Raw genomic sequence first — 136974 nt, 5'->3', positions numbered from 1 at the left:
TCTCGGTCCTCGGCCCCCCAGTTCTGTTGTGACCTCTCGGCCCACAGGAAGTTAACCACGACGGGAGAGCAGGCTGCTCCTGGCCACCCCACCCGACCCCCCATACTCTCCTGGAAGGGCCCAGGAGGGCAGGGACCCACCCGAGCAGGCAGCGGCCAGGGCCCAGAAGGCCCTGTCCGGTTCGTTCGGCAGATGTCCTGAGGAGATGGGAGCCCAGAGGATGACGGGAAAGCCACAGCCTTCTTCCCCGGACCGCAGTGCCCAGCTCTCTCTCTGCGTGACGGACGTCCGGCCAGTTGCCCGGGCAGTTTCACACTGCTCCTACCGACCAGGCCGCGTGAGCAGAACCCGGCCTGCTTTGTCCCCTCCCCGCACCCCCACCCGGGTCACTGCACCACCCAAGCGTGGCCGCGAGGCCTTCTGTGTCTGGCTGTGCTCACTCTGCCGTGCATCTGGGAGACCGCCACATCACGCCCCGTGGTCTCCGCCGTGCGGCCGCACCTCGGTTTACCCGTGCGCCCGTGGGTGGCCGTCTGGGCCGTGTCCGCGCGGCTGCCCTGAGGCCGTCCCGGGTCTCTGGGTGCACCCGGCGCGTCTCCGCTGGGAGCTCACGGCCGGGGGGGACCGCACGCGGCCTGCTCTTTGGCCCCCCGTCTCGACACTGCCTCCTCTCCGGCGGTGCAGAAACGTCTCGCCGCGGTTTCGGTCTGCGGTTCCCCGACGGCTGATGAAGCTGAGTGAGTCGGGGGGGCCCCAGGCGCCTCTTCCCACAGCTGACGGCGACACCCCTGCGGAGGGCGCCGGAGCCGGAGGATTTCAAGACGCAGACTCAGGCGCCCGGGGAGCCCAGCCCTGCAGACCCGGGGCGGGGGCGGGGTGTGGAAGAGCCAGGCAGCGCGGAGCAAGCTGGGCTCCAGCTCCTGGAGGTGGGCCCTCCCCTCACAGGGCAGCGCTCCTCCCCTCCCCCGGGGCCCGGGGCCCGTCCCCTCCCTGCTGCAGGGTGTTCCCAGGCTAGGCCTGTGTCCTTCCAGGAAACCCTCAGCTCCTGGCCCAGCTGGGGGCTCGAGGAAGACCCCCCGGGTGGGGCCGTGCCCCGGTGCCCTGTGCGTTAGGAGGCCCCCACCTTCCCTTCTGCCACGGAGCCTCGGGCCCCCTTCCCGGCCGTGCCTCAGTTTCTCCGGCTCCTAAATGCGCGGGTTTGAACTCAAAGCTCTAGCACAGGCCTTGCAGCTGAGAGCATCTCTCTTGGTTAAAACCGTACAAACCATATAAACAATTCTATGAGGTTCCAAAATCAGAGGACAAGCGCCTCACTGCGTGGTGCTCTGCACACCCCCTCCTGCAGTGAGTCTCCCGGGCTGACCCATCCTTCCCTTGTTTCTTCTGTTCACGCTCCACTTCTGGTGTTTCCCGTGGCGCCGTGCAGCGCTCGTGCGGACCTTGTAAACGGCTGCGTACTATTCCATCCGGCAAGCCGGCCCCGTCCCTCGGCCCTTTCCCCGCCGCTGGACCCGAAGCCTGTGTTCCGGTTCCTGGCGAACGGCACGGCGAGGGTGGATGGGCGACTGCGTGCACGTCCCTCTCCTCCACGTATTTGGGACTATTTCTTTAGGATGCACTCCCAGAAGCAGAATTTCTGGGTTGCGGTCCACGAACGTTTTTGTTGTTTAATGGCTGATCTAAGTTTCCATTTCAGACTCATTATCCCAATTTATAAAGTCAACAGCAAAGCATGGGACGCGGCAGCCAGCTCACCCCCCAGTGCCGGCTCTGCTGTTCCAGAACGTTTTGATTTCATGGCTGGAAAGAGACCCCCCGGGGGTTTAGCGTGCGTGTGTGTGCGTCTCCTGGCAGCGGGGACAGCCCTCGGGTGGGGCCGCGTCTCGGGGGAGCCAGGCTCAAAAGAGGTTTTATTCTCTGCTCCTCGAGGAGACCGACCCTTGGAGGGAAGGTCTGCCCACCGTGGGAGAGCACTGGGCAGGTGCCAGGGCCCCTGGGTTCCCGCCTCCCCTGGACCAGGCTGCCAGAGCCAGGTCCCCAAGAAAGTAGCTTGGCCTGGCCCCCTCCTCCCCAGGAAGGCGCATCCTTGGGATCACCAGCTGGATTCCCAGGGGACCCTCGGCCCCCTGGTACCTGGGCCTGCCGAGGCTCAGGGTGCTCCCTCCCTCTGGGGCCCTCCTGGGACCACTACCCCCCGAGCCAGCCTCCATGCTCCCACTGCTCTGGGGGCCCAGTGGCGGCGCCTCGGACTGGCGTTCAGGGCCCTGCACGTGCCGGCCTCCAGGGACCTCCCTGTGTCCCCTCTGGGCCCTGGACCGGGCACCACTCTGCCTCTTGGCCCTTTTCTAAGCCGGACGCAGGTACCCTGGAGGGAAGGGAGCTGGCATGTTGCTTCCGGGGCTCAGGCACATGATGGCAGGCCTGTGGCGCCTCAGTTCCCCCATCTGCGAAATGGGACAGCGTCCCCTATGTGGCGGGACTCCTTCAGGATTTGCAGACATACTAGGCCAGGCTGGCGTTAGAAGGTTCAGAAGATGCTGACCGTCACTGCTGCTGTGGCGAGCGGGGCCCCAGAGTCGGGGGGGACGCACGGCAGGCGGGGCCTCAGAGTAGGGGGGGGGGGACGCACTGGGCAAGCCGGTCTGAGTGCTCCACCTGCAGGGAGGGCTCCCGTCATGGGAGGACGGAGGAGGGCCAGTGCCCTGCTGGCCTGAGTCTGAGGCCCGAGGGACCGGGTGGTCGCCTTGATCGTGACCCCTGGAGGGGGCAGCTCCGTCCAGCCCGTGCATGGGATCGCTGCCGCCGGCCCTGTGGGAGGGGCGTGTTTCCAAGTTTCCAAGCTGGGCTTGTGGTATCAGAAGTTTCTCCAAAATACCCATTCGCTCTTGGCCGCGCAGCTGTTTTTCCTTAAAAAGAAAAACACAAATCAAACCCAAAACAACCAAGTGGGGCTTCAGTGGCGTGCTGGCCAGGCTGCTGTCGGAGAGCGAACAACGCGAACAGCTGTGCTGGCCAATTTCGGCTTAAAGGAGCTCTGGCCCTCCCTGCTGAAGTCGCTGTGTGAAGGGCCAAGCACTGTCCACCCACAGGCCCATCAGGCCCCCCTGAGGACAGAGGGGCAGCGGGGCCTCCCGCTTGGAGCCTTTGCACAGGCTGTTCCCTCTACCTCCGACACTGTTCCCTCGATGTCCTCCCTGCAGCTCCTCCTGTGGGGGCTGTTCCCACCCAGCCCCTGCTCCCTGCCTCTCACCCATCCGTGCGACGCATCTGCTTCCATGTCACGGACGTGCTGTCTGTGGATGTGGGCTGGGCCACGGCTCCGTGGTTCTCCTCGGGGTCTCTGAGCCCCCTGCGCATACGACAAGCATCCGGTTACTGCTGGTTGCACGAAGGCCTTCGTGGACTGGGCACCTGGTGGTTCCTGGGGCACAACAGTGCATCACCTGGGCCTCTGCCCTCTGCGATCGCCTCTTTTTTTTTTTAATTTTTTTAAACGTTTATTTATTTTGGGGACAGAGAGAGACAGAGCATGAACGGGGGCGGGGCAGAGAGAGAGGGAGACACAGAATCGGAAGCAGGCTTCAGGCTCTGAGCCATCAGCCCAGAGCCCGACGCGGGGCTCGAACCCACGGACCGCGAGATCGCGACCTGAGCCAAAGTCGGACGCCTAACTGACTGAGCCACCCAGGCGCCCCTGCGATCGCCTCTTTAAAGCTTCATGCAATTAGCAGGGAGGTAGGATGTCCTTGCGGAGCCCACGCTAATGCTGGTCATTGCAACACCCCGTTTCTGAATTGCACAGCCAGGCAGACTCAACCCAGCCTCACCTCCTCTAGGGAGTCCTCCTGAGCCCTTCCCCGTGCTTCCCTCCATCAGAGCCCCGCTCGGGCTGGCCACCCCCACCCTGCATCTGCCCATTCTCTGACGGCTGTTCTGGGACGCGGGGCACAGGGAGCAAAGCAGGGAGCCCCTGCTCCTGTGGCCCGGACATCTGGGGGGAGAGGTAGATTCAAACAGGAAACAATAAGGAGAAACTGTTAACGAGTAAATACATAAAATGCCAGACAGCAGCACGTTCTGTGGGAAAAGTAAAGATGGGCAGGGGCAGGGGAGCAAGGGCAGAAGCAGGGAGACGGTCAGAGGCTCCCGCAGGGCCATCCCAGCTGCCGCTCGTGGCTCAGAGCAGCAGAGGTGGGGAGAAGGTTCTAGATCGTCTGCAGGTGGCACCTGTAGAACTTGCTGCTGGGTTGCACACACCATGCGAAGAGAAGGGAGTGACGGCCACGGTCCAGTCAAGTGGAAGGAGGGGCGGATAGTCCCCAGGATGGAGACCCCGGCGGTCAGTTTGGCTTTGAAGGTGGTGGGGAGGCAGGTGGGCAGGGCAGGCTACGGAGGGGCTTTGCCTGAGCCCTGCTCTGCCCTTCGTGAGCCTGGCCACCTGGAGCGAGTGACAGGCTCCCGAGTCCGGCTTCCCAGCTGTGCAAGGGAGACACGGCCCCGCCGGGCGGCTGTGGGAGAGCGGCCTGGCCTGCGCAGAGGAGCCCTCCACCAAGGGGTCCAGGTGGCCGCCGTCCTCCCGAACGTGTGTCCTTCACCCCGTCCTGGGCCCCAGCTTCCTGGAGCCCCCGGGAGTCATTCGGGGCCCCAGCTCGGATGCCACGGGCCGACCTCGCGCCTGCACATCCTCTCTGCCTCTGGCTTCGCGGGCGCAGCAGTTCTAGCCCCTCGTCCCCGAACGTGGGGACCCCTCCACGGGGACATATGCGGGTGGGGCCCTCGTCACCGCAAGGGTGGACCTGAGGAGGGGGTGCCCGTGAGCGGGGGGGGGGGGGTCTGTGAGGAGGGGTGCCCCGTAGACAGAGGGCAGGCCGGGAGGGACGTGCTGTGTCCACAGCGGCCTGGGACCCCTCCCGTGGGCAGAGCCCGAGGACGCGGCCCTCAGCGGCCAACCCCGAGCCTGGCTTCACTTCTCGCCAAGGTTCTTCGCTCGGCTCTTTCTAGAAAACAAAATAAGCTGGTGGGAAACCAGCATCACTAGGCCTGGTGACTAGTCCGGCGGGTGGTGGGGGGGGCGGTCCAGCGTCTCCACAGTCCGTGCCTGCCCCGCTGGGACCAGCCGGCCGCTGTGCACCATCAAGAGGGTCCCCTGGTCTCCTTCCCCCCCACCGGGCCCTCGCCCCTGCCTGCTCCTTTCCCCCGCGGCCTTGGCCTGGGGTGTCCTCCGGGAAGCCTCCCCTGGGCCCCCCACCCCTGGCTCTTTCTCCCTCCAGCTGAGCCTGGCCTAGCACCCTGTTTTCTCTAATGTCTGCTCCACAAAGCTAGAGAGCTCACCCGGTAACAGGCTCCATGGTAGGCAGCCAGCAGAGAGCCGTGTGCCTCATCCCCAGGCGTTCTCTCGTTCACGGAAGAGGAAACCCAAAGCACAGAGAGGGCAGGTGCCTCGCCCAGGGTCACACAGCCGGCAGGGGTGGAGTTGGGGTGCAGACCGGCGCTGGGCTCCGGCGTCTGCCGCCTTCTGCCCTTGCTTGCCCTCAGCCCCGGGCACGGTTGGGTCCGCCCACGACAGAGCGGGGGCTCCTAAGAGTATGCAAAATGCAGGAGCACTCAGATATGATTCTCCCCACTTTCCAGGGGAGGAAACGGAGGCCCGGGCAGTTAGCGCGTCCCTCGCGTGTCCTGAGAGGCCGCGTCCAGACTGGAGCCAGCGGTCCTCTGAGCCCCAGCTGGCCCGGCCCCGGGTTTGAGGCCAGAGAGTTGACGCGTGCGTGGGCTCACCCCAGGGCTCGGTCACTCCACCTCCCTGAACCTCACTTTTCTCAACCTTGGGCGATTGGGGTGGGAATTCAGTCCTACAAGCCAGAGTGCCCTGAACTTTAACCTCCCCGGTAACGGTTGAATGCAGATCCCGGGTCAGTGGGACTCACCTCACCGTCAGGTCTCGGGGGGGAACCAAAGCTGCCTGACGGCACCCCACGCTGTAAGCAGCAAGGACGAGACCAAGCACCCAGAGGCCCCTGAGCCAGCCCTCCACCCGTGTCACTGCCCCGGGCGCCCGGGCACACGGGGCTAGGGGCAGATTTAGGGCTCCGCAAACTGAGTCCTTTGCGTTGGCCATGGAGCTCACGGGGAGACAGAGTGTTCACAGCTGTTGTCAGAACTGCAGAATTTGCCAGTAATTTGGAGAGAACTGGCCCGAGCGCAAGGGACAGCTGGGGCCCGTGAGCACGGATCCGTATCCCCTCTTCCCCGAGCGAGGAGTTGTTTGCTCTCGCGCTGGGGGCAGAGGCACCAGGCGTTATATTTTTCTCGGAATATAAATGAACCCTGGGCCTCACTCCTATGACCCTCAAATGGGAAAAAAATCACATCGGCCCTACATCTGGTGGCAGAATCAGGAGGACAAAGCTCCAGCATGGCACGAGGGCTGGCCACATGGGCCCATAGCACCGAGCACCAGCTGGTCCCCAGGCCTGGGCCCACAGCCCCCGCACTCAAGGGACTCCAGTTAGGATCTAGAAGGAGGCAAGCGCAAGGTGCCGGAACCCCCCCGTCCCCGTCCACACGGCCTCTGCTGCTGTGACTTTCCTGTGCATCTCAGGGTGTGAGGCCAAATGTCTTCCTCCTACACAGCACACGACACTGGAAAGGGGGACATGACCCCACACAGTGGGGACCCCCGGACCCATCTATCTGCTGGACTCTGAAGTCTACACCCTCCACCAGGAGCCTGTGGCCCTGAGAGCTCATGCTTCCCCCTCCCCCTGCCTCTCCGGCTGGGACGACTCCCCATCTCCCTCTGGGACACACGTCTCAGGCCACCGTCCGAGCTGTTCTTTTCCATGGCTCGCAGGACAGCTTTCCTTCTGTCTCATTTTACATCAAAGCTGTATGCGCTTGTGATCTAAGGAATTATATCATTCCCAAGGCTTGTTATGAACCCGCCCACTACACTAACTGTTCTTCCCCAGAGGCAACCACTTCCTTTTTCCTTTTGAAACTAATTCTTTGGGTGTTTATGTCTGTATTCCAAAATAGCCTTCTTGTGTTGCCGATTCTTGCTTTTTTCAGCTTGGTCAATAGTACTGACTTCCTTTATGGAGGAGGGGCACTTGCTTGCTTCCACCCCACACACGTCTTCTCATCATCCCTCCCGATCACAGAGAGTGTGGTGTGGAGTGGATTCATATGATCGTGTAAATGTAACCCACAGCAGAGCCAGCAGAGCCAGGTCATATATGATGATCGCTTTACCCGCCTTACATTTTTTTCCCCTATAGTTATCAATCGCTATGTTATTTTATCTGGTTTTCGTGTGTGTGTGTGCATATTCCTAACTCAACACCAAACTCTTTGTCTTGTCTAAATCTCCAGAGCTTTGGGGGCACCTGGGTGGCTCAGCTGGTTAAGCGTCCGACTCTTGATCTCAGCTCAGGTTTCGATCTCGGGGTCGTGGGTTCACACCCCTTGCTGGGCTTTGCGCGGAGTGTGAAGGCTACTTAAACAATAAACAAGTAAGTGCCCAGAACTTTGGACACACCAGGTGTTCTGCATCTTGCTTGGTCTGAGTTGACTCCCTCGTGGGGCAGAGCTCACGCTCTGTTGGCTTTGGTGTCTGGCGGGGACCTGCTTCCTGGTTCACAGATGGCGCCTTCTGCTTATTTCTCACAAGGCAGAGGGGGTAAGGAGGGCACTCTGAGGTCTTTTTGGTAACAGCACTGATCCCATTCTTGGGATCTCATGACCCAAGCACCCGCCAAAGGCCTCCCCCTAACGCCATCACATTGGGGGTTAGGGTTTCAACGTACGAACCTGGGGGTGGGGCTGCAGATATTCAGTCTATAGCACTGGGTAGAATTCCAGTCTGGAAATCATTTTCCTACAGAAGAAGCTGGGCAGGGGCCAACCGCGTAGGACTGGCTCCATCCCCTTCTTGTCAGTGTAGCCCTCGTCGAGTCCAAAGCCGTTCCCACTCCTAATTCCTTATGATTGACCTTGCCCTCTTGTATTACCTACTGAAGAATAAAAAAATAAAAATAAGTTAACTGCCGAAGCAGTCTCATTTGGCCCACACTCCTGTGTCCTTCAACTTAAAAAAACAACAAAACAAGAAAAGCCAGTCTCGGTCTCCTCTTGTGGTCACGGGAGCTGGACTGCAAATCCAGAAATAATCAAAGGAACAAATCGTGGCTGTGTTTTCCCCTCAAGCCCATCAAGCGTGGAGCTGTGGGAACATAATGAAGACTGCCATCAGCTCACTGTTGTCAGAAATCTGGCCCGTTGGGTCTGCGTGCTGTGGGCGCTGGCCGTAGGACCCTGGGGAGTGAGCCTGGCACCGGTGGGCCCGCGGGGGGAGTGGCCAGCACTGTCGTCCCCGCCCGGGGCACCTGCACCTTTCTGGAACACACCTGGCTGCCCCTGCATCAGCCCCTTGGCGCTCTCCGTGGCCCTCCCTGCTGGTGACAGCCGACCTCCCAACTCGGGGTGGCCCCAGAGGCCCTCCCCTGCCCCGTGCCGTGGGCGATCCTGCGGGAGGGGAGCAGACTGTCCCCTCCTCCCACCTACCTCGGGTTTGAGTGTGATTATCTCACCTACAAGCACCGGTGGGAAGGATAAAATCACCGGGCTGCCTTCCCAGCTGTGCAGACCGAGGTTAAGGGCTCGGGCCTCTGGGCCTCAGTCTCCTCATCTGTAAAGCGGGGAGAAGAAAGCTACTTTGAAAATGAAAGCAGTTAACAAGATGCGGCTTGACAAATGCCTGGCACACAGTAGGTCCTCATGTTTGCCGCAGAACAGTCTGCCAAAAAGCCGGGGGTCCTTGGTTGGCCCAAATGCTTGTGACAGACCCCAGAGGCTCTGACTGGAGAAGCCCCAGGCTTGTCTGACGTAAACCGCAGCCCCCTTGGCCCGGCCCCGGAACTGCAGCCTTCTGGGATTGGAGGGGCTCCCGCCAGGAAGGGCTGGGCCGCCAGCTCCCTCTGGTTCTCATTAGGACTCCTCACCCCCCCTCCCCTGCTGGGCCGCATCCCTCCTCACAGTCGCCTTGGGACCCTCACGGCCCAAGTCCCTGCAGCTCGCCAGGGTTAAGCCAGAGGACTTGAACCTTCCAGAAAGGAGGTGGAATACAGCCAGACCCCAGGCTGGGCCGGGGATGCTGAACCAGGTGGCCTGCGGGCCTCTGGACGTGGGTGAGGACGGGCTGGGCCGGGCAGACCCCGAGACAGAGGCAGAGACTGGGAGGCAGGATAAGGAGCCGGCCCTTACCTGAGGCTCTAGGGGACCCCAAAGGGTGTGCACTCCCTAGAGGTGGGGTTGAGCGAGTGGGTGATGTCAGGACAATTTCTGGGTGACCGGGGCGGGGCAGGTGGGGCTGATCGGGGGGATATCTAGGAGGTCACTAGGCACCTGGTCAGGCGCTGGGACAGGGCTCCCTGTGTCCCCAAGGCCTGCCGTGGTGCTCCGATCACCCTTTCCTGGGCCATGGCTCTTGGGTCTTTACCCTCAGGGTCCCCTTCCTGGGCAGGCCACTGGCGGTCCACGGGTCTAAATCACCAGGGCCTCGGGTACCGACGCCTTTGTGGGAGACTCGAGCAGATGTTCAGCAACCTCCGCCCTCTTCACCAACGCGCTTTTGCGGGTGGGTAGTTTCCCTCCGTGACAGCTCTGCCCGGCGTTCGGGCAGGTGGGGTGGGTGCTGGGTGGGTGGGGTGCCCACGGCTCTGGCCGGCCGGTCAGGGCCGGCACCTCCGGCGGGCAAGGGCACACACAGGCCCACAGGACCCTGCGTATGTTCAGCTTTAAGTCCTTTTGGAATCAGAAGGAAACGTGAAGATACGCGTATGTAATATGAAGATATGAATATGTAATAAGAAATACGGCCTGGGCACATTCATCTTTGGACTAACATGGCTGTAAGATACGATTAAAAAACCTTTGTTTGGTGTATGTAACTTATTGTCACGTTGGCTAACATACGGCGTATGCATTGTGCTCTTGGCTTTGGGGCTAGATTCCCGTGATTCATCGCCTGTATACGACGCCCGGTGCTCGTCCCAGCACGTGCCCTCCTCGATGCCCATCACCCATTTTCCCCACCCCCATTCCCCCATCAACCCTCAGTTTGTTCTCTGTATTTAAGAGCCTCTTATGGTTGGCCTCCCTCTCTGTTGGCCTCTCACTTTTCCTTCTTTTCCCCTATGTTATCTGTTGAGTTTCTCAAATTCTACACAGGACTGAAATCATATGATATGTCTTTCCCTGATGATATGATATTTACCTTTATCTGTCCCTTGCTCAGCCTAATACGCTCTAGTTCCATCTATGTTGTCGCAAATGGCAGGATTTCCTCCTTTTTCATCTCCGAGTAGTATTCCATGGGGTGTGAATAGACCCCACCTCTTCTTTATCCATTCACCAGTCAGTGGACATTTGGGCTCTTTCCATAATCTGGCTGTGATTTGTGATGCAAATCTTCTGATTATGACTTTCGGGCGCAGAAGACCCTCACTGGGTTCGTTTGGACCCTCTCACGACAAGGCGTCAAAACGTGACTCAAACCAGCTTAATCTAAAAGGGCAGTTGCCTGACTCAGTGGCTGATATGGGCACAGCTTGTTCCGGGGCCTGGACAGAGTTGTCCGGGCCCAGGCCCCACCTGTGGCTCTTAGACCGGCTCTCTCCTCCCTCGGCGGCCCCCTGGTGCCAGCTCAGCCGGCAGTGTAAGGAACGCCCCTCCGTGACCCTGGGAGCTCCTGGCCGGTTAGCAGCAAGTGGGGGTTTCTGTCCCTGGGGACCTCCCAGTGACAGCGCTGGGCCGGTGCATGAGGCAGTGCTCTTGGGGGTGCAGACATCGGTCTTACCTGGGGGCCAGTCCCCCCACTTCCTTCCTTCTCTGCATGGTGCCAACCCCAGGTAAGCTTCAGGAACCTTCCGAGGGCAGCCTCCTTTGGTTCTGACAGGTTTTCGGGTGGGAGGTGGCTGTGCCTGCCTTAGGCCACCAGGACAGGCTCCAGTGTCCTGGTCCAATGGACGTGGTGCTCCCCGGGGGGTCCGAGGCTCAGACGCTGCGCGTGTGGGACGTGGCGGGGGTCGGAGGCGGGAGGAGGCTCCTCGGTGAGCTGGCGGGGCACCGCCTGTGCTCAGTGGCCCGCATCTTCCCGGGGCTTGGAGGGCGCGAGGTGCATGTGAGCGTGTAGGTGTGAGTTTGGTCTGCTGTGAGCGCACGGTCACGCGCGCTGATGACCTCCTGTCTGTCCCCCGCATCCTCCCCCGCCCCCGGGGCTGCAGGCCAGCCCAGCCACGGGACGCGTCGCCGGCCACGCCTCGCTCCCCCTGAGCGTGAGTTCGTGGTGCCTTTAAAACAGGAGGCGTTGACGCCTCTCTGAGCTGGTCCCCTTGGTGCCTGTGGGGAGACTGAGGCCTGTGGCCCGTGACCCTGCTTCACCTTCTGTGGCCTTCGGGGTCTCCCTGTCTGTGGGTCCGAGGCGGCTCGGACCTCACACCTATGCAGCTCGCCTCCCTCTGTGCCCTCCCGTGGGCCACAGGCCCGGGGACTGCTGCGCCTGGCTTGCTTGCGACCACGTGGCTCAGACCCTAAACGGCGCCCAGCTGCTCACAGGTGATGGGTGTCACGTCTTCGCCGTCGGAGCCTTTTGCAGACTTGCCGGCCTGTGACCGAAGGCAGCCGCCTCTGCCTGGGGGGCCACCCATCCGCGGGACCGTGTGTGACCCTCCACGGGCGTCTCTGGCTGTAGGTGTTTGACCGTAAACAAGAGACGCCCTCTGTCCCTGTGACCTCATCTTTCCTTGGCTCTCCCAAGCCGTCCGTTGGCAGGACCCCAGGAGCGCAATCAGGGCCCGAGGACCTTCCATCGCTTCCCTCGGACCCCAGGGAAGAGGCTGGCTTGGGGTTCTCTCCTAGTACACGGGGTGGGGCTGCGGCCCTGGGCGGGGAAGGGGCTGGGCAGGGCTGCCCGGTGCCCCCCTCCCCGTCCCCACCGCTCGCCGTGCAGAGCGTCTCCCCGTAAGCCTGCCCTCCGCACCACTTGGCACCCGGTGTGCCCTCACCGCGTGGGCACCAGACCGGGGCCGGGCACAGACAGTACCTCATTCACCCAGGTCTGCCAGCTGCCGGACCACGGCTACGGCCAGGAGAGGGCACAGGAGGTCCTGAGTCCACCTCAGACATTCTAGAATGGTGATCTGCCACTCACACTGGGCAGAGAGGGGGAGGGGCTTCTGCCGGGAGGCAGGCGCTGTGCCAAGCACTTGACCACTGGACCTGGGCCGTCTCTGAGACCCTTCATGCTGACTCTGTGAGGTGGAGACTCGAGGACCCATTTGACAGACGAGATGAGCTGACCAACTCAGGGTCTCACAGGCGGGGGCGGGGCGATCGGGATGCCAGGCCACGCCCCTGTGGCTCCAAAGCAATGCCCCCCTGGGGTCACATGGACTTTCTAAGGACAGGAAGACCCGAAGACCCCCTGAAATCCCACCAATGAGACTCAGGCTGCGCAAAGCCTGGCAGAGCCTTTTGCGTGGTGATGAGGTCCAGAGGTGACCCCAGGGTCGAAGGTCTTCCGTGGTCCAGCGTCCACGGTCGAGGCCTGCACCCCGGGCAGGGCTGGGAGGGGGAAGAGGGGACCAGGGTGCGGCCCGGGGGGAGGTACCCCCTCTCAGGAGGCAGCATGTGCTTGTGCGGCCCTACAAGGGGGCACCTCCCTAAGTGCTGTGTCCTGAGACCCCTCTCCGCAGCCTGTCCCGGCCCTGATCAGCCACCTGTTTTCGGCAGAGGGGACAGAGCGGGCGAGGCAGAGGGAGAGAGAGTGGGAAGGATTCAGGAGGCAAGGGCTATCAGAACGTGAGGGCCACCCTAGAGCTTCCCCCGGCCTCGCACAGAGGGGTCTGGGCCGTGGTTGCAAGAGTGGTTGTCCCCAGAGGGCAGCATTGTTGTGACCTTGCCCGGTTTTGATTTCTGGTTAAACGCACTGTATTTCTTTCTGATCGTAAAAGTAGCATATTCTCACCCGACACCATGGATTAGTGGGAGCCTGGGTGCTGGGGCCACATCGTGGACCCACCTGCAGTGTCAGGCTTTAGGCAAGTTATGTCTCAGTCTCCCCAGCCACAGGCAGGGGCACGGGGTCGCCCTTGCCTTCTGCACGGTGACATTCCAAGATCCCAAGGTTCGGAGTTCCAGAATTCAGCATGTGGGGGTTTTTTTGGCAGGGGGTGCTACGGACTGAATGTCTGTGCTCCCCCCAAAATGACATGGTGAAACCCTCACCTGCAGCGTGGAGGCAGGAGGAGGGGGGATGATGACCCTTGGGAGGTGATCAGTTTGTGAGAGCAGGGCCCCGTGACAGGATTAGTGTCCTTACAGGAAGAGACGGAGGGGGTGATCTCTCTGGGCCATGTGAGGACGTGGCAAGGAGGTGGCCGTCTGCACACGGAGGAGAGAGGATCGTTCTGCCAGTGCCTCGATCGAGGCTTCCAGCCTCCAGAACTGTGGGGAATGGATGTCCGTTGGTAAAGCCCCCAGACCCCGGAGTTCTCTTGCAGGAGCCCGAGTGGACCAGAAACCCGCCCTTTCTTTCCCACCCTGCCCTCGGTTGGATGGCCACCTGCTCCCTTCTGGTTTCCCGGGGGACACCAATACCCAGGCGGGTCCCAGCGTGGACGCGCAGGGCACAGGGTTAACCAGGTGCCCACTCTCAGCGGTGTGCAAGTGCAGGGCTGCGTCCGTCACGGCCCGAGGCCCCAGCCCCCAGGGACTGTCTCAGCCGCTGTGTGCCCGGGGGCTGCAGGGCCCAGAGAGGGCAGAGCTCTGGATGCCCAGAGCTGCTGGGCATCCTCGCCCTCGGCTTCCTCTGCCCGGCCTCACCTGTCTTGAGTGTGTGTGGAGGTCACCCACCCGTGGGGACACCCAACAGTGGCGCCTGGACTCGGGGCAGCTCCCAGGACTTTTCCCCTCACCCGGACCCCAGGTGACGGCCGCGGCCCCTGTTCCCGCACCCACATCCCAGGGCCAGCATCCCGCCTCCCGTTTTCCTGAGAAGTCACGGCCCGAGGGCTCAGGCACAGGACCTGCCTCCCCATCCCTCCTGGCCTCCCCGGTTCCGCTGGCCTCCTCCCCCCGGGCCGACCCTCCGCCTGCCTCTCCACCCACCTGCCGCGGCTCCCCGACCTCTGGCCGCAAACGTCAGTGTCCACGTCTAACAGCTGTCCCACTTCCTGGCCGGTCTCAACGCAGGGGCTCCTGAGGGGTACGGGCACCCCAGGTCCGTCTCGGGGTCCCGGCCGTGGGAGACACACTGCCTGGGATGCACCTCCACCCTCCTCGGTTGGGACTGTCACCACTCGGTCCCAGAGGCTGGGCCTCTCTGTCTTCCTTCTCCCCCAAGAAGCCGACCTGGGGCTGGCATGGCACCACCCCCGGCAGAAAACCTTCCCCTGTTTCCCAGGGAGCCCCAGGCCCTGTGCAAAGATGGGACCCGGTGGCCTGCCCCCATCCCCCAGGGAGCGTCACCCTGATGTGGAGGCTCTGAGCGGGGCGGCATCGTGCGTTCATTCATTCGTGATCCCTAGGCGTGGCCCCAACTCAGGCGGGGTATGATGCCAACTGGGCTCACAGATGGGGGACAGAAAGGGGTGAGGGAGAGCGTAAAGTCACTCAGGGAAGACCAAATGTAACCCGGTTCGGCGGCTGGACTACAGGACGGGCAGAACCAGGCTCTGCAGTCAGAAGTCAGGTCACAAGAGAGCAGGGTTCCCGGCTCCCGCACTGTGGACCTTTGGGGCCGGATGATTTGGGGGGGGGGTCACCCTGTGCATCAGAGGATGCTTAGCATCACCCCTGGCCTCCACCCACTCGATGCCAGCAGCGCCCCCTCGGTGTGACAGTCCAGACTTCCGCAGACACTGCCTGATGTCCCCCGGGGGTAGCTGGGATGGATGGTCACCCCCGGTGTTCCTGGGGAGCTGGCATCGTCCTCCCTCAGATCTGAGGCCGGGCAGGTGGTGCGTTTGTGTTGCGAATTCACCAAGCTGTCCGCTCGTCATCAGAGACCCGCCCCATAGGTACATCACAGCCGGGACAAAGTCCGGAACGAAAGGGATCCCGGCAAACAGGACGGAGAGGCCACGGGCCTTCGGGGTCTCCAGCGGCCACCGGCTCTGAGGGTGTCGGCCTGGGACAGTCTCAAAGAGCCCCCAAAGGAATCAGCTCGGGGCTGCTTTGAGCACGTAGCTGTGCGCCAAGGTCAGCCCCGTGCGCTCAGGCTGGGCCACGGCTGGCGGCGGGGCTCCCGTCCTGACCCCACACCGGCAGGCGAGTCCTGTGCTCTGAGTCCCCAGCGCCTGGCACACAGCAGGCCTCAGCGATGACCCCAGGCGGGCGCGGCTGGCACAGCGACACGGTCAGCCGCTCCGATGTGCGCGAGCTGTCTTCTGGGCTCCCTGCTGAGCTGCTCCCACGCTTTTGCGAACAGAAGACAAGTGTCTCTTTATTGTCGTTGGCGGTGCTAAGAGTGAGCCTGGGGAGTCAGTACTGGGGGTGGCTGGCGGGTGTGGGGTCTGCACGCCCGGGAGACCAGGCAGAACCACAGCCGTGCTTGGAGGGGGGCTTCACTTCCGCGCGGCCCGGCAGGACAGTGAGCCCGGGAGCCACGCACAGTGCGACATCGGGGCTCAAGCCTCAGGCGACGGAAAACCTGGATAGTCGGGGCGGGGGGAGGGACCCCATGTGCGCAGCCCGCGAAGCCCCGGGACGGTCCAGATGCCGGTTCCCCGACTCGATCTGCAGATTCAGAGCAGCCCCCCGCCCCCCACGCCAGCAGGTCACTCGGTGGACCTCGGAGACGACCGGAAACGCGCACGCCTCGTCTCTGCAGGCTGACGTCAGGAGTATTTTCATTGTCTTCTTTGTGCTCTCCTGATTTTTCTGCTACGGACCGTGTTACTTTTAACACTAGAAAAGGGCAAACAGCATATTAAGTTTTTGAAGGAAGAAACGCAGAAAGAGGGAACAGGCAGGCCGGGGCCGGGGCAGATGAGTTTAGCAGCAGAGCGTTTCGAGCTGGCTGGACGGGCCCGCAGGGCCGCTGGGGCCCGCGGTCCCACGTCTCCTTCCGGCGTCTGGCAGCCCCGGGCCGCGGGCTCTGGCGGGGAGGGAGGCCCGCGGTGAAACTTGACCCGGGCTGGCCTGGGACGTGGGCCCCTCTGCCTCCTGCATCTGCACGGGCCGGGGCGGGTGGGGGCGGGGACGCCTGGGAAGCAGTCCGCTTTCTAGTCTGGCTGGGCTGCGAAGGGATGAGTTCTCCAGCTGGGGTCCTTTCTTTTCAAAGCCCTTTAAAATAGATGATGGGGCAGTTTTTCATGGTCAAGCCCCGTCCTCAGGGCCCACCGTGCAAAGGGCCTGAGGAGGCCTGAGGGCAGTCAGGAGCCGGCCCCTCACACTGTGCTCGGCCTTCAGGGCCTGGCTCCCGGGCCGCTTCCTCCAGGAAGCACCCTCCCCACGTTCCTGGGCCTGCAGTGCTCAGTCCCCAACCTGCAGTCCTAATGGGCCTCACCTGCCCTGTGCCGGGTCGCTGGCTCTTTCTCCCTTTGTGGGGGAGGCTGGACGACCCAGCCGACCTTGGCAGGGGAGCCGGGAAGGGAGGACACATGCCTGGCATGGTCCCACGGAGGCACGAGGGAGCTGGTTTTATCCACAGTCATCCCTCTCTGGCTGTAGGCTGCTCTTGGCTGTTGCCTCTCCGGCACGCGGGGCCTGCCCCGGCCACTGGCTGGCACACTGCCAGGCTGGTCCTTTGGCCTGAGATCAACGTAGGCAGCAGAGGCAGGAGTGATGGGATGGTCTGCAGGCGAGCTGGCCAAGGTGTGGGGATGGGCCCCGCCACACCTACTCCTGTGTCCTCAGGCAACCGGACCTCACGCTGCACCCCCGTGGCCTTCTCGGAGACGGCATTTGATGAACAGCACGTGCCCGGGACCCAGGGAGGCCCCGGGCCCCTTCCCTGAGCCCCTCTTGCCTTGGGTCTAGAGCAAGTACTCACGGGGGTTTGATGAAGGAAACAGCAAGGAGGGTCCGTGCCAGCTCTAACCCAGTCCTGGAGCGGCCACAAAGCGGTCACTCACTCAACCGTTCCTGTATCTGCCCGGCCGTGAACCTGAGCCTGTCGCAGCGGCCGGTAGCGGCTCAAAAGGAGGACCCTCGGTCCCCGTAAACCGGACAAAGGCTGGGGACGGGCGGTGGCTTTGCAAGCAAGCCGGGTGCACGGAGCTCACAGCTGGACTTCGGAATCGGATATACACAGGCCCACCTCAGCCCCGCCACCTTTGTGCTGTGTGGCCCCGGGCAAACCCCTCTCCTCTCTGAGCACCTCTCCTTGTCTGCGAGACGTGGGAAAGAAGTTGTTGACAAAGTCATGAGAGGACAGCCCGTGCCTCGGGGGCTCAGATGCCTTCCTCGCGGTGAGTGGGCCACACAGCATCACTGCTGTATTGGGCAGCTGGATGGGGCTCTCGTTGCCTGGAATGTGCTTCCAAGAACAAAGCGCGCTACATTCCAACCCCTTCTTCTGTACAAAGTTTTCGATGTCTAGTTTTGAGGGAGAGTGTGCGAGAGGGGGAGGGGCAGAGAAAGAGGGAGACGGAGAACCCGAAGCAGGTTCTGCACGGTCCGCGCGGAGCCCGACGTGGGGCACGAGCCCGTGAACCATGAAATCACGACCTGAGCTGAGGTCTGACGCTCAACGGCCTGAGCCACACAGGCGCCCCTCACCCCTTCTAAAGAAGGATCCTGACCCTCTGGAGGGACACCGACCTTAGCCGTCCCCTGCTTCTGCTGAATGTGATGGACGGCGGCAGAGGGATGCTCAGGAGACAGCTGGCCGGGCCTGCCATCTCCAGCCCCGGAGGAGGGGGGCGTGCAGCCCCCAGGCCACGCGAGGGGCTGGGCAGAGAGCTTGGCTCGTTTGCAGAGACGAGGAACACACAGCTTGGCCCTGGCCCTGGTGCGGGGACCCGGGTCGGGAGCACTGGTCCCTGGGGAGTGTGACGGGTGAAACACTCACCTTCTAGAGCGGGTGGCACGTGGGCCTGCCCGAGAGCCTTCCCGCCAGACAAGCGGCCCCAGGGAGAGCGTCTGAGTAGGGTGACCTGTCAGAGGCAAGGGAAGCGATGACACTTTTCAGCCTTGCCCCCCACCGCCCGCCCCTAATCTGTCCTCAGCCCCAGAGAGGGCTCGTTAGCCACGGACCCAACGGACGCGTCTGTGAGCACATGTGTCTTTGCACAAGCGTGTATGTCTCCGGGACGGGTTTCTGGGAGTGGCGTTGCTGGGCCAAAGGGTATGAGCCTTCAAACCTTTAATGGACGGATGGAGCCAGACCGCCCTACGAGGTCACACACCCACGGCCTGTGCGCGGCCTCTGTCCCCACCTGGCCTGCAGTAGACCTCCATCCTCCAATCTGCCCGTCGGGGTAGGGTGGCATCTCATGGCTGCTGTCACTGTCGTTGCCTGGTCCCTGGGAAACCTGGTTGGGACCACTTTCCTCAGGGGAGCTTCGTGGACACTGTCCCCAGCCTGCCTGTCATACTTCCTTCCGAAACGTCGGGGACAGATACCACGATCTGCATTTGACAGGGTGTTTTGAAACAGACTCAGAGGCGGTCCCTCACCCAAGGCCACACAGCCGGTTCCAGGTCCCACGCTGGTCCCACCGCGAGAGCAGCACGGACGACATAGTGGCTGGCCATGGGCACGTGCCCGGCACATGCTTCCCTCTGAGAACCGTCACCTATGGCCTGTGCCCCAGGGTGAATTCTTGAAAATCTCCAAGCTCGGTTTCTTTTGGAAATCACTGATGGGGTGTTAGCATTGGGCCGGATGCATATTCTATGTGACACTACGGGACAAACATATGGAAGCCACTGACCGTCCTGGGATACTTTGTGGGGAAGACACCTCAGCACACTTGAGTCAAGAAAGGCCTTCATGGCCCGTGTGTCTGCCGGGCCTGGCGCCACTGGGGGAGACTCTGGGAAACAGGACAAGGGACTCGATATTCCTTGGGGACACTTGGGAGGAGAAGAGAGCAGCATGGGCAGGTGGAGTGGGGACAGAGGGGAAGGTGGCTTCCAGCGAGGCCCGGGGTTCCAGGAGGAGCCCACCCTCCTGTGGGACTGTGAGTATCTTCACGTTGTTGCTCTAAGACTGTGATGTGATTTCCTTTCCTTCCCTGCCCCCAACAAAACATCTTCAGCAATTCAACGTTTTCCTCTTCTATCATTAGGCAAATAGATTCTTCTTGAGGAACATTGATGACAGTAGAGAAGATGATGGGGATGATGATGGGGATGGTGAGGGTGATGGTGGCCGCAGATATTTTGGGGACACTTACTAAGTGCCAGGCAGAGGTTTAATTTTATTTGACCTGAATTATCCCATTTAATCCTAACGAATCTTCTCTGAAGCGCACGTCATTATCGTTCCCAGTGTGAGTCCCATGCCTAGGTACCTCCAGGTGATACACCTGCTCTCGAAGGTGCAGGAGTCTAAGGGCAGTGAGAGAGGAGGCACCTCGACATTCCGAGACCCACAATCAGCCCTGTGGGGAGGGACTGCTTGTTCTCCTCCACAGGCGCAAAAACCGAGGCCCGTAGACGGAGAGTGACTTACCTGAGGTCACAGAGCTGGGATGGCAGAGACGAGGTGAGGACTTGGGTTTCACTAAGCACGTAGGGCCGTGCCAGGAAGGCAAAGATGAACCAGATGGGCCCCTGGTCTCACGGGAGAGATAGACGGGTGAACTGACAGCAGGGAAGGAGCAAGGAGGCTGCCCCCTGCCAGGTGGTCTGGAGGGCTTCCCAGAAGAGGCGGCATGTGGAGACAGGGAAGCATGCTCAGACCGCGGGCCCCTGGAAGCCAGCAGGCAGGCTCTCGTACGTGCTCTCCCCACATTCTAAGCTGAGCCTCCATCTGAGCCCCAGACCTGCCGTGCAGGATCCCGGCCTCAGCGGCCACCTTTCCCAAACCTATTTTTAGACCCAATTCAGTTCTGAACGCAAACACATTGTCAAGATAGTGGCCAACTTGGGTCCCGTCCATGAACCTTCTCTGAGACGCCGAAATAGAAAATGGCTCTATTTGTGGATGACACGGACTGTTGGCAGAGGTGTTGACTCCCAGTGGACGGAGGCCAGATTACGGCCCAGCCCTTGGATGACCCGACACATCGATGCTTCCTACCCAAATACAGTATAAAAATGCGTGCACGAGTGTGTTGCAGTTCATCTCGCAAGGAGGCAACTTTCTCCTGGGGCAGACCGGGCTGCCAGCGGACCTCAGGGAGAGAGCACAGGTCCTACTCGCTTGAAGTGAGAGCCTACTTACTCCAAATAGTTTCTTATTTTTGCTTTTTCCAAGAGAGAAAGCCACCGGGTGGGGGCTGGGAGGACCCCAGCCCTTTTGGACCATCTTAGTGGTATCAGTCCCAGGTTGCTTATCACATGCGCACTATGGGTGGGCGTTATGCCAGATACCTCACCTGCCTCTGACCTCAGTCTCCAGAGCCAACCCGTGATGAATGCGTTATTGTCCCATTTTATAGATGAGAAAACCGAGGCTCAGGGTGAGTGCTTTGCTTTACCAGCTAGTAAGGGGGAGGCTTTGGATTTGCATTCAGGTCTGTTGAACCGCAGAGATCCCGGGTTAATTTCTCCATGACATTGTTTCTCTCTCTTTGCGAAACTTCCTCCTCCCGTTCATCTCCAAAGGCTAGGTCAAATGTCACCTCCTCAAGGAAGCAGGTCTCACTTGCCAGGCCAGGTTGGGGACTTTCTCAGCAGTGATGACACTGAGACACCATTCCTGCCAGACCGTGAGTCCCTGGAGGCCAAGGACCGCGTGCGATCATCCCTGATCCCTGTCATGTCCTGAGCCCAGCCGGGACAACCCGCTCGGAGAGGTCTGGGGACGCAGCGAAGGAACGAATGAAGCTTTTCTTTCCACAGTGGGGGAAAACCGAGGCCCGGGGGGCAGGAAGGTGTTGGTCAGAGGGACCAGGGTTTAGCGGATGCACTGGCACTTTTTAGACATTTGGTGTGGAGCCTTGGTTTCTCAAGTGTGTTTGGGGGTGATGGTGGTGCTCCCGCAGGGGGCCGGGGTCGCATCAAACTGAGGATGAGCCCTCTGGCGCCCGGCACACAGCTGGCACACGTCAGGCTGCACAGATGACCGTGTTCGCTGGTGTGCAAAACCAGACCTCCATTCCACACAAGCCAGGGGAAGCTGATCGATCGTCTTGTTTCACCCACATAAAGTTCCAATGTGCCCGGGGGGGAGGGGGAATCTTTTTTCACTTTTCAAAATTGGGGTAAAATATATAGAACCTAAAATCGAATGTTTTAACCACTAAAAATACCTTACTGCGATAAAATACACATAACACAAATTGCCCAGCTCAGCTATGTTTTTCAGCGTCTGGGTCAGTGGCGTTCAAGTGCATTCCCAGAGTTGCGTGGCTTCCTCACCCTTCATCCCCGGAGCACTTCCTACTTCCGCAGCCGAAACTCCGTCCCCCTGAGACTCTCCATTCCGCCCTCCCTCGTGCCCTGGCACCTCCCTCCCCATCTGCTCTCTGCCTCTGCGGACCTGACTCCACGGGGGGCCTCGATGACACGGGATTTGTCCTTCTGTGACCGGCACGGACGGTATTGGATGGACCCGTCCCTCCGTTGGTGGATATGTGGGTGCTTCCAGGATACGGCTTTGGGTCCCCATCCTCTGACTCTGGGAAAGATGCACGAAGAGGTCATGACACGGGGCGCTGGGGCGTCGGCAAACTTACCCAGCACCTGCCCCGGGAGCACGTGCACCCTCGGAGCAGCCCGCGCTGGGCCCGCGCAGGCGCGGTGTGGGCAAGTGCGTGCACGCAGATCCACGCACACGCACACACGTGTGCGAGCACGGGGCACGGTGTCTGCGTGCGGGGCACGCAGAAGGGTGGGCAGGCCGACGGGGGCTGGGGGCACCAGGCACAAGAGGGGTCGAAGCACCGTTGGAAACGCGGCGCTGTATTTGTTTCACTGCACGCGCAGCAGGAACATCGAATGTGCCAGAGCGCTTCGCGGGAAGACAACTGTGTGTGGCAGCCGCCGCGTGTCTTCGGAGCCCTAGGGCGAGGGCTCCATGCCCCTTCGCAGAGGGCCAGCCGGCCGGCGCTCGGCACTCTACCCGCCACTCAACAGCCGCGGACCTTGCTCTGCCTCCTCCCCCTCCCCCTGCTCACCTCCCCCTGCTGCCAAGTACCAAAGACAGAGAGAGGACCTTAAAGCGTCTGGAGGGAAAAGAGCACTGACCCGCAGAGGAGTGGTGACCCTACGGACCCAACGCCCCCGTCACGGCCACCGAGGTGCCGCGGCTGCTTACGGTGCACGGAAGGGCCCCCTGCAAGCCAAGAAGAGTGCCGGAAACGGACACGTCAGGATGCTACAGTGTACCGGGGCTGGGAGGAAGGTCCACGGCTCGGCCCTATTTTCTATTCTTTGCTGTGCACTGGAAATATTTCACAATTAAATTTTTTTTCATGTTAAGAATACCAACGAGGCAAAAAGCCTTGAAAACATGTCTTAAGGGCTGCCAAACTTCGAACCTCCTGCAGCATCTCACGTGTCTGCCTGCCCCGGGGATGTGTCCATCGGCCGCGGGTGCTCTGGGTTCCCATGCACGTGCCCCCCCCCCCCCCCCAGTGATCGTCCCGGGTGCGCGCACAGCGTCTTATCACAGGTTCCTGCCACTGTGCTCAAGCACTTTGCACTCACTCAGAACACGCCCCCCCTCGCCGAGCAGTCCTCGGCCAGTGACGCTGGGGGACTGGACAAGAGTGCCCTGTCCCTTCAGGCGGACAGGGCTGCGTGGCTTCCACCGTCTTCCAGGGGAGCCACGGCAGTGACCCGCTCACTGGCCCTTGGCTTCCTTTCCTTCCCTGTCTAAACTCCGCATCGTCACAGTGCTTCTGGAAGTCACTTCTCAAGTACAGCACTCGCGCCCGAGTCCTTGTCTCTGGGCCTGCTTCTGGGGACCCAGCCACGCTGGTGGCACAGGCAAGTGACCAGCTCCTCTGAAGATAAGAGGTCTCCGAGGGTGGGGTGGCGCTCCAGGGGAAGCCCTCCTCATTTTGTCAGTAGGCAGAGGATCCCGCCTCCTGCGTGCCCTCAGTGAAGCCTGGCAGGAGGCACAGTGCCCGGCGCGCACAGACCACAGCCCACGTCTCAGCAGGGAAACCACGCGGCTGCCACTCACTTACGTCCATGAGTCAGGCCCCCAAGTCGCGTGTTTCAGCAGATAAGCAAGGACCAGCTGACGCGAGAGGAGAAGCAGCGAGGAGAAGGACAGAGGTGGACCAGCAGGGCTGACTCCCAAGAAAATGAAGTTCACTCTGATTTCCGACGCGGTTGACTTGAAACCATAGTAATCGCTCCCCTGGAGAGATCTGGCGTCCATCAAACAAGGATTGGTTACTATCGAAAACAGGAAAACGAGGCAGTCCCAGAACAAGAGCTTACGGGAAAGTTAAATAGAATCAAAGAGGGAAAAGTCAAGGAAATCTTCCTGAGTTAGCCAACGACAAAGAAATGGACAACGGGTGTAATAGAGGGGGAAAGGCTAATAACACATTGTGAGTGCCAGGCACCGTGAAGGGTTTGAATTATTGAATCCCCAGCTGAGAATTATGACCATCTTCATTTTACAGATGAAGGAACTGAGGGATGAGAAGTCACCTGGACGTGGTTGCCCAGCTAGAAAGTCACAGAGTTGAAATGCAGATACAGATTGTCTGGTCCCGGACTCTACACTCCAAACACAATGTGCAACATCACCTGAAGGGAGGTCCAGAAAAAACAACCTGGATGATGCAGCTAACTGTGTTAGGGGGAAGTTATACCTTCCAGTGCCTACATTAAAAAAGAAGGGGTGGGGGGGCGCCTGGGTGGCTCATTCGGCTAGGCGACTGACTTCCGCCCAGGTCATGATCTCTCGGTTAGTGGGTTTGAGCCCCGTGTCGGGCTCTGTGCCGACAGCTCAGAGCCTGGAGTCTGCTTCAGATTCTGCGTCTCCCTCTTTCTGCCCCTCCCCTGCTCGTGCTCTGTCTCTCAAAACTGAATAAAAGTTTTAAAAGATTTTTTAAAAAGAAGAGAGACCAATTAACCCCCACCCCAAAAAAGTAGAAGAAATAATAAAAGTAAGAGCAGAAATGAATGAAATGGGAAGCAAAACAAGTACATGGTGAAAAGGATCAACAAAACCAAATCTTGTTTTGTTTTGTTTTAAGAGTAATAAATTTATACCCTGGCAGGACTACTCAAGAAAAAAAGAGAGAAGACAAAAATAGTGATGTCAAGAATAAAAATGGGGACATACTGTAGAAACTGAAGACAATTCAAGAAATAAAAAGCGAAGGGATGCCTGGCTGGCTCAGTTGATGGAGAGTGTGACTCTTGATCTTGGGGTCGTGAATTCAAGCCCTCATGTTGGGTATAGAGATCACTAAAAAAGAAATAAAACTTAAAAAAATAAAGGAGGGCCTGGGTGCTCAGTCGGTTAAGCATCTGACTCTTGATTACGGCTCAGGTCATGATCTCATGGTTGTGAGATCGAGCCCTATGCGGGACTCTGTGCTGGGTGTGGAGCCTGCTTAAGATTGTCTCTCTGTCTGCCTGGCTCTCTCTCTTTCTCTCTCTCTCTAAAGAAAAAAAAAACTAATAAATGAAAAGAGGAAATTATGAATAATGTTATGCCAGTACTTTGAAAACTTAGATGAAATGAATACATTCCCAGAGAAAGGTGACATACCAAGCTGACAGAAGAAGAAATAGAAAGTCAAAACAGTCCCATGACCATTAAAGAAATTGAAAACCATCATTTAAGTGTTCCCACAAACGAAACTCCAAAAACAGATGTCTATTCTTAAGTTCTATCACCACTTAGTAGAAAAATAATGCCAGTCTTACACCAACTTACCTAGAGAAGAGAAAAAGAGTAGACACTGCCCAAGTCACGTTAAGAGGTCATTGTAGGAGCAAACTCCAGTGTGAACATTAGGAAAAAGGAAACATAGAACTATTGCACTTACGAACACAAAAATCTCAAACAAAATATTAGCACGAATATGAAAAATGATAAGACTTCATGATAAAGTTAGGTTTTGTCCAGTAAGTCAAGGTTGGTAAAAATATTTCAAAATCAATGCATTTCAATACAGTAACAGAAGAAAGGAGGAAATCTTATAATCATTTCAATAGAAGCAGAAAAGTTTATGTTAGCATCAGTATTGGTGCATAATAAAACTTAGCAAACTAGGAATAAAAGGAAACTTTCCTAAGCTGACAAAGGGTAACTACAACAAACCCACAGCAAACATTATTTTTAATGGTGAAACACTGAAAGATTTCCTTTTGAGATCTGGAACGAGATTAAGATGTCCATTCTCATTATTTCTGCATGACATTGAACTTGAGGGTTAGCCGGTTCAGTGGGGCGAGAGGAAGTAAAAGGTATTAGGATTGAAAAGGAAGAAATAAAACTCATTATTTATATGTGATATGATTGAGTATGTAGAAAATCCAAAATAATCGATTGGGAGAATTAACACGTGATTTTGGCAAGAATGTTGTTTATAAGTCCAGTATAAAACATGATAAAAAAAATAAGAAATCATAAAAACAAGTCAATATACCAGCAAGAGTAAGGAAATTTAAAACAAATTTAAAGGATACCATTTATAATATCAAGTGTAAGCCATTTACACAGAAAACTATACACTATTTGGAGAAATTAATGAAAATGTGAATAAGTGGGGGAATACCCAAGTTCATGTGTTAGAAGCCTGAATATCACAAATGTCGCCTCTCTCGGAACTAATCTATAGATTCAATGCCTTTCTAACTAAATTCACAGGCGGTGGAACTTGGTAAACATTCTAAAACATGTGGAAAAGCAAAGAACCGAGGAGAGGGAAGCATTCTTGACGGAAAAGCACAGCGTGGCGGTTACCGCACTGGACAACAAAGTAGGTCACAAAGGCCGAGATAACTGGGACTGGATGGTGTTGGGGCAAGGACACAGAGGAGGATCAGCTGGGCGGAAGGAGTCCAGAGACAGACCTACACGCACACGGGGGGCTTGGTTTATGACAAAGGAGGAAAGCAGTGCCTTTCAGAGAAATGGTTGGTGGGAAAACCATGGGAACAAATGAAACTTGACCTCTCCCGTGCACCACACACAAAAGTCAACGCCAGCTGGATCGCGTATCTAGCATAAGACGTAGAATCATGAAGTGTCGGGAAGCTAATAGGAAGGTAGGGACCTCGGGGTAGGAAGACGCTTTCTAGATCAGGCATGAAGACACTAGCTATAAAGGAAAAGGTTGGTAGGTCGGGCTGTTAAAACCAATCTTTCTGTTCGTTAGAGGACGCCATTTGGGGAGTGAAATGCAAGCTGTATATAGGAAGAAGGCATCTGTGGCGCACGACACAGAAAAGCATTCATTTCGTGGTAAGAGAACTATCCAGCAAGGGGGAAAAGGCACGTCGAGACAATCAGCAGCCGGCAGACGTGAAAGGTGCGCGACAAGGACGCACGCCTGAACGGTCCACGGATGTTTGAAAAGTCGCCCGACCTCCGAGGGGTCGTGAGAGTGCCAACCGAAATCCGGAGGCACCGCTCTGTGCCCACAGGATGCCTCAAATTCAAGGCTGACCGCATACGTTGCTGCAAATTCGTAAAACCACTTTGGAAAGCTTGGGTTTCTACCAGAGCTGATGATACGTCCACCCAATGACCTGGTTGCTTCTTCCCGGGAACACGGGCAACAGAGATGCTCACACAAGTCCCCGGAGACACGCGCAGAGAGGCGCACGTGTGCATGGCAGCCACAGCCCCACTCTGAAGCAGCCCGAGTGTCCGCCAATGGGACACCAGGCGTGTGCCAGCCGGATGTTGCCCCATGATGAAAATCAACGCACTACCTCCACACGCAGCAGCCTGGACTGATGTCCCAAGCACGCTATCCGGCACAAGCAGCCGGCCCCCAGTGAGTATATGCTGCGTGATTCCATTTACAACAGTTAAAGAAGCAGGCAACACCCAGCTCGTGTCGAGCGACGCACGTACAGGCGCTAGAGCCGCGAGGGAACTCGAGGGGTGTTCACCACGAAGCACGGTTGTCGGGAGCTGCTGGCGGGGACCAGGTGGTGCCGGGGGCTGTCAGGGCTCTTGACGCGGGGGTGGTGACGCGCACCTGCTTTCTGATAATGCACGCGACCCCCGAACAACACGGGTTGGAACTACAGAACAGCGTGTAAACGTATTTTCTCTTCCTCGTGCGTTTCTCGGTAACATTTTTTCCTCTAGCCTACTTTATTATACAGTACATGGCACGTACGACATGCAAAATAGGTGTTAATCAACTTTCTTGTTATCGGTAGGGCTCTGGCCAATAGCAGACTATTAGCAGTTGTGTTTTGGGGGAATCAAAAGTTGTATGTGGATTGTTTAGGGGCCCCCCCGGGGGGCTCAGTCGGTTAAGCGCCAGACTTCGACTCAGGTCACGATCTCACGGTTCGTGGGTTCCAGCCCCACGTTGGGCTCTGTGCTAACAGCTCAGAGCCTGGAGCCTGTTTCAGATTCTGTGTCTCCCTCTCTCTCTGCCCCTCCCCCACTCATGCTCTCTCTCTCTCTCTCTCTCTCTCTCTCTCAAAAATGAATAAAATTAAGAAAACTAAAAGTCGTATGTGGATTTTTGACTCAGTGGGGGGTCAGTGCCTCTAACACCCATGATGCGCGAGCATCAGATGTACATTCAAATGTTAGGCTTGGGCCCTTGTCTCTGTCACGCTTCACGACGACAATGATTCTGAAGACATGAAAACGTTGCAAGCATCTTTCAAGCATCTCAGCTCTTCAATCCCCTCCCCCGGACTCCGTTGTGAAAACAGTTACTGGAGAAAACATTTCGACCGAAATGAAAAAAAAAAAGAAACTTTCAAATGAGGAAGAAACTGAATCCAGGAAAAGGAGGCGTAGCCCTGACGTGTGCAGCGAGAAGAAATGTCCGCAAGGGCGCATGATGCCAAAAATTGTGTGATTGAGGGCTGAGCAGTTCCATGGGCACGTGTCGTGTGCACGCTCACGTAGGCCGCGTGCAAGCACGTCTGTGCCCTGTGGATGCTCACATGTGCTGTGTGCGCACGCACGTTTGTGTGCACACTCACGTGGGCCGTGTGCATGAATGTCTGTGCCACGTGCGCGCTCGTGAGTGCCGTGTGCACATTCACATGGGCCGCGTGTGCACACGTGTCTGTACTGTGCACACGCACGCATGCTGTGTGTGTGCATGCTCACACGGGCCATGCACACATGCATGTCTGTACTGTGCACGCTCACGTGGGTCATGTGCACACATGCATGAGTGTGCATGTGCACACTCACCTGGCTGTATAAGCACGCACACACACGTATCTCCATGTGTGCACAGATTCACGCGTGCTGTGTGTACATGTGAGCCGTCACATCCCGATTATGTTGACCCGGCCAGGGTCGGGAGAGCCCGGGTTTGGGGTCTGGGAGGGCTGACGGAAGTGGGCTGGGGGTGCATTTCTACAGCTGGCCAGCCCTGGTCTCTCCTCGGGAGCCGAGAGGGTAGCGGGCGGCTGCCCGGGACAGGAAGGTGCCCGTGTGGTGAGCACTGTTTGAGGACATCAGAGCCAGTGTCACTGGGCTGAAGTCAAAGTGTTGACCGGGCTGGTTACTCCCGGAGGCTCCAGGGGAGAACCCTTTCCTCCAGCTTCCAGAGGTTTCCTGTGTTCCCCAGCCCCTTCCTCACATCCCCTCCCCAGCCTCTGCTTCCGTCCTACGTCTTTCACTCTGACCCTGCGGCCTCCTCTGATAAGGACCCTGTGACCCCGGAGGCCTGTCTGGTCATCCAGGATAGCTCTCCATGTCAGGAACCTTCACTTGACCGTGGCTGCAAGGTCCCTCTGGCCGCGTGAGGTGATGTCCCAGTTCCCGGGTTCTGATGCGGACGTTCAGAGGGAATAGGGCCCGCATGGGGGTGCCCAGGCAGGGTCCAGGTGGTTGGAGCGCCTTGCACAGGGCGGGGCTGGAGGAAGCAGGGGGAGTGGAGGGAGAGAGCGCAGGGCCGGCCCCCAGAAGACCTGAAGAATGTGGACCAAGAGCAGGGCAGCCGGGGGACAGGCGTGTCTACACGGACAGGGGGCTGGGGCAGTGTCGGCAGGCAGGCCCCCCGCCCCGGCCTCCCCGGGCGCTGCTCAAGCCGGGGGAACACTGCCGGGTGCCCAGCCGCCTCCTGGCATCCGATTCATTCCACAGCCTCCTTGTCTGGTCACCTGTGGTCTGGACCCACTAATCCCCTTGGGGGTGGGGAGGGGTCCCGGAAGGAGGAAGACGCTGTGACCCTCGGGCTGTGCCCCTCTTGGAGACCCGGGCCCGAGCCCCTGAGTCAGGCAGTGGATGTTTGTCTTGCTGCGGCCGAGGCCACAGCTGTGCGCTCCAGCCCGGCCCCGGGCCCCTGGTGGCCGGCCACGCGCTCACGTGTGACCCCGAGTCCTCCTCTCTGGGCCTCCGTTCCTGTCGCTGTCCAATGGGGCGTGTGGACTCAGGGACCTGTGAGGCTCCTTCCCGTCCTGTCCTGCCTGGATTCCGGGTGTTTATGAAGGGCCCCCACGGCCACGACAGGGTGCTCCTGCCCGAGGACGCTGCCGTTGCCGGCACCCCGTGCACAGGTCCCAGGACAGATAGCGGAGGGGCGGGCCGCGAGCCCAGCCACCCGGGGTGGCGTCAGGACCCCGAGGGTTGCGCAATAGCTCCAGCGGCAGCTGGCGGGCTCTGGAAAAGTTGTTTTTCACCGGGTGCAGCTGGAGGAGTGTGAGGGAAGCCAGCTCCTCGCAGCTGGGGGCCGGGGGCAGGCTGGGCGGCTGGAGGGGGATAGAGGGCCCCAAGGCCGCAGGGCCCACCCTCGCTGCACAGCCCCCAGCACCAGGGGAGAAAGTGGCCGCCTTGGATGCAGCAGCACAGGGGTCGGGGCCCCAGCAGGGTCCGCCAGACGGGGGCAAGGGCAAGACCACGGCGCAGGCCCGGCTGACGCCTGAGCCCAGAGAGCCCCACATCCCACCTCCCGCTTCACCGGCAGACCCCCTGAGGCCGGGGGGTGGCTCTTGCCAGCCAGCAGGCTGGTGGCGGGGAGTGACGAGCTGTGAAGTGACATTTGGGGGCACTTTTGAGGCCAGACCCCGAGGCAGGAGCCTCCCACGTGGCATTGAATCCAGTGTTTACGGTGGCACAGCAGGTGCCGACCGGCCAAGCCCGGCTCCTCTCTGGGCACCACCTTGCTGCTCCCCGCATCTGCCCCCTCCCCTCCCTCCCCTCCCTCCCCTCCCAAGTCAAAGGTTTCTGGCGGTGGTGGTGGGGAAAGGGGCGATGCCGACGGTTGGGGCGCCACTGATGTCCTCGGAGGCCACGCTCAGGGGGCCAGATCCATCCCGGGGGCGAAGTCCCCCCAAGTGCCCAAGGTCCCCGACAGCAGGGGCTGCAGCCCCGCCCACGACCGCCACCACCTGTGAGGTCTCCTGCGGCCGCAAGGGACGGTTCTGGGCTCACCGTCGGCGCAGCTGCCTGCGGCCCTCTGCCCCTCGGCCGGAGGGTTTTCTCCAGCTCTGCGGACAGCAGCTCAGCCCCACACAGTGCACCGCCCCCCCCCCCCCCCCCCCCCGCCACCGCGCGGGGACCCAATCCCCCTCAGGGCAGACCCAGGGCCCCGGTGCGGCCCGGGTGTGGGGAGCGGCGCTCAGTTCACACGCTAACCGGAGCCCCAGGATGGCAAAACCGGGGTGCTGAACCAGACACGGCGCCCTCGTCAAAGCTGCTCGCGGCGATTTCTGGTCTTTCTGCCGAGCGCCCTGTGGTCTGATCCCCGCCAGCTCCTGGTGTGACTGGGTGTCCTGTGCATCCCTCTAGGTACCAAACAGAATCCCGGCCGCTGCCACGGCCATCTGAGGCCACCCTCTAGACCTGCCCCGTGGGGGGGGGGGGGGTGCCGGGTCATTGAAACACGGGCCTGTCCAGCCCCAGGCTCCCAGAGCTGGAAAGGGCTCGAGGTCCCGCGGTTGTCCAGCCGCCCTCAGGGAAGGTGGCCGGTGCTCACGTGGCTGCCCAGAGGCAGACCCTGCCCCCTGCGAGGCTGGGACCGGCGGGGTCTCCATCGCCCCGGGCTTTGCGGCCCGGAACCCAGGCCCTGCCCCCTCCCGCTCAGACCTGCTGGGCGCCCCTCCCCCTCCCCCTGGTGCTCCTACTTGCTACCCTGGGTGAGCTCCTGCTTCTCGGTCTCTTCCCGCCTCACCCCGCCATCGCTGGCGTCACGACCGGAGGCAGGAACAGCTGTGGCTGGGGCCGGGGGTCGGGGGAAGGGCTGCCCTCGGCGCCCCTGCCGGCCAAGGACCATGTGCTTGTAAACTTTAATTTCCATACAGTAGAGAAACACACAGTACAAGCAACATGGGGAATCCATTGTACAGCAAAGGCCACCGATGCACCTCAGAACACACGCGCGCCCCTCCCCCCCCACGCCCCGCCACCTGCCGCTTCACACAGAACGGCACAGGGGAGGAGGGACCAGCTCGGTCCTTGGAACCCCAACCCCCGTCAAGGGGCTTCCTCTGCCCGCCGTCCCAAGGCCACCTCCAGGAGGACAAGCGGCCTTCCAGAGGGTGTCAGGTGCTCTCTGCCCCTGGCCAGTCTCTCTCCTGCCGCAGGGCTTGGCCGGGAAGCCAGGGCGCCTCTGCTCGGCACCTGCTGTGGGCCGGGTCCCCACGCTTGACTCCCCGAGTCAGACACGGCCGCCCCCCAGGGCCTCCAGGCTGGCGGGGTCACAGCCCTGGTCATTCAGGGCGGTGGGCACTGTGGTGTTCAGTGGGGGATGGGCTCGGGGACCGACCAGAGCAGGTGAGTCGGAGGGGACGTAGGTGTAGGAGTAGGTCAGACGTTTGGACCCAGGTATGGACAGGTGTCGAGGCAGGGGTGTAGGACAGAAGGTGGGGGCTGCAGGGAACTCCAGAGGAGCGTTCTAGATATCCCGGGCACTTGGAGGGTGGCCCTCAGGAGCATCTGTACGCGGGGGACATCCGGCTGCCCCCGTGGCATTGTGATGAGGGAGCCGACCCCCCGAAGGCTGAGAGGCAGGTCCCTGGCCACGCCCTGCCCGCGGCGCTGCCCCTGGACAGCCAGGAGGAGGCCTCTGGCTCTGCTGAGGACCGTCCGTGGTCCTTCGTCCCGACCCCGTGGGAGGCAGCGGCTCCGGACGGGACCTCTCGGCTGGCACCTGTCCTGGGCCGCAGGCTCTGGCACTCGGCGACGTGGGGAGAGCTCCCCCTCACAGGACCACCTCGGGCGCGATGCTGAACAGGAGGTCATCATTCCCCCGACGCACCTCCAGCAGCAGAGGGGACTCCGTCAGGACGGCCTCCTGCAGCTCGCTCGAGTCCGCCAGCGGGCGCCCGTTGACCTTGACGATGATGTCGCCATCTTGGATGCCCCCCCTGCCGACGGAGAGACACCCGGTCACCGCACATCCCTGCGAGGCCAGGACCCCGCTCGGGGGACGATCTGGTTGAACATCAGCGGTGGAAGAAAAACCACTTCCGCAGGTGAAAACAGCACCCTGACTGCAGGGTTCCTACCCCAGTGGAAAACCAACGTCCTACGAGGGCCAGGGCTGTGTCAGCCTGCTTCTTCTACACGTTAGGAGGGCTGGGTCCAAGTGTAGGCTGCCGCCTTCCTAGCTGGGCTGCCTCAGGCCAGGCACTCGGCCCCTTTGAGCCTCAGCTTCTACACCTGCAGCCCTATGTGGGGACACGCTTTGCAAATTGCGAGGTCCAGGCCGCGGTGAGGGTTGACTAAGGAGGTGCGTATGGAACGCTGATTCACGCCTCGGCCATCGGCAGCCACCGTGGTCCCTGGTCCCACCACTCTGGCCCTGAGGGCGGCCGCCTGCTGAAACCCTGAATAAGGGGCCTGAGCCGGGTGCTGATTCTTTGCCTTCACGGATCTGCATTCTAACAACTTGTCCTGCAGGCCGGCTGCAGACCGAGCGCGTGTGCTGGGGGCCCGTGTCCTCCCGCACAAGCCACACGGCACATGCAAGAGGAAGGGGGTCCTTGTGGGGTGAAGGGGCCCCGCAGGGCTGGAGGCCCGCCTGCCTGGTTCCTCTCCACTCCACCGCCTGCCCTCGAGTCCCACGGCCCTTGAGCTCGACCTCCAGCTGTGTGAATTACCGTTTAGACCACTGACGAATGCAGCCCACCCTCCAACAGCGGAGACCTGGGGCAAAGGAGGGAAGGGGCTCGTCAGAGCCCCTCTGGGCCTGGATCGGCCCACAAGGGTGCCGGGCCCGTGCCGCACCGGCTGCCTCAGCTCATGGTGTTGGGAACGGTCAGTCTTTCCCAGCACTCGGTGGTCTCAAAGGAAACGGGGCTTTATCTCATCTGAGCTTGACCAAGTCTCCTCAGGGGACAAAGAGTGGGCTGAATCGTGTCCATCTTGCAGACAAGGAAGGAGGCCCAGGCTGGTGGGAGTCAGGCCGGCATGGGGCTTGAGCTCTGGGGGGTCTCTACTGCTCTGTCTCCCCAGACCCAAAGGAAAGGACATACTGGGGGCGCCTAGGGGGCTCAGTCGGTTGAGGGTCCGACTTCAGCTTAGGTCATGATCTCACGGGTCGTGGGTTCAAGCCCCACGTCGGGCTCTGTGCTGACAGCTCAGAGCCTGGAGCCCGCTTCGGATTCTGTCTCCCTCTCTGCCCCTCCCCTGCTTCCACTCTGTATCTCTCTCTCTCTCTCTCAAAAATAAATCAATGTAAAATGACAATAAAAATAAAAATAAAAGGAAAGGATATTCTGAACCAAGGACGGTGACTGCCAATGCCCCAAGGAGAACTTCATCCTTCCAGCCTGCCCCTGGCTTAGATGACAAGCCGGAATCCCACCTGCCACATCCAGGCCATATCACGTGCCAGGGGGCTCAAGTTCGTACAAGGTCACCGAGGCGAGCCCACCCTCGGCCTCATGCCCACCCTACCCCACCCACCAGGATGTCTGCTGGCCCCATCCAGCCTTCCTGCTTCCTGTAGGGCAGTCTACCTCTGAGAAGGTGAGTTTGGAACGACCTCCTGCACGTAGATCCCACTGCTGACCGATGGGAAGTCTGGGTCGCTGGCTTTGAGTTCTTCCAGCAAACTGAAAAGGCAGTTCTGTGGTTAAGGCACGTCTGCCCCCATCCTCACGTGGGGGCGGCTACAACCCCCAAACCCCTGGAGCCCCCCAGAAGCTGGGAGAGGCAAAGAAGGACTCTCCCCGCAGAGCCTTCGGTGGGAGCGCGTCCCTGCTGATGCCCTGATTTGGGACTACGGGCCTCCAGAAGTGTGAGAGAAGGAAGTTTGTGGTGATTTGCTACGGTAACCACAGAGGCTTCCTGGAGGAGGCAGCACCTGAAGGGAGCCTGAGGGAGCTGAGGAAACCTATGGGACAAAGGGGGAAATGGCACTGCAGGCAGAGGGACTGGCCTGAGCCCAGGCCTGGGAGTGCGAGTGCGTCTGGCCCACGGGAACACCTGCAGGCAGCCAGGCGTGGCTGGACAGGGTCTGGGAGGAGAGAGGGGCAGCGGAGTCATCCTTAGACACTCACCTCGGGGTGATGGTCCGCATCCGTATGCCGATGAAACGCTTCTTCCAGTCTGGGAACAAATCACGACAAGACTCCGTTAGAGCCTCTGTGAAAACCTCTGCCTTCCCTGAGGGGCCATGTGGGGACTAAATTTCCCCCAGGAGCCAAAAAAGCAGCAGGAGTCATTTGTGTAGTCACAGGCCTAGAGCTGCTTCTCTCCTCTAGGCTGCTCTTGAAGGGCGAGGAGATGTCCTGCCTCGTCTGGTGGCTTCATGCCCACCCCCGCCCTTAGGACCCACGCACCCATATCAGTTCCCACATCTGCTGTGTCGTGAGACCTACACCCAAACCCTGGTGGGCACTGGGGCTCTCCTCTCCAGCCTTATCTCCTAGATTTCCCAGCCTTGCCTGCTCAGATCTGAACTTGTCACCTTCTCCTGCCTTCCCCATAAATGGTAATATTAGCCGATAATGCCCAGTGAGCACTAGCCACATGCCAGGCCCTCTGTTTAGAGCATCATACACACAACTTCCCCCTGGCTGCTCCAGCCTGTGACTTAGAAGGTTCCCTAGACCCAGAAATAACATTTACCTTTCTTGAACCATAAAATATGTCTCAGTACATTTTAAAATGTCCTATCATAAAAACATGCTCTCTGACCACAGCAGAATTAAAGAAGTCTCCAAGAACTTAGAAACGAAATAACATACTTCTGAACAACCCGTTTTCAAAGAAGAAGTCAAACAGGAAACTAGAAAGGATTTTAAACTAAATAAAAATGGCAAAACGACATATCAAAACTGGTGAGATGCAGGTAAAGCAGTATGTGGAGGGCAATGAATAGCACCAAAGTTCCCATATCAAAAAAGAAAAGGGTTTCACATCAATGACCTCAGCTTTCACCTTAAGAGCTAGAAAAAGAAGATCAGATGAAACCCAATGTAAGCAGAAGAAAGGAAATACCGAAGATTGGAAATCCGTGAAGTAGAAAACAGAAATATAATAGAGAAGATAAAATTTTAAGCTTTCAGCCACACTGATCAACCAAAATATGAAAAAAAGGACAAAGGAAAAGAGAAGATAACTATCCTCACCAGGACCACGAGAGGTGACATCATCACGGATTCTACAGGCATTAAAAGGGTCGTAAGACATAACAATGAATAACTTGATGCCAATACATTTGATGACGCAGACAAAATGCACACGTTTAAGTTTCCAAACTGTCAAATCTCACTCATGAAGCAGCAGACAACCACGTAACCTCACCTCTATTGTGAAAAACTGAATTTGTAGTTAAAAATCTTCCCACAAAGAAAACTTCAGGCCCAGGTGGTCCCACAGGAAAATTCTACTAAATGTTTAGGAAGGAAAGAGCACGGACTCTGCACAAACTCTTGTAGAACACTGAAAATGAACAAATACTTCTGGGATATCGTGATTTATAATGAGAAATATGTATTTTGATGTTCGTTTGTGGTTCCCAGCACACACCCCCTAACACTTTTGTAATCCCTGTGATAAAGGCTCCGGGGACATCTTTTGCTGTCAGATCCTGAAATGGTGACAGTGACAAATGTGAGATGGGTTTGTTCTGTTACCTACACCACAAGCCCCTTGCAACCACTCCTGAGTATATGTTAGTGAGTGATTTTGAGAAGCCCCTAAGGAAGGGGCTGGTTGCTAGGGAAACCCACCCACGTGGCCAAGGGTCAAACTTTCAGCCCCGACTCCCAACCTGCCTCTGGGGAGAGGTGAGGGGCTGGAGGACGACATAATCACCTTGGCAGGGATGTAACCAATCATGCCAACACCACGAAGCCCGAGAGGGTGGGTGGGACAGCTTCCCAGTTGGTGATTCCTCGGAAGTACTCTGTGCCTCCCCCCAGACCTGCCCTGTGCGTCTCTTCCATTGTTCCTGAGTTACTCCCCTTTATACATAAAATGGCCATCTAGCAAGTAACTGTTTTCCTGAGCTCTGTGAGCCACTCTAGCAAATGATCCAACCCGAGGAGGGGCCATGAGAACCCCCAGTCTATAGCCGGTGGGTCAGAAGCACAGGTGATAGCCTGCACTTTTGATTGGTATCTGACTTGGGGGGCAGTCTTGTATGACCTTGATTGTGGGGTCTGACACTATCTCTAGGCAGACAGTGTCAGGCTCGGGGGAGAACAATAGGACAGCTAGCTGGCTTTGGGAAGCCCCTCGCATTTGGTCCCCAGAGTGTCAGAAGTGACGCAGTGTCGTGGCAGAGAACTGAGGACAGATAAGAGGCACGGGAGGGGAGTTTTTCCTAAGCAACTTCCCAACTATCATCCCGATACTAAAACCAGAAAACTAGACCCACACCCCTCTGGAAGACGGCTGCAAAAACCCTGTAGACATTTTCAGCGAACCAAATCCAACAATATGGAAAAAAGGATAATACCTCAAGAGCAAGGGGGCTTTATCCCAGGGATACAAGGATGGTTCAACCCTCAAAACTCAGCCAACACAATTTGCCACATTAACAGACTCAAAACGAAGACCGCCGTCTCCAAAGGTCTAGAAAAAGTGTCTGACAAAATCTTCTAGCATCTGTGGCTTCTAAAACCCACGAATGGAAGGGAACTTTTTCCACCTGGGGCGGGACACCTGCGAGAGACCTTGAATGAGCATTCTGCTTACTGGTAGAAGACTAGGAACGTCTCTCCAAGGTCAGGAACAATGCAAGGACATCCTCTCTCACCACTTTTATTCAGTGTCTTATGCAGGCTCTGGCCAGACAAGAACAAAAGGCATCCGGACTGACAGAAAGAGGCAAAAACTGCCTCTATCCACAGACTGCAGAATAATCTGCGTAGAAAATCAGATGAGGACACCTGGGTGGCTCAGTCGGTTAAGCATCTGACTTCCGCTCAGCCCATGATCTCACAGTTCGTAAGTTCTGGGGGAGGAATTGACAAGCTGATTCTAAAATCCATACGGAGGGGCGCCTGGGTGGCTCAGACGGTTAAGCATCCGATTCTTGGTTTCAGCTCAGGTCAGGGTCTCACGGTTTTGTGAGTTCGAATCCCGTACCTGGTTCTGTGCTGACAGCGTGGAGCCTGCTTGGGATTCCCTCTCTCTTCTCTCTCTGCCCCTCCCCTGCTCATGCTGCTCTCTGTCTCTCTCAAAATAAATAAACTTAAAAAAATAAATAAAATCCACAAGAAAATGCAAAGGATCCAGAAAAACCAGACCGACTTCGGAGGCGGGACAGATTGGGAGGGTTGACGTTGCCTGACCTGAGGACACTGCAGAGCTGCGGAAATCTGGACGGACAGACAGACAAGTGGGGCAAGACAGGCTCATTTTTTTTGTTGTGTTTTGACAAAGGAGCAGTTTAGGGGAGAAAAATACACAGCGTCGGAACAACAGACTATCCAAAACAAAAACAAACAAAAAAGAACGTTGATTCATACTTTGCGCTATTAAAAAAATTAATTCAAAATACACCATCGTCCTGAGTCTAAGACCTCAAAAAGTAAACTTCTAGGGGCGCCTGGAGGGCTCTGTCAGTTAGGCATCTGACTTCAGCTCAGGTCAGGATCTCACGGTTCCTGGGTTCGAGCCCCGCATCGGGCTCTGTGCTGACAGCTCAGAGCCTGGAGCCCGCTTCCGAGTCTGTGTCTCCCTCCCTGCCCCTCCCCCACTCACCCTCTGTCTCTCTCTCTCTGTCTATTGAAAATGAATGAACGTTAAAAAAATTTAAAATAAATAAAAAACAAAGTAAACTGCTAGAGGAAAAGGTAGGAGAAAATATTCCTGGCCTTTGGTTAGCAAAGATTTCCTAAATACAACACCACATGCACGATCCATTTAAAAAACTTTGTTAAATGAGACGTCATAAAAATTCACAAAACTTCTCTTGGAAGACACCGTTTAGGGAACGAAAAGTGAGGCCACGGGAGGAAACATTTGCAGCTCGTCTCTCTGACAAAGGCTCCTATCCACAATGCTCTCAAAACCTGCTAAGGACACAGACAGCCCCATCTTTTTAAGTGGGCAAAATATCTAAACAGATTTTTCTGCACAGAAGATCGATGGACGGGACCAGGTGGCTCCGGGTGAGCGGAGGTCAGAGCGGTGGGGCGGGGGGGGGGGGGGGGCAGGGGGGCTGGGCCCACGGGTCTGCAGTCCGGGCGGCTTGGGTGTTCACCCCCAGCAGGTGCAGCCCGGGAGGGCTTTGGAGCAGAGACGGCCGTGGTCTGCCCTAAGTTTTGAAAGCGCCCCTCAGCCGGGAAGGTGTGTGGGGGTGAGGACAGCGGTACATCCCAGGCTGGGGTGCCGGAGAGGGAGGAAAGGGCCAGGCTGTAAATCTGGGAGTCACCCCCCAGATGGCACTTCAACCCTTAAGGCTGGGCGGGGTCCTCAGAGGAAAGGACAAGGGCCCCGCACAGAGGCCTGGGCCCCGCATCCCACTCCCGACGTGGGCGCCGGCCCCCGGTCAGCATTGCTCAGAACCCCAAGGTCATGCTTCAAAACAGGAAGGAGCCCGAGCCTCCTGTGCTTGTGCGTGAGCGGCCCCCTGGCTGGGCAGAGGTGCAGCCCTGTCCCCTGCCAGGCAGCCGCCATGGCGTCTGAGTCCTTGGTCACAACCCCGCTTGGCACCCGGCCCGGAGCCAGCGGGCCCAGCCCCATGCGGCTTCTCCAGAAACACGGGCGGTGGGGTGGGGGGCGGTGCGGGGTGGCCTGACTGGGTCCCTTTGTCTCCTCCTTCGCCGGGACGTCACCTAAATGCGAGGGTCCCGCGTGGCGCTGGGGACACGGAGGTGGGCTGGAGGTCCTGGCTCTGTGTCTCGCTAAATACCTCGTGCAGCCACTTTGGACCCAGGCGAGGCGACAGTCAGTGCAGGAAACGAAACCACGGCGGGGGGGGGGGAGGGAGGACTTCGGGTCCCGAATGCTCCCCGTGGGGAGACAGGCAGCTCCCCACACCGCCGGCGTGCTCGTGTCGCCGGAGGACGCACTGAAAGCGGTCGCTGCGGGGCACGTGAACGTCACCTCAGCATGAAAACCAGCCAAGCCACAGAGAAGCGCGGGCTGGGGCTTCGCGGGCACCAGGGCTGATCCCTGAGGTGCCCCCTGAACCCGCGTCCCGGCCAACGCCCCTCTGCCCCAGCTCCAAGTTCAAGCCTCGCCGGGGACCCCACCTCTCCTCCCCTGCAGCTGCCGCACCCCAGCCAGGCCGCCAGGAAGGCAGCGGGGCCCCTCGTGGTTCCCCGCGGTGGACGCCCCCTGCCCGGCACCCGCGGCTGCCTGCCAGCCCGTGCCCCTCTCTGCACCCCTCTCCCGGCCCTCTGCCGGCCTCCCTACTCTGACGTCACCGCGTAGACTGGCGCTCCCGTGCCCCTCCCCTCCCCACCCCCCCCCCACGCCCCAGCTAGAACAGAACCCCCCAGGGGCCACGGCTCCGTGAACATTCGCCGTCGTCGCCTCTGCTCCGAGACCCACCCTGCAGCCCAGAAAGCGGACTGACGGTCCCAGCCACGGAGCTGGGAGAGCGCCCAGCTCAGGTTCCAGGGACACTAAAGCCTGCGGCACCTTGAAGAAGCGACGATGGGTTCCAGGGCGCAGGCCCTGCCCGCCACCCCCTGCTCCTGCCTCCTGCCGCCTCCCCGTCTATTGCACGCGGTGCCCAGTGCCTCCCTGCACCTCTCCCCGGGCGCACGGGACACAGAGACCCCTGGGGCCGGAGGTGAGCGACGTTTCCACTCCCCAGGCTGGACTGAGCACTGAGGATACATCTTCCACAGTTCACGGGCGGGGTGGGGGTGGGGAACCCTCCAGCCAAGCAGCCCGGGGGTGCGCGCAAGTCCCAAGGCTGGCTGAACCCCCAAACCCTCGTGAGCCCCGAAGCTGAGACAGGACCAAGAAGGGCTCCTTGACATCTCCCGAATTTAACTTAAGGATGGTCTGTTTTAAAGAACTTTGGATTATACTCTGGTTTCTCTTCAGATCGTATAAATCTTTCGCCTTTTAAAGAACTTTAGATTAACTGGGCTTACATATTTTGAAAGTTTTATTAAGAAAAAAAAAAAGCAAGAGTGAACACGTCAAGCTCAAAGGTTTTAAATTATAGATTCAGTCACCCCGCTAAGAATTACTGGGCTCTTTGATTGGTCCACAGGTCCTAGGGGAGGTGACAGCTCTGGGGGCAGGGGATGACTGTTTCCCAGGGTGTCCGGGGGACGGTCACAACAAAGGAATGAACCCTGGTGGCCCCCGGCGGGCTCTGGCCCGAGAGCGGAGAGGAACAGGGCAAGAAGCGAGGAGACACGACCATCCAGTTTCCCGGAACAGTCATCTGACGACTCAACCTGCACCACATGCAGACCCACCGATTTCCAGGAGGCGGCCAAGGCCAAAGGCACCGTTGGGGCAGAGGGCAGTGACACCAGGGACACTCAGCTACTAGGGAAAGGACCAAGGCTGTGACAGCTCAAAGGTGAAGCCCTGGGCTAAGTCCTGAGCTCCCGAGCAGCCAAGGAGTAAAGGGCTCCAAAGGGTTAGATGGCCCCCTGTCTAAGAGAAGAGGCTGTCAGCCTCTCTAGGGAAGGCCGGCTCGGCCCTGGCTCCAGGCCGTCTTCACACAAGGGCCCCCGATGAACCAAACGGTGTTCTCGCTCGAGAGTAGTTCTTCAGGTGACCAGCCCTCACGGCACCGGTCGCGGCTGCACTGGGTTCCGAGTGCTTGGCTGGTGGGACCGTTGGGGACGGGGCAAGCACGAAGAGGCCCCCTGCTCTCAGCGAACTGCTGGTGAGGGGGCTGGGAGGAGACAGGGGAGCAGTCTGAAGGTGGGAGTGGGGGGGGGGAGGCCTGGGCGGCGAGCAGGTGGGCGCGGGAGACAAAACGGCTGGAGGGAGGCGCTCACTTGGGCTAAAATGAAAGGCAGGCGCGTCGAGGCCGCCAGGAAAGCTCCTGAGATCAGGAGACATGACCCTGCTTTGGAAAACAGCCGTGGCCACCAACTGTAAGAAGGCGCTTGGCAGGCCCTCACTGGGGAGTCACCTGTGCCTGGCCAAGGCCCGCACCGGGTGGATGCCCCTGGCTGTCCAGAAGCGGGCAGGGGAGGCTGGACATCCCTGTGTGGATGGGGATGGAGAGAAGGGGCTGAGAGAACATGACTTCCAAGGATCAGGGGCTTGGGCACCACCACTTTGGGGTTGAGGCTACCCTCCCGGGCAGTCGACCCGACCAGCAGACTGAGAGGGGCAGTGTGCGGGGGTGGGCGGGTGGGAGGAAGGAAAGGAGGGAGGGAGAGATGAGGGGAGGGAGGAAGGAAAGGAGGGAGGAAGGGAGGGAGGAAGGGAGGAAGGAAAGGAGGGAGGGAGGGAGGGAGGAAGGAAAGGAGGGAGGAAGGGAGGGAGGAAGGAAAGGAGGGAGGGAGGGAGAAAGGAAGGAAGAGAGGAAGGAAAGAAGGAAAGAAGGGAGGGAGGAAGGAAGGAAGGAAGGAAGAGAGGAAGGGAGGGAGAGAGGAAGGAAGGGAGAGAGGAAGGAAGGAAGGAAGGAAGGAAGGAAGGAAGGAAGGAAAGAAGGGAGGGAGGAAGGAAGGAAGGAAGAGAGGAAGGAAGGGAGAGAGGAAGGAAGGGAGAGAGGAAGGAAGGAAGGAAGGAAGGAAAGAAGGGAGGGAGGAAGGAAGGAAGGAAGGAAGGAAGAGAGGAAGGGAGGGAGAGAGGAAGGAAGGGAGAGAGGAAGGAAGGAAGGAAGGAAGGAAGGAAGGAAGGAAGGAAAGAAGGGAGGGAGGAAGGAAGGAAGGAAGAGAGGAAGGAAGGGAGAGAGGAAGGAAGGAAGGAAGGAAGGAAGGAAGGAAGAGAGGAAGGGAGGGAGAGAGGAAGGAAGGGAGAGAGGAAGGAAGGAAGGAAGGAGGGAAAGAAGGGAGGGAGGGAGGGAGGAAGGAAGGAAGGAAGGAAGGAAGAGAGGAAGGGAGGGAGAGAGGAAGGAAGGGAGAGAGGAAGGAAGGAAGGAAGGAAGAAAGGAGGGAAAGAAGGAAAGAAGGGAGGGAGGAAGGAAGGAAGGAAGAGAGGAAGGAAGGGAGAGAGGAAGGAAGGGAGAGAGGAAGGAAGGGAGAGAGGAAGGAAGGAAGGAAGGAAGGAAGGAAGGAAGGAAGGAAAGAAGGAAAGAAGGGAGGGAGGAAGGAAGGAAGGAAGAGAGGAAGGAAGGGAGAGAGGAAGGAAGGGAGAGAGGAAGGAAGGAAGGAAGGAAGGAAGGAAGGAAGGAAGGGAGGAAAGAAAGGAGGGAGGGAGGAAGGGAAGAAGGAAAAGAGGGAGGGAGGGAGGAAGGGGAGGGAGGGAGGAAGGAAAGGAGGGAGGGAGAAAGAAAGGAAAACAGGAAGAAAGGAAGAGAGGAAGGAAGGGAGAGAGGGAGAGAGGAAGGAAGGAAGGAAGAGAGGAAGGGAGGGAGAGAGGAAGGAAGGGAGAGAGGAAGGAAGGAAGGAAGGAGGGAAAGAAGGGAGGGAGGGAGGGAGGAAGGAAGGAAGGAAGGAAGGAAGAGAGGAAGGGAGGGAGAGAGGAAGGAAGGGAGAGAGGAAGGAAGGAAGGAAGGAAGGAAGGAGGGAAAGAAGGAAAGAAGGGAGGGAGGAAGGAAGGAAGGAAGAGAGGAAGGAAGGGAGAGAGGAAGGAAGGGAGAGAGGAAGGAAGGGAGAGAGGAAGGAAGGAAGGAAGGAAGGAAGGAAGGAAGGAAAGAAGGAAAGAAGGGAGGGAGGAAGGAAGGAAGGAAGAGAGGAAGGAAGGGAGAGAGGAAGGAAGGGAGAGAGGAAGGAAGGAAGGAAGGAAGGAAGGAAGGAAGGAAGGGAGGAAAGAAAGGAGGGAGGGAGGAAGGGAAGAAGGAAAAGAGGGAGGGAGGGAGGAAGGGGAGGGAGGGAGGAAGGAAAGGAGGGAGGGAGAAAGAAAGGAAAACAGGAAGAAAGGAAGAGAGGAAGGAAGGGAGAGAGGGAGAGAGGAAGGAAGGAAGGAAGGAAGGAAGGAAGGAAGGAAGGAAGGAAAGAAGGAAGGAAGGGAGAGAGGAAGGAAGGAAGGAAGGAAGGAAGGAAGGAAGGAAAGAAGGAAAGAAGGGAGGGAGGAAGGAAGGAAGGAAGAGAGGAAGGAAGGGAGAGAGGAAGGAAGGGAGAGAGGAAGGAAGGAAGGAAGGAAGGAAGGAAGGAAGGAAGGAAGGGAGGAAAGAAAGGAGGGAGGGAGGAAGGGAAGAAGGAAAAGAGGGAGGGAGGGAGGAAGGGGAGGGAGGGAGGAAGGAAAGGAGGGAGGGAGAAAGAAAGGAAAACAGGAAGAAAGGAAGAGAGGAAGGAAGGGAGAGAGGGAGAGAGGAAGGAAGGAAGGAAGGAAGGAAGGAAGGAAGGAAGGAAGGAAAGAAGGAAGGAAGGAAGAGAGGAAGGAAAGAAGGAAGGAAGGAAGAGAGGAAGAGAGGGAGGGAGGGAGGACAGACAGACGAGTCTGCAGCCGCCCAGAGAAGTGGAGCCTGGGGAGCCCAGGTCGCTGGAGGCGGGTGGCGGGTGGCGGGTGGGGGACGCAGCCAGAAGGGGACAGTCTCGCGTGGTGGGGGTTGCACGTGGACAAGAAGCACGAGGCGGGGGGGACAGAGAAGGAGGCTGTGGCTGAGCGGGCGGGGGCCCCAGGGTGCCGGGGGACAGCTCGGAAGGCCGGCGTCCCTGCCCCGGCAGCCCCCGGGGTGGCACCGTACCTTTGGCGTGCCTGTCCTGGAACTCCGTGAGGAAGCGTGTGATGCGGTCCGAGGGGATGGCGAAGGAGATGCCGGCCGCAACCTTGAGCGTGTTGATGCCGATGACCTCTCCGTCCTGTGCGGGGGGCCGTCCGAGGGGGCGGTCACCTGGGCAGCCCGAGCCCCGTGGCCGCCGCCCGGTTCCCGTGGCCGACCGGCCGTCACCGCCCCCGAGGGGCTCCCGGAAGCTGTCCGGGAAAGGCGCTCCGGGGTTCGCCTCCGGGCCAGGGACCCCCCACCTCTCCCTCCAAGCCGGACCCCTCCTCTCCCTCGCCAGAGAGTGTCCGTAGGGGAGCTCGCGGTCCGCCCCGCGAGGAGGACACCCCAGCAGCATCCCGGGAGCCCAGACGGGGGGTGATGAGGCGTATGCGCCCCTCTCTGCCTTCCTTCCAGAAGCGCGACTGGGGGCGTGAGGTCGGGGCGGCTCCGGCATCACCCGCCCCCTCTGCGCCCTGGGAGCTGGCCTCCCCCGCCGCCCCCACCCTGCACCCCTCGAGGCTGCAGCCGGGGCCCCGGACACACCTCGCTCTTGACACCCTCCCGGGAAGGCACTCCTCTCCATACCCAGCACGCACCCCTGCGCCGGCTTTTCTGGCCTCCAGCCTGAAGCCCACCCGCACGACTTTCTCGGACACCAGTGCTGCGGCCTTCGTCCCGCTGAGCGTCCGACCTCTCCTGCTCGTGCTGTGCTGCTCCCCGGACCATCTTTCCCCTGCACGTCCCTCTCAACCCCAGACCCTCGGTCTCCACAGTGCAAGTTAGATGCTCCCTCCTCCAGGAAGCCCTCCCTGCCTGCATCCCTGCAGAGCCCCCTCACTGCTCCTCACGTCACACTTGCCCACAGGAGCTCCCCAGGGCGGGAGGGCATCCAACAATTCTCAGGGCCCAGAGCCGAACTGATTTCTGAACTGAACTTTGGGTTGATTCTGGAAATCTCCCCTGGCATGGGAATGAGCCTGACTCTGGGGCCCAGGGCAGACCTGGGGCAGGGGTGACCCAACAGGGCTGGGACGGAACGAGGACACCCCCACACCCTCGCACGTAAACGCCAGGATGGGAGGCCCAGAGCCGTGACCGGCCGTGACCCGTGTCTCCCCTGCCCCAGGTCCTTGATGGGCATGTGGTCCCTGCCTGGCTGCTGTTCTGGGTCACCCTTACTCAGCAACCCTGGGGGCTTGGGGGGGGCAGGGCAACAGGCACTTGGGGTCATGCCCTCCCCCGGGGCCCCCAGCCCAGCCACCGGGTGCGAAGATTCAAGGTGCATCTTCGAAGTTCCATCCCCGCCTCGGGGCCGTGCTGCCATGTGAGTGGAGGACTTGGGGACACTCACCAGGTTCACCAGGGGTCCCCCGGAGTTCCCGTACTGCAAGGGAGGAAACGAGACGTTAGCTGAGCCCTGAGCCCCTCGCGGGTTCCTGAAGCTCTGTCTCCTGAGCCCTCCCTGTTAACCAGCACAGAAGACGGGTACTCGGATTTTACCCCCAACAGCATCGAAAGGCCTCACTCCTGCCCCCATTTCACAGGTGAGAAAGCTGAGGCCCCGGAGGCCACGTGGACGCCGTCTGGCCTGGGCCAGAGCCCTCTGCACCCGCCACACGCCTCCAGATTCGCCTCACGGGGTACAGTTCTTCCCCACCCGCCTCGAGGGGTCTCTACAAAGACTAACATTTCCAGAAGAGCCCGAACCACGGCAAACCAGAGAGGTGGGTGTGGGGCGCCTGGGCAGAGCGCGCCGTGAGCCCCCCGATTCGGTGGCAACACTGAGGACGAGAAAAGCGAGGCTGACAGGGTGAGTGGTTCGGGCGCTGCTACGCCTCTGCGTCCCCCAAGGGCTGGCTCGGGTCAGGAACGAAGCCGCCGACTCCCAGGGCGGGCCTGGTGCCCGCGTGCAGAAGTCACAGGGAGTCCAGGCTCCGCTCAGCGTAAAGAAGCACCTTTCTAGCACGCGGGCCGGGCGACGGGGAGCGAGCCCCGCCGGAGGCCCCGCGAGGACTCACGTTGATGATGGCGTCTGTCTGGATGTAGTCCATGTCGGAGTCCCGGAGGCCCAGCTCCTTGCCGTCCCGCTGGGCCGTGCTGACGATGCCCGTGGTCACCGTGTTCTGCAGGGCAAACGGACTGCCGATGGCCACCACAAACTCGCCGGGCCGCAGGTCTGCCGAGTGGCCCAGCAGCAGGGCCGGGAGCTTCTTCTGCAGGGGGGACACGGGGAGGGAGGCTCAGCTGTCTGCCCTGGGTGAGACTGGAGCCAGATCAAGGCCGGGACGGTCCCAGGAGGGCCGGAGCGGCTGGAGACACCCATCGGGGGTGAAGGGCAAGGCAAGCTGCCAACTCAGATGGAGGCCGGGCTGGCCTCCAGCTGACCCGTAGCAGGAGGGACACGGGCTGGAGTCCTTGGAACAGAGCCTCAGCCACACCAGTGACCACGGGGGTCCCCAGGTGGGCTGCAGGGGTCACACACAGGGAGGAGGCCCACGGGGTCCGGCTGGGCACAGCCTCTGAGGTCATTGAGCTCAGTGGCTCGGTGGCCAAAGGTCCCTCTGAAAGTCTGACAGGGGCTACGAATGCCGTCAAAAATGCATCACACACAGACTGATGCCTAGGACTGCAGGGGCTCTGGAGCCCTAGTTTTGGAATCCTTGATCCAGCTCAACCAGATCTCCCGATGTAGACACACAGGGAAACTGAGGCCCAGAGCGGCGAGGTGACTCAGCCAAGCTCTGCCATCACCCCCTGCCCACGGAGACGCCTGCCCACTCCAGTTTCACGTGGAGCAGGCCCGTCTGTCTGTCTGAGTCCACGGCTGGGCCAGCAGCTCTGAGGGCCAGCCGTGTTGGGGTCGCCTCCGTGTTCCGGAAGCTGCAGGAGACACGTTCAGAGGGGGTGCTCTTGAGCGGGCTTAAGGTGCCCGCGTGCGCACAGTGGCGAACGTGGAATCCACGGCGGCCGAGGCCCCGTCGCCAGCACCTCCGTGAATCTGGGGGTTTGGTGTCGCACCCCTTACGTCCGAGGCCACCACTGGGGAGGGGCACTGCTTCTGGGGGCTCCCGGGGGACGGCAGTCACTTGCAGACAGAAAGCTTTATGAGAAGGTGCCGGCGACCATCCTGTCCCGATCGCGGGGGGCCTCCCTCTAGCTCTGGACAAGGACCCCACACCTCGGACCCTCTGAGCACCCGGTTGTGTGTGATCACTCCCCTCTCCTCCCTGGCAGTGGCCTCCTCTTTCTGCTCCAGCCACCATGGCACTTAAGGTCTTCTGTCCCAGGGCAGCTCCCAGTACAAACGGGGGGACCTGTGAACGGGGGTGAGGCGAGCCGGCAGGGCTCCACTCGGCCCTTCCTCACCTGCCTGCGTGGCTGCGGGGCCGCAGCCCCCCCAAGGCTGGGGGGGCCACCACGCGCGGGACCCAGGGGCTGAGACAGCTCCCGCTGAGAGGTCGTGCAGTCCTTACTAAAGTCCACCCGCCCCTGGGGCCATGGACGGCTGCTGCGTGTGCCCCTCGGGATTGTGCCGCAGCGCCTGGAACAGGAGAGACCCGGCGACCGCCAGACCCGCGGTCCAGTCTGGCTCTGCGTCACCCTGTGGGGGTCCTCGGCAGGGGCTGCACCCTGTGGCCCTCGGGCCAAATGCAGCCTGCTGCCTGTTTCTGTTTTGTAAATAAAGTTTTATGGGGACACGGCCACGGGCTCGTGTGGCCTGTGGTGGCTGCGTCGTTGAGAGGCGTCCCCAGAGGGCCCGGACCCCACAAAGCCTCGAAGTGCTTACTGTCTGGAGCTTCACCGAAGACGTTTGCCAGCCTCTGTCTTTGAGCACACCCCGTGCCCCACCCCAGCCTCAGTTTCCCCATCTTTAGAACGGAGGTGGTGTCCCCGGGCTCGGTAACTGCCGTGGGGAAGGGTCCCCGTTGGGATAAGCCTCTCTTCCTCCCTGGATCGGGCAAGAAGGAGCCTCCTCACAAAAGATTCATTATCACCAAAACCACACACTTTCATTCAGAAAGAGCGGAAGCCGGATTCCAAGTCAGCCAAGCCAGACTCACCAGCGCAGACAGCCGCCCGGTCACCGGCCTCACGGCAGGGGCAGGCTGCCCTCACCGAGAGTCACGACCACAACACTGGACGTGCCCTGCCCCGGCTTAGCCTGACCTTGGGCAGTGACTTAACCTCTCTGACCTCAGTGTCCCCTCGGAAGCAGCAGGACACCGACGCCCCTTCTGTCAAGGGCGGTGGGGCGCAGGCACAGTGCCAGCCCCTGGCGGTGACGCGGGACGGCTGTGGCCCCGCTGTGGGCCCCGCCTGGCCAGCTGGGGGGACGGGATGTGGAGGGACCGGGGCGTATGTCCCGGAGCTCCGGGCCAGCGTCCCGTCAGCCCCACGGGGGAAGCTGCCTGTCCTGGAGTAAGCCGGGAGGGACGCAGGCAGCGTCCCTGGGCCTTGGAGGACGCCCCTTCGCGAATGACTTGGGGGCACATCGCTGGCTGGCGGGCGGCAGCCCGGCTCTGCTCGCACACGGCAGCTCAGGAAGCAGGGGCGGGGGGTCTGGAGACCCCCGTTCTAGGCTGGCCCGCCCCGTGGCTGGGCCTCGGTTCCTCCGAGCGTCCCACAGGGAGGTCGGGCCGAGGCGACTCCGAGCGCTGGGGCCTGGGAAGGTGCCCCTGCCCCGCCCGCCGCCCACTCACCTTGGGGTGGATCTGGATGGTGGCGATGTCCGACTTCTTGTCGATGTCTTTGATGGTGGCCTCGTACGTGTCTCCGTTCTGCAGCTGCACCTTGAGTTGTTGCCGGCCCGAGACGGCATTGGAGGTGGACACCACGTGGGCGTTGGTGACGATCAGGCCGGCCTCCGACATGATGAAGCCCGAGCCGCTGGACAGGGGCACATTGCGGCCAAACAAGGGGTGTCTGCGGGGAGCGAGTGCGGGCGGGGGGGGGTCAGGGCAGGCGGGGGCCTGCTGGAGGGGAGCGGAGCCCCGTGTGGGGTAAGAGAATGCGGTTCGGGGGCCCCCCACCCCCACCCCGGCCTCAGGCCCAGCCCTGCCACCTTCGGCTGCGGCCTTGGCCTGCTCACTTAACGCCGGGCCCTCTTCACGGCCTCAAGGGGGGGCGGTGACCTCTGACTTGCAGTCTGCCGGGAAGGGACACGAGGCCCACGCCTGGCAGGCCTGTTAGGACAGGCGGGCACAGAGCTGGAGCCAGACAGGCCGGCACTCTAATCTCAGGGCCGTCCCGCTCATTACCTGCCTGGCCGTGGGCAGGCCTCAGTCTCCCCAGCTAGGAAATGGGGTATCTACCCTGCTGGGTGTGACGCCTGTTGTCCAAAGCGCCTGGGGGCAGGAAGCCACTCAACAAACAGGGCTGGGGGACAGCGCAGCAGGTGCTGGGGTCCCCAGGGGGGTACTTCTCCGCGGAGGGGCAGATCGGACCGTGCAGGGAAGGGGCAGTGCTGGGGCGGTCGCGTTCCCACCCCGCCCGGTCCCTCCCCTGCCCCGCACCTGCCCGGAAGCCCCAGACGGCGTGACAGGCAGCGCTGGGGGCAGGCTCTGCTCCAAGATGACACCATGTGTCATCCTTCCGGGGACTCAGGGGGCGGAGGGGACAGCGGACGGTGCAGGGCGGGGTGTGTGCTCAGACACAAGCAGATGCCGGGCCCGGCCTCTGTCTCCGTGAACAGGAGCAAACGGTCAGAGGTCAGAGTTCCCTGATGTGTGACCACGCCCAGCCGCCCGCAGGGCCAAGAGGGAACCACGGCCGCGGCTCAGGACCCTCTCTGGGGCGGGTCGCCTCTGGGACCCCCGAGGGGCCTGGACGGGGCAGGAGAGAAGGAACTCGAGGGTGGGGGCTTTCTCAGGGAAGTGAGGGTTGCACAAGACCCACCTCGGCGGGCAGGACCGGTGACCAGAGCCAAGGCCACCGGGCACCCCGAGCCAGACTCCCTGAGTGATTTAATGCTCACGACCACCCTACACGGTAGGAGGCCTTCAGTTTGCGGGTGGGGAAACTGAGGCCCAGGACTTGAACTACTTCTCTGGGTCAGGCAGGCAAAGGGCAGAGCAGGGGTTTGAAGCAGGCAGCCTGGGCACTCGGCCCCAGGGGGACCACGGGATCTGACCACTCACACGGGCCGTTGCCCCCGCCCCCCAGCTCCGTGTGGCCCTGGGCGAGGGCTGCACCTGGCCACACCCCTGCACCCACGGCTAGGGTCTGGCACTTGTCTGCTGGAGGGGCCCGAGGCGGGCCCGAGGCAGCCCCGGGGCCTCCCCGCCCAGGCCGGGGTCACAGCCAAGGCTCCCAAGCTTGATGAGCATCTCATCTGTGTCTGGGATCTTGCCCGCTCGGTCTCGTCCACCCACCCACCCACCCACCCACGTGGACATCGGCCTCGGAGGCTGATGTGGCAATGGCATTGCCACCTGGCCAGACTGGGCTACAGTCAGCAATTGGCTGGCTCGAAGCCTGGTGCCCGGAGCCTTCTGGAAATACACGGTCCTCGTCTGAGCCACTGGCAAGGCCAGGGACATACCACTTAGTGTGTCCAGTTATAATTTCCTCAATGATATGTCTCAGGGTCTGGAGGTTGCAGAAAGGGCAGTAAGGGGTCAGCTCTGGGGTCTGAGAGACCTGGGGTGAAACCCCGACTTGGCACTCAGCCGTTCTGTGAGCTCAGAGACGTTTCCAGGCCTCTGCTCCACACCCAGAAAATGGGAACATCAAAGCTTAGCTTCTGGGGCTCAGTCCTGAGGGACAGCAGTCTGTCAGGGTACAGTCTCAGTCAGCACTGGGGGGCGGGCCCCCCGGGCCTGACTCTTGGGGTGACTCCTGTGAGTGCCCGGCTGTCTCCACTAAGAGGTGGGCATTCATCAGGGCTGCTTAGACAGATGCAGGCAAAGCAGCTGAGGGGGCTCGGAGCACACGGCAGGTGTCCAGGGATACTGCTTTTCCGACAGTGAGCTCATGCCCTTGGTGGCTTGCCGTGTGGAGCACCATCAGGGGTGAGCACTGTCCTCACCCTCCAGAGATGGGGGGCAGTGACGTCCAGGAGCGAGGTCTCCCCCCAGGCAAGCTCCACGCCCAGGGAGCAGGGAGCCCCGTGCTGGGGCCAGGAATCGGGGTGTGGGGGATTCTGCCCACCCCCAGGGACCGGGGGCCACCCGGTCCTCTGCGCCTCGGTGTTGGCATAATGGCACCGGCCGGCCTCCACCCCTCGGGACAGTGTGCTGGGGAACGGGGCTCTGGCCCTGCATGCCTCATCTGGGCTGTCTGGAGGCCCCCTCCCGCACAGGGGCCACGAGGTTAAGACAAGGAAGAGGAACCCTGAACGTGAGACGTCGCACTGTCAGCGTCTTCTCTCTGGGGAGTACAGGATGCCCCGGGTGACCTCAGGACTGCCCTGAGCGATCAGCCGTTGGGGCCCCAGAGCTTCCCAGAAGCAGCTCTGACAGTCTCAGGGCCACCAGAGCTGACTCCGCGGTGCGCCTGCTTAGCACGCCCTGGCGCTATGAGGTCGGTATCCCCCCCCCTTGGCGGGGAGACCAGAGTCAGAGAGGGGCCGCCCTCCCCAAGGGCATCAGCAGTTGGAGGTGTCGGGGAGGTCTGCCGGACCCCACGTGCGCTTGGCTTCGACCGCCCCCGTGCTAGAACGGGGGTGGGGGGTGCCCGGGAGGGGTTCGCACACCTCAGGAAGAGCTCTATGTGGACCACGGCCGGCGCGATCTTCTCCACCACGTCCGCGATGAAGTTGAACTTGTACCTCGGGCTGGTCAGCTGGTGGAGACCTGCACTGGCGGGAACAACCAGGCGCACTGATGAGACCCAGACACTGCCAGCGGTGCCCCAAACCCCGCCCCCCCCCCCCCCGGGAGGAAGCTCCAGCGAGGACCCCCCCCCCCAGGCTCAGAGCCCCTCAGGGATGCCCGACACTCAGCCCGGTGACACCCAGATATTTGGGAGGGGGCTCCCTCGTCCCAAGAACGGTTACTGTGGAGTCTCCTCACTGGACGCGATACCACTGGGTGGGCCGGGAGGCTCAGAGATGTCAGGACACTTATCCTGACGTGACACTTGAGCCAGACCCGAGCCAGCCCCCTGGGCCCTCACCCAGAGCAATGCCCTGGCGTGAGGCCACCGTCCCCTCCCCCGCCGGCTCTGGCCCGTCCTCCAGCCCGTGCTAGTGCCGTGATCGGGCAAGGTGACAGCAGAGGTCCCCGGCCATCCCTTCGGAGCTGCCCCGGTCTGGCCCTGGGGTGGCCCCCTCCCAGGCCCCGCGGGACTCCGGATGTCTGCGTCGCCAGGGCCCCCCATCCAACTTGGCCGGACCCCAGTCCGACTTTCCAGGCGGTTCATGAACCCCCTGGAACCTTTGCCGGCTCAGATTTCTGCTGCTGTCAGCAGTGGGGGCCGCCGCCTGCTGGGACCGCAGGCCTGAGGGATGTGGGTGGCACCGGGCCCACACCCCTTCGGTCTCCCTGCTCGGGCATGTGCTGAGCTCTCTCCGGTCGCAGCCAGAGGCTGGCGGTACCTGGAACCGGGCCCGCCCAGCACTGCTTGTAAGCGGCTCCCCGAATGAGCCGAGTGCTGGGAGTCCCGCAGGCCGGGCTTGGCTGGGCAGCCCCACTTCCGGCTGTGTGGCTTCAGGCAAATCACTCACCCTCTCTGGGCCTTGACTCCTAGTCTGAAAATGAGGCTGAAGGTGCCCCCCCCCCCCGACCCCCGACCTGTGGGAACCGGGTACGGATGTGACTTGTGAGCCTAACCCTGCACCCCGGGACTGGTGCTGGCGAGCAAAGAGGGCTCGGCCCGTGAAGTCCAGTCCTGGGAGGTGAGGGGTCATCAGGGTTGAGTGAGAATCCGGATTTTTCCGTTTTGCCCAGAGGGACAGGAGGTAAGGCGAGTGTAGCCATCATCGGTGCTGCATAAACATCTGGGGCAAATGCAGGGCTCTCCACACCCCGACTCGTCTCCCCACGTCCAGGAGGCGGCCAGGGCAGGGGGCACTGCCCCCATCTTAAAGGTGAGAAAACTGTGGCTCCCTGAGCTCAGTCCTCTTGCCTGGAGATGCGTCTCTAGTTAGAGAAGGCAGGTTCTGAGCGCAGGCCGAGGGCTCTCCTCCTTAGGGGCCCCGAGTGTCCGTTATGCCTGAACCGGAGAGAGCTTCCCTCGGGGTCCAAGGTCAGAGGTGGGGAGGAGACCCCCCCCCCCCCCCACCGCCGGTTCTGTGATGTCTGCTTCTCAGCCAGGCAGTGGGCGCTGGACAGGGGGGCCCAGGCCACCGTGGTCAGCCTGAATCAAAGGCTGCCTGTCCGGGGTGGCCAGAGCCCGCCGGCCACCGCGAGGCCCCTCACCCATCAAAATGCAGGCGGCCAGGGGCTACGGCCTGGGAGCCCTCTTCTTCCGGGTGGCAAAACCCTCGGAGGGGCGGGGTGTAGGGCTCAGAGCTCACATTAACGGGGGCCCTGGGGCAGGGCCCACTGTGGGCCAGGGTTCCTTCCACGCTCCCAGCATGCCATCGCGGTCGGAGTCTGTATCTCCACGCGGGATCGCTAATTTTCCCTGACGCTCTGCGACCGAGGCCGCCAGTCAGCTGGGGGGGGTGAGCCCAGCTCTGCCCTCTCCACCTCGAGGCAACCCCCCTGGGAGCCCACGTCATACTCTGGCCTCCGGGCACAGGGAAGGAAACCAGCCACAGAGTCTGCTGCCCTGTCCAGGTTCCAGACTCTGACGAGACGTTCCTGGCCGGGCAGTTCCTGTGCCCTGGGGACCTCAGAGGACCCCGACCCCAGGCCCTTGTCTCTTCCACCGGGAGGGCGTTTGGCAGGGTCTTCCGGGTTTCCCCGGCCAAGGCTCGCGCCCACCGTGCTCTGCTGGGGCGGCCAGTCCCTGAGGGCCCAGTCAAGGGTCACCCTCTCCCTGCTGTGTAACCTGTTGGGCCATTTACCCCCAGTCTCTGCTCCATCACCCACCGTTCTGTGCCTCACCTGCACAGACCATTCCCCACTTCGCCCCGCAGGACGCGCCAGCTTGTCCCGGGCACAACTCCAGTGCCGTCTCCTCCAGGCAGTCCCCCGGCAGGCTCCTTCCAGCCAGCATGAGTCTCTCCCTCCTGGGGTTCCCAGTGTAATGCCCCACCCACGGCCCTGCCTCTCATGCGGGGTATATTCAAGCCACGCAGGCCGAGCGCCTCTGTGTGCACCTGAGTTCAGCCGAGTCGGGCACAGCACAGCGTGACGGGGGATGGGGCACAGCAAAGCCCAGAGGTGCCCCAATCCGGGTCCCAGGGACTTCAGAGCCTGAGTCCTCCCTGACCCAGAGCGTGGGGCACCCCTCCGAGGCTCCTGGGTCAGCCAGCTGATGACTAGAGTCCCGCTGGGCCCTGTCCCTTTAAGCAGGGCCCTGGGGTGGGCGGTGGGGAGGGGGTGGTGGGGCGGGGCAGGCCTGTTTCCTGGTCCTCCTCCCTACACACAGATGAATCACCCCATGAATCAGTGGGAAGGGAGGACTCGGTTCCCACAGCCTCTTTCCACATGAAAACCGTGGGCCCCACGGCTGGAAAGCAGACTCTGTTTATTTGGGCTTTTGACAACCCCCACCCCCACCCCCTCCTCCAGCCAAAGTTCTGAAGTCAACAGTCAGTCCCCACCAGATTCAGCCGTTAGCCTTTGTCGTTGTTGTTGTTGTCGTGTTTTGTTTTCAAAAATAAACTGTGACCCACGGGCTCTGGAAGGTCCAGTTTGTGCGGAATTTGACACGGCAAAGCAATCGAGGCCAGGTGTCCAGTGGGGCCTCCCGGGAGAGGAAGGGACACAGCCAGGATGGGACGGACTGGGACAAGGGTTGGCAGGGAGAGAAGCTGGGCGTCAGGGCTCCACCCCAACACCCTGGCGTGGCCAAGCTCCCTGGAGGGCTCAGGGACAGTGGCAAACCCCGAGAGAGGACTTCACTATGTGCCAATTCTGGAGAGCCATACTGCCACGGAACAACAGAGGGGGAGACCAAGGCCCAGAGTGGGAAAGTGACTAGCCCAGACATCCCACCGGGCCGCCTTATAGTGTTACACAGGCTGTGGACTGCACAAGCCCAGGACCATTACTAACAAAGGTCTCAGCATGACTGGCTTCCCTTGGAGTTGGGCAGTGCGCAGCCTGCCCGACTATGCATTACCCCTCCAGCGCATAACAGGCACTGAGACCCAGTTTTGGCCCTCTCTGAGGTCATTGCCTTTATTCCATCAGAAGAAGCCGCCACCTGTCACGCCGTGGTTAGCTGTGAACTGGGATGGAAGGGCCGTCGGCAGATGACCGCAAAGCCTGGGCCTATGCGTCCGTAATGCTGAACACAGCTTGCAGACCAGATGACGACGTCTTAGCAGTGCCTTCGAGGCCCAGGTTCTACCTGCACCTGTCGCTCTCCCCTCTGGGCCCCCGGCTCCCTCCCCTCGTCCCTCGAGCCCAGGCCCGCACACCTCCTCTGGGGAGCCTGCCCCGACTTGGCAGGCTCAGTGACCACTCTCACCCCTCTGGGTCCCACAGCGCCTTGTAACACCTCCCTTCCCGAGGCACGTCCTTCTGTCCCCATGGCCTGGGCGCCCCAATCCACAGCACTGAGCAGGGAGCAGTGAGACAATGAGTGAATGAGCAAGGGGGGGGGGGTGCACGGATGTTCTACAGGGACCGGGGCGCTGTCCCAGGGGACCCCCCACGGCCCCCAGCCCCCACCTGCAGGCCGCACTCACCCATCTGGGGCAGGCTCTGAAGCCCCAGGAGCCGCCTCCAGGGTCTAATTAGCCCCCAGAGCCAGGAACAGGGGCTTCCGATCCCACTGTGGCTCCCAGGGGCACCAGCACCGCTGTCCGTGGCCCTGGGGCCCCAGGCGCCTGTCCCTGGAATGCAGGCCTCCTCCCCCGTGGGTCCCTCCCCACAGCCGCCATCCACGGGCTCCAGGCCCGTGGTCCGGTGAACTCTCGTGGCAGTTCTTCAAGGCAGGTGTCTCTGCCCATTTTACAGGCCAGGAGAACCCCCCCACCAGGGCCCAGAGCCAGGTCCCTTGACGCTGACCCCAGGTACCTCCTCTGTCCCGGGCTGGTCCTCAGCCACTGCGCCTGGCTGTCCTGCCCAGGGGCGCCTGGCCTGGCCGGTCCTCGCCTTGGGGCCAGCCTGGCTCCTCTAATGTGCCAACGTCACGGAGGAGAGGCCCTCCCACCGGCCTGTCTGGACTTTTTCAAGGTGGGTATGCAGGCCAGTCGCCACGGAAGCCAAGGTGTGCTCGGCCCCCGGCCCTCCCCCGACAGGAAGCCCTCCCGGCCCTGACGGGTCCATCAGCGGCTCCTCTGGGCTCAGGCTTCCCAGCCGGGTCCTGGGAAGTCCCCTGGGCATGTGGCAGCCCTTCCACAGACATTGCCTTCTGGCACCTTCTCTTCCTCGACTACCTACCTCTCCTTCACCCTCACAGCTATGGCAGAAACACCCAGCCGTCAGCACTCAGTCTGCTGGCACTCAGGGCTGTTAGCCTTCACGCTGTGCCAAGCGCTTTGGACTCCTCGCCTGACTGCTCAGTGGCCCAGCGGGAAGGACACCACTGCCATCCCCACTTCACAGATGAGGGATCTGGGGCGCGGAGAGCTTAGGAGACCTGCAGGTGGTGTAGCTGGGACTCAGCCCTGAGAACCGAACAGGGTCGCAGTTCTGGCTCTGCCCGTCATGTGCTCCAGGGTGAAAGCATCCAGGGGGCAGGTTGGACACTGCACATCTCCAAGGGTTCACCTGCTCCCCCTCTGCCTCTAGACCTGGTGTTCGGTGTGGGGCACACATACATGCATCCTGGCCACACCTTTGCTGCACTGAGGACAAGGGGCCTGCGACTTCAATCTCTTTCTTACCTGCTTATTTAACAACCTTATCAAAATCAGACAGAAAAGCCACTTCCCCAAGGCGCTGGGGGTCTGCCTCGCGTGCGGAACAGCACACGGAAAATCAGGGGAATCTGGGCGTGGGCAGAGCTGTCCCTCACCAGCTGGGGTAGCTCGATGCCCCCGCTAAGCTTTTTCTTCTAATGGGCCATGAAAATAAGACCTCAAGAATGTGTGTGTAAGGCTTTGACAGCCTGAAGCACAAGCCTGGCGTCTCCCCCTTGACCTTGGGGAACCTGGGGGCCTTCCTCCCTCAAAGCAAGGCCCGGGAGGAGGCCTGAGACCCTCGGGCAGGACACAGCGCTCACTCCGCCAGGCGCCCGCCCACTTCCTTGTCTGGTTTGTGCAAACCCCAGGCCCCTGGGGAGGCCGCGCGAGTGTGGCTGGGCCCCGTCCCCCCCCAGAGCTCCTGGTAGGCGGGTGAGCTGGCGGACGACTGAGGGGTGCCCGTCAGGTGCATGGAGCCAGCGGGTGGAGCCTGGAACACCGTGGGTCCAGCTCACCCAGCACAGGGCTCGTCTGGCTGAGCCGCGCAGCTCCGGCCATCCTCACGTGGCTGCGTGTCTCCCCTGGTTCCCCGAGGATACGAACCCGGAGGCAAGGACGGGGCTTCGGATCTGGGCGGGGCCCACCGCTCCACCGGCCTCACGGGTCGCGGAGGGCCACCACAGGCTGGAGAGGGCCCGCGGCCCGTCCGGAAGCGAGGCCGTGCGCGCCCGACGAGGCAGACCCAGCGACACGACCCCTGCGCACGGACACGGTTGCTCGTCAGCCGGTCTCTTGGAACCCTGCCCCCGCCCCGGACACCGTCTACACCAGAGTGGCCCCAGCACCTGATCTGCACCTAACACCTTGCCTCTCCGGACCCGCTCCTCCAGCGGCCCTGACTCCAGGGGCCCCCACCATCCTGTCACCCCCACCAACCCAACCCCGACGCCCATCAGGGACCCTCAGGCCCTCAGCTGTCACCCTCGCTCCAGCCGCATCGGCCCTCCCCACCAGGGCACCGCCCCCCGCCCCCCCAAGCTGGGCCCCTGCACCCTTCTGCACACGTGTCACTCATAACCCTTGAGCTCCGCCCCTCCTGACGACGGGCCACCCTCCCAGCTCCTGCGCTCTCCGTGCCCACCTCTTCATGGCCGTTTACGTGCCACCTCCTCCAGGAAGCCCTTCCTAACCTACCCATCCCCAATTCTGGAGGTGGTTTCCCCCTCACCTGGATTCCACACGTAGTCATCTGTCCCTCGCAAGACAGGATGGGGATTTCGTAGGCGATCTGCTAATGGTGGTGGGGCCCGGCAGGAAAGGGGAGGCCAGGCTGCAGCACAAGTCAGTGCTGGGTCTTGAAGGCAGTGGGAGCCATGGCTGGGCTTTTAGCAGGGAGGTCCAAGTCTCGTCACTCCCCCCGGGGCCGCTGCGTGCAGGTGCGTGTGGCAAGGGGAGACGCCCGAGCGGGCAGACCCCAGGGGTTGCTGTGGGGTCCTGGCCGCGCCTCTAGGCTTATGCCGGGAGCACAGGGGGTGAGGGTGCTTCCCGGGCCCAGCCTGGTCGGCGAAGGCCAGCTGCACGGCACCCCGGGTCTCAGGCTCCTCTCTGGGGGGGCTCCTGGCTCAGGAGCCGCCAGAAGCTGTGTCTCAGCCCTGCCGTCCAGGGTGCAGGGAGCGGGGGGCGGGGGGGGGGCGGGGAGCGTCATCCTGCCTGGTCCCCAGTGCAGAATTCCACACACAGGAAGCTGCTAAGGGGATGAAAATCAAATACCAACCAAAGCTCTTAATACATAAAACAAGGGAGAGACACCGTCTGAACCTGCACCGGGGTCGCACACGGAACACGGATTCCTAAAGGCCACGTCGTACGCTGCCCTTGGGCTCTAGGTTTTGAATTAATTGTACGCACCAAGGCCTATTCGTCTGCAGGGGTGGGCAGAGAGGCCTTGAGGGGCAGGGACTCTGGCTAAGTGCAGAAGGGAGCCTCCTCCCTCCAGGGACACAAGGAGCACATTTACGTCTGCGTTTAGCATCCCGGCGCCAGACAGGTATTCACGCCAGGGAGTGGTTCTGTCTACCGTGGAGATGGGAAAATGCAAAGCTCCCGGGAAGGTGGTGAGGCCCCATCGCTGGGGGTATGCAAGGAGGGTGGGGATGGAAATAAGGCAGATGATCCGGGTCAGAGAGGTGATGTGAGGGCCTAGAGGGGCCCCGGGGTGTGCTCGTGAGGCTAATGAGGGGGTTGCGAGGTGCGGTGATCAGGGAAGGCAGCTCAGGGGTGGGGGGGTCGTCTAGGTCCAGACAGATGAGGACGTGGCCACGTGAAAGTGAGAAAATGGGCACTTGGGCTGCAGGCACAGCATGTGCAAGGGCCCTGAGGTGGGGAGAAGGGCAGGCTGGAGCACGGAGGATGAGGTGGCCGTGCGGGGTGGGGTGGGGGGCCCAGACGGCACGGGGCCTCGGGGGTCAGGTCAGTGTCGGGGAGCTGCCGAGGGGTCCTGCTGGTGACGGGCAGAATGGGTTTACCAAGGCCATCCTGGCTGCCGCATGGAAGAGTGGTGGGAGGGAGGATGAGGGAGGTTAGGGGGAGGCCAGCGGTGCGGGGACAAGTGGGGCACCGGTGGCTTGGGGGACGTTTCCAGGCCGAAGACTCGCCTGTGGCTGGTAGGTAAGGAACGAGGGAGGGTGACAAGCACTCCTGGCCTAGACTTCCCGGTAGAGGACCACAGCCGGCAGGGATGCAGGACTCCAGCCCCGGGAAGAGGCGGGCGCTGGAGACTGGCCCTGAGTCATCAGCGCCGTGCATCTGAGGGCGGGCCCAGCGAGGGGACAGCGGGCGGGAATTCTGTGCAGAAATGCCCGGGCTGGGCAGTGCCTCCCCTGCCGTCATGTGTAGACATCACCCGGCGCCTTCTGGCTGGACCCTTGGGGGGGCGGGGGAAGGGAGGATGCTGCTCTGTGGCGGCCGAGCCTAGTGGAGCTCACCTGAGTCCAGGCCCCCGGGGCCCTGCGGTCCCCTGCCTGCAGAACGAAGCCTGGGGCCCATGACGGTGCCGCTTTCCAAGCCAGCCAGAGCCGAGGCCCGAACAAGTGGCCTCAGACCCCCTTGACCTCTCCCTGCCTCACTGAGCGCCTCTGCGGTGCCTGAAGGGCCAGACTGGCAAGGCCCGATGAGACGGCGCTGGCGCGAGACCCCGGCGCAGCAAGGATTCCGCAAGGACGGGATTCTGCACGCACAGCCGGCAGAAACCCGGGTGTCTGAGGTCCCTGTACCTGGGGGGACGATGACGGCCCAAGGGCCAGGAGTGAGGGCGGGGCCGCACTGCGCGAGCGGCGCTCACGGACCCCAGCCCCGCGGCCCCCCCACCCCTCTCTTTGAGCCCCCCCCCCCCCCGAGGCTCACAGGGTCCCGTGCCTGGTGCTGCGTCCCCCCCGCCGCCCCCTCCTTTGCTGGGAGAGCTCCCGCTCACCGTCCACGGCTCGGCACAGAAGCTGACTCGCCGCATGAAACAGAGACGGGGCTGGGGGCAGGAGTCCTGGCAGCGACAGTAACTCGGGGAACTAACACACGGTCTGCGGATTACCCATCAGGGGCACGTGCCCACGCACCTCGGCCGTCGGTCCCCGCCCCCGCTAGCGTCAGTCAGCCTCACTGTCATCAGATGGGAAGGGGGGCGGTAAGCAAGCTGCCTGAGGCCACGCGGTGGCGCCCCAGCCCGTGACCCCCGCGCTGGCAGCCGCCCCCTGTGCGCCGAGCGACCTGTGCACCTGTCTGCCTTCAGGCTCTTGCCCTCTTCTCACCCTCCCACGTGTCTCCCCGACCCTCAGGTGTCTCCAGGGCAGGGCGTGGACAGGGTCGGCCCCATCCCAGCGCCCTTGCCACCAGCCGGGGGCCAGCTGGACACACAGGGAAGGTACTTGACAAATGTGGACTCGATCAGTCAAGAAATGAGGGTTTCCACATGCTCAGACGGCCTCCAACCTCCCTGCCTTCCCCGGCCCCAGCCCTGGAGCCTTATTCTAAGAGCGGCCCCCACATGCGGGAGCCAGGGTTGGGGGGGCCCGTGGACACAGCCACGCCGTAGTGGGAAGGCTCCAGCCCCACCCCGAGCCCCCTGTGTCTCAGAGGCATCGGCGTGGCCTGAGATGGGCCCGCCAGTCCCAAGCCCCAGGGCGGATGGGCCACCCGCGAGGGGGCAGTGTCTAAATACCCACCACCCGTCTCTGGGACTTTGCCCGGCACCGGGCTCTCATCCCTCACTCTCCTGGGCACCATCTAAACACAAGCCTGACCATATCACCCTCACCTCCCTCCAAGCCCTTCACTGGCTCCCCCAAACCATCACACTTAGGCCTATCTAGTGTTTCCCGGACTGGGTTCCTCGGAACCCCCGTGTGCCAGGAGGTCATATGTGTTCTGCTGACACCTTCTTGGGAAACGCTGGGTTTTATTATTTTTGTGTGTGGGGGGAGGGGGCGTCTGACCGCAGGTGTCCCCGGAACTTCTGACAGACTCAGGCATCAACTGGGGAAGTCCGGCCTGCAAGATGGAGGCCAAGCCGTTGGCACGACACTTATGGCCACTCATAAGTGTCAGCCCTGGGTGTCACACACGCACACACACACGCTCGCGCGCACACTACTCCCTGTTCCCGGAGAGCCCTTCCCTACCGCCGCCTGGAACATCCGTCCCTGGCGTGAGATTCAGTTCGGATGCTTCTCATCCCTGAAGCGTGCTGCAGGTGATATACTCCCCACGGGGCTCCCAGGGCCACAAGCCTGTCCTCGAGGTTAGCGTCTCCCGCCCTGAGGCTATGAAACGAGGGCCCACACAGGGCTTGACTCATCCCCCTGACCTTGGGGCTCAGCGCCCAGCACACCGCGACCCCAAGTACCTATTGGACCAACGCCTTCCTAGGAGGTGCCCCAAACAGATAAAGGGACGGCAGGGTTTTCTAGCATTTTCTTCCACGCACAGAGTCCAGCTGTGTGGCAAGAAGCAGCCCTGGGCCAGCTCCGGGTGGGGGGAGGTCGTCCTGGGGTTTGGAGGGACAGAGGAACTTCCTGCCTCAGCAGCCTGTCCCAGGAGGCCCCGAGCCGCGCAGAGACCCCCACATGCTCCATCACCATTCCCAACAGCCCTCTGGAGACCGGCACGCTAAGACCAGCTCAAAAGAAAGAGAACGCTGGATGTCGCTCAAGAGAACATCCGGACTGGGTGAGATGTAAGACCAGGAAAGACTGCCTTCCACCCAACACCCCCGGGGCGGAGCAGAGCGGAATATGGGACCCGCGGAAAGGATACGCAAGACAGGTACGTGTTGATGAGACCAGACCCCTTGGTGGTCAGGAGAGCACTGACTTCCCCCTTTAAACCACTTCTGTGACCCTGGGCCTCAGTTTCCCCACCTGGAAGACCAGGGGTCTGGCTAGATGATTTCCAAAGGGCCTGCCCACGATGCCCAGCTTGGGCCGACCTCCGGGCTCCTCCAAGCTCCGCGCCTCAGTTTCCCCGGAAGGGGCCTCCCCTTCCACCCCGCGCCCCCCTCGCTTACCCGACGGGCAGGCGCCCTTCTGCAGCTGGCGCACGGGCGTCCCAGAGAGCTGCAGCGCACGCCGGCTGGCCGCCTGCAGCGCGCACACGCTGGCGTAGGTGTGCCCGTCGGTGCCGCACACGGCGTGCGCCCAGCGGCAGCGGCACACGCCGCGCGCGCACTCCAGGCTTTCCCCGCACGGCGAGTCGAGGGGGCGGCCGCACGGCTCGCCCTCGCTGGCGGCGCACACCAGGCAGCAGTTGCACTGGTCGGGCACGTAGCCGCCCGGACAGCGGGGACTCGGGCACCGGGACACGTCGCAGCGCGCGGGGCACGACGCGGCCGGGGGCTCCCGGGCCAGCGCCAGCGCGGCCAGCGCGGCCAGGAGCAGCGCGCGCGCCTGCATCGCGGCCGGGCCGGCGTCCGGCCGCAGCAGCGCCGGGGACGGGCCGGGGACCAGCGGGGGCGCCGAGGCGGTGCTGGCGCCGGGCTGCGGCCGCCTGCGGAGGGGACGGGGAAGGGCGCGCCGCCACATGCGCCGGCGGCTCCGGCGGGCGGGCAGCGGGACCGCTGGGGCACGCGGGGGCGGGGACCGGAGAGGCGCCCGCTCCTTCTGGGCCGACGCGGCGCGCCCGGGGCCCCGCCGCACTTAAAGGCGCGCGCGGCCCGCCCTCGCTGGAAGGGACGGCCCGGCCCCTCGGCGCCAGCCCCGCCCCGGCCCCCGCCGGCCCCCGCCCGGCCTGGCCTTCCGGGGCCTAGACCCAGCCGCCGCCGGCCTGGCCTCGGAAACGCGGGCGATGGGTTTGCTGGGGGGCCTGAGGGGCGGGGCCGCGCGGGCGGGAGGAGCCACCGGGGCACAGGCCTCTCTCGGGCGCTCCCAGAGTCCCGGTGCCAGCCGCGTCCCAGTCCGTGCCCAGGATTCCTCTCCCCGTGGAAATTGACGAGCCCGGATCTCCCTGCCCCTCCTCCCCAGCGCGTCCCCCACCCCCTTGCCCCAAGTCCAGCTTGGAGGTCCAGCAGATGTCACCCCGGCCTGGCTCCCCACCTCCACCAGGGACAAACCCTCAGGAAACACCGGCCCTAGGCCCGGACTTCCCTCCTCAGAGCTTGGAGGGCGCGACCTCTTACTGACACGCCTGACCCAGTTCTGCCTGTCTGGGGGTTCCGGCCCTCAGCGCTCTGTGACCCTGGCAGTCGTCCACAGCTCTGTGCCTCAGTTTCCCCCTCCACCAGAGGGGAAGGAAGAGCACTTGGCTAGCTCACAGGATTGTCGGGAGAAGCCCACGGAGGGGTTGGGGTACGGGACTCTCCTCTGGTAGGCGGCAAACCAGGAGCCGGTCACCACGTCGTGGAGCCGAGGCTCCGGAAGCAAAAGCCAATCAGTCAGAGTGGCGGCCCATTGGGCAGGGAAAAAACGCCCCCGCGCCAGCCCTGGGGCCGGAGATCCTCACCCTGTTTGTGTCGTGAGCCCCGCCGGGCACCTGCTGAAGCCTGGGGAGGCAGGCCGTCTCTCGGAAGGACGCTTTTGTAAACGCCTGAGACACACTGGGCAGCATCGCAACGGAAAGGAGCTGCCCAAACGCAGAGACTAAAATAGAGCAACAGAAATAAGCCTGTGATGGACACACGGGCCTCTTGGTGAACGTGTTAAATAACAGCGTCTGGCCAGGGGCGGGGTTACCAGCCGAGATCCGCAAGCAGCGCGGAGCAGAAGGGACGCTTGGGGTGCCCGCAGCAGCCACGGTGGTCATGGAAACACCTGTGGCTTCTCTCGGCGACAGTCACAGGCGGCTCCGTGGCTCGAGCCTACCTCGCCACGGAAGGAAACGCTGCCCTTCAGGGAGGGGCATTGGTGCCTACAGAGATGTCGGTTCTCACCCAAGTTTACGGACACCCAGGGTGGGAACCGCTGGCCCAGAGGAAGGAGAAGGAGCAGGGAGGGACGCGGGGCAGGCACCGGGGGGCCCCCGGCCGTGAGCACCGTGGGGTCCCGAGAGGCAGTGGCCACGAGCGTGGACGACAACAGGGCGGTGGGGTGTGAAGGGAGGCTGGGGCTTCCTCTTCTCAAAGGGGCAACAGGGACATGTGCTTTTGCCCCCCAAAAACCGGAAATGTCTTTTTCTTTGAAGACGTGGAGAATTTCAGGCCCTTTCCTGGAATGACCCCGAACGCCAGGGGTTGGGGACTCTGGGACTGGGCTCCTGGTTTGCATCTCCTGCCGGACGGGCTCAGGCCTCAGCGGTAGAGGGAGTGGCCCACCCAATGGGGGCATCGTGACCCAGAGCAGACCCTTCATAGGGGTCCCATCATGCTGCAGACGCCCATCCCTCAGGGCAGTGCTTTCTGGTGCCCGGATTCTACCGGGCCCAGAAGAGCAGAGACCTCAGGAAGGGCCAAGAGCTCACTTCTTCTCACCTTTTTTGTCTACAGGTGGGGAAACGGAGGCTCCCCCAGGGCTGGCCGCTGCTACAGACCGAGCTATATGGCCCTCCGTAGCTACTGCTGCTCCTGGGCCCTGGGGGCTCTGCATACGTTGTTTGGCTCAATTTTCACGGTGCCTAGCAGGCTCCGGAAGGCGCAGGTCACAGCGGGTGGCAGGCTGGGACTCCAGTCTGGGTCTTTCTGCCAGTCCGAGCTCTTCCGTCCAGACCGCACTGCCCCCAACGGTCCCCTATGACTTTTACAACCGACTTGCAAAGGGGTGTTTGCTCCTAGCACGGAGCGGGAAACCGAGGCCCAGAGTGAAAGGAAACATACAAGCTTCCCTCCTCCACTTGGACGGTGGGGTGTGGTTCCTGGGGTCGCCTTTGTGCGCCCCTGGCGTGGGCAGGCTGGGCTCACGCGGGCTGCAGCGAGCACGGGTTGGCCCCAGGCCCAGACCTCTGCTGGAATCTGTTTCCAGATGTCAGGAGGCACTGCCTGGGAGACAGTGGGAACAGCGCCCCCTGCTGCTCGTGCTCCTTCCTTGCCTCCCGCTCAGCGAACCAGGACCACCACCAGGAGCTTGGGGCGGGGGAGGCTATGGGACCCCTTCCGGGGCATCTGAGTCTCTCCCGGAGCCCTGCCCTCCCGTGGGTGCGCGTTCCTCGAAGGGTGGCGCTTTAAGGAAAGCAGAGGCTCCACTGTCAGGACCTACAGGGAACGGGAGGCAGGTTGTCCAGCCTTCACGACTGGGCTCTGCAGGTGTCCCCGGGCACCCGGCCAGGCCCTCTCTGGTCCGCCACTGTCATCCGCTCTCCGACACCGCCCACAAATGCTGGGCACTATTTTGTTGGCATAAATGTGTCATCCATTCGTGTGCATTTACTCCCCCTCACCGCTCCCATGTTTAAGGCTCTTCGTGAGCAAGAACAAGAAAAAAAGAGAAAAGAGAAACAGAGCAAAGCAAATAAAGGGGGGGGGGGGGAAGAAACATAATGGGAAGCCAGAAATGAGGGTAATATGCAAACTGTTATTACCACAAGAGGATATTTTTAGCGCATGCCCATAAATTTGTCTCCGAGCTTCCTGGTAGCCAGGGCAAAGAGGGAAACGTGATGTCCATGTGATGGAAACGAGCCCATTATCCCAAGCAGCCTATTTTTTCTCACCGTCGAGGAGAGAAGGGTCCCCCGGGGAGCCTCAGAAAGAAGATGCTGCTGACGTCCTGACAGCACGCTCCGCGGTGGGGCCTGTGTGGCTCCTCGTGCAGTATTCCTCGGTGGGGACCCGGGCCAACACAGCTCAGGGATCCCGCGAGACGCTCCATTGGTCAGCAGGCGTGACCTGCATTCTCCTGGGGGTTTGCCACTCCTTCGGCACTGGGGCCTGCGCTTGGCAGAAAGTTGTAGAAGCTAAGTCGGGAGCAGGGGCTGAGATCCTGAGGTTGGTGGGAAGCACCTCGCCCGCCCACTCATGAGCACACCTGCCCCACGCCAGGCCTCCGCAGGTGCCACACGGCCACAGGCAAAGAGATCCATGAACCCTTGTTCCGTGAACGGGCTGGGCTCAGCCCATGTAGTTTGGGGCACACAAGACACCAGGGCAAGAAGGTTCTAGAAGAGGGGAGAGGGTCTGTGGGGACTGAGGGCCCTGGGAACTGTGTAGCAAGGGCCACAGATGCTGCCGTGGGACCGTCTAAGAAAACGTAGCTCAGGGACTGAGGCGTTCTCCCCAGGTCAGCGCTGGTGGTGGGGGGGGGGGGGGCCTGGCGTCACAGCAGCAGAAGCCAGCCGGAGGGTGGTCCTGGCCCTGCGCTCTGCCTTATCTATGAGCTCGTGACAAGTGCCTTCTGGGGGACACCCTCACATCCTTGGGCAAATGGGGATACTTTCCGTGAGGCTCCGGGTCCTGCACCCGTGGACGAGGGTTCTTGCTGTAAACAGTGACCTTGCCTCTGGGGTGCAGTTATGATACGACCACCATCTAGGTCATGCCTGACCCGGCTCCAGGCGGCAGCCCCTTGCAGAGAGGGACAGTGTCTCATCTCCCCAGGGCTGGAGCACGCTGGGCGTCACACGGTGTTACCACCCACGATTGGAATGGAATTGAGCGCATCCGGGCCGGACCTGTGCTGGGCCGGGGTCTGCCTCCCCTCCCCCCCCATCCCGGGGTGCCCCCTGCCGTGCCTCTAGCTCTGCAGAGAGCCGGACGGGGTTGCCAGGCCCTGGTCCTCGGGCCGAGCTGTCCAAACGCCGGGCAGGCTCTACCCCGTCCCCTGACCCTCGTCCAGGCCTGGGCTTCACATGGGGTGAGGTCATAGCTTATGTCACTTGGGGACCTCAAAGACCATCCCAGGCCACACCTCGGCCTGCGATAAGACTCATCAGCCCACATCAGTGGGTGACTCAGAGGGTGGGGTGGCCGGGGGTCAGTGACCTGGGAGCATCTGTCTGCCGTCCCCTCCCCTTGGCATCCACCGCACTTAGAGGAAGCGAGTCCCTCTGAGAGGGCGACCTTACCCTTCCCGGGGGGAAGGAAACCTGGGGGCCTGGCAGGGGGCCACTCCAGGACCCGGGGATTGGAGGGCCTTCCTGAGTGGGTGGCATTCGAGAGGGGCTCCGACCACCAGGGCAGGGGCTGCGGGAAGGGGGTGCAAGAAAGCAGGACACCTGGAGGGACAAGATGACCCCTCAGCTCCCGGTCCTTCAGGGTCAGTGACAGAAAGCCCCGCTCCAACTGGCCTCAACAAAAGGGAATTGACGCGGTGGGCTCGCATCAGGTATGGCCCGATCCAGGGACTCCGAATGTCCTCCGGCCCGTGTGGATTGTGTCCCCCTGGTGCTGGCTGCATGACGGCCACCAGCAGAACCAGGCACCGTGCTCCAGGGCGAGTCCCCAACAGCCCTGCAGAAGTCTCAGTGCATCTCATTGGCCCTGGGGGCTCTCCTGTCCATCCCTGACCTAGTCACGGAGGCAACGGAGTCCGGAGCTGCGTCCCGTCCGTGTCTGATCACCTGCGGGCTCGGCGTTCTCCAGAGGACGATGGTCCCCGCTGGCAGGAAGGTATATCCAGAGACCGAGCTGACAGAGGTACTGGGTGACCGCACCAGGAGACGTGAGCATCCCCTTCCCAGGCTTCCTGGCAGGGCCTCTGCTCACACACCTCTGATGACGGGGAGCTCACCACCATCAAAGCAGTCCCCTCGGTTACTAGAATGCTCTTCCTTTGAGTTAAATTCTGCTCCTGTAACTCCCACCTTTGGACTCTGCTAGACCCCACAAGGCTGTAGAGAATAAATACATCAGTCCCCTCATGGACAAAAGGAGGCCGTAAACACCTGAGGCCGGTCCCCAGTGGTTTCTTCTCTAGTCATTTGCTAGGTGACCTGGGGCCCCAGTTTCTTACCTACTGGAGGATGAGAAGAAAGAGGCTTCCTCCTGGGGCTCCCAAGAGCCAAAGGAGGAGATGGGTGGGGTGCTAGGATGTGCCCCAAGATTCCTGCCCCCTGGTCTGCACACCCTGCGTAATTCCCTTCCCCTTGAGTGTGGGTGGGCCTGACCTAATCAGGCAAGCCCTCAAAAGGAACTGGGCCCTTCCTGAAGTCTGAGGCTTAAAGCGTAGAGAGCTTGGAAGTGCGAGGGGCCCAGGAAGCGGGCCGCGGGGCAAGGACCCGGGGCGATCTCTAGGAGCTGAGCAGACCCCAGCTGACAGGCAGCAACAAAATGGGAACCACAGTCCTGCAACCACGAGGAATGAATTCTGCCAACACCCTGAAGACGCTTTCCTCGCTGAGCCTCCGGTCGGGGGTGCTGCTGGCCGACCCCCTGCGAGACTTTGAGCCAGGACCAGCCACAGTGTGCCAGCCTCTTGACCCACGGAGACAGCGAGGCAACGAAGGTGTGTGGTTGTAAGCCACTAGGTTTGTGAGGCTTTGTGATGCAACACAGAAAACAAATAGGGGGGCGAGGGCTGGGTGAGCGTATGGCAGAGGGAGCGCGTCAGGGGAGGCATGGAGGGGTGGGAGGGCAGATGGCCGGACGAGGGTGGGAGCGGGTCCTGGAGGCGGGGAGGGACCCCACTGCGGCCAGGTAGAGTGGAGCCGCCCTCAAGCTCTGCCCTGCTCACCCGGCTCTGCCCTCCTCGGAGCTTTTCCTTAAATTCTGGGAACAATGCCACCCAGGGTGCCAATATACCCATTTCATGGAGGCAGAAAACTGAGCTAAGAGAGTCTAAGTGGCTTTCCCAAGGCCCCTGAACCACTGGATGAAGGACTCAGGATTAGGGAATGGTTGGGTCCGACCCCAAAGTCCATGCTCTTTTCTCAGCACTACACTTCTGTTCGTACCTGTTTTATAGGAGGAAAACTGAGGCCCGGGAAGGGCAAGTGGGTTGCTGAGACAACCAGGCTAATCGACATAAGGTCACAGGGACTGAGCCTCTCCCCTGCAGCGGCGCGAACCCTTTCGCCGCGTCCTCCGAAGCAGCTGCTGTTACTGACGTGCTCGTTTCACACATTAAGAATGCGGGGCCCAGAGAGGTCCAATGACGTCCCGAGGTCACACGGCAAGCGAGCCACAGAATCCGGATTCAAACCCAGGCAGCAGGACTGGAACCTCTCGTGCGCAAGTTGGTTGGGAACCGGCCGACGCCGAGGCCCAGGCGGGGAGGCTGAGCCAAGATGGGCAGGGTAGGGGCCCGGCTGATGGAAATGATGAAATCGGGGCCCCCGGCCAGCAGGGCTTGGGCTCTTTCTTTTAAGACAACAACCCTCAGCTTTGTCTGCAGCCCAGGCCCTTCTTGGAAATCACCCCGCCCTGCCCCATCCCCCACGGGGGAGGTGTTGGACGTGACCCCTCTCCTGGGAGGGTACGGCCTGTCTGTTCCGTCAGGCTCGGCTGCTCTCAGGACCGCCAGCCCCACCCACCTGGCTGGTGGCCGCGGGCCTCCCGGGAGCCGTCCGGCCTTCAGGCCCCGAGGCCCTTCTCCGGCCTCGTGGGAGCCTCGGGCCGGGCGATGCCCCGGGACAGTCACTCTGGCCGTCCAGGGTGTCAGGCATGGGCAAACCTGCCAGGAGCCACAGGCAGGAGTCTGGAACCCCTTTCCCTGCGCCCCTGGGCCGAGCCGCTCTTCAGACCCCATGAGCTGTGTCCTCCGGGGTCCCCGCGGGCCAGCTGTGCTGAAGGTGAGCCAGAGACAAAGTAGCTCAGAGCTGAGGGCGAGGAGGGTGCTGATGGCCTTCTGGGGCCCCTCTCAAAGCTTTCACGTGGTGACAGGACACAGGTGCCCCCAGGAGCCCCCCTCCAACGGTCCCAGCACCAAGTCATTTCTGGGCGACTACTGTGTTCCCTGTAGTTTGAGTCCCCACGTGTCCCGGTGGAGGGCCTCCTGCCATTGCCAGGGAAGAACACCGAGGCTCAGAGAGCTTAAGTGACTCGCCCCAGGTCACACAGCGGGCCCTGATTTGGGGGGCGGTGTGGGCTGGGGAATACCGAAGGTGCTCAGTTGGAGGCTGGGGTCACGCAGTCACAAAGTGACGTGCTCCGGGCCAGAGCTAGAGCCCCCCCCCCCCACACCCAGGGGTCGTCCCAAGGGGCTTGCACACCTTCCGGGAAGGGAGCGCCTCTCACACACCCCCCGGGGCAGCCTGCCTGCCCCGTTCCTCCAGCATCTCCTCTGTCGGCAGCGCCCCACGCCCCAGGTTGTCCTGCCAGGCTGGGGTCCCCACAGCTCCCTGGGCCTCTCAGCCTGGACCCAGCGCCCACCCTGCAGCCGTTTCAGGCTCGGGCCGCAGGTCACGCTGTCTTCCTAAAACTGCTCCCCACTTTCCCGGTCCACAGGAGCCAAGTTTCAGGTCCTAGCGCCTTTCAAGGGTAGGCCCTGATTGGCCCAGCACATGGGCATGTCCCGCCCCCCTTCCACGGTGATTGGTTCAGGTGTGGTCCTCTAACCCATGAGAGTCCATTCCACTTAAGGAGCCAGTTGCCTGAGCTTCCTGCTGGAGGAGATTTTTTCCGCCAGCCCAGTCTTTTTCTTTCTTCAGATGTGAGAATCAGGACCCGTGACTCTGTAACCATCCGATGACCTTGAGGGGAGTGTCTGCCTTGGCATGAAGCCACACGAGAAGTGGAACTGAGAGGAGAGAAAGAGCAGAGCCTGGATCCTGGATCCTGGATCATGCCACGCCTGAAGCTGTACTCTGTTCTCAGTGAATTAAGTCAATAATCAGCTGGGTTGGGTGTCCTGTGGTTACCCGCAACTTAGATTGTTGCACAGAGGCCGTGTGCAGCTGGACCCCGACAGTAAATATAGATTCACAAGGAGCACTCAGCCCAGGGGCGGGGGTTATGCACCTACTGTTTACAGAGCGCCCATGATGTGTTGGGCACTGTCCCCTTTATGTGCACACCGGGCCCCCACTTTACGCGTGGGGACCTGAGGCTAAGGCCTGTGAAATGGCGGCTGGGGCTTGGCCCCTGCTTTGTCTCACCCAGAGCCTGTGTGGTTCCCCCTCCCCAGGCGGCCCGACCCCAGCGGCGGCCCAGAGCCCGGCCTCGCTGGACATCTGGAACCGGGAGCATCTGGCTGCAGGCGGGAGGCCCGGGCATGGCTGGCGCCCGGAGCTCGTGAGGGGCGCACGGTGTAACCGCAAGCCAGCTCTGTGACGCAGCCGGCTCCCGACCCCGCGTGCTCAGGCTCTGACGCGTCCTGCCTGCCATGTGACTGTCAGAGCCCCGTCTCTCCTCCTTCGCACGGGCACACCTGGCCTCCGCACTCTTGTGCACTGTGCCTCTCGGAGGCTGCCAGGGCACCAGCCGACCAGCCGGCAGAGACCGGGGCCCCGGGCACTGAGAGCCCCCCTCCTTGAGGGCAGCTGTGCCCCACGCCTCCCACCCTCCTGGACGACGGTCTCTGCCCTCCACCTACCTGTCTCGCCTTTGGCTTTCATCCACCCTCCGACCCGCCCTGCCCCTGCCCCAGGTCCTGGCTGGCACCCCCTCGTTCCCAGGACGCCTCACAGCGGGGACTTCCTCCTCCGTCCCTCCGGGGTTCCAACTGCACACCCCATCGCTGGCATCTCCGGTTTGGAAAACTGTTCCGGCTTCAGTGACACGTGATTCACACGCCACACAAAGCACACGCGTCAGTGCGTTTTCATGTGTTCACAGACGTGTGCAGGCGTCCCCACACTTAATTTTAGGACGCCCCCCGAACAAACCCTGCGCCCGTTAGCTGCCACTCCCCCCGCCCCGCCCCCCAGCAACCAGTAATGTGCCTCCTCTGTCCCCGCAGACCCGCCCTCTCCGGACATGTCAGGCACATGGAGCCCTACAAGGTGTGGCACCTGTCGGCGCTCTGTCCCCTTTCACGGCTGCACAGGGGGTCCACCGCACGGACACGCGACGCTTGGTTCATCCAGTCACCATCAAGGAGCATTTGGGAGCACACTCCCGGGAGAATTGCCGGGGCTCGCGGACCCACCTCCGGAGCAGCCACCAGCCCGTCTTCCCGGGTGACCGCAGTGCCCTTCGCCCCCGCCAGCAGCGCCCCGGGCTCCCGCCCTCTGCCTCCTTGCCAACCCTTGCTACTTTCCGTCTCCTAAAATTGCATTAAGAGCCACCCTAATATATGTGAAGGGCGTCTCTTTGTGGTTTCGATTTGCATTTCCCTGACGGCTCATGATGTTCGTGTGCTTTTCGGCCATTTGTATGTTTTCCTTGGAGAGATGTCTGTTCAGATCCTTTGCCCGTCCTTAAATTGGGGGGCCTTTTGACATTATTGAGTCGCAGGAGTTACCTGTATGTTCTGGATAAAAGTCCCTTATCGAATATATGATTTGTGAGTAGTTCTCTCCCATTCTATGGGTTGAATTTTAACCGGTGTCCTTGAGGCACAAAAGTCTAATTTTGATAAAGCCCAATTTGTCCGTTTTTGTGTTTGTTCGCTTGCGTTTTTAGGTGTCATATCTGAGAAGGCCTAGCCTACCCCAACGTCACGAGGACACCTGTGTTTTTCTCTGGGCGATAAAACCTTGGTGCTTGTCTATGGGCCTGGGACCCCTTCGGGTCATTCTGTGTGTCATGTGAGGTAGGGGTCCTGCTGCACCCACATGCCTCCCCCCTGCACCCCTGCATCCCTTGCACCCCCTGCACCCCTGCACCCCCGCATCCCCTGCACCCCCTACACCCCCACATCCCCTGCACCCCCTGCACCCAAAGAAGACACAGATGGCCAGCAGACACACGAAAGATGCTCAGCACCACTCATCATCAGAAAATACAAATCAAAACCACGGTGAGATAGCACCTCCCACCTGTCAGAATGGTGAAAGTCAGCAACTCAGGCAACAACAGGTGTAGACGAGGATGCGGAGAAAGGGGAACCCTCCTGCGCTGTTGGTGGGATCGCACACTGGTGCAGCCGCTCTGGAGAACAGTGTGGGGTCCTCCCAAAGGTCAAAACAGAACTACCCTACGACCCGCTTCAGGGATGGACCTAAAGGAAGTGCGAGCGGGATACGGAGGGTTCTCTGCGCCCCCGTGGTCTTGGCAGCATCATTCACGCAGCCGAGACACGGACGCAACCCCAGCGTCCACCGAGGGACGAGCGGGTAGGGGGATGTGGTGGGTGTGGACGATGGGGCGCGACTCAGCCGTGAGACAGACGAACTGCCGGCGCTTGCGACGACACGGACGGACCTGGGGCGCGCGGAGAGAGACAAACAGCGCACGAGGGTGCCCGTATGTGGGTCTACGGAGGCCGAGCTAGTCGGGACGGAGAGCAGAGCGGGCGCTGCCGGCGCTGAGGGCGGTGGGGGTGGGGAGACGCTGGTCCGGGGACACGAACTTCAGCGAGCGGGCGAATGTGGGGGCCCCACCCCACAGCGCGGTGGCCGCACCGTTTACTTGGAGGTTGCACAGAGCAGCTCTTAAAGTTCTCCCCACGAGCACACGGACAGAAGTGGTGATTGAGTGTCGGGAGGGAGGTGAGCGTCCCCACCTGCCCCTACCCCGCGGGCTCATCTCGGTGATGAGCAGCCACCCAGTCCTGCAGGTGCGAGGACGTGATACAGACCCCGCACCCTGGGTGTGGGTCTTGGCCTTCGTGTGGCCTCAGGGAGATAGCTCCCGCCGGTCCTCAGGCCCCTGCACACTGGGGCTCCTCACACCGGGTGCACACCGGGCTCAGTGGTTCTAAATCTCAGGAGGCTTTGCACACCAGGGCTCTGCACACCAGGCTCTGCACACTGGGGCTTTGCACACTGAGCTTTGCACACCAGGCTCTGCACACCAGGCTCAGTGTTTCTAAGTCTCAGGAGGCTTTGCACACCAGGGCTCTGCACACCAGGCTCTGCACACCAGGCTCAGTGGTTCTAAGTCTCAGGGGGCTTTGCACACCAGGGCTCTGCACACTGGGCTCAGTGGTTCTAAATCTCAGGAGGCTTTGCACACCAGGGCTCTGCACACCAGGCTCTGCACACTGGGGCTTTGCACACTGAGCTTTGCACACCAGGCTCTGCACACCAGGCTCAGTGTTTCTAAGTCTCAGGAGGCTTTGCACACCAGGGCTCTGCACACCAGGCTCTGCACACAGGGCTTTGCACACTGAGCTTTGCACACCAGGCTCTGCACACCAGGCTCAGTGTTTCTAAGTCTCAGAGGGCTTTGCACACCAGGACTCTGCACACCAGGCTCTGCACACTGGGGCTTTGCACACTGAGCTTTGCACACCAGGCTCTGCACACCAGGCTCAGTGTTTCTAAGTCTCAGGGGGCTTTGCACACCAGGCTCTGCACACCAGGTTCAGTGTTTCTAAGTCTCAGGGGGCTTTGCACACCAAGGCTCTGCACACCGGGCTCAGTGGTTCTAAATCTTAGGCGGCAATGGGACAATGTGTAGAATTTTGAGGAAAAGCTCTGCCCTCCCCCCCAAATTTCATTCCAATCAAGTTCCTCCAGTTCGTGAAGGAAACATACCGGTGCTTTAGATCTTTGAGGGCTGGGAAAGGTACGCCCATGTGCTCTCGCTGCGAAAGACCATCCCCAGATGAGCTAATGCCTCAGAGGTGAGTGGAGTCATGTGCCTGGCAGTTCGTAGCATGTGGCATAAAAGGACTGGAAGCAGCTTCTGAAGGTGGTTTAACCACAGAGTCAGGGAGGTAATGACACATCAGTCCCAAAACGACAAGTGCCAAATTTAGTCCTAAAGGCAAAGTTGTATCTGTCACGCGTTCATTCGGCAAATAGTAAACATTGCAGAGGACAGTGGGCAGGGGCCGGTCTTAGGTCAGTGGACAGAGTCCCTGCTGTGCGGGGCTGAGGTCAAACGGAGCAGGCGGACCACGAACGAGTAAGCGTAACACGTGTCTGGTGGTGTGACCGCTCTGGGAAACATAAGCCAGCTGAGGCAGCCGGGAAGGCCTCCCCGGGAGGGGGACACTCAGCCCCGACGGGAAGGAGGTGAAGGAAGGGGGATCCTGCAGGTTTGTGGAGAGGAGGGCTGCAGGCAGCAGGGAGGGCCTGTGCAAAGGCCCTGAGGCGAGGGGATGTTTGGAGTGCTCTGGACTGCTTGGAGGAGGTCTGGTTGCTGGCCGCTGACCAGACAGCCTTGTTGGGGGTCTGAGAGCTGGGAGGTGGGTGGAGGGGGCAGAGGGAAGGGACGATGTTTACCTGCAGTTTTGCTCTAAAGAGCGGCAGAGAGAAAACTAAGAAAAGAGCAAAAACCAATAGCGTGTCTTGGCCTGAAACACCAGGTTATGTTAAGATGCAGGAAGGGATTGGTGTGGAGGGAGGAGCACGGGATCCCTGTGGGCTCGTGGGGCCGGGGGCCGGGACTACAGGACACAGAGCTCGGGAGGTGTGAGGGAAAGTGGGAGCCTCCGCCTCCCAGATACGGTGGGAGGAGAGCGGGTTTGGAAATTCTGCGTGTTATATGATTGCGACATCACAACACACACACACACACACAGTTTTTACAGGAGGAAATGTTTGAAGTTGTCACTTCTCTGTACATGGTCTGTGGTTGGAATGTTCTTTTTGAGTACTTTTCTACACAAGAAATGTTTCTTAACTGCTTCGGTAAGCAGCATATATATATATTAAATTTCCTTTTAAGAAATCCTTCTCTGGGTGCCTGGGAGGCTCAGTCAGTTGAGCATCTGACTCTTGATTTCGGCTCAGGTCATGATCTCGAGGTTCGTCGGTTCGAGCCCTGCATCGGGCTGCATGCTGACAGCACAGAGCCTGCTTGGGAATCTCTCTCTCCCCCCCTCTTTCTGGCCCTCCCCTGCTCTCTCTGTCCCTCTCAAAATAAATAAACACACTTAAAAAATAAAAGAAATTTAACAAGCCTTTTTACATCCTTATGCAAAAGAGTGAGGCTGGACCCCTACCTCACACCATATCCAAACATTCGCTCAACGTGGATCAAAGACCTAAACATAACAATAAGACAATAAAACTCTTGGGAGAAAAATTAGAGAAAAGCTTCATGACGTTGAATTTGGTGACTGTTTCTTGGATAGGACACCAAGGGCACAGGCCTCCGTCAAAACGAAACCCCTTGTATGTCAAGGACACAATCGGTCAACAGAGGGAACAGGCGACCGACACATGCACCTGCTGGTGGCACATCTGACGAGGGGCGAGTGTCCAGAGTGCACGGGGGAGGTGACCACGCTCTGGAGATGCTGGTGGTTGCACGTTATGAATGCACTTAACGCTGCCAAACTGTATACCTAAAAATGGTTCAAAGGTAAATTTTATCTTAAATATATTTCACTACAATTAAAAAGACATCACAGCTCCTTTAACAGGATGAATGGTCCCGTGCTCTAGCCAAGGTCAGCCTCGGCCATCCCATGCGACCCCTTCTCGGTCCCCACCTCAGGCCTGTGCCCACACTGTCCTTCTGCACAGCCGCCTTCCTTCCACCTGCCCCTGTCCCTAAGGCTCGGCTCAAGGTCCTGTCCTCCACCCACACGGTTGTACTCGGGACCCCAGGCAGGGAAACACCCTTTCTGGGGTCACCGGGCAGGCTAGTGCCCAGGGTAGGTCTGACGCCAGTGTTTCTCACCCACGCCCAGCCTCCCCAGCCCTCCCTGGGCACCTGCTCCCGGGCACGTAGCTGCGTCCTGGGTGGTGTTGCACCGGGAGGGTCTCAACCGTGCCAGGTACCCAGAGCCTCGTTCTGTGTTCACTGCGGCCACGGAGTCCACTGGAAGGAGGGTGTTATAAGGCCACGTTTCCGTGAACGCGGCCCCCTGGGGCTGCTCTCCAGCAAAGCTGCCCTTTGCAGCCCGGTGACAAGCAGAAGGGATTCAGGGTGTCCCCGTGCGAGGACAGCCGCGTGGTCTCTCGTACCAAACCGAGTGAGGCTTCAGGGCAAGGTCCCTGCCCGCTCACCCCAGCCCGAGGCTCGCTCTTTCAGGGTGGGGCGGGGAGAGCCAGATGCACAGACAGGGACAGACTCCCCTGCAGAGAGAGCTGCTCGCCGCCGGGCTCCTGGGCTCCCAGGACCTGTCCGGAGGAAGAAGGCTTCACATAGCGCTTAGCTGTGGGTGTTTCTCCCCATGGCCCTTTCAGTCCGCCAAGCGCTGGGATCGCCTCAGAGGCCACACGGCCGTTGCTCAAGGAACTGTGTCCCACGGGGCACGAAGGCTTCATGCTTCGTGAAGAGGGTGTCCCCGGGGTGAAAGAGACAATATACACGGAAGGGCCGTATGATGCCTTTTTGTAAAAATCAGAAAGGGTATGTGCCTACTCGTCCCTCCTATCCGGGTCTGGAAGGAGATTCTCCAAACTGCGCCTCTCGGAGGCGGGACTCGGGCTGATTTTTCCTTTAATGACTGCCTTTCTCTACACAGACACGTACTGAGGGTACGACGGTCGAGAGTTACTTTGGAGCCGTGTTCGTGTGTGTGCACACGTGTGTGCGGGTGTGCGCGTGTGCCATGTAGGCATGGATGTGCACGCACACACCTGTGTGCACATCGTGTGAGTTCGAGCGGTGTGGGCAGGTGTTGTGGGAACGTTGCTCGTCTGGGTGCGTGTCAGTGTCTACAGGCCGGTCACTGTCTTCTCCAGCAGACAGGCCTGGTCCCCAGGGCCATTCCCAGGGCCAGGAGGAGGGTTCTTCCCAGACTTGCGGTCCTGGGGTGGTTTCCGGAGGGGGGAGGGGGGCTGGCCGCCTCCAGCTGGTGGCCGGCGGGCGTCTGGGATGCTCAGAGCTCAGGACTGACCTCGGGCGCCCGGAAGGCGGAAGGGCAGGTCCACCAACAACCTCAGGGAAAAACACTTTCCCATCTGTCACCGCAGAGGAGCAGAGCTTGGCCGGGCCGGGAAGCAGTCGCCTCCATTGTACAGATGTGGAAACTGAGGCCCAGGGAGAGCATGAAACTTGCCCAAATCACGGAGCTGGTGAGCGGCCGCGGGGCACAGACTCCTGGGTTCAGAGCTTTGCCACCACCCCAGGCTCCAGGTGGACGTGATTTGGGGGGACACTATTCAACCCGTTCCCTGTCCTCAGGCTCTTTCCAGGCTCCCGAGCCAGATTTTCAGCCTGTTGGCAAATAGCACTTGCTGTTAATTTCTTGACCGCCCCCCCCCCCCCATTCCCGGTGCCGCTTCTGTCCCCCAGCCGTAGGCCCGCGGCCCTCATGAATGTGAAAGAAATGAGCCATTAGTGAGTAAGCAGTGTCAAAACAGACACAGGTGATGGGGGCGGGTCCTCCCCTCACCCCTCCCAAAGGAAAGGAAACCCAGCTCTCAGAATCCAGACCCCAGACCCAGAACAAAGGAGCCCTCAGGGGGAGACAGGATCACACACACCGTGGAGGCCCTGAGCCGCCGGCTTCCCCGGAGGAAACCACTAGCTTCCGCCTGGGCTCCTGCCTCCCACAGGGCCAGCCGCGCTCACACAGACCAACCTTCCCCGGGACCCACCACTGCCAGGAAGCCGGTCTCCGGTCTCCTTCCCAGGCTCCAGGACAGGCTTCCCCCTGTCCCTCCCTCGGGGGGACTCGGGCGGCTGGTATGGAGGGGACCGGTGCCCCCTGCCCGCCTCCGTCTGTGTTTGGTGAGGGGCCCACAGCCAGGGGTCTATCTGACATTACACCCACAGCCCCACCTCCCTCACTGCCCTCTATGGGGCAATGGAGGGGGGCTGAATGGCCCTCGACAGGTGGGAGCGGCAGGAAGACGACCCCCCCCAGAAATGTCCACGTCCTAACCTTGGATCGTGTGAACGTGACCTCATACGGCAAAACAAGGAGTTTGGAGATGAGTTTACGTGAAGGATATGAAGAGGGGGGTTATCCCGGATTAGCTGGTGGGTCCGACCTGGGTTCGCAAGCGTCCTTCTCGGGGGTGGGGGGAGCAGAGTGTGAGGGCACACACGGGGCGGTGGGGGGTGATGGGGGAGGTTTCCAGGATGCACCCTGGAAGGTTCCAGAGACACAGCCACCGGCCCAGCGGTGCGGCAGCCCAGCCCCCGAAGCCGGAAAGGGCAGGAAGCCATTGTCCCCGGGGCCCCCGGAGGGAGGAGCCCCAGCCGACTCCCCCATTTCAGAGTCTGGCCCCCAGACGGTGAGAGGGTAATTTCTGTCGTTTTAAGCCCCCCCGCGTGTGTTACAGCCGCCACAGGAAGCTAACGCACTCTTACCCTTGAACAAATGAATATGAAGTTAAAAAAAAATCCTGAAATACTGACTCGCAGTCCAGACCCCTACGTCCACCTGCCACGTTTCCCTCACCCCTGCCCCTTCCCCCAAAGGACCCACGCAGCCCGCGGAGGAGAGGGACGTGCCGGGACCAAGCCCACCAGCGCCGGAAACCTGGGCAGCGGGAAGGGTCGGACAAGCGGAGACTCAGTCCCTCGGTGGTCCCCAAGGCTGCCCGCTGGACTCTGGACTTTCAAAAATTCCAACGCCAGGTCTCCACCTCGGGCCAAATGACAAGAAAGTCGGGCCCCAGTGACTGCAGAGACCGTGTTCTCTCCATTCGTAGGGACCCAATCACTTTGGTTTTATTTGTTTATGTATTTTTACTGTTTACTCATTTTTGAGTGAGAGTGTGCAGCAGGGGACAGAGGGGAGGGACAGAGGGGGGGAAAGGGGGGGACAGGGGGCACAGAGGATCTCCAGCAGGACAGCAGAGAGCCCGAGGTGGGGCTCAAACTCACATACCGTGAGATCACGACGTGAGCTGAAGTCAGATGCTTCACCAACTGAGCCCCCCAGGCGCCCCTCACTTTGGTTTTGTGTGGCCACCTTAGGATGGGAACTTGGCCAACTGGGGATGTTCCTCCCCTTGCCCTCGGTTCTCAGGGGTAACGGTTGGCTCAGCTGCCGAGGAGACACTCCCAGCCCTGGACGCCCCTGTTGGCCGCGGGGTCTGGTGCTGGGGGCGGGGTGTCCCATCCTGCCGGCCCTCGCTCACACCCTCCTCAAGGGGGCTGCCAGCCAGGTGACCCCCAGAGGACTCTCAACACGTCCACGGCCTCCACGCCAGGGGGTCTGACAGGCCGTCGCCCTCGGCCAGAGTCTCTCTGTTGCTGGAGCCGCGTCGGATAACGTTCTTCGCGCCACCCCGATCTGATTCCCTAAGGGAGTTCGGGGGCCCCACGGCAGAAGGGGCCCTTTGTAGTCAAAGTCCCCCCCCTTGGCCCAGAGCCTCCCCCACTCCCAGCACCCCCACGAGAGGGTCCTTTTGTTAAATTGGTGAACCCGCGTGGGTACGCAGCCCCCAGTTCACGTCAAGGTCCCTCCCGGCATGTGCCTTCCGTGGGCTCGGACACACGTGTGATGGCAGGCAGACCCGCCGTTATGGTCTCGCCCGGCGCGGCCCACTGCCCTCAACACCCCTGGGCTCCGACCTGTTCTGCCCTCCCCGGCCCCCAGCCCCCGGCCACCGCTGATCTTACCGTCCCCGCCGTCCTGCCTGTTCCGGAATGTCCCGTGGATGGTTGGCCACACGGCATGCAGCCTTTTCAGACTGGCCGCTTGCCCTCCGTCATGCGCGTCCACACTTCCTCCGGGTCTCTTGCCTGCTTGATGGCCTCCAGACTTTGCTCTGAGCCCTACGAGCCCAGCCCTCCCGGAATTAAAAACAAAACCCACCCGATGTCGAGGGCTGCCGAGTGGGGCCGGCACGGGGGAGGGGAGAAGGGGTGAGGGGTGCCGGGGAGGCTGCTACAGGCTCAGGACAGCCGGACAGCGGCGTCTGCTCCCAGAGCTGCCTTCAGTGACCTCGGGTGGGCCCCCGGGATTGGCCAGGCTGGGAGGGTCCCTTCCACGGGAATCAGCCTCAAGGTGGCAAACCTCACGTGAGTCAAATCAGGATGGCGGTCGTCGGGGGCACCTTGTTTCTCCTGCCGGCGGCCTCGTGTTCGCCAGGGGGCTCGGCTGGCTACGCGGAGGCCTCGGGGCTCCCGGCCCGCGGTAAGCAGCTGAGCCCCGAGCGTGCAGCCACGCTTTCCAAGCCTCTGCCTGCGTCCTGCACGCTCGTGTGCACCGGCCAGAGCTGCTCAGGGGGGAGGAGACGCCGTCTCTGCAGGGAAGACGGTACCCGACCTCCTATCATGTCTGCCGACACAAAGGGTGCTTCGGCACGAACCTGGACGTCTCCCGGGGCGCCTGCGTGAGGCTGGCCGGGGACTGTGTGTGCGCGTCTGCTGTGGCATTTGCCCCTTTATTTAAAACAGTCCACCTTGTGTGTGTGTGTGTGTGTGTGTGTGTGTGTGTGTGGTTACATTGTATACACGTGCATATATATGCTGTATGTATCACATGTAATAAACACACACGCACAGAGTTACCCCCGCTCGGGACGCATGCAGGTGTCTTCTCCAAGTCTGTGTCTTGTCTTACCACCATGTCCGTGATGTCTTTTCATGCAGGATGACTTATCACTTCTTAAAAATGGTTATTTAGGGTCACCTGCGTGGCTCAGTCTGTTGTTAAGCATCCGACCCGGGCTCAGGTCACGCTCTCGAGGTCCGTGGGTTCGAGCCCCGCGTCGGGCTCTGTGCCGACAGCTCGGAGCCTGGGACCCGCTTCGGATTCTGTGTCTCCCTCTCTCTCTGTCTCTCTGTCTCTCTCTTAAAAAATAAATAAAACCATTCAATTTTTTTAAGTTTACTTATTTTTGAAACAGAGAGTAGAGCAGAGAGCGAGGGGGACAGAGGATCGGAAGCAGGCTCCAAGCTGACAGCAGAGAGCCCACTGTGGGGCTCAAACTCACGAACAATGAGACCACAACCTGAGCCGAAGTCACAAGCTGGACGCTTAACCAACTGAGCCCCCCGGGTGGCCCCCACTCGTTTATTTTCCTTGGTTTGATGGTTTTCTGTGACCTTCAGGACCAGGTGGACTAGAAGTGGGGGGGTACCACCCGGCCCCCCTTGGACCCACACGGAACCCGTTCAGGCTCCACGGAGGGGAGAAAGCCTTTGTGAGCTGGGGCGGGTCTCACTTGCTGAGGGTGTTTATCTCCGGGGGGGCTGGGAGGACGCAGAATGCCTTCCTGCATCCGCCGAGTGGCTCCGGGGTCCTCTGCGGGTCTGCCCCACGGTGTTGGCAGACATTGGGGTGCAGCCAGATGAGCGGCTGAGTCCAGAGTGCTCTGGCTCCCCAAGAAGGTCCCTTCCTGCACCGGGAGGACCGTCCCCCGGGGCCAGGCAGAAGTGGGAGGCGACCCTGCCCAGGCAGGACCATCTGGGCCGTGTCCTGGAAAGCAGATGTCCCTTTGGTCAGGGCCCCCCCAACCTCGCACTGGGCTCCAGGATCCAGGCCGAGGCAGGAGCGGGTGTCTGTCGTGCTGGACCGAGAATTCCGGGGGGCATCAGCCGTGACCGCACTCTGCAGGGTCCTCCCTGCTGGCCCGCGGGCCTTGAGCCTGGGTAAGGACGGGCTCAGGGCCGGATGTGCACAGGGGCTGCCCCCATGGGGCGGGGTGGTGCAGAATGTGAGGAGAGGGGCCTGCTCTGGGCCTGTCCCCCCACCCCCACCCCGTGCCCAGTCCTGCCCCAAGGGTGGGGCCTGTTCTGGAACCTGAGACAGCTTCGGCTCCCTCCCTTGCCCTTCTCTGAAAACCCCGCCCAGCCCTCCCCTGGCCTCAACACTTCCCCAAATTGATGGGTCTCCAGAGAGGTTCCCCCGCCCTGCAGACAGGCGCACCAGAGCCGTCACAGACACGGAGCCCACCCTGCGTGTTCTGGGAGGGACGCCCCTGTTTCCCGGAGACACCCCGGCCCCGTGTTCCCTCTTCCCCGGGACGCCATGCAAACCCGGCCCAAAGCCACAGAGGTTGTGAAATGCTTTCGGTTCTGGCTGGAGGTGAGGGCCGGCCTGGGGAGCACAGGCGAGGGTGGACGAGGGCCGTGCTCGCAGCTGGAAACGGCTGCCCCGGAGCGACGGCAAGGCCCCGCACCGTCCCTTGTGTCCAGGGGCGCAGGCCCACCCGGAAGATCCCCCTCTGCTCAGGGGGACCCAGACTGTCGGCAGAGGGCGGCTGAGAGCCCGGGGTCCCGACGCCCGGCCCTCCCCGTCTCTCCTTCCTTAACTGCAGGTGCGGGAGCCAGGCCCAGGCCTCACACGTGGACGAGTGGAGCCCGGAAAGCACGGACAGATGGGCACACAGGTGCACAGGCGAGGACAGCGCTGGGGAGGGTAGCCAGCGGCGAGGCTGAACGCGGCCCCTGCAAGGTGGGGTCAGGCTGCAGGGCCGCCTGGCCTTTGGCCTTGGTGTGTGTTATCCGAGCCTCGTAGCAAATGATCGCGAACTTCTCGGCAGAAAACGACACGCATTTGCTGCTTCACACTTTCTGGGGGTCAGGAGTTGGGCCCGGCTCTCTGCTCAGGGTCTCAGCCGGCTGCAGTCAAGGTGTCCGCGGGGGCTGTGATTTGAGCTGAGGATCGGGGACCCCTCCCAAACCACATGGTTGTTGGCAGAACTCAGTTCCTTGTGGTTGCAGGACTGAGGTCCCCGTGCTCGAGGGCAGCCGCAGGGGACCCCGGAGCTCCTTGCATGTGGCCCCTCTACGGGAAGTTCACACCGTGGCTGTTTGCTTTCTCAGGGCCACAAGGAGAGCAGCTTAGATCTACTCCTTGCAGGGAAGGCTGGACCCTCTGTTAAAGGGATCGCCTGGTTAGGTCAGGCCCACCGGGATACTCTCCTGTTTGAGTAACCCGTCCACTGATGAGACATAATTACATCTGCAACCCACTTCACGTTTTCCATGGAACATAACCTACTTCTAGGAGTGAAACCCCATGGCTGCAGCTCACTCAGGGAAGGGGGTTCTCTAGGGCCGTTTTGGAATTCTGCCTTCCGTCTGGGGGAAAGCACACCCTGTCCTCTTTCACCTTGTCACGTCGGCCGTGGTGACCCCAATAAGCCCCAGTTTGTTACGGCACCAGTGTTTCGAAAGCCGCCGTCAACCCTCCTAACACCTTGGCACGGAACTTCTCTCGTCCTTCGTGTACAGGAAGCCGAGGCTCGCGGAGGGCAAGGCCCATCGGCACACGTGCCTTTGCCGGGCGTTCCGGGTCACACAGGCGCGGAGAGAAGCAAAGCCTGGTCTCGCACAGACCCCCCCTGCCCCGCGGCCGGCAGATAGGTTCCCCCACCCGTGCAGCCGGTGGCCAACAGACCCCCTCCCAGGCCAGGTGCACGCGGCCCAGGAAGCTCGGGCTGACCCCCCCCCCCCCAAACGCAGCTGCGACCACAGGCCACGCAGACCTTCTTGTCCCCAGCACAGTGTCAGGGCCGCCGGGACACCTCTCCTTGGCGAGGGAGGACCCTCTGCAGCCGGGGGTCCAGGTCTCCCTGAGGGGGGCCCTCCCGTCGCCAGAGACCCGGCCTGGAAGAGCGCCCAGCCTCACACCAGGCACGCCCACCACCCGCAGCTCCCGCCTGCTCCCTGTTCACAGGTGATGGGGCTGCCGTCGCTCCACGGTGACGAAAAGGATGACGAACGCTGTGTGTCCTTGGGACGGTCGCTATCCCTCTCTCAGCTTCAGTTTCCCGATCCAAAGCCAGAGCCCACCTACGCTTGGGTCAACATTTGTCCCTCGTAAGAACCCGGTGCCCAGAAAGAGGTGGTCTCCACGGAGGCAGAGACGGCCAAGCCGGGGTGGGGACGTCCGGGACCCTGAAGTTAGGAAGTGGGGCTGTGTGACCCTAGGGGGGTTGCCTTCCCTCTCTGTTTGGGGAGGTGGATGGGAGTCTCCAGGAACCCCTGGCAAGGAGTGGTTTTATCCCTGGCCCGGGGGCTCCTCCTGGAGGAGGGGCCATTTGTCCCCCCTCACCATCCCCACGTGGCTCAGCCCTGAGCACGGCCTGCAGCAGCTGGTGATCCCGCACGCGGGTCCCCAAACGGGCCCGGTGGAGACGCCTCCTTCTACGGCTGGGGCAGCGGGGCTCCTGGGCTGCGTGCCCAGTCGGCGCACGGGTGCCAGGCACGTGCCCGTCTCACACGCGCTCTGCTCCAAGAGGGGCTCCGGGGTTACCGCCTGGGGCCCTGGTCTCTGAAGGGCCCCCCGGCTGCCCGCCCCCTCCTTGCTCTGGCCAAAAACGAGGGACTGGCCGCCCAGCTCTGTGCCTGGCACGTGCTCTCTCTTCTTCCTCAGGACCTTGCGGTAGGTTTGGTTTTGGTGACAGGTGAAGAAGAGACTGAGGGTCTGAGACGCTAAGAGACTCGACCAGTGACTCAGCCTTTGGTTCAGAGTTCCGGAGCCTGTGGTTGTTGGAACGCATCCCGTGGTGCATCATCAGAAGGAAGCAGGCAACTCTTAGCCCGGGGTCCGGCACCGAGCCCTCGGCTCCGTGAGTCCTCCCTCGACCCCCGTACAGGGGCCATCGGTCTCGTTTTACTTTCGACCAAAACTGGGGCTCCAATGAACTCACCCCAAATCCCCAGCCTCTGAGTGGGGGGCTGGGGGTGGAAGCCAGGAGTTGACTGACAGAACGTGCCCTCGGGGCCACCAGGCCTGCTGCCCCAGGGCAACGGGGAGGTCCCAGCGGGCAGGGGTGGGGCGCTGGGAACCCCGGGCGGGAGGGGTGAGGGCCACAGCTGGAGGTCAGGGAAGGCGCGGGTTCTGAGGCAGGTGGTGGCCCCCGAGTGACCTGCCCAACAGTCCGACCCAACACGGGGAGGCTGCAGGCCCAGCACGGGTCGTCAGGCCGTCCTGTTTTCAATTACAGCGCGGCCTCCTCCCATGTTCCCCTCCCAGCGACCGCGAGAAGCCAGTTTGGGGTCAAGGTTAGAACTTCCCTGGCTTCTGAGCCCGCTTCTGGAAGGCTCTCTGCTGCCCCCTGGTGGGAGAGGCCGGGGGGGGGGGGCCTGCAGGCCGCCTCTGAGCCGGGCCGGAGGGGGGGGACCCCCCAGACCCCAGCGCAGAGGCAGGAAGGATAGTGGAGAGCCCCTGCCGGCCTCAGTTTCCCCTTCTGCTAAAGGAGGGTCGTGGAGGAGGGGGAACGAGAAGTGACGTGGGCGGTGTCTGTGGGGAGACGAAAATGTCTCCGAACCAGGCACAGGCGGGCGGCTGAACCACATCTACCTGCACAAAACGCCTCTGAGTCGGTCACTTTCAATGGTTCATTTTATCTTACGTGAATGTCACCTTGTTTGACAAAATAAATTAAAGAAAAAGAGATCGGAACAGTGCCGTGCGGGTAAGAACCACTTGGGACGCCCACGGCCTCTCTGAGCCTCAGTTTCCCTGGCTGTAAGTGGAGGGTTCCTGGCACGTGGGGGCCCAGACGAGCCCCTAGACGCACTCACAGCAGCACATTCCGCACAGGGCTGGAGGCCACCCCCCTCCCGGCCTGGCTGGCTGGCGGGTGCAGGTGGGACCGGCCGGGCTGGGCCAGAGGACTCTCAGGTGACGGAGTGTGTGGGCCGCGTTCCCCTCGCTCGCCTTCGGGACGCAGGAAGGGGCAGAGGTGCAATGACGTGCTAACACCTTCTTCCAGGACGCGCCCCTGGTCCTGATGCTGACACATCCCCCCGAGGCAGGCGGGCTGGTGGTACAGTGGTTACGGCTCTGCCCCACCTACCTGCTGTGTGACGGCGGGCAGGGCACCTACCCTCTCTGTGCCTCGGCCGGAAATGGAGACAATAACAGACCCAACAGTGCGGGCCCGGTGAGGTCGGCGTGAGGGTTAAAGGCAGAGAACAGAGCCTGACACACAGTGAGGGCGTGGGGAAGGGGGAAGATGCCCAGGGGATCCCACCACCGCCTTCCGCTCTGACAGGCCAGGACATGGGTGCGAGGGGCGTGATTTGCCTGAGGCCACACCGCGCAGGGCCGGCAGGGGGACCTGGCCCCGGGTGGGTCCTTCCAGCTCACAGCAGCAGGGCGGGCCCCCGGGGACGGGGCTTGGTCCCTGGACGCTCCCCAGGCGGTAGGCCAGGGGAGGGGGCCTTGCGGGCTTTGGCAGGCTGCCGCAAAATCGTTTATTGCTATCAGACCCCTACGGTCCTGCCTCTGTTTCCCAGAAAATGAGCCTCCCAGAGACACTAGGAGAGGCAAGGATAGGGGACCTCAGGGCGAGGGGCCGGGGGCCAGCCGGGCGGACAGGCGTCCTCAGGGCGAGGGGCCGGGGGCCAGCCGGGCAGACAGGGGACCTCAGGGCGAGGGGCCGGGGGCCAGCCAGGGCGGACAGGGGTCCTCAGGGCGAGGGGCCGGGGGCCAGCCGGGTGGACAGGCGTCCTCAGGGCGAGGGGCCGGGGGCCAGCCAGGGCGGACAGGGGACCTCAGGGCGAGGGGCCGGGGGCCAGCCGGGCAGACAGGCGTCCTCAGGGCGAGGGACCGGGGGCCAGCCAGGGCGGACAGGGGTCCTCAGGGCGAGGGGCCGGGGGCCAGCCAGGGCGGACAGGGGACCTCAGGGCGAGGGGCCGGGGGCCAGCCGGGCAGACAGGCGTCCTCAGGGCGAGGGGCCGGGGGCCAGCCAGGGCGGACAGGGGTCCTCAGGGCGAGGGGCCGGGGGCCAGCCAGGGCGCCCGCCCCCAGCACCGCCCCGGGGCCAGGTTGACTCTGCGGATGTTGAGCTCGGTGGCGAAGGTCCTGGCCTTCTGGTAGAAGAAGAGGGACTTCTCGCGGTCCAGGAGGAAGTTGTGGTAGATGGTGGCCAGTCGCGTGTAGATCTTCATCTGGGCCTTCTTGTTGCCGAGGTCCACTGCCGCTGCCAAGGCCAGCTGGTAGTACCCCGCCGCGTCGAAGGGGTCCTGAAGGAGGCCCGACATTAACACGCCCCCTGGCTGCAGGCAGGGGCTGGCCGGCCTGTGTCCCCAGAGGCTGCTCCGTGCCCGGCCCCCCATCACCTCCACCCAGTCCCTCCCAACGGACCACTCTAACTGGGACAAGCCCCAGTTCAGCAGCCCTGGCTCCTCCCTGCCCCCACACAGAGAGAGGATAAAAGCAGGTATGCAGAGCAGTTCAACAAACACTCCCGAGCCCCTACCAGGCACTGGACCCCGTGCACGGCGGGAGCCACGGCTGACTCTGGGGCCACGCTGACCACAGGGGTGACCGGCAGCCGGTGGCAGCCCCAGGTGGCACCTGAGTCAGCCTGAGGTAGACTTGGAGGGCTGCCTGGAGGAGGGGACAGCTTCACTAAGGAGCTGGCCAAAGTGGGTGGTTGGGAGTTGTGTATCCGTGTGCATGTGTGTGCATGTGTGTGCGTGTGGACGTGCACACCTGTGCCTGGAGCAGCCAGCGGGCGGCAAACAGGATTCACGCCCAAATCTGTCCCGTTCCAGCCTTGTTCTTTCGTCCCTGAGGCCCCGCGTACAGATGACCTCGATTCAGGGAGACCACTGGCAAAGACGCCCATGGCCCCCCAACCTCTAGAGCGGCACTTGCCCAGGCCTGTCCCGTAAAGGGGGCTCGGAGGAATCTCTCGCCCTCCTGGGCACGTGGCTGACGGTGTGAAGTCGGCCCGTGGCCCCTGATGGAATTTCCAAGCCGTCGTCACGGTGAGGACAGACGTGCTGTCGACAGAGCGGCCATGGTGCGGCTGGCAAGCTGCCTGGTCCCAGCCTCTCGGGCTCAGGGACCTGGGCTTCTCAGCTGCAGCCCTGCCCCGTGACACCGTGGAGAGATAAGGTCCCCGTCCCTAGGGTCTGGGCGTCAGATCAGCTACCTCTGGGCCTGCAGCTGCCCCCGGCCCGGCCCCCGACCCCCATCTTGGACACCTTTTTTGCCTCCCAGCCTGTTTCCCCCTCTCGTACAGAGCTGCTTAGGAATCAGTCACACGGGACCCGGGGCAGGCCCCCCCCTCGGATGGGCCAGGGGTCAGGGGCATGTATTGCAGATGACAGAGGGCTCTGGGTGTAAGAGCTCAGGTGAGGCTGGCCACAGTCCTGCCCCACCGCCAGGCTCCGTGGCCCCGACACAGGGGAGGGCCCGGCCCAGAGCCCAGCCTGGGACATAGACACGTATGCAGGTCGCAGGGTCAGAGGCTCGCGGGTTCTAAGATCCCGGGCACTGGAGCCCCACGGAGCTCTGCTAATCCTACTCTGGTCAACTGACCGTGCCTGGCCTTCAGCCTATGCCCTGCCTCCAGGGGGCTCCACTCTTCTAGAACAGTAAAGCGTTCGCAGACAGAACCAACCACACAGAGCCTGGGTCACACGGAGTCTGGGTCACACAGACTGGAAGGTAGTGAGGCTACGTTGCAGTACCCCCCCACCCCCGCTGCCCCGGCCGACAGGCTCCCCAAGAACCACCCAGCGGACACGGGAGGCTGTAGTGACCACTTGTGACCACCAGGTGTCATCGGTGCACAGCCAAGGCTGCCCCGGGGAAGGGGGTTGGGGGCTACCAACTGGGTGGGGGTCTTCTGGCGCCACCCCAGCCCCGAGGGGCCATTCAGTGGGGAGGGGGAGGGAGAAGTCAGCCCCTGGGCTGGGGCACCCACCCTTCAGCCAGCACGGAGCAGGGACACCGCGCAGGGATGACGCTAGGCCCCAGGTGGGGTGATGGGGGCCCCTGCCTGTGCAGGCGAGTGATGGAGAGACATCTCCGGGTTCTGGTCTGTGAGGTCCCAGCTCCAGCGCCTCCAGCCCCCACAGGGCAGGAACTGCCCGGAGTGGTGTCCCTGCTACAAAGCCCCGGGGGACATGAGGATTAAAGGGGACTCGGGATTCCAGGAAGGAGTCGCTCTGCCCACAGTGGTCGGCTTCCTGGAGGAGGTGCCGGGATCTGGGTAGCACCCTATAACCTGGGTCTCTGGTGGGTCTCTAGTGACTCGTCCCTGCCCCCGGAACGTCCTGTCCCCCTCCTACTGCCTCGGCGGCTAACTCCTGCTTGACCGTCACGACTCGGCTTTGCCGTTACCGTGCCCGGGAGGCTCCCCTGGCTACACGGCCGTGTCTGCTCTGACCCAGTGGCTGCCAGGGTCCATTCACACGTCAGCCGCCCCCACGGGCTGGGGGAGCTCCAACGGCGTCTGCTGACCTTGCCTGTGCCGCAGAGCCAGGCCCGGAGACGCCGGGGCCCCAGGGCCCGTGTGCGGGCCCCCTCCACGCGGGAGCAAGGGCTCCCGACGCGCCCGAGCCCCACCTCACCCCCCCCCCCCGCGCCCACCTTCAGGTCGTAGAAGATGATGTCCCCGAGCACCAGGTACACTTTCACGTAGTACAGCGTCTCCTCAGCGAACTGCAGGGGCCAGCTGCAGAGCGACAGGGCCTTGAGGTAGAAATGCTCCGCCAGCTCGCCGTGGCCCAGCCGGTGGTGCAGGGCGGCCAGCCGGTGGTAGGCCACTCTCTCGTTCAGCCGGTCCCCTAGGGTCGCAGGGGAGGGGGCACGCGTGAGGCTACGGCTGCGGGTGGCGGCGGGCACAGGCCAGCTCCGGCCCCCAAGCCGGCCGCTTCCTGTCCCAAGACTCACTCTTCCCATCTGCACAATGGGCCTGATGTTGCAGGCTCGCTGTCCGCCTCAGGAAGGTGGACCTGGCCATGGGGCCTGCTCCGTACCTGCCCGTGGCGCCTGGAAGGGGTGACGGGGAGCCCCAAAGTCAGGCAGTCGCAAACCCCGGGGCTCGGTCCACCCGCACACACGACGCTCACCCTTCCTGGTGTATGAGCTGCTGCTCGCCCCCCCCCCCCCCACGCCCTCCGGATGTCTCCAGATCGTCCCCCTTCCAGGCGAGCACAGTGGGGTCTGCACACCCAGTCCTGTCTCCGAGGGGAAGACAGGTGGCTGGGAACAGCACAGTCAGGTGCTGGGACACGAGGTGCCCGGCAGTGAGGGGATCTCGCCAGCCAGGTGACAGCGGGGCCGGCTGAGTGTGGCGAGGAACAAGGGTAAGGGACGGCACGCAGACAGGCGCGTGCCGGGGCTGGTGACAAGCCAGGGTGTCCAGACCGCGGGGCATGGTGGCCGGCCTTGGTGGTCAGCTGGCCAAGAAAGCCCAGCCACCCCGTGAGTGTGACGTGTCCCCCGGGGCATCCCAGCCCGCCTGCACGGAGGAGGCGGCTTGCAGACGGAAGCAGCCCTGCACGCGGGCCGGGTTCCACGCCTCGGCCCTTCTGCGCCCGCCCTCCAGGTCTCCCCCACCGGGGCCGGGGTGCAGGGCTTACCCAGGGTGATGCTGAGCGCCAGGGCCATGTGGGCGAACTCCAGGCCCTCCCGGGGCACGTCCAGCTCAGCCAGCAGTGCCACCAGCTTGTTGCACAGACGCAGCTCGGCCTCCTGGTTCCCTGTGGTGGAGGCCAAGGGCAGCGCCCGATCCTGCCACACGGGCGGGTGGGTCAGGCCTCACCTGCGGCAGCCGGCCCGGGACCAGCACCCCCTCAGAGCCCCGACCGCACGCTGGGAGCGTCCTCCCCATCATCCCGCTGTATCTCTGTTCGGCTCAGAGAGGTCCTGGCAGCCCCAGGGCACTGAGTCACCAGCAAGCTGGGATGTGGCCTGCAGCCCATCTGTCTCAGCAGCCTGGGACCAGCCCGTCCCCGGACAGTGAGAGCCTGACCAGGAGGGCCCAACCCCGCTGTCTAAACATGCACGTTTCTCTGTTCCCCAGGGCTGAGCCGCAGGCCGTGAGCTGGGCGCGCAGGCACACGCAGACCTGGGCCCCGGGGCTGTGTGTCCCGTGATACACCCCTGTGCCTCTCTGAGCCTCAGTCTCCTCATCCGCGAAGTGGAACAGGACTGGCCTCCCTGAGGTTTGAGGTGCTGTAAGCCTAAAGCTGCCTCCGTCCCTCAAACGGCCTCTCCTTTCTCTGTCCCTCCCAGGTGAGGGTGGGGGACAAGATCATCCCAGGCGAAACCACCAAGCAAGTAAGCGGGTGCGTGGGGCAGTCCTCCCTCCTGGCGGGAGGCCTCCGCCGGCCCCCCCAAACTCCCATGGAAGGCGCCCAACCCCTGAGGCCCACCCTCACCGCCCGGCTCACCCGGTAGAAGGACACGGCTTTCTCCCGCTCCCAGGTCCCGTTGAAGAAGATGTCCCCAGCCGCCTCCAACACCTCCAGCCCCAGGTTGGGGTCCCCCGTGTACAGGGCTGCGTTCTGGGCCACCTGCGGGCGTGCAGAAGCTCTCGTGAGACCCACAGGGCTCCCCCAGACCCTCGAGGCAACCCCAAGGACCCACAACACGTGTTCCGGGTGACTCTTTCCTCTCCTTCCAGGGGACTGGCCTTGTTCAGTCCCTGTGCAGCTGGGGACATCATTTCCCACTATGTCCCATGGGGAGGCCCGTCCAGCTAGGGCGCCGGGGGTCCACAGGTGCGGGCTGCTGAGGAGTTTGGGAGCCAGCTCCGAGGTGGCCTCCGGGTCCCGGCGGTCACACCCGGACCCCGGCATTCTCTCCGCTGGGGTCCCCTCCACTGTGTCCCTCCGTGGCCCTTAGCAACACCTGCCTGCCTCTCCGAGCAGACGACTAAGACTGCTGCTTCTCTGCTGCATCTGGGGCCCAGCACGGTGCCTGGCCCATAACAGGTGCTCAACAAACACCAGCTGAGTGGACAAGAGTGGCCTAGCCCTGCCGGCAATCCAGAACCTTCCACAGTCCCATGAACCTTTGGCCTCTGCCCCTGTGAATCCCCTACTGCCGGGAAGCCCTCTTCCCAGTTGGGCACTGGCCCCACGCACCCTGCACCCCAAACCGACCGGAGCTCGCCCTCCCGGCCCCTCTGTGCACAACCGCACCCCTGCCCGCAGCTCTGCCCGCAGCCCCGAGGCGCCTGCCCCGTCAGCGGTGAGCCCCGGGACCCTCGGCCCATGGCCCAGGGAAGTACACAGCAAGCGCTCAAAAGTGAAAACACTCATTGGCCTCACGAGCCTCTCAATCTATTCCAAGTCATGTCAAGCTTGGAACGCAACTGGAAACGGAGCTTCTGTGATAAGTGGGTTTTTTAAGGAGGCATGCCATTTGCCACTGAAGAAAATTCTTCTGTGTGCCAACGCGGTGGACGCGTCATTTGCACATTTATTGAGCGCTTGCTGTGTACCAACACGGTGGTGGCTGTGGTGAGGGGCACATGCCTCTGGCCCCTTGGGAGGGCTCGGATTGTTGTGGAAGATGCCGGGCAGTGGGGGTCCAGGGCTGGGGGTCCAGGGCTGGGGGTCCAGGGCTGGGAATACAGAGATGGGGGTCTAGGGCTGGGGCGTCCAGGGGTGGCGGTCCAGGGCTGGGAATCCAGGGCTGGGGGTTCAGGGGTGGGGGCCCAGGGCTGGGGGTCCATGGGTGGCAGTCCAGGGCTGGGAATACAGGGATGGGGGTCTAGGGCTGGGGGGTCCAGGGGTGGCGGTCCAGGGCTGGGGGTTCAGGGCTGGGGGTCCAGGGCTGGGGGTTCATGGGGTAGGGGTTCAGGGCTGGGAATCCAGGGCTGGGGGTTCAGGGGTGGGGGTCCAGGAGTGGGGTCCAGGGTTGGGGATTCAGGGGTAGGGGTTCAGGGCTGGGAATCCAGGGCTGGGGGTTCAGGGGTGGGGGTCCAGGAGTGGGGTCCAGGGTTGGGGGTTCAGGGGTAGGGGTCCAGGGCTGGGGTTTCAGGGGTGGGGGTCCAAGGGTGGGGGTCCAGGGGTGGTGGTCCATGGTGGGGCCTCACAGGCAGCTGGCACGCAGCGGGTGCCCCGCAGGGGGAGGGGATGAAGGACAGGGCGCCCCAGCACCTGGAGGTACATGTCTACCAGCTCGTTCTGCTGGAGGATGTAATAGATCTTCCCCGCCTGCAGCCACGCGTGCGCCTCCTTCTCCTTCTTCTGCAGGTCGATGAAAATGCCCAGACTGCGTTTCGTGTAGTCCAGTGCGGACCTGTAGGCCCTGGGATTAGAGTGGGGGTCAGAGCGCGCGCTCCCGGGCCGGCTGTCGCCGGGGGAGCAGACCAGGCTCTTCCTGGTGCCCGTCTGTCGGCTTTGGCTCGCCCGGCGAAAGTAAGGGAGGCTTTTTGGAAGGAAACGGGGACGGGGAGCGGGCCATTCTGTCCCTGCCCCACTCCCCGGACACAGGCGCGCGACCTCTCTGGGTGCAGCGGGGAACGTGTGTGTGGGCAGAAATTGAGAGACAACCTAGGCCAGTGGTTCTGAAACCCCAATGTGGCCGTGGGACCCTATTCCCAGGGTTTCTGCCGCAGCAGGTCTGGGGTGGGGCCCGAGAATGTGCTTTTGCAGCGAGCTCCCGGGCGATATTCTCCCCCAATTTGAGAAGCAGTGATCAAGGTCACTGCCCGTCGGTCCTGCTGTGAAACTGAGGCCCAGGTGGGAGGGGCAGAGGCCCCCCAAGTCCTGTGGAAACCTGGCTCCTTCCCTGCCTCTCAGTGAGTCCTCAGCCGGGAGGGGTGTTACCAGTGACGTTCCCGGGACCGTCCATCTGATCGGGATGGTCAGTGTGGGCGTCACAGGGGACAGAGGACCCTGAAACCCTGCCCCGAAGAAGCAGGTGGGACAGCCAGGTATTTCCCTGCGGATGAGAATCCTTGTGGCCACTGTCCTCACATCTGAGGGGACAGCTGGGAACAGACTGCCTGGCCCAGAGCTGGGCTGGCTGGTGGACACTCGGGGCAGGCAGAGGTCAGCTTACAAAAGCCACTGTGTCACGAAGAATGGCCCAGAAACGCACGGTCTGCCTCCACTGTGGTGTGTATGTGGAGACGAGGGGACACCCTTCAGGGGAACCCTGTGCCACGAGCACTGGTGAGGACACCCCCAGGCCGGCCAGCTCGGAGCTTATCTGACACCAAGGAATGAAGTGGTCCCTGAGGAGGGGCCACCCCAGGACCAGGGCCGGGGTCCTCCCCGCCCCGCCCGCGGAACCGGCCCTCACCGCTCGGTGCCCAGGGACAGGTAGAGCCGGCTGATGGTCTCCAGGAGCTGCCCCTCCAGCACCTTGTCCGCCACCCTGCGGGCCAGCGACAGCTGGAACTCGTGGTAGACGACGCACTGGGCCTCGTTGGGCATGACCGTGCTGTAGAAGTGACAAAGCCTCTGGACGGCACGCAGCTGGCCTGGGCGGGGAGAACGAGAGGAAGGCATCGCCGTCACGCACGGCGGTGACATCTGCCCCTGCTGTGTGCCTGCCTCCTCCATGACTCTAGTGGGGTCGGTGCAGCGGGGAAACTGAGTCCAGACCGGCTACGCGATCCGCCCCGGGCCGCATAGCCAAGAGCACGCCGTGACGAGCCCGCTGGGGCACGTCACAGACATGGCGCTGACCGCGTCTACACGTCCCGGGCCCGGGGGTCCTGGCCAGCCTCTCCCACCGCACCGGGCTGCCTGCTTCTGCTTCACAAAACCCCTCCTGGGGTGACGGACAGGGGCTGCCTTCACCCCACGCCGACGAGGCAGGGAGCACCGGGCTGCCCATGCCGCAGGCGGGCACACTGAGTCTGAGGCACACAGCACGCAGTGGGGCTGCGATTCAAACCCAGCTCCCGGCGTTCCAGAGCCAGCGCTCCCTCGCGAAGCCAGGCTCCGGCCGAGAACGGCCAGACACGCTCCCCGCCAAGCGGACCACCGACAAGGACACAGAAGATCAGAACAACACGGTGACCGGGGAGACCGCACATATGGCGTTCTCAGTCGCCGAATCACCGGGCGACGCTCAGTAAATGTGAGAGCCTGACGTCTTACAGAGCATGATCTCCGGCGACGGCGGGATGAAACCAGGAATCGGTAACGGACGGGAGTTCGGGAAATCCACGAATACGTGGACGTGACAAACGCACTGCCAGACGGCCAGGGGTCGCGGGAGAAATCGCGACGGGAACCGGAAGGTACTCTGAGATGAGGGGAAGTAAACGCACGGCAGACCCTGACCCTGCGGGATGTGGGACGCGGGACAGCCGTGTTTAGAGGGACTTTCTAGCCGTAAATGCCTACCTTAGAAAAGAAGAAAATTTTCAGACGCAAAATTTAAGCTTCCGCCTTAAGGAACGAGAAAGACAGGAGGTAACTACATCCAAAGCGCGCAAAAGGAAGGAAAAATAAAGATTCAAGAGTAAAGATAAAATAGTGACGTTGAGAATCGAAAAAACAAGAGAGAGAAATGAATGAAACTGAATGACGGATCTTTGAGAAGATTCACAAAACGGACTCATCTGCAGCCAGACTAAGAAGAAAAGGCATAAATGATTGGGATTAGCCGTGGCACCGGCCTTACAGAAGGGTTTATGACAACAAAGGGCAACCCAGATACAACGGATGAACCCGGGGAGACCCAAGCTGCCAAAGCCAACTCAAAAAGGAGCAGAGTGGCCCTCAGGCTCCTCGAGGTTCAGCATGGGGCAGAGGGGACAACAGGCCTGTGAGCACAGACAGGACCCGCCCGAGGCCACCGGGCACATCTGGGGACCCAGCTCTTGCTTCTTTCTGGAGATCCACAGGGTCCCCTTCCAGGCTCCGTGAGCTTCCGAGTGTTCTACAACCCTCAACGGCTCCCCAGGGCTCTCGGGAAAAATGCCAAACCGCAGCCTGGGGTCCCTGATCCCTGCCTAGCGCCCCCAGCCTAGGTGCTCGCCACCCACCACCCGAGGCACCCACCCCAAACTCTGCATCTCCCTGCATGGCCCAGCTTTCCCCAGGGCCTTTGCACGGGCTTCACTGTCTGCCTGCCCTCCATCCTATTCTTGGCTAAACCCTCCTCCATACGGAGGTCCCACTAGTCGGGACCGGGAGCCCCTGTCGTCACAATGAATACCCCCGTTTGCAGCTCCCGTGACCCGGGCATCTGTTTCCCACACTTGGCGGCCGGCCCCCGTGAGGACCGCACGGGTGCCGTTTGTGGCTGGAGCCTGCACAGAGCCTGGCGGGGGGGCTCCCACGAGAGCCGCCCCGCAGCCGGCCTCGAAGGCACCCGCAAGTACCTGCGGGTTCCCGCCATTCGACACTCTCGACGGCAGGAGAGCCGAGAGCCCCGGGCGCGCTCTGGACGGACATGGGGAGAAGACGCGTTTTCTTTCCGCGAAGCCAGCGTGGCCGCCACTCACCTTCCAGGTGGTCCATCTCCGCAGCGACCAGAAAGGCCCACTCGTAGTAGCACTTGGCCTGCCGGGCGCGGGCCCTGTGGGCGCACAGGTGGCCCAGCCGCAGGAGCACGCAGGTGAAGTCCTGGCCGCCCTCCCCGCCCGGCAGCCGCGAGAAGAGCTTCACCGCCTCCCGGCAGTAGTGCTGGGCCAGGCCGCTGGCGCCGGCCCGCAGGCACAGGGCCCCCAGGTTGGCCAGCGCCACCGCCTGGTTCCTCCGCCGGCCCCGGCCCCGCGCCACCCGCAGGGCGCGGTAGTAGCCCTCGGCCGCCTGCCGGGTCCTGCCAGTCCTTGTCAGCGCCACGGCCGCCATGTTGGCCATCACGCCCTCCCGCTCCGCGCCGGCCTCCGCCCCGTCCCGCACGCACTCGAGGACGCCCAGGGCCACCGGGCTCCGGCCGCCGAGCACGTGCAGCCAGGCGAGTGCCAGCAGGTAGTCCAGCGCCAGGCGGCTCCCGGCCCCGGCGGCCGCCTCCGCGGCCTGCGCCATCAGGGCGACGGCCCTGCCGTGCTGGCCGTGGCCGCTGTGCAGCCGGGCCAGGCTGGCGCACAGGGGCCCGCGCAGCGCCCGGCCCGCGCCGGGGCCCAGGGAGGCCAGCGCCTGCCGGAGGTGGGGCGCGGCCTGGGAGGGCGGGCGGGGCAGGCGGGGGGCGTTGCGCAGGACCAGGTCCACGCTCCGGAGCGAGCCGCGCAGCGAGGCCCGGGCCCGCAGCGAGGCCGCCCTGACGCAGCCCAGCGCCAGGCGCGGCAGGCACCGCCGGCTGTAGGTGTCGGCCAGGAGCAGGTAGCAGTCGGCGGGCCAGGCGGCCTCCGGGGAGCCCCAGGCCTCGTTCAGGAGCAGCAGCCGCTCCAGGAAGGGCAGGGCCTCCTCCGGCTGCCGCAGGCGGGCGTGGTGCCTGGCCAGCAGGAAGCAGGCCCGGGCCTCGGCCTGCGGGCTCCGGCCGGCCACAGCCCGCCGCAGGGCGTGCGCCAGCAGCTCCGACCCGGCCTCGGTGCCGCAGCCGTGGCCGGGCGTCCCCAGCAGCAGGGCCGTGGCCTTGGGCGTCACCTGCGCGCACCTGTCTCTGTTCCTCTGCTTCAGGTGGATGGTGGCCAGGCTGCAGTACACGGCCGCCACCAGGAAGAGGTCGCCGAAGCGGCCCCCCAGGGCGCCCAGCGCCTCCTCGAAGTACACCCGGGCCTGGGACAGCTTGAGCCGGCGCACGCACAGCCGCCCCAGGAGGAAGCAGACTCTGGCGAGGGCCATGGGGAGGCCGGCCTTCTTGGCCGCCCCCCGCGCCCGCGCCAGGAGCCCGGCCAGTTCCTCCTCGTCGGTGCGGCCGCCGCACAGGGCGCTCAGCCCCGGCAGGGAGAGGTCGTACAGGCCGCGGAAGCAGGCCTTGTAGCCGGGTGCGTCCAGGAACAGCAGCAGCGAGCCCAGGGCCTCCGGGTCGGTCCGGTCGGCCCCCGTGTCCAAGCAGAAGGGGGGCTCCTCAGGGTCCGGTGGGCTCGCGCCGCCGGAGGCCGCGCAGAGACCCCAGGACTCTGGCTCCTCGGGGCAGTCCTGGCGGGATTTGAATTCTTCCAGAACGTTCTTCACCTTCTGTAGGGTCTCGTGTGGCTCTGGGTCCAGGTGAGGTGATTCTGCAAATCACCAAAACCCCCGGGTGGATGAGAGGCCGATCTGGGCCTAGGCCGGGGTAAGGGACAGACATCCCTCCGAGCCTCGGCACCCCTGTCAGCTGCTGCCCGAGCCTCCCCTACCTGAAGCCCAAGATTTACGCGCAATGCCGAGCCCAGCGCCTAGCACCCGGTGGGGACTCGGTCGTGGTTATGAGAATAGGGATCGATCTGGCCGAGCTTTTTGCCGAGTAACCCCTTCTGATGCTTCCTGTTTGAGAGCACCGCTCAGCGATCAGCGTCCTTTCCCCTCCAGGAAAAGCCACTTAACAGATGGACACGTCCACATTCCTGGCTGCCCCCGCCTCCGTGGGATTTCCTCAGCACTTGGGGGTCTCCTGTCGGGTGCAGGACTCCCGTGAAATCATCATGGGCCAACCAGAGCTATGGGGCAGCACGTGCTCAGAAGCCACCCCCAGAACTGATGAAACCCGCCTCGATGGAGGACAATGTTTGGGTCCCTGGTCCAGCTCTCTCCCGGGACCACGCCAGCGAGGACCCCCTGGGTCTCCACCTTCACCCTGGCTGCTTCGAGAATCTGAGGCCCACAGTTACTAAAGGGTTAAGAAGGAAAGGGATGAGGCGCTGGAGAACCTGGGGGCACCTGTACCCAAAAGTGCCCGTGTGCGGGGCTGTTGGCTTTGGATGGGTCAGTACCCAAAGACACAGCCAACGAGCAAAACAGCTACGCTTCCTGCTGGAAAAACACGAGCTTAAAGGGGAATTTGTTTGCAAGGAAAGAACCAGAATCTAAAGACTCTTCTGTTTCGAGTTCACATAAAAAATATGTTCAAAACTAACGCTCTCTTTATTCGTCCGTAAAGTCGGGGAATAAAAAAGAATTCACTGTGGTTCAGCAGCAAACGTCTGACCTGACTAATCCGACGTGTAGGTGCAAATGCGCCCCCCCAACCTCGCTGCCCCCACCCCCTCCCATCCCGGCGAGTCCTGCCCTCCTCACCCAGCAGAGGCCCGGGCTGGACGGAGGGCCCGGAATGGCCCCGGATGTCCTGAGCCTCCCCATCGAGTACCCCAAGTGGCCCTTCCCTGTTTGCGCTTAGGTGGACCCCAAAGGGTCCTCGGGCATTCAAGTCCCCAGGTTCTCCCCGATGCAGACCTTCTGTGGGGGGGTCAAGATGGAGGTGTGGAGGGAGAAGGAGGGGGTCTCCCTTACCAGCTCCCAGGGGAAGAAGCAAATCTTTGAGGGGCTTCTCTAGCGTGAGACTCCAAATCCAGCACCCCCTTCGCCCTCCAAACCCAGCATTTCACTTTCTCAAAGCCAAGAGTTTCAGATGCTCTAGGTTTCAAGAAAAGAACCCATGGCCAAGTACAGGCCCAGGACCCCCACCTTAGCTGGGGACAGAGTGGGGACAGCCACGGCCCGGGCAGTGGAGGGGACTCCCCCCCCCTTAGCTGGAGGGCTGGTGTGTTGGCAGGGACCACTACCACAGCAGGGGGGAGCTTTGCCCTCACCTCATCCCCTCCCCCTGCAGGACGGACCCCCTCCCGCCTTCCCCGACGGAGGTGTGAGGTCCCCGCACAGAGCCCCATCCGCACCCAGCTCTGTGGCTTCTGCCGGGCGTCATACCCCCGGGCCCAGCCCCTTGCCCGGAGGGACGCTGCCGTGTGGGGAGAACCCACCTTGTTCTTCCGGCGGCTCAAAGTCGGTCTCTTCTAATCTGTCTGAGAAGGGAGAGAACAGAGGCATCACCCTCCGGCCAGCACCTCCAGGTCGGGGCCATGTCGGGATGGGTGGGGACACCAGGACAGAAACACTCCAGTGACCTGAGGGGCTGGAGGGCTGGGGGGATCCCCTGGTCAAGAGGCCAAGCCCTTCCCTAAGCCTCAGTTTCCACCTCCTGAAAATGGGCTGACGCTAATTTGCTGGGAAAAGACGTGTGAAGTGTGATGTCAACTCTGACAAATGCACAGGGTCCGGGAAGCTAAGGGGCGCCTGGCGGAAGGGGGCCCCCAGAATGTCCCCCCGAGTGGGGGGCTGACATAGGTGCTATGGTCAAAATTTAAGTTTGCCTGTTTAGGAAGAGAAACCAATTTGTGGGACCTGGAAAGTTTAACTCTGTTACTGGTGGAAAAGTTCCCGATGTGCAAGTCATGTCTGCTCCAGGGCCGTGAGGAGTGTGTGTGTGCGTGCACATACGTGTAACTGTGCTCGTGTGTGTGCATGGATGTGTAGGTGTATGTGCATGTGGATGTGTGTGCATGCGTGTGTGTGCTGCCTTATTTGAGTGTGCACGTGTGTGCACGTGTGTGTGTGCACGTGTGCTTCAAATGAGTGTGCTGCATGTATTGTAAGCGTGCACACACATGCCGCACGTATGTGTAAGCATGGGTGCACATGCGTGTGCTGCACATATGTGTGAGTGCGTGTGCACATGTGTATACTGTGCGTGTGTGTAAGTGTGTGTGTGCATGCGCATTCACCTCCGTGCACAGGATGAAGGAACCGGCTAGATTGCACCCCCGGCCCCAGGCAGTCCCCCAGCGGGTCTGTTCCTCTGTCGCCTCTGTTGCCGATGACACGGCTCCCGCCCCCTCCCCCCGCATGGCAGCCGACAGAGGGTCCTTCCTGAGCGCAGGGCAGCGTGGGGAGAGGGAGCAGCACCATCTTTAGGGGCTGGTGGCCCTGGGGTCCGGCCCGGGTCCCTGGTGGTCAGGCAACCAGGCCAGCCCACAGCCACGCGAGCCCGGGCTCCTGGTCCTGTCATGGAGGGCGGTCACTGTCACCCAGACTGGCGGAGCAGCAGCTCGTGGGCCGCGGGCCGGCCCCGGTGCATGGCGGGCACGCCTCGCGGCCACTGCGGGCATCTCCCTGCCGCTCGCCCTGTCCCCCCCTCTGCCTCTGGCCCGCTGCTGTCCCTACGGGCCCCTCAGGCAGCAGCAGCACCTGTGCGGTCACCTTCAGGTGCCCCGGGGCGGGCCTTCTTGAAGGGACACGGGGAGGGGCGTCCTGAGCGGAGCACGGAAGCCAGAACAGTCCGCGCTCCACGGAGGGGGCAGGAGCCCGAGCAGGCCCGGTGCCGGCCGGCTGGGTCCCGGGGTCTCCCGGTTCAGCTGCAGACCCTCTTGTCCTTCTGGGAACCTGCCCACAGAAACCGTCCTAAGCACCCAGGGTCTGATGCAGGTCCTGCGACGTCCCCGCGGCCAGGGGGAGGGGAGGGAGGAGCCGTGCCCCCCACCCCCGCGGCGCCCTCACACCTACCCAAGCTGTACACGGTGCACGTGTCCGCGCCGGACATCCTCCTCAGCAACTGCCTGGCGTCCTCGTCCGAGAAGCGCCCTTCGTTGCTGAAGAACGACCTTTCTTCCTCATCGAGAAAAATCGTGTCTTCCAGCCTGGAGAGAAGAAGGCGCTTTATTCACAACAGCACGTTTCCTGCCCAAGACCCCCATCTGCCCTCTGGCGTGACAGACACCCCCGTCACACCTGCTCTGTGCCCGGCGGCCAGGTCACCGGGACAGAAACGAAATAGATCCGGCCCACAAGGCCCGTCTGGTCCAGCTGCAGGCAGACGGCCAGGAGCGGGAGAGGCTGCTACAGACACGGCGGGTCGTGGCAGCCGGGGAAGGTGAGCTCCTGGGCAGCCTCCAAAGCCCCGCTTCAAGTGCCCCTTCCCCTGTGAGGCGGGTTGTGACAGCTGCAGGCAGAATGTACGTATCGCACGTACGTGTGTGTGCACGTGGGCGTGCACCAGTATGTGTTACAAATGTGTGAGTGTGCACGTGTGGATGTACGGGTCAAGCCCTTCGCATCGCGAGCTCCCGGGCTCCCCACGACGCCCAGCACAGAAATGGGGCGCTCCTGTCCCCGCCAAGTCAGGGAGATGAAAAACGGGAAGGGGAGAAGGAAGAGAAGGAACAGGCATTTTTCGCTCGTGGGACTAAATCACCAGCGTTACGTGAAACTCTGAAACGCGCCTGGAAACTGGAAGGAGCTATTTTGAGACGTTAACGAAAATCTCAGAGTAGCTTCTGGTACATTCAACAGAACAACAGGCCCGTGTGCCTCAAAAACGTCAGTGTCCTAAAGGACCGCGAGACGAGGGAGGAGAGGCTGGTGGCACGAGGCCTGGAACTTTCTCTGGTTGTCCGGGACACGACCGGGACGCTGGCAAACCCCGAGTGTGGCCTGCAGGGCACTGTTCCGTCACCGTCCCCATCCCGAAGGGCGCGCGGCGGTGCCCAGGCGGGCGTCCTGGCCTTAGGAGACATGCGCCACGCCCCTCGCCGGGAAAGGGGTGTCCTGCTTACAACCCACCCCCGACGGCGTCAGTACGAGAAGGAAAAGCGGAAGACGAATGTGACAACGTGCCAACCCTTGGGTGACCGGGGGGAAGGGATTACGGGAATCTGACGCTCGTCTTGCAACCTCCCTAAATCTGAAATTTTGCCAAAATAAAGGGAAAGAGCAGAGGCACCAGGAGGTGGTTCATTAAACTAAGGATGAAAACCCAGGGTCTGGAACAGGGAAGATGTGCAGTCGACGTTTGTGGAGCGAACGAGGGGGTCCGCGGGGCTTTTCCAGGCTTCCTGCCCAGGCCGCGGGACGTCAGGGCCAGAGGACCCCTGAAGACGGGCGTGGGAGGCCAGGTCCAGACCCAGTAAAGGCCCTGTCCCTACGCCCACCTTCTCTGGGCTCATGACTGAGGTCTTGACAATGATGCTTCAAGCCCAGGGGAACAGAATTGCCACCCAAGGACGGGCACAGCTGTGCCCACTGACCGCTCCCCCAAGGACACCCCTGCTGCTGCCCAGGGCCGCACCGTGGGGACACTCAGAATTCTCAGAAGGGCAGGGGCGGGCATGTCACCAGCAGGGTGTGGGGGGTCCCACAGGGAGAGGAGCAGGTCCCCAGGGATGAGCCGTCGGAGACGGGGCCTGGGGGCCAGTGAGAGCCCCAGGAAAACTGGAGGGCAGGGATGGAGGGGGTGTCTCACGTAGGGGCACACGTGTCAAAGCAGACTCGTTCCGGAAGGGGACTGACAGCAAGGGGCAGCCTTTGACATCGGTGGTCACCAGGGTCTGTGTCGTGGGGGGCCTTGAAGGCCAGGCCTAGAATCTCAAGCACCTGACTTCGGCTCAGGTCATGATGTCGTGGTCTGTGAGTTCGAGCCCCGCATCGGGCTCTGTGCTGACAGCTCGGAGCCTGGAGCCTGTTTCAGATTCTGTGTCTCCCTCTCTCTGCCCCTCCCCTGCTCACACTCTGTCTCTTTCTCTCTCAAATTTAAACATCAAGAAAAGAAAAGAAAAGAAAAGAAAAGGGAGTGGCAAGGTGTATGGGGGTGAATAGTGTCCCTCAAAATTCATGTCCACCTAGGACCTCGGGAGGTGATTTATTCAATGAAGGGTCTTTGCAGATATAACCAGTTGAGGTGGGGGTCACACTGGGGTAGGGTGGGCCCTAATCCAGAGACTGGTGTCCTTATAGGACGAGGCTCGGAGACACGTGCTGGGGTGAGGAGGCCGTGGGAAGACGGAGGCAGAGACGGGGGTGACGTGGCCACCAGGAGCTGTAAGGAGGGCGCCTCCAGAGAAAGTGGGGCCCTGTGGCACCTTGACTCTGAACTCCTGGCCCCGTGGGCTGGGACGGAATCTCCACCTGCTGAGCTAAGCCCCCCGTGTGGGATGCCGTGTAGTTCAGAGAACAGCCCCGGGCTGCACTTGGAGGAGGGACACGAGGGGTCCAGATAGGAGGCTGACGCCAGCCCTGGGGACAAGGGAACAGGCGCCCGGGCGGTGGCGAGGGGGAGGGTCAGGGGTGCCATCCGGGACCTCGTCCACGTGTGTCACAGGCTGCCCCCGGGGGTAGGGGAGCGGGCTCGGGAGAGGGCAGGGCCTCAGCCACTCACTCAGACACTTGGCCCTGCACACTGATGACACTCGTGCGCACAAACCCGACCTGGCCCGAGGCCGTGTGCCGGCCCAGGCACCAGGGCAGGCCGGGCACCCGGGCGCCCAGGACCTCGATGACGTCACCGCCTCGGAAGGTCAGCTCTTCAGGCCCGGAGCCCTGGTAGTCTGCCACTGCTGAGGCCAGGCCCACCGCTGCGGAAAGGAGGCCACGAAGTCAGTGCTGGGGGCGCACCCCGGGGCTCTTGTCCAAGAACAGCTGGTCAGGGTTGCCGCGAAGTGTGGCCGCTGCACCCAAGGGGCTGGACATCTAGGGGCCCCCGGAGGGGGCGCTTCCTCCGCACAGCGAGCATGGGAAACTGAGGCCCAGAGACATTAACTAACTTGGCCCGGGGCCGTCAGCCCCGGGCTGGCCCAGGCTCTCCCTCGGGGCCTCGCAGCCACTTCACAGGTATACAGGGCCCTGCCAGCTTGGGGCAGAGCAGAGAGCACTGGACCAGGAGCCCAAGTCAGAGCCCCACTCTGGCCTTTCGGGAGAAGACCCAGCACCTAAGCCTCCAGACCCTCATGAGCTCACGAGGCAACATCAGCGGGAGCCTAGCCCACCCGTCCCAGGGCCCTCTGAGGTGTCTCAAGTGCGGCTGGAGAGAAAGCAGTGCTTGATGGGTGCTCTGTGAATGGGACCCTCGGGGCTCCCCGGAGGCAGCGACGGGGATGCGGCCCGGCTTCCCCGCACCCCGTGCGACAAAATCCGGGCCAGCCGGTGGACCTCTCTGAGCTTCGTTGTCGCAGCATGAGCTGCAGGGGATTCTAGCTACCCCCTCTGGCTTGGGGAGGATTCAGGGCGAGCACAGAAGCTTCCAGAATGCGGGTGCCTGCCCCTCCTTGCCCACGCCTTTCCCAGGGGAGAAAGGCCAGCGAAAGCATTTACCCGTCAGCGGAACATCTGACGTCATAGGGCCGCTCACGGAGTCGTCGATGGGGTCCCAGGCGACCCTGAGGGCCCACCTGGAGGGAGACAAGAGAGGATTTCAGATGTGAGGCGAGTGGATGATGCGGAGACGGGATAAGTCAGCAGCCCCCAGGGACGCAAGCAAATTTCACCACTTGCCACCACTATGCACCTACAGGCACACACACACCTGCCCAGGTGGGCAGCCTCAGACCTCGGCATGTGGCCGTGCCTGCAGGGAGTCCCCTTCCCCTCCTCCAGCTGGCCTCCTGAGAAACCTCCCTCCGTTAGCCCGGGGCAGCAGCCAAGCCATTGCCAACTACTTCACAGATTCTAAACATCAGGTCATCGACTTTCTCTCTTTGCTTTGGCTGCCAGGAAGCTCCAAGCCAAGTTAACGCCCCACGCTCAGCTCCTGAGCAAGAACTGGCATGCTACCCAAGCTTCCTCTGCCTTGGTTTTCATTTGTACAGATTTCCACATGCCTCCTTCCTACGGGTGCACGGTAGGCAGCTGGCTCCCTCAAAAGCTTTTCAGAACGAGCCAGAACACGAAGCAAGGGCTCCACGCTGCACAGTCTGGTGCCGTCGAATGCCAGCCCTGCCAGGGAATGTCAGCGTCCTCGGGCAGCTCGCAGCCCTGAGGCCCAGAGCTGGGCTCACTGTCACGGCCACACACCGGAAGCAACAGACAGGGTCAGGACCGGGTCTGCCTGGAGCACCGTCCAGCCCCTCTGGCTGAGGCTGGACCAGCGCCTCGGGGCGGGGGGGCGCGGTGGGGGCTCCAGGAGGCCTGACGACACACGGGACGGGACCGGCCGGAAGCGGAGACACAAAGGTCGGTACCTACTGATGAAATGGAATCAGAGGTTCCGGAGCGGCCACCGCTGCCGTGTCCTGGGAGCACGTGCCGGGGCTGGGCGCCTTAGAGTCCGCTGCTGGGGCTGCGTCTCCCTGGGGGACCCCCGCGGCTCGCCTCGGGGGCTGCGGGCCTGCGCCCCGGGGGCTGGTGGTCACTCTCACGTGGTGGTCGGGACACAGGACAAAGAAAGGGCCTTCGAAGTGACAGACAGTGGCCTTCAGTGTGGGACCCACCCGTCCCCGCCAGGCCGCACGCGTGCAGGCAGTCCTGCGGGGTCTCCCCAGCCCCGGTCTCTGCCGCCCCCGCCCCGGACTGGAAGGCCGGTGCCGGCCTGGAGTCCCAGCTCTGCTCACACCTGCCCGGGGAGCCTCGCTGAACCTCAGACCCTCGGGGCCTCAGTTTCCCTTCCTGTGGTCCCCAGGGTCCTGCCTGGCAGGACCACCACCGGGAGCCCGGCCACAGCCGGCCGGCCGCCTTTCTTCTCGTCCGCAGCCAGGGCGAGACCGACAGCTGCGTGTTCTGTTTGCTGCTGACCCGACCCAATGACGAGGCCACCTCGGCGCTCAAAGCAAGACCGCATCGGGTCAGGACCCCGGGATGGCAGTGCCGCTTGGCAGAAACGCTTTTTCTCTTCTTTCCTGGGGGCCTGGCCAGGTTTCTACAGCGAAGTGACAGGGCCTGGGCGCTTCATGGCTGGGGTCCCCCCCACCCCCCCGCATGCTCCTCCCTGCACGAAGCCCCCGTCCGTCCCGGCGTGCACGCCGGGGCCTCCAGGACCCTCCTGCGGCCCGTGGCCCCCGTGGCCCCAGCATGGTGTGCCCCCCGCCGACGTCACCGTCATCATGCAGCGCTCACCCTCCTGGGCGAGGAGAATCTCCTGTGTCCGTGTCAAGGCCTCCTGGTCCACGTGGACTTGGATGGTCGTCTCCTCGTCTTCGCTGGGCGCAAGCAGCCAGAAGGCCTGGTCCACGAGCAGGTTTTCCAGGCAGTGGTGAGTGAAGCCTGGGGGCCAGACGGGCCTGGTGACCGGCAGGCCCCAAAGGGAGACACGGAAACCTTCACAGGCCGGCGCGGGGGGAGCCCTGCCCTGCCCTGGGGCCTCGCGGTGCCGTCTACAACCCAGGTTGCCCCAGGTCTGACCACCCGGGCTGTGAGTGGACCGGCCGTGACCGTGGGCGACACACCGGCCTTCTGTGACCCTCAGTCTCCTCGTCTCTGAGACGGGACAAGAGCCTTCGAGGTCGAGTGTGCTGGGGGGTTGGCACAGGCCCCGCTCAAGGTGTGCAAGACGCCGTTGCTCTCATTGTCCACTCTGTCCGTCCTCAGACCCAGGTGGTGGGGCGAGGTCCCCGAGAGGACGCGGCCAGACCCTCGCGGATGCCTCCCAGCGGGCTGGGGGCGCTTTAGAAACAGAGCGCTTTGGATGAGCTGGAAATAACCCGGTCTGTGCTGAGCCAGTCTGAGCTCAGCGTCCCCCGAGGTCTGGCCGTGCAAAGCTACCACACGGTGCAGCGTCGGGAGGAACTCGGGGCGAGGCCCAAATGTGGGCACAGACGGGCGTGCCTCTGTGCCCCCACCCATCACGCCATTTCCCCCCCGAGAGCAGGTGAGCGAGCCCCACTGCCCAGGCCGTCGTGAGCAACCCTAACCTGAAGCCTGATCTATGATATAACATGCTAGGCGTGTGACAAGTGTCCTCGGGGGGCGGGGGGTCCCCATAACCAGCTCTGGGAAGGTCACCACCTTACCAAGAGCGTGGTAAGTGGAGAACTTCCAGATCTCTTCGAAAGTCTTAAACGACACCACAATCCGGTCCTGGTCACTGTGGATAGACAGCAGCCTGGCCGATAACTCCTTATGGGGAAGAAACAGTCCCGGGGGCCGTCAGGCATCCGACGGCTGGGAGGACGGAGCCGCTCACTTGACAGAAACATCGTGAGAAATGACCCAGGCAGGGGCGGAAGCACAGAGCCGATTCCTTGACAGCCCGAGGCCGGGGCCCTCGAGCCAGCCGTGGCTCCCCGGTGCCTCTGCCCAGCCCCGCTCCTTCCCTGAGCCCCTGGGGGCTCAGACTCTGGGCCCCACTCTCGGTGACTCCGCACCAGGGACAGCAGGCTCTCGGGCAGGCTGCGCTCTCAGCCCCGCGCAGCCCCTTGTCTCCCAGCCCCTCCCGCGGCACTGATGCAGGTGGCCACGCTCACCTTGCACCCGTCTCCTCTGACCCCCGTCCCGTGAACTAACTCCCCTGCTGGTGATGGGGCGTTGGAATAACACCAGCAGGTACGAGGCACAGCGTCGTGGGTCCCGGGGAAGGGGAGCTACCAGGGCCCCACCTGACACGCTGACGATGGAAGCCACTCTTCTAATCGGGAGCCCGACCCTCGGTAAGCGGCCCGCGGGATTCGGCCGCTTGCCTGGCCCCACGAAGGGCGGCCAGTCCCGGGGCACCACGCTGGTGCTCGCGTGCCGTCTGGACCTCCCCCTCCTCCCGGGGCCACCCCTGGCCTCTGTCCCCGTTCTCAAGCCCGGAGCCCCTGCTCCTTCGCTCCCGCGGGCTCGTTTTCCACCCAGAGGAGCCAGACTCACCCCCAGCACGCTGGCCACTTCCCGGCTGTCATTCTCCAGCAGGCGGAGCCGGGCCCGCATTGCCCGCTGCAGGCTGGGGTCTGGAAGCCCCGTCTTCCTCCGCACGGCCAGCAGCTGCAGGGTCAGGTCTGGAAGGGGCCAGCGCCCAGCGAGCACTCAGCAAAGTCACGGGAGTCACCGTGACCTCCAGCCCCGACCTCTCCCACCGCCGAGCTCCAGACGGGGGCGTTCGAGTGTCAGCAGGCCCCCCAGAACCCACCGTCCTGCCCCCAAACTGACCCTTCCGCCTCTGTCCCATTTCCAGAAGGGCCCCCAGCCTCCTCCCTGCAGACCAAGGACAGCTCCCTGCACCACATGGCACGTGGGTCCACCAGTGAGCTGTAAAACCAGGCCCCACCCACCGTGGCACCCCTCCCCGGGGCCCCGGGTCACGCCCCCCCCTCCAGACCATTCTCTGGTCCACGGAGAGCCGGGGGGTCCCTGACACTGAGCTCTGGCTCGCTGTCTGCCCCAGCTCTCGGCACCCCCCCAGGCAGTGCCATCCGGTGTCCTGAAGGGCGGCTGCCAGCCGTGCGGGGCCGTCGAGCTCTGGAAATGTGGCCAGTGCATCCGTGGGAACTAGATTTTAAATTTCATTTAAGTTAAATCGGAACAAAAACTGCGTGGCTGTATTGGATGGTACAGCTGCAATTATTTTCCATTATCAGATAAACTAAGACACAAACCCTTCCCATCTTCCCACCAGCAGAGCCTTGAGCCTCTGGCCCTGCTCCCCCCCAGCCTCTTCTGTCCCTCCCATCTAGCCTGCGGCCTCCCTGCTGCCCTAGGACATGAGGACATCCCCCACCCTGCCCCAGGGCCTTTGCACTCACCACATCCTCCACCTAAAGCACTCTCTCCCAGATCAAATCCTGGCCTGCCTGCCTGGCTGCCCTACAATTCAGATCTCGGCTCAAGTGCCCCAAGCCCACCCCCACCCTTGTCCTCCTAAGAGGCCTCCGAACCAGGCTACGGAGATCCCCGGGGCATGGACTGCTCCAAAGAGGGGGATGATGCAGGAGGAGAAGAGAGGGGGAAGGGAGAGAGAAAGGTGGGGGCGGAGAAAGAGAACAAGGGAGATGGGGAGGGGAGTACAGGGGAAGGGAGGGGAGAGGAGGGCGGTATGGAGACTTCTGGAACCTGGAATCGGCCCCACTCCCCCAGCAGGAAGCGTGGCCGACATTTCACAACTGGTTCTAAGATGTGCCCCTGCTCCCGAAGAGGGCGGGGCTGCAAACCAGACCCAGAAATAATCTGCTGCTTGCTCAACGCGCCCGGTCATCCCGAGTGACCACAAGGCAGAGCCAGCTGCCCGGAAAGAAAGTCGGAAGAGGAGGGTGGTGAGGCAAAGGTGAGCCACTAACAGCGCTGGGGTTCCTGTGCCACCACAGCTGGGGGTCAGGAGCAGGGGCTCAGGGGTAGGGGGCTTCTGCCCGCCCCTTCCCCCCACCACCCAGGGCTGTCTCCCGCATTTGCGCCCCGCAGAAAGCTCCCTGGCCCTCGGGGCCCCCTCCCCAGAAGTCAGTCCTCGGCCGCCGCTCCCAAGGGCCCTGCTCCTTCCTCTGCGTCCCTAACCCGGTCATGTCCCACCTGTGACGCCTCCCCTGAGTGTCACTTCCCCTGCATGTGGTCCAGCCTACTGGGCCGTGTCCCCTCCTCGGGCAGATGCAAACACAGACTCCACAGAAGCCCTTTCCAAAGGCAGACAAACTCCAGCCTTCGGGCCCCAAGTGGAAATGCAGAGTCCTGGGCCCTCCCCCAGCGGGGCTGGATGGGGACCTGGGCACGGGACCCGGCCATCTGCATCTAGGCAGTCTCCCTACATCCCCAGGCAGGAAGTCTGGGGACCACACTTTGAAAATCACTGGGTTAGGGGCGCCTGGGTGGCTAAGCGTCTGACTTCAGCTCAGGTCATGATCTCACGGTCCGTGAGTTTGAGCCCTGCATTGGGCTCTGTGCTGACAGCTCGGAGCCCGGAGCCTGCTTGGGATTCTGTGTCTCCCTCTCTCTCTCTCTCTCTCTCTCTCTCTGTCCCTCCCCTGCTCACACTCTGTTTCTTTCTGTCTCAAAAATAAATAAACATTAAAAAAAAAAAGAAGAAGAGAAAATCTCTGCGTTAGACTTTCCTGAACCCGCAGGCCATGGGACAGTGAGGGTGGGCACAAGGGGGGGCGCCCAGGGACCCCACATTCACGTCCCCACCCACACTGAACCCTGTGGCGCCATGTGGCATGTGAGGACATCTACCTGTGGGGCAGGTTCCCATCTGGCCAGGAGGGGTCCCAGCAGCCGGCCCAGAGCCGCCAGGGGCCGGGGAGGCATCTGTAACACAGCAGGTTTGGGGATCAAGGTCAGAACAGGCACAAACCCCCCCAATATTTCTGGAGGAAAAGAGGTGTGTCCGCACACGTGCGAGGGGATGAGGACGGGCGGGTGTGAGGGTCTCCCTGTGCTGCAACAAACGGCATGAGTGTTGTCTTGCTGTGCCGGAGTCTAGAAAGTTCTCACCGGCTAAAACCAAGGTTTCAGCAGAGCCGGCTCCTGCTGGAGGCTCCGGGGGGTGGGGGGGGTGGTCTGTCTCCAGCTCGTCCGCCCCCCTCGATCTCTGGTTCTTCCTCCAGTCTCAGAGCCAGAAGCCCGGCAGCCTCAGTGTCTCTGATTCTGACCCTGAGGTTTTTTTCCCATCTTGGGATCCTCGACCTACCCCCACCCCTAAAATCACTTCTGCCATACATTCTGGGGATTAGGACGTGGACTTCTTTGGGGCCACCGTTCTGCTGACCCCAGAGGAGAGGTGACAGCCCGGAAGGAACCCAGAGTCCGGGGCAGACAAGGCTGTGTCCTGTTCAGTCTGCACCAGTCGCTGACCGAGGGTGAACCGCGCCCCCTCGGCCTTGTGAGGTGAGTAGGGCGCGGCTGACAACCCGGCTAGGGTTGTGGACACACCCCGAAGTGCAGGGTCGGTGGAGGGGGCTCACGCGGGGGCCAGAGGGGAGGACGGGCTCCACAACTGAGCGACAGCCAGGAGTCTGCTGACCGGGCAGGTGTCTGACTGCAGGACCCCTCCCCCTTGGGTATCGGCACCACCCTGGCCCCTTCCGTGTCCCTCACACCCGGAAGGACCGAGATGACAGACGTGATGTGCCTTGTGAAGCTCTGTTCCCATCTCCCAGTGCATCCATCATCCACTGGCCACTCAGCTGGGCATCCCCTTGGGCAAGCCCCCTTTGGGAGACCCCCAACGGGCAGCCACGCAGGGGGCCGGGAGGAGGGAGGAGACGTGAGGACAGGGGAGCCTGGGGAAGGGCAGGAGGCACAGGCCGTCCCTGCCTCGGGGAGGGTCTTTCCCCTCCTTCCCTCATCTCCAGAGCCCAAGGAGGTAGACAGCGGGGTCCTGGAGATCCCCTTGCCACCCCTCAGGTTCCCAAGTGGGGAAACCGAGGCCCAAGTCAAGCCAGTGGCAATCAGGATTACACCAGGGCCCGGGCAGGAGCGCGGCCATGCTTCTCAGAACAGCCTCCTGAGCCCACGTCTCTGGGTTCATCTCCCCCCTCACCGAAAGAGGCCCGGACTGGTCCTTGCCCGGTCCTTCCTGGCCACTGGGCCCCTCCCAGGGCGTCCTCCTCAAAGGAATGGGGCGGTCCCATGCTGAGCAACCCCAGGGCTTTATGTCCTGAGGACAAAGCAGGACTGCGGGAATGCAAAGGTTTGTAACAGAGCCATTCATCGAGGTGCAGCCGTTCTAGAACTTTCCCAGCCCCCTTCCCCTTCGCCAAGCCAAGTTCTGCTATCGTGGACACGCGCCCCTGGAGACACACTAGCTGGGCCCCCGTCTCTCGCAGGGTGCGAGGGCACTCACTGGGCACGGGACTCTGTTTCGACACACACCCTGGCCGCAGACACGGCTCCGTCCGCGGGCAGCTGGACAACAGGGAGGACGGCCCGCACTATACTCACCACCTCTGACCACAGCCTGGGCTTCCTCGGGCCCCACACGCTCCCAGGCGACCGACGAGCTCACGGCCACTCTCTGGACCTCGTGGCCGCGGCCACCGCCTCCCGAGGGCCCCGCAGGCCCCCTCCCCATCGGGGCCGGCCCCTCGCCAGCCGCGTCCCCTGGACCCTCCATGACGGGCGGCGGCACCATCAGCACCGGGGGCTCCGCATGCCCGCTGGCCGCTGTGGGGAGAGCAGAGGGTGGTGGTCAGCGCTGAGGCCTCTCCGGGAACACGGGTGCCCACGGAGAGGCCGCCACAGGGGCCGGGGTCAGGAGAGAAGCCTCCGCTTTGCCTGGAGGGTGTCTCCGCTTCCTTTCAGAGGTCTGTCCGTCTGTGCATCACTGCCTCCCCGGCTAGGACGATCCTCCGAACCCCCAAGCCCCCAGCCACGTGCTCTTCCCGAGACGGGTGCGGCGTTTGCCCGGTGAGGAGGCCAACACCGGCCTCGCCTGCAGGTGGACAGACGGGGCCCCGTTCTTGCCGGCCCACGGGCCACCAGGAAATAGCTCAGAGTCTGACCCGTCCTGGTGCTCGAACATCCCTGCAAGCGCTGGACGGATGTGTGGGAACAGGGAGCAGAGAAGTCCTCGCGGGGCACCCGGCACCTTGCATTTGAGATGAGTCCCCCCTCGTGTCCCGTCCAGCTAGAGCTGAGACGGACTCCCCCAGAGGCAGCCACCCGGGTCCGACTCGCACAAGCCTCAGTGTCGCTGTGATTCTGGCCCCGGGTTCCCAAGAGATCCCGTTGCCCCTTACAGCGACCCCCTCGGCTCCAGCTGGCTCAGCGGGCTCGGCCTGGGCTCTCGTGGGGCCGCTGGAACGTGGTCCCATCCCACTGGTCAGGAAATGGGCCAGGTTCCGGGCCGCCACGGAGGAAAGGAAGCAGGTGGGGGACGGCAGGGAAGGAGGAAGTGGCCGAGGCAGAACCGAGGTGGATCGGGCCACTGCTCCCCACCCCAGGCGCCCTTGGGCCTCCCAGCCACCCTCCCCCCCCGCCCCCCCCCCCCCCAGGAGCTGTCATCAAGCTTCACTCATGCCTGGGGTCAGAGATGAGAGGCTGTTACAAATGGACACACGGTGCTCCTGGGGTGGGAGCTCTGTCACCACTCAGGACACAGGGCAACACAGAGTCCCCTTTCCAAAGGAAGGCGGGGGGGGGGGGGCGGGGGCAGGGCCAGGGCTGAGGAAGGGAGGGGAGGACTCCCAGCTGTGGCCATTGGGACCGGGTGCAGCCGGGTCTTGGGGACACAGGTGGCAAGGGATGGCCCTGTTCGGTCACGTTTCACATGGAGGTCGGTGAAACAACGCTAGGACGCACAATTAAGGGAATCCCCCTTATTTCGAGCCTCCCTGATCCCTGATGATGAGCTATGGGATTTCAAGCCAAAGCCGGAACAGGCCGGCGGGAATCCCCTCTGCACAGAGCACACAGAGACAGGAAAACACCCCCGGCCCCCCTCTCCAGGGACAACAATGCCAGTGTGGCTTCCTCCCGACCCACCCCCTTCCCGACGGATGCTGGGGAGCAGGGCCCGGGCAGCGGACAGAGAACTCGGAGGCAGCAGCATGGAGCCCCCAGCCTGGACAGCCCCACCGACGCCCGGCCCTGTCTCCCCAAGGCACCTGCTGCCCATGGCAGGAGGCAGGATGCACACTGGGGCAGCCGGGGAGGCGCCTTGGGTCTGGGGTGCAGCCCAGATGAGGTGAAGGCCCCCAGAGGCGTTGAGCACCCCCACGAAAGCTGAGGAGCCACTGAAGCATTTAAAGCCCGGAGTAGCGGGTTTGGTTCTGTGCCTTGGAAAGTTCCCTCTGGCACTTGTGCAGAACAAACTGAGGAGAGTGGAGACAGGGCCGCCCTGGGCCTTGGGTTTATTTCCTCCCCTCAAATTTTCACCAAAAACAAAGGGGCAGCTGGACCTTTACTAGACCCAATGTGGAATATTTTCACAACTATTTACAGAACCCCATCCGTTCAAAGCCCCTGTTCTCGCCTCCCTCCAGACTCCCCAAACCCGAGGACTGGAGAGCGAGCCAGGTTCCCAGAAAGCCACCCGCACGTGCCAGGGCTGGTTCCGGGGCAAAGAGAGCTCTCCTGACGCTGGAGGTGAGGGGAAGGGCGCCGGGCAGTCAGGAGGGGCGCAGGGGGAGGTGCCGACCGCGTGCGGAGGGGCTGACAGGTGGCCGTCCACGTCGCCAACGGCACGGTGGGGCAGAGCCCCAGAGACAGCCAGACGTCCAAGGTCGCTGCAGCCCTGCTGTCCCAAGGGGGGCAAAGCATGAGTAGCCTCACAGCTGGGCGAGTGGAGAGCGAGGGCGGGGGCCCAGACCTCAGGCTCCCACCCCCTGACCCCAGGGGACAGGCCGACCCCTCCCGCCTTGTGCTCCTCCCAAGCTGAACAGGACGCGCAGGGTCACCGGTAAGGCCCCCGCCCGCCCTCCTTCCTGGCCTTGGGGATTAGTGGTCAGGGCTCCCGTGGGAGCCCCTGCTCGGCCCCCGACACACTCAGTCCAGCCACACGTGTCCTCCACGGGCTGGGCACCAGCAGGCGTCCCAGGGGCACTGGGCAAGCGGTGGCGGCTTGCCCAGGCTCCTGGACGGTGACTCGGGGGGGTGGGGGGGGCCTCGGCCCCCAGGGGCTTTGCCCGGCCCACCGCCCTGCGGACCCCCCGTTTCGTTCCCCGAAATGCTAGAGCCACTCCTGCTGGGGCCTTCTCAGCCCATTCCAAGCCAGGATTGCCTCTACAATCCAAACGACAAAGACGGAAAGAAGGCAAAGTCGGAACAGCCACAATAGCTGCAGAGGCAGGGCTCCCCGGGTTTCTGGTGCCCCTCGTGTGGCCTTGCCAGACAGCCCCTCACTACGGAGAAACAGGGACCCTCCCCCCCCACAGGGACCAACACTCCCCCAGCAGCCCAAGGCCCCCAAGGCTTACAGAGGCGATGCCCCTGCCCCTCCTCCAACCGGGACCTGATTCCCATCTGAGGGGCACAGCCTGGGGGGGGTGGGGGCAGGAGGCACCTGACCCAGGGAGCAGCCCGCACCCCACCCCCCTGCACACGGCCAGGCTCCGCAGCCCCTCCCCTCTCCAGGGATGCTGCCAAGGCCCAGGGGAAGAAGCCCACTGGGGTCTTCAGTCACCCAGGACCGTCTCCACACAGCCTCATCACTCAGGCCCTGGTGCCTGCACCCCCTGCTCCCCGCGCTGTCTCCCTCCTCGTAAAGCACGAGGCCCCCTCCACATCTTCCTGGATATGGCTCCGCGTGCCGGCCGCCCTCCCCAGCCCCCAGCCACGTCCAAGCCCCAGTTGATTCTTTCCCTTCTCGCCTCACCAACTCTGCTCCCCACACCTGCTCCCGCACCGCTGCCCGCCACAGGTGGATGTCAGGACCGGGGCGCTCAAGGGGCTTTGAGGTCAGTCCGCCGTCCTTCTGCCCTTCCGTTGCGAAGCCCACGCAGGGGCCCAGGCCTCCCACCCTGCCGGCCACGTCACCCTTCAGGGGACAGGTCCGCGTCCCCACCTTGGGTACAGGAGGGGTCCCGGCAGCCCGATGTCAGCCTTTCGTTCTGCCCGCCTCTGCCCGTGGGTCAGGACTCGCCCGTCCGTGTGTGCGTCCGGGCCCATCGTCCGGGCTCCCGGCAGCCTCAGGGACAGCTTCCTGAGGAAAGGGGAGGCTTCCTGGGCTCACAGACCCTCCCCCCTGCTCAGTGATGGATGTGCCTGAGCAGGCGGGGCCCCCAGTGACAGGCCTCAGCCCGGGGTTCCTAGTCGCGGCCGGAGATGAGGAAGTGAGCCCAATATCTGCCCAGAGTTCCCTCCCCGCTGGTTCCTATAATGGCCTTGCCTGGCCTCACAGTCCGTGGCTCCTGCCGTAGACGCGGCTCCCACACTGCCGGGGCCGCTGACCTGCGGTCCTGGGGGGCTGCTCGCTGGTCACCATCAACGGCAGACTCTCCCTTCTGGCCTTTCCCTCTCTGTTCGGTGTATCTGGGACAAACCCAGGGGGCACCTGCTGGGTCCGCAGCAGCCCCCGGGCCCTGGCCAGCGCCCAGCCCAGGAGGGGGGAGTGTGGCCCCAGAGCACAGACACGTGGGGTCGGTGGGCCGGGAAAGCCTGCGTGCCCCCCTCAGCCCACCTGGAGGGTGAGAACGAAAACTCGCGCCTCACGGGGACGTCGACGCAGTGCACAGATGGTACTCCAGGGTGGCAGCTGGCACTTAATAAGTGTGGGTTTAGCAGAGGGCGAGATCGTACCCTTCCAGCCCGGAACACGTTCAGGGAGGTCTGGTCGGAGCATTCACTGGGCTCGTACTGAACAAATACCTTGTGGGCCCACGCAGACCTTGTCCAAGCTCCAAGAAGCATCTCTTCACAGCTGTCTGGTCACCCCGGGACTGGGGTGACCGTGTCCCCCAGATTCGTACCCACCCACCCAACCTCAGAAGGCGTCTTATAAGAAGAGGAGGGACACAGACAGACAGACAGGGGGTGGGGGCCATGTGACCACAGAGGACAGACGGAGGATGCGACCCACCGCCCAGGAGCACCTGGAGTCCCAGGAAGAGGTGGGAAGTTCCCTCCCCTGGAGCCCCTGGAGGGAGCTGGACCCTGGAGACACCTTGAGTTTGGACTTTGGGGCCCTGGACCGCGAGAGAGTCAGGTCTCATCGCCGGCCGCCGCGTGTGGGGCTGTGTCGCGGCAGCCCCGGGGAACTAATTCACCTGTGACCCCCGCGCCTGCTTTCTCTGCCGGAGGCAGGGTGGAGCCCACCCACGTCATGAGATTTTGTGAGAGTCAAGTCAGAACGGCCCATACGGGATGCGTCGTGGTCACTGACAGCGGTGTTGACGTTCTGAACAGACAGCACCCCCAAGTGCTAACCAAGCACGGCCGTTTAATCTTCGTGACGACCCAGGGAGCAGGGGGAGGGGCTGCCACTGTGCCCTTTTCACAGGTGGCCAACCTGAGGCTTACAGCCAGGGACCTGGACCCGCCGGGGGGCGGGGGGGAGGGGAGCACACATGGGATTCGAACCCAGAGGAGCCGAGTGCAGCACCTGTCTCGGGCCCCCGCCCCGCCTCCCGCCAGGAGTTCAGCCACAGAGCTGGGGGTCCTGGGGCGCCTGGAGGGGTCACTGCTCACAGAAGCCAGGCTGGGCCAGCGTTCCAGAGTTCTGGCTGCCGTCTACTAACCGGGACCCAGACCTCCGGGCTCCCCAGGCCACAGCTCTGCTCCCACGGTCCCAACACAGCAGAAAAGGCTTCGAGAAATCCAAAGTTGAGAGGCTGTTCTTAGACCCCACCGTGCGCGGCAAGACCCGGCTCCGGGGCCAACACCTGCCCCGCCCGGCCCAGCGCCCCCCATACCTGCTCCCGCTGCTCAGACGCCGCTCCTCGCCCGGTGGGGGGGGGGGGGGGGTGGGCGGACCGCAGGCACCCGGTGGCGGCTCCCGGCCCCTCGCTGGCTGGCCCCGCGGGCTGTCCCGGCAGCCGGGCCGGCCGGCCGCCCACAGCCCAGCTGTCTGCACCACGGCTGCCACCACCCCCTGCTTCCTGCCACACTTCCTCCCTGCGCCCCGGGCCGGTGGCGAGAGGTTGGCCCAGCGCGCCTGGCGTTGATCATTAGCTCCTCCCTGGACCAGCTCCAGGCCCGGCCGCCTGCCCACCGCCCAGCCCCCAGGCTGTGAGAGCCGGGGAACCACCCAGGTTCCAGCCTGGGCCCCGGGCTTGGGGAAGTGCACCAGCCGCTGGCCGAGCGGCCCCGCCAAACCTCAGCCCTGCTCTGTTCCTCTTCCACTTGCCCCACACGGACACACACGCACGGACACACGTGCAGCCCCGTCCCTCTGCCAGGTGCTACCCCAGCCCATTGGCTCGCCAGGGACAGATCGGGGTCGGACCACAATTCTCCTTGCTCCCTGACTTCCCACTGGCTCTGGGCCCCACCTGGGGACCTGGGCTCCGCTCACCAGGGGTGGGGGGGAGCTAGGCAGGGAATGAACTGGGGTCAGCCCGCAGCCCCGTCCTCCCGTGCGCTCACTGAGGCAGGGGCACGGCTCCAGTCGCCGGCCCCAGCCGGGCCCCAAGAATCACGGCAGGAAAGCCACCTTCTCCCCTGTCCTGTGCTCAGACGGGCCAGGCTTTCACACTGGCCTGGATCAGACCAGGAAAAAATCTCCAATTCAGTAGAAATGTGACTGTTTCACACACAGTGAAACTGAGGCTCAGGGAGGTCACGTGATATGCCCAAGGCCAGTGACGATTAGAAGAGCCCAGAACGGGTCTGACAGATGCCAAAGCCCCGAGGCCGGGGTTTCTAAGGGCCGCACTGCTGACACTTGGGACGATCGCTCTTTGCCGTGGGGAGTGGCTGCTGTGTAGACGTGGGATTTCAGCAGCACCCCGGCCCGGCCAGCAAGATGCCCGTACCACCCACAGCCCAGCTGTGACGGCCACACACATCTCCAGACATTAGTCACCTGGGGACAACGGTCCTCACCCTCCTGCCCGCCTGTCCTTCCTCTCACCGGCTCCTGGTGTCACCCACAGCCACCAAAAGTTACCAATTCCCCTCCCTCCCTGCGGGGCCAGAGCCCAAGTGCCTCACTGGGTGGAGCCGGCCACTGAGGCCGAGAGCGGGCGAGGGGCTCCCTCTGGGGGCTCCAGCAGGTCACGGGCACAGCCATGCCCGGCACACGCCCAGCCCGGCCACCCCGCCCGCTGCACAGAGACCCCACAGCGGGAGCCAAGGGTCAGGGGGAGGCGTTTTCACAGTCTCCTTGGCCGCGGGCAGATCTGACGCTCCTCTGTGGGTCCCAGGGGCCGGAGCAGGGGGTACAGCTGCTTCCTCGGGCAACTCCTTCCCTCTGGGAGGTGTGGCCTTGTCTCCCTGGAGGGACAGCTGTGAGGGTCACACTGCCAGTGTCCTGGGGCTGCCGTGACAGAGCTCCAGAGACCGGGTGCCTCGGTCCCTCCCCGTCTGGAGGCCAGAAGTCTAAATCAGGCCTGGGCAGGCCTGCGCCCCCTCCCGAGGCTCCTTCCCGCCTCTTCCAGCTCCCGGGGCCCCAGGTGCTCCTGGGCTCCCAGCCACGTCGCTCAGGCTCCCCCAGCAGCACGTGGCCACCCCTGCACGTCTCCTCTTCTCTTCTGCCAGGTGGTGTTCTGAGGTTCCCGTGGGCCACCATCCCACCCAGGACCCCTAAACGCCCGTGGGAGTGGGGAGCAGGCTCAGGACAGGGCAGCTGGTGAACGCTCACACCCGCCTGCCTGGCCACAGCGCCGCCCTCTGGTCACGCCTTAGCCACCCGTCGTCCTTCAGGGGCACGTTCTCCTGCCCATCTCTGGGAGGCCTGAACAAGGTCCGGGTGCCCTGTCCTGAGGCTCCTCCGGGGCGAGAGTCCTCACTGCTCCTTCCTCTCAGACACCTGTCTCTCCATCTCCCCACCCCCCTCCATCCACTCCAGCTCTGCTTCCAACCTGCCCAGCCCAGCGGGGCCTGCCCAGCGCCCTGTGCCTCTGCCCTCACAGCCCTGGGGACCGGTGATGCCCTCGTCCGTGTGAAGGACCCACTGCGCATTGGAAGTTGGATTCTCCTTGCCCCCCCTCTGCAGGATGGGTGCTCCTCTCCTGCGGCCACTCTCCGGGGCGGGCCTGCCTCCCCCATCCAGACACTGGGGCCCCAGCCCCCTTTGCAGGGCAGCTGGCCACCTGCGGATGCCCACGGATGGGCCCACAGCACCCCCGGGCCTCCCTGTCACCCCTCCGGCCTTCTCACCGGAGGGGAGAGCTCCTACCACAAGGGTTAGGAGGTGGGCACCTGCGTCCGTGGACAGCACCTTGAAGGTCAGCTCTGCCGCGCTGGCCACACGACCTTGGCGTTTTGGATTCACCAGGGGCACAGCTCTCCAGGCAAACGAGAGCTCTGGGCTGCCCACCCCTCGTTATGCCCCTCGCAGCCCGGGGCTGGCCTGTGCCATGGCCCGGGGGACCCCGGGGGCTGCTCCTGAGCACCAGCACAGAGACCTCCCTCTCCATCCCCTGCGTGCCCTCCACGCATCCCCCTGCTCCTCTCGGCCTCCGCCCCGAGCCTGTGAGGTGGGACCCCGGCTCCCCAGCCTGCGCTCCAGAACCCCACCATGCGCACGACACCAGATGCTTGGCCTCTTCTCCCTTTGTTTTTCTGGAAATTGTGCTGAACGAGGTCTCAGATGGGCTCCACATCCATAACAGGGTCTGGACACACTTCCTCTCCTGGCCATTGTCCCCTGCTGCGGCCCGAGACCCCACATCCTGTTTGTCTCCGCAGCTACTCTCTTGGTCCAAGGCCGGGGGCGAGGGTTTCCCAGGGCCTCCCCGAGTGTGCCCAGCGTTCGTCCGCGCTGCAGAGCACTCAGACTCCACAGGACGCACCCCAATTCCCCACGGCACACCCCAATCCGGTGTCTCGACTTTGCACGGCGCACCCGGACTCTGCGGATCGCACCGACCCCAGAGAATGCAGCCTTAAGCACAGGGTGCCCGATTCTGCACCGTGCACCCCCAACTCCGGAGTGCACCCCAATTCCGCAAGTGCACCCCAGGAACCCTCCAGAGGAAGAACACGAGCTTTCTAGGTCAGGGGACTTTGCAAACAAGGGTCCCTCGTGGAGGCTGGGTATGTGGCCGGCCCACACTGCCCAGGCTGTGAGTCCCTCTGGGAGAGCCTGTCACTCCCGGGGCCTCGCTGCCCCCCTTGCAGAAGGTGGAGTCCCACGTGGAGGTCTCTAAGTGCCCTCCCCCCACCCACACACGCCTCAATGGCTCTGGTGCCTAACACGGCTGCGGTAATAAATCCCATCACACTTGCCAAGAAGATGCTAGATGCGTGGGTTAGAGCCCTCCTGGTGTGAGTGTTACCGCTACGCGCTGGACGCAGAGGCGGCTCCCGCCCAGAGTCGCGGGGCCCTCAGGCAGTGGCGCCAGCCGGGGTCTCAGGTCCACCCAGCACCGGGGCGGATGCCCTGACTCCCAGGAACCCGGAGAGCAAGTCCGGTCCGAGACCGGCGTTTTCCAAGTCATCAGACCCCATGCTTCGAGCACCACAGTCTGATTTTAATTCTCTCGGACGGCAATTCTGCCCCTTTTCACATCACAGGGACCGGCCGATGTCTCGCTGAATCGTAAGGTGCCGGGGGGGGGAGCACGTCTGGAAGCTGCCCAGCTGTCCACAGACTCCAGTGTCCGTAGAGCTTTTCCGAGCACCTGCCTCTGGGGCCCGCCTTTCCCCTCCTCCAGGAAGCCCTCGTGCAGGTATGAGGGTGCTGGATGGAAAGCAAACCAAACCGTGAGGGCGGCGCTTTCCCCGACAGAGGGGCGAGCACGTTTGGGAAGCGGGATGGCTCGTGTCCCGCATTTTGCCGCTCGGGATGAAGAGACACGTTTTCTAGCCAGTGTGGAAGCCGTGGGCACGACTCCCCGCACCCGGGAGAGCACGCGTGTCCGCGGAAGGCCGGGGCCTGACACACCACAGCCCACACTCAGGGTGGGAGGCTGGCCTGGCCTGTGCCCTCTGTGCGGCCTCGGGGAATCGCACAGGACTCAGAGGACACGGAGGCTCAGAGAGGGGACGGGGGGAAGGAGCCGCACGGGCAGGGCCTCCCCGAGGGGTCACGTGGACGGTTACGCTGAAGCACACGGAGCCTGGCACTCTACGTCCCTTGACCACACGCTGTCACTCGGTCCCTGTCTCCCCAGTGTCCTTTGCAGGGAAGACAGTCTAAGGCTTCCTTCCAGATGGAGGCTGTCCCAGGTGGCCCTGTGAAGTACCCAAACCGGTTACGTGTCCTTCCCTTGGGAAAGTCTGCACCACCCAGGGGACCAGCTGCACCTGCAAGCCCCCAGCCCAGCCCAGCCCAGCGGCTGTAACTTCCAGAATGCTCTCCCAGGGTTCCTGGCGGCCCCTCTCCTGCCCTAAATCCACCTGACTCCACCCTGGACCCCACCTTGTGATACAGGCAGAGATTTCTTTCCTCCGAGCCCTTAGGCAGCTCCTGCCGAACCCGAACCCGGGGCGCTGACTCACCCCTGCTCAGTGGGGATGGAACCCCGGGCTACAATCCAGAGCTGGGACGCCGGGGGCTGAGGGGGCCCTGCCTTTCACCCTTCGCTTATTTCTTATTGTTTAGCTCTTGGGGCAGATAGCAACAGCTGTGGTCAAGTGAAGATTAAAGGCGATTCTGAATTTCGTCACGTCCTCCTAAGGTATTTCCAGTTCTCTGGGACTGCGACCCAGGCCTCCCCCGGCCCAGCTGGGCTCCCCAGGACACCCTCCCTTGCCCGTGGCCCAGCGTCTTGCTAGATCCCCTACCCGATCTTGAGATAGCTCTGCTCTCTGGGGTTCGACGCTACCCACCCCCCACCCCCATCAACGATCTTGGCCCTCCCATCTCCGCTCTGCCTTCCAGGCTCCCGGCCATCAGGTCCCACAGGCAATCTGGGGAGACAGACCTGGAAAGAGACTGGGACAAAGTAGCACAGTCCTTACAGGGGCAAAGGGAAGCCTGGGACGGAAAGGAGAGGAGGAGAGAATCAAGGAAGACTTCTTGGAAGTGGAGGCCTCTGGGCTGAGTCTTTCAAGACGAGGCCAAGAGGGGGTGTTGCAGAGGTCTTCCAGGGGCCAGGGCCAGACAGAAGAGCCCTTAAACCCAGCCTCCACCTAGACAACCCATATCCAGACACGTAGCTCTGCGGTGTTATGGAAGCTGGAGAGGCCAGGTCACGCTCTTGCCCCCAGGGTTAATCCACAGCCGGTCAGAATGGTGAATCTCAGGAATGCAGAGGCCCCAGGGGCGGTAGGGTAGGGTGTGCGACTTCTCCCTACTCCCTGAGCTCCGGGTCTCTCCAACTGCCCTGGGCGGTAGCAAACAAGACCCGCTGAGGCCACACAGGCAGTTCTAGAGCGGAGGCGACAATGCTTTCTCATCAGGCGGGTCCAGGCCAGGGGAGCGTGAAACAGAGGATGCCACGTAGGCGGTAGGCGGCGTTCACGCAAATGGTCCACAACAGGTGCGCCTTGTGCAGGTGAGACCTTGTATACAAAACAGGGGTTGGATCCGGCCCTCAGAGTGGGCCCTGCTCTGGAGAATGGGTGGGGTGGGCACACGTGGAAAAGCATCTCAGGATCCCCCCCACCCCCCACCCGAGGCAGGAAGGAGCCAGCCCACAGGCGTTCCCTGCCGCCCTGGGATTGGGATGTACAAAGGTTCAAGCGGAGCGGGGTGGGGGCCAGTCCTGGCGCCGGGGGACGGGGCACAGGCTTGGAGCTGGCACAGGGGAGAGTACATGAAGCTGCGTCCTGCCCCCTCCAACCCCTGGTCGTGGCTGTACCTGCAAACACAGTTAAATTGTCAAGTATTAGCGAGAACCAGCACTTCGCGTGTAGGAGAGGAGCATCAAATAAACCCAGGTGACTGGGGAAAGAAACCGAGACTCAGGAAGAGAACGCCCCTCAGCCAAGGTCGCGGGAAACAGGGTCCCCAGCGTTCCCGTGGTCCACGCTAAGAACACCCCGTCGTCTTTCCCGGTCTCTGGCTCCCCATCTGTGTGATGCAGATGTGACCCGGCCTAATGCAACTTTCCAGACAGGCAAACAGAGCAGCACGCACCCTCCGGGGCCCATGTCCCTGAGCCCCACCCGGGTCTAGGAACCCGGAAGGTCGGGCTGGACATGCCCGTCGGCACGCCCGGGTCTGAGGACAGAGGCATCAGGGATGGAGACAGACTCCGCGAGCCTGGAGCCTGGCACCCAGCTGCCACCGACCACACAGAAAGGGCCAGAACGGGGCCGTGCTCCGCAAGGCACCGCCGGTGTTTGTTATTTTTGGCCTCAGCGGCTGAAAATGCCCGAATCAAAGATGAGCAAAGCTCGAGTCGGCGAGATTTCAGGAACTGCTCTTTGCAAAACAAGGATATTGGGACCAAACAGGCCTGTGATGACTGACGGCCACCCCAGGCCGGGTCACAGGCTGCAGGAAGCTGTCAGCAGTTCCCGAGCCTCGGCCGGGACTGATGACGCTCTCCGCCTCCTCCCTCCTCCCCCCCTCCCCCCCCCCCCCCCCCGCCCCAGGTCATGACCATCCGGCCTTCACGCCAGGGACTCGCTGATTCGGCCGGGCAGGGCGGCCCGAGAGCTGGCCGGGCGCCCCACCAGACCACGGTCCTGCATCTGGAGCGGCCAGGGAGGCCAGGTGCTTCCAGAAATGGAGACTTAAGTGGGGCGCCCCTCCTTGCACCCCAAATAATACGCCTCGGGTCCTCAGAGGAAGCCGGTTAGAAGGCATAGAGACTATCTTCGATGCCCGCCTAGGGAGCCTGTGCCTCACGCCTGCAGGGGCGCCACGGTGCCCGCCAGCTCTCAGTAGCCCCCTCCTCGACGAGGGATGGGGTCCCAAGGGGCCACACGGCTGCGAGTGGCCAAGTCTCAGGAGCACCCCGGTTTCTCCCTTTGTGGTACAGGCACGTCCTACCCACCGGACCGTCTGGCTGTGGGCCGTGGGATGACCCAGGGCGGGGTGCATGGAGGAGGCGGGAGTAGCGGCCTGAGTCGCCCCGGCTTACAGACGAGACCCCAGGGACACCCTGATCCCACTGAACCTCGCTCCCCAGAGCAGCAGCATTCCTGACTCTGGGTGTGGGACCCCGGCTGGAATTCTGGACATTCCCCGGAGCCCAGTCACCAGGGGGCGGATCTGGAAACTCGCTTACGCAAACATTAACCCAGCAGAGCACACACTTCCCAAAGGCCTCCCGGGCGTGAAGGTGAAGTCCTCCCAGCCCCGACCCATCTCCCTGGAAACCAGGCCCAGGTCGGGGCAGTGGGGGGGGGTCGTGGGCAGGCTTAGGCGGGAATTTCCGCAGGACTCACTCCCGAGGCCCCCTTGGCCTGTGCTGGGACACGCAGGAGGGTGGCCCTGTCAGCCCCCAGGTCGCTGAGGGCATTCGGGGGGCACGTATTGTTTGGCCACTTCCCCTCTTCCTGCTCCCTTCCCAGCAGCACCTCCTTCCCTGCTCAGCCCGGCCTCGCCCCCCCACCCCCACCCCTGCCTCAAAACCGGCCTCGTCCAGGCCACCGGCTCCCACCACGTCCGCCTCCCTGTTTTCTCGGCCCAGCGGACCACACGCCCCCTCCGAAGGCCTCTTTCTGCACCTGCACCGGCCACACCTCTCCGCCCGCACCGGCTCCGTGCGCTCACACAGTTGGGGACTTCTGGAGCCGTCTGTCTGTCTGTCCACACTGGCGGTTCCAGGGTTCCATCTCTGAGCCCTGGGGGCGGAGCTGGAGCACAAGGCACTCCTCTTGGGGGGACCTGGACACCTGCCCCCCATGGTCCCCGACCTGTGGCCATCTGAGCCCCCGGCCCCGGCCCTGCATTTGCACATCCCTCTTCCTGGTCAGCTTCTCCACCAGGTTCTGACCGTCACTCGCCAAAGCGTCCCGCTGGCCCTGCCTCCTTCCAGCCTCCCCTGAGCCGAGCGGCACAAGCCCCCCCTGCCCCAGCCCCCAGCGCCCTGAGCTCGTCCGCACTGTAACTGGGGTCTCCGTAGAGGCTGTCGCTTGGTTAACACACGAGGACCCACAACGGGGGCGCCTCAGGGGCGTCGATGGGCCCAACACGCGCTTGTGACATGACGGAGACACAGAGCCGCTGAGGGCGCGGTGGGCAGCCCAAGCCCCGCAGGACCCTGAGCGCCAGCCTGGGAGCACAGATCTGCCTGCCGGGCGCGCAGAAGGGGCGGATCCCTAAACGACGCCCCTCGGAGGCCCTGAGCCCTACAGACACTGACCTTTTCCACCTGCCCATTATCCAGGGGCTCCCTTTCTTCCTGGCCTCCGGCGGGGGGCCAGCTGGGCGGATGAGACCCGAAGCGTGTATGAAAGGCACCGGGCGGGCCCTGGCCACAGCACTTGTGCCCTCTGACCCATGTCACAGAGACGGGGTCAGGGTCACAGCCTCCTCTGCACGGCCCGCCATGGGCTCTGAGCCCCACACCTGTGCCCATCCCACGCCGGCCGCCCAGAGGCGAGCTCTCATGGGCCGTGTCACGGCTTCTGCGACAGCCTAGTGGCCACCCCCAGGGTCCCCTCTCACTCGCTGTGGGATGTGCACCTCCTGCCCCTCCCTCTCCTGCGTGCAGAGAGCGTAGCTCTGGGGTCCAGCCACCCCATGCACCGGTTCCCGCGGACCCGACGCTGGCTGTGCGCAGCGTGCGGAGAGGGTCGCACAAAGCAGAGCTGTTACGGTCATTACTATACAATGAGGGCAGGGCTCGGGGGCTGCAGCACCGCCCAGCCCCGCACCTGCCGGCCCTACTCGGTGCCCGGCCCAGGGCGTCAGACAGCCCCGCCTGCAGAGCCCTCAGCCTACTGGTGACAGCAGCCAACGAAACGTATGGAGACAAGACAGCACAGCCGGAGCGACCGTGACAGGGGATGCCCAGAGAGGCCGGGGCCACCACACGGCCAGGATCCTGCCTGGGGACAGCTGGGGAGGCTGCCTGGAGGAGGCGCTCGGAGCCAACCCTCGGCACGTGAGCTACATTCCCCAGCTTGAGCTAAACACAAAGCCTAGGGTTTCTTATGGCCCCAGAAAGTAGGAAGTGGGAGGGAGGGAGGGACAAAGGACAGACAGATGGACGGATCCCACCCTGGTGGGATGATGTCAAAGGGACGCGAGAGCCAATTAAGAGCTCCCAATGGCCAAAGCGAGAACACTAGGAGCATCAAAATAAAGTAGAATCGGGTTGTAACCCAAGGTATAAAATAAACATCTTCAGCTGGGCCTGGCCTCTCCTCTGAGTCCCCATCATCGCCCACCCCACTCACCCCATCAGGGAGGACAGGGAGCTGCCCGCACATCGCCCCTCTCCGCCCTTCCCCACCGTGAGCGAGGGCTTTGCACAGGATGCTCCTCTGCCTGGAGCACAGTCTTCCCTCCCCGGCAAACTCTCATGCCTCCTTCCAAACACGACTCGGCCCTCACCGCCTCTGGGAGCCTTCTGGGATTGCTCCCGCTTGTGGGAGGGGTTGGCAGAGGAAGGGAGGGAGTGCTTTGCCTTTGCCCTGTCCACCTGGGCCCGGCCGACCCTCCCACAGCTCAGCCCTCACCGCACCCCTGCAAGTCTCCCAGAGCCGGCCGAGGGCGGACAGGCACTGTGCCCTCTAACATGGTGCCCAGTGCCTGGCGGGGGCTCAGCGACGTCTTGTTCACTGACCCAAATCCCAGGCTAACGGGCGCCTTGGGTGAGTCATTTACCTGTCAGCCTCAGGCACCCTATCCATGGGCAGGACAGGGTCTGGGACGGGGGCGTGGGTGCCCCATAATTACGGGAGAGAGCCCGGTGACGCGGGGCCACGCTCAGGGCCCGAGCGCCGGGCACCTGCAGACACAGCCTCTTTTCTTTATCTAATTGTATCTAAAACAGTTCAGATTTAGAGAAACGTCGCCCTGAAAGCACGCAGTTCCCACACACCCACACCCGGCGTCCCCTGCAGTTAACGCGTCCCATGCCTGTGGCACGCTTGTCACACTTGGTGAACGAGTCACACACTGACTCGTCATTATTCACCAAAGTCCACACTTGGTTCAATTGCCTCCGTTTTCCCCTGATGTCCTTCCAGTCCTCAGAGCCACCGAGGGCACCACCACATTTGAGTGTCCCTGCTTTTCATGACCTTACTTTTGGGAAGGACTGGCCACAACCATGTTTGGGGAATGTCCTTCTGTCGCGATTGGTCTGGTGTTTCCCCATTTAAAAAAAAATTTTTTTTTTTAATTTATTTTTGAGAGAGAGAGAGAGAGAGAGAGAGAGAGAGAGAGAGAGAGAGAGCAGGGGAGGGGCAGAGAGAGAAGGAGACACAGAATCGGAAGCAAGCTCCAGGCTCTGAGCCGTCAGCACAGAGCCTGATGCGGGGCTTGAACCCACGAACTGTGAGATCGCGACCTGAGCCGAAGTCGGACGCTTAACCGACGGAGCCACCCAGGCAGCCCGAAAGAAATTTTTTTTTAATGTTTATTTATTTTTGAGAGAGAGAGAGACAGAGACAGAGTGTGAGCGGGGGGAGGAGCAGAGAGAGAGGGAGACACAGAATCTAAAGCAGGCTCCAGGCTCTGAGCTGTCGGCACAGAGCCCGACGCGGGGCTTGAACTCATGGACCGCAAGATCATGCCCTGAGCCGAAATCGAGAGCTGGATGCTTAACCAGCTGAGCCACCCAGGCGCCCCTTCTCACGTCCAACAACCAAACCTGCTGCTGACCTGTCGCTGAGTCGGTCCAGGCCTGGGCCCCGCTGCCAGTGGCTATTTTTAGCCGAAGCGCGCCTGAGAAGCCGGCCCTCTCAATGCGGGCCCTACGCATTGAGAAAGAGGAAAGCGTTGCCAGAGGAAAGACCGAGCACCCCGCAGAAGAGCAGCGGGACCGGGTCCTGTCTGTTAAGACAGAGCAAATGATGCTCAAGCTCCCCAGCCAGGTGTGCAAAACGATCCCAAGGGACTCGGTCACCTCCCGCTTCAGCGAGACCGGGCCTCGGTCAGCCGGTGCCCGGGACCAGTGTGAGGGCGGGCGAGCCACCCACAAAACGGCGGCCCTGAGTGGCAGCCCCGCCTCCGGAATTCCCCAGGGCACACGGCCACCCACCAAGGAGATGGCGGGGCTGCCAGGGCGCCCAGGCTCCTTACAACAGCTGCTCCTGGGGAATAGCCCGGGCGTGGGACTGACGTCACTCCAGCCAGCACCCAGCGGCCAGCCGCACAGAACGGGAAGCTCCCCGCGGCCGACCGGGAAAGGTCCCCGAGACCCAGCGAGGGGGGAGACTGAGGTGCGGGGATATGTGCGTCATGCTGCGTCTTGGGCTCTAAAGGGGGTCGGAACGCGTCTGCGTTTGCTGGCGTTTGTGGAGGGAAACCGTGAGGGGAAGAAAGGAGCAGGGGGGTTGAGTGGGTGAAGCGCGGGCATTTTGCCGGGCGGAGAACCTCGTCACCGGGTGCTGTGACACCTTGTGCACACCACGTGTGCGGATAAGGACGCGGTAGGAGGTCGGGGCCTCCGGGACGGGTGCAGGGGGCGGAGCAGGGGTCCGTGTTACCGAGGCGTGAGCCACCCTCACTGAAGGTGGCGGCGGGTGGGCCAGACCGAAGCCAAAAGGAGCCACACGTTCTCGCCGGGCGCCAGCCGATATCGCCGCTCAGCACGGGGCAGGGGTGACAAATTCTCAGACTTCTGTACAGGTGCCGAGCCGCTGGAATTTGAACAATTAAGTAAATGGACGGTGGATGGTGAAAGCCAGGTTTGTCACTGTTGGAGTAGGGTTACAGAAAATCAAGGAGAGGGCTGGAAGAATCCATACGGTGATGGATGACGGGCGGGGATGTCAGGTCTCAGTTAATACAGACACATTCTTCATACAGAACTGCTTACATCGGTGTATGTGCAAAGTACTCAGACCCGCGTACGTAGACGGGTTAGACGCGCACGGGCTGAGTTGCAGATACGTGCACACGCACGGGTCAGTACACTCATAGTTGCAGATCTGTGTGAAAAAGAGAAGACCTAGGTAGCCGCAAGCACGCCCAGAGTGCAGACAGATCTTGGTTCCTAAGACCATCCTCCAACTGAGGGAATCAGGACCCTTGGAGAAACGGCCGGCTCTAGGACCAGGCCAGCAAAGGGCCAGGGTGGGGCCTGGCTTGTGGCGCCACAGAGGAAGGAAGTGAATGAGTGGGTGAGCGAATGGATGAAATGCCACCAGGATGGGGTGAGTCGAGGGGACACAGGAGCCCACTGAGAGAGCTCCCAATGGCCAAAGCTAGAAAGCTTTGAGCAACAAAATTAATTAGTATCAGATTAGAACCCACATTACAAGATATCCATGAGTCTATCCAGGATAAATCCATGAGCAAATACATAAAGGAGGGAGAAGGGACAGATCTCTCCCCTGCAGAAGAACCTCCAGGGATTTACGTGGAGACACCACCCCCAAAGAGGGGGGCCCCCTCCCCAGTCCTCGGGTGGGCACCGAGCACCGTGACCTCCCCGCTAAGAGCGCAGTGCGGGACGGCGGGGAGGGAGCCGTGCGGTGGGGAAACCCGGCAAACCCGGCCGCGGCCGGGGGGGGGGGTCAAGGTCAGCCTCCCGGTGACGGCGGGTGCCCTTGACGGGACGCGAGGAGAGGGCACTCCACCACCCCGGTCTTCCTCCCGGGGACCCGCGATCCCCGCGTAAGCACGGGAGACGATCAGACGAGTCCCGGCCGAGGGACCTCGCACACAACCCCTGGCCGGGACTCCTCGCAGAAATGTCACAACACGGCAAGTCTGAGGAGCCGTCCCAGCCCCGAGGAGCCGGGAGACGGGGCGGACAAAGCGTCACGTGATGTCCTGGGCGGGCTCCTGGGCAGGGAGGGGACACTAAGGGGAAATCTAAGGGAATCCGAGCCAAGGATAGACTTTACTTAAGAATAAAGTCTGGTGGCTCAGTCAGTTAAGTGTCCGACTTCAGCTCAGGTCATGATCTCACAGTTCGTGGGTTCCAGCCCCGCGTCGGGCTCTGTGCTGACAGCTCAGAGCCTGGAGACCTGCTTTGGAGTCTGTGTCTCCCTCTCTCTCTGCCTCTCCCCTGCTCTCTCTCAAAAAAAATTTTGTTTATTAAAAAAAAAGAACGGACCCATACTTATGACCAGCTGAGGCAAACGCACCCTTCTAATGTAAGATGTCAATGGTCAAGGAGACTGGGTGGGAGGGTATGAGAACTCTGTGCTAGCTTGGCAGTGGTTCTGTAAATCTAAAACTGTTCTGAAAGGTGAAAAAGGTGGAACACCAGGATGCGGGTGGAGAGGGAACCATTAAGACCCACACACACTGGGGGTACAGCCGGGCCTGCAGCCGACTGCCTGGGGCGAAGTCCCAGGTCCACTTGCTGTGGCCCTGGGCCAGCCCAGGAGCCTCCCAGCGCCGCACCTGCACCTCCCTCAGCGGGGCTCAAGGACACCGAGGCAGGCCTTGGGCGGCCCATCCTAGCCCAGCCACTACCCTCCAGGGGTCTCGGCCACGTTGCGGCACCCAGAGCCTCGGGCCTCTCCGTGTGAGTCAAGGAGGAGGAACCCTCACGGTCCGTCCCGAGAACCCTGCAGCCACTGGGGAGGGGGACAGTCACAAGGGTCCTTGTGCCTGTGCAGAAACTGAGGCTCAGAGCAGAGCAGCACCTGGGGCCACGGAGGGGCCCCTCACCCCGGTCAGCCTGTGCCAAGTCCACAGCGGGGGTCGCAGGACTGTGGGGGCAAGGCCCCTCCCTGGTCTCGTCCATATCTGGCCCCATTCCTCTCCCCACGACCCTTCCCTGCTCCAAGCCTCTCTCAGGCCCACCTCTGAAGGAGCTGTCGTCCCTGGGGCCGGCGGGGCAACAGGGACTTTGGCCCCTGGGGGCTGAGATGGGGGCTGGAGAAAGAGGGGGGACAGAGAGCAGGGTGCTGAAGTCCAGGCAGGTAGGGCCGCACCAGGGCGAGGGAAAGCCAGGACCCCGGCCCCTGCCACCAGCCCAGGGCTGTGGCTCCTCTCCATGGTCATCAGCACAGACGGAGGCCCGTGACCCAGTGTGGGCCTGCACGGGGCCCCCGTGACTCTCTCACCCTACAGACAGGGACACTGAGGTACAGAGGGGCAGGGTCACTAGCTCCCAGGTGCTGGGCCAGGATCAGAACCCCTGGGCCCACTGTCTCCTGAGCCCTCCCGGGGCCCCAACCTGGGGGCAGGCACATCCCCCCCCCTCACAGTGGCCACCGCGACAACATCCAGCGTCACCTGCCGGCTCTCTGCTCCTTTCTCAGGCATGGGGACACCAGGCTGGCCTTTCCTTGGCCACCTGAATCCCGGCCTGAAGCAGTGCCCGCCCTGCTGCTCCCCGACCAGGCGGGATTGGAGGGCACGCCCCACGCACGCCCTCCCCTGACCCCACCTGTCCAGACAGGTGAGCTGGAGGCAGGCCGGGGGGGGGGGGGGGGGGGGGGGGGGGGGGGGGGGCTGCCGCCGCGTAGGGGTGGCTCCTCCCGGGGCAGATCCAGCCCAGTGGCTGGGGACTTACCCTGCCAGGGGGCAGACGCTGCCAGCGAAGGAAGGGAGGGAGGGAGGCTGCCTGGGTCCCTCACCTGCGGCTGCCGCGGACACTTGCCTCCTGGTCCCGGGCCCCACAGGTCGGTGGGTCCCCCGGGGCAGGATGCACACGCTTTAGGCCCCCAGGCTCCAATCAGGTGGCCCGATAGTCGCCCAGGTCATTGGTCGCGCCCACGACTACGGCCCGCCTCTCGAGTCTCCTCCCCCCTGACCTTCCTCCTCCTTATCTGCTCGGAAGTCCCCGGTCAGCATTCCCGAGCTGGGAGGGGAGGGGTGGCCTGGGGGGAAGTGCAGGCTCCAGGCCTGGTGTGCGGGAAGGAGGTGGGGGGGGGGACCCTCAAGGAGGAGGGAGGCCTGGCCCCCTGCACGGCTGCAGGGGGTGGGGACAACCCATGGCTTAGCTGGGCTGAAGAGAGCTCGCCCCTCCAGGGGGCCCTGCTTCCTGTAGCTGGGCCTGGGGGCAGCTGGCCGGCACTCAGCAAACACTTATTGGACACCTACTGTGTGCCGGGCCCAGCGTGAGGTCAGCAGTGGGTCAGCGAAGGGGGGCAGGGTCTCTCGTGTGGGGTCCAGAGAAGCCCATCTTTGCTCATGATGAGTCACCTGCCGTGTCCTTAAATTTGGAGTCTAGACTCCAAGGTCCGGCCCAGAAATCTGGATTTTCAACAAGTTCCCAAGTGACCTTTGAGTGTCCCCAAAGGGCACGCCTACCTTCAGATTAAGCGACAGGTGGGCGCTGACCCTCCTGGCCCCGGCCCCTCCGCAGACCCCTGACCACGAAGGGAGGCAGACACCTGCCCTACCTCGTCAGTGCTCGTGAGCATAAGTGGCTCGCGACTGTTGGGGGCGGGCACCCCAGCTGTGCATTTTCACCAGGCATCCCGGTGACTCTCGGCCACGGGAGGTGATTCCTGCTGTCACGGGCAGAGGTGGGCAGGGAGTCACTGGCTCAGGAGTCGGGACACACTGGGCTGTGGGGCCTGAGTGCCCGTCCTCGTCACCCGTGGGGACGCGTGAACGAATGACCTAGGCAGTGTCTGAGGAGTTCTCCGCTTTGCGAGAGCGCGGGTCAGGATTCTGCACGGCCCTGCCGGCTGACAGCCGATGGCACCGGCCGGGCGGCCCCGACGTTGTCCAGTCTAGAGACCTTCCCGCAAAGCCTCACGGGCTTGTCTGTGTGTCCGGTGCTGCCCCAGGACGGGGCTCCTTCCAGGGAGGACGGCTGGGTCCCAGAGTTGCCACCCCTGTGAGGGCCACCCACCGCCAGCTGCCCTCAGCACATGCAGCCTAGAGACTTCTGAATTCCTCTCAAGGATCCAGGGGGTAGAGATCACACGAGGAAGCCAGACGCCCGGCTGTTCCGGAAACTCCAAGAGCCTGGCTGCATGAGGCGGCTTTCCCGCCTGGCCCACTCGGGGCTGGGGAGCTTCCCAATGCCCACGGTGACGTGGGGGCTCCACCGATTCACTAGGTGGCATCCTGCAGGGACTGAGCTGTGACCCCGCTTTCCCGGGCCTAGTGGGGGCCCAGCGGCCAAGCCCCGTGGCTCGGTCCCCAGGAACCTGTCGGGCGTCCTGGGGCCCATGGGGATCCTCCAAGCTCTCGGACGGTGCCCAGGGGAGGATGCCGGTCACCAGCCCGGAGGGGCATAGAGGTGGTGAGGGTGAGGGCCTGCAGGGGGCCAGCACCCCACTCACGCCTTTGATCTCAAAGGCTCTGAGCACCCCACCGGGTCTGCCCTGGGCCTGCTGCCGGCTGGAACAATAAAGGCCCCAGGCCACACAGCAATGTGGATACAGTCTGATCCCAAAAGTCTGCAAGCAGGGGTCCTACTGTGGGACTTCCCCCTGCTGGAGTCTTGGGGTCTAGGAGCTCTGCCCACCCCCTACCCCGGCCTCGCAGTTTCTCTCACGGGACCACACTGGGTCAGGGCCCCTGTACTTTTTTTTAGTGTTTATTGTTATTTTGAGAGAGAGAGAGCAGGGGAGGGGCAGAGAGAGAGAGAGGGAGAGAGAGACAATCCCCAAGCAGGCTCTGCACGGACAGCAAGGAGCCCGACGTGCGGCTCCAACTCACGAGCTGAGAGATCACGACCTGAGCCGAGATCAAGGGTCGGAACGCTTCACCGACGGAGCCCCCAGGCGCCCCAGGGGCCCTGTGTTTTTAATCCCGGCTCCATACAGACAACACACAGCCATCTCTGGGCCTCAATTTCCCTGTTTGCAAGCTGGAAGTGTCTGTGCTGGGAGCCCTGTGGGTCAGACCGCAGGGGTCACGACTCCTCCTCATCTGCGTGTGCGTGGTCCTGGCTGAGGGGCCCGTGTGGGGTGGCGCAATGCCTGTCCTTGCTCTTGGAGAGAGAATTCTGTCGGCGACACAGCGGTGTCCCACAGGCCCTCTGACCTAGTGTTGATGGGCTAAGGACGCGTGTAAGAAGCCCCAGGGCCTCCTTGGTGTGGATGAGGTGGCCGGCCGCCGTCTCGCCTCGGGCACAGGCGCCAGGGGGCCCAGAACTCCCTTGAAAACAAGTCACCTAAGCCCTAAATTTATTGTCTCCGTCCTTTAGAGACCATATTAGAAATCCTGCTTATTAACAGTAAAGCCAAGGGCACCTTCCTTTCCACAGCCGGGGCCCTAAAGGGCTGGCCCGGCCACCTGTCCCCCGAGGGGACACGACTGGACGGGGCAGCCCTGAGGGCCCATGTGGTCACATCGGAGTGAGGGAGATGCACAGAAGCCAGGAGATCCCAGGAAATGAGCGTGTGTGTGGAGAAAGGGCCGCACGGACCTGTTTTCCCGTGGGATACACAGCGCTGAGCTCCCTGCGGCCAGCGAGACAAACAGGCCGGGAACAGGGGACCACAAGGGGGACAACCACCTGTACACTTGAAAGGGTGTTCTGCACGCCCCGAGGAGCCGGAGCGTGGTGCTTCTGATGGGGCCACAGGGCTGTCCTCCCCACACCCCTGTGCGGGGGCCGGGGACTCTCAGTGGAGGGGCGGGGGTGCTGGGTCCTGGCTGGCCCGTCACTGAGCCCAGGAGGACATTCTCCACAGTATCCTCCGGGGTGGGGCGGACCGCGGATGACTGGAGCCCCTTCTTGCTT

At 62.4% G+C, this 136974-nt stretch overlaps 3 protein-coding genes and 1 long non-coding RNA gene across 10 annotated transcripts; 2 read left to right on the top strand and 2 right to left on the bottom strand.

Moving 5' to 3' along the window:
- Window positions 1-31994: 31994 nt before the first annotated feature.
- HTRA3 (HtrA serine peptidase 3) lies at window positions 31995-63519 on the bottom strand. 3 transcript variants are annotated; one of them, XM_027072496.2, is made up of 9 exons: window positions 62909-63514; window positions 52141-52240; window positions 49148-49370; window positions 46466-46660; window positions 45799-45831; window positions 44430-44544; window positions 34753-34801; window positions 34210-34305; window positions 31995-32613 (listed from the first exon to the last, which is right to left on the bottom strand). In XM_027072496.2, the coding sequence occupies exons 1-9, from the start codon at window positions 63420-63422 to the stop codon at window positions 32448-32450; spliced, it is 1491 nt and encodes a 496-aa protein (XP_026928297.2). In that variant the 5' UTR covers window positions 63423-63514; the 3' UTR covers window positions 31995-32447. The 3 variants fall into 3 exon arrangements, with proteins under 3 accessions (XP_026928297.2, XP_026928451.2, XP_026928357.2); XM_027072650.2 differs by lacking the exons at window positions 31995-32613; window positions 34210-34305; window positions 34753-34801 and adding an exon at window positions 41368-41522 and having other exon boundaries at window positions 62909-63518; XM_027072556.2 differs by lacking the exons at window positions 31995-32613; window positions 34210-34305; window positions 34753-34801 and adding an exon at window positions 41629-41839 and having other exon boundaries at window positions 62909-63519.
- LOC113603341 (uncharacterized) lies at window positions 62214-67017 on the top strand. Its single transcript, XM_027072666.2, has 2 exons — window positions 62214-62667; window positions 65318-67017. Exons 1-2 carry the CDS (start codon window positions 62637-62639, stop codon window positions 66217-66219), a joined length of 933 nt encoding a protein of 310 aa, XP_026928467.1. The 5' UTR covers window positions 62214-62636; the 3' UTR covers window positions 66220-67017.
- A 52-nt stretch (window positions 67018-67069) lies between these two features.
- LOC113603359 (uncharacterized) lies at window positions 67070-73150 on the top strand. Of its 2 annotated transcripts, XR_003424929.2 has the most exons (3): window positions 67070-69206; window positions 69666-70491; window positions 71350-73150. It is a non-coding gene; the product is annotated as an uncharacterized LOC113603359 (long non-coding RNA). The 2 variants fall into 2 exon arrangements; XR_008296439.1 differs by having other exon boundaries at window positions 69666-73150.
- A 13738-nt stretch (window positions 73151-86888) lies between these two features.
- SH3TC1 (SH3 domain and tetratricopeptide repeats 1) lies at window positions 86889-134017 on the bottom strand. Of its 4 annotated transcripts, XM_053217650.1 has the most exons (20): window positions 133840-134015; window positions 113690-113911; window positions 111980-112054; window positions 109694-109821; window positions 108856-108961; window positions 107963-108109; window positions 107096-107300; window positions 106226-106302; window positions 105294-105489; window positions 102647-102780; window positions 101068-101109; window positions 97732-99390; window positions 95571-95751; window positions 94421-94571; window positions 92705-92827; window positions 91892-92042; window positions 90897-91093; window positions 88305-88534; window positions 87935-88006; window positions 86889-87850 (listed from the first exon to the last, which is right to left on the bottom strand). In XM_053217650.1, the coding sequence occupies exons 2-19, from the start codon at window positions 113877-113879 to the stop codon at window positions 87979-87981; spliced, it is 4020 nt and encodes a 1339-aa protein (XP_053073625.1). In that variant the 5' UTR covers window positions 113880-113911; window positions 133840-134015; the 3' UTR covers window positions 86889-87850; window positions 87935-87978. The 4 variants fall into 4 exon arrangements, with proteins under 4 accessions (XP_053073625.1, XP_053073624.1, XP_026928665.2 ...); XM_053217649.1 differs by having other exon boundaries at window positions 86889-88006; XM_027072864.2 differs by lacking the exon at window positions 111980-112054 and having other exon boundaries at window positions 86889-88534; window positions 133840-134016.
- Window positions 134018-136974: the final 2957 nt, after the last annotated feature.

This window comes from Acinonyx jubatus, chromosome B1, assembly GCF_027475565.1.
Source record: "Acinonyx jubatus isolate Ajub_Pintada_27869175 chromosome B1, VMU_Ajub_asm_v1.0, whole genome shotgun sequence".
Taxonomy (NCBI): domain Eukaryota; kingdom Metazoa; phylum Chordata; class Mammalia; order Carnivora; family Felidae; genus Acinonyx; species Acinonyx jubatus.
The sequence above is the reverse complement of the archived record's forward strand: the minus strand, read 5'-3'. Positions and strand labels throughout refer to the sequence as shown.

Excerpts from the sequence above, each read along its gene's own strand:
- LOC113603341 (XM_027072666.2), top strand. The coding sequence starts at position 62,637 with ATGGGACCCGCGGAAAGGATACGCAAGACAG. Across the intron at positions 62,668-65,317 it reads GGAAAGGATACGCAAGACAG|GTGGGGAAACGGAGGCTCCC; the intron begins GTACGTGTTGAT and ends TTTTGTCTACAG.
- HTRA3 (XM_027072496.2), bottom strand. The coding sequence starts at position 63,422 with ATGTGGCGGCGCGCCCTTCCCCGTCCCCTCCGCAGGCGGCCGCAGCCC. Across the intron at positions 34,802-44,429 it reads CCAGGACAGGCACGCCAAAG|ACTGGAAGAAGCGTTTCATC; the intron begins GTACGGTGCCAC and ends ATTTGTTCCCAG. Across the intron at positions 32,614-34,209 it reads CCAAACTCACCTTCTCAGAG|GGGGGGCATCCAAGATGGCG; the intron begins GTAGACTGCCCT and ends CTCCGTCGGCAG.
- SH3TC1 (XM_053217649.1), bottom strand. The coding sequence starts at position 113,879 with ATGGTGCCGCCGCCCGTCATGGAGGGTCCAGGGGACGCGGCTGGCGAG. Across the intron at positions 106,303-107,095 it reads CCTCTGATTCCATTTCATCA|GTGGGCCCTCAGGGTCGCCT; the intron begins GTAGGTACCGAC and ends GTCTCCCTCCAG. Across the intron at positions 105,490-106,225 it reads GTCAGATGTTCCGCTGACGG|CGGTGGGCCTGGCCTCAGCA; the intron begins GTAAATGCTTTC and ends TCCTTTCCGCAG.